The sequence below is a fragment of the Clinocottus analis genome, unplaced genomic scaffold (genome assembly GCF_023055335.1).
Source record: "Clinocottus analis isolate CAN_PGR_092001 unplaced genomic scaffold, fCliAna1.0.p SCAF_9, whole genome shotgun sequence".
In the NCBI taxonomy this organism is placed as follows: Eukaryota; Metazoa; Chordata; class Actinopteri; order Perciformes; family Cottidae; genus Clinocottus; species Clinocottus analis.
This window is the reverse complement of record NW_027176251.1, coordinates 14,504,697-14,645,896: the sequence shown is the minus strand read 5'-3', so window position 1 is coordinate 14,645,896 and position 141,200 is coordinate 14,504,697. Positions and strand designations below refer to the sequence as shown.

The following is a 141,200-nucleotide window of genomic DNA, read 5'->3' as shown; positions in this document are numbered from 1 at the left end:
TATAAAAACCACATCAGTAAGCCACACTGTTGCACTGGATGACATGATCCTTCAATACCAGGAACACACACTAAAGTTTATTTTGAGTCAATCCCACATACACCGTCCTGCTGCTGTATATAATTATTAAAGCACCAAATGTGTCATAATCCGCCACTGAAAATAGTCCCCAACACACAAAAAAAAACAACGATTTCCTTCTGTTTGAGTAACATTTGCCAAGAACTACAGTCCCCAGCTGAAACTATATATTTGTGAGCAGTTTTTAAAGATTTCCGTCTCCAGTAGGAATGATTGGGCTTGGGGCTGAGTGCCACAGAGCGGGTAGGAGTGCGGGGACATGTATACACATTATCACAATGTTACACAGAGTTAGTATTAGGGTGATGAAAGCAAAGTATGGCTTTAAGAACTCACAAAAAGACATGTACCAACCAGGAACGGAAAGGAAAATACCAAAACAACTGCAAAGAGCTACCAGCTTTTAAAAGAAATGGTCTGTTGGTGACATCATGACGCTGGGTTTACTTTTTTACAGACTTGATCTCTTAAGAGCTGTAAAACATATGGTATCAACCGTTCAAGAATATTTTACATGTGACATTGAGATCAAGCGGCACACAGTGAGCTGGCAGGTGCAGGTGAAGCCGCTCCATCCCACCTTCTCACAGACTTACTGCAGAATAGAGTACAGAAGAAGCACAGAAGAGGACTCAGTATAGCTTACTTTAAGGACATGCGCGCGCACACACACGGCCAGCTGGTTGTATTCCAAAACCACTCTCGGCCTCCTTAAATCACCAAGGTAAAGTGTTAGTAGAGGCGGAACAAAATGAAATGAAAATAAACATGGCAGAGCAACGTTTACAGCCCAGAACTCGGTATCACTCCCCTCGGTGGAAAACACACCATAAATTACCGCAGATCATTTTGTGGAATTTCAACAAAAAAAAAATTGTTCTGCGCTCCAACAAAAAAATTGGGCAGTTGATTTATGTCAACATTAATTGTGCGTGCATGTGAGCTAGTGGGGGTGAGTTGTGTGTGTGTGTGTGCCTGCTGGGTGTCCTTGTGTGCATCCATTTGTTTATGTGCAAGATGTGCTGTGTGTGTGTGTGTGTGTGTGTGTGTGTGTGTGTGTGTGTGTGTGTGTGTGTGTGTGTGTGTGTGTGTGTGTGTGTGTGTGTGAGAGAGAGTGAAGGAGGGAGAGAGACGTTGGTTTCAGCCGTGGAGAGTAACAACGCTGTGGTTTTGCACCGTATGATCTGTATATTTCTTGCTCCGTAGGCAGCTGGACCGCGTCCACCGCTCATAACAACAACAAAATGTTCCATATATGAATCCCGCTGCTCGCCACTGTCAACGTCCATCATGTGCAGGTTTGTAAAGTATATATCCTTTGACATGAACTGGTCTGGAGCCAACAGAAAAGGGACAAGGCAAAATCATCAATGACAAGGTAATATCCAGGAGACAATAAAGAGTAGAGCAGCTCAGATGTGAGCTCCTGTTGGTGCAGTCCGTGATATACTGTACACTGAAGATTGAGCTTTACAACCCTTAACCCTTAACCTACCAGTCCTCACACCCCATTATTCTGTTGTATTAGTCCGTTCACTTCCTAACTTTGGATTTGTTTGAAACATGCACACACTAGCGCGCTGCATACTATTTAATCATTCATTATCTACCGTCTCATACTCACAAAGTCTTGCTCATCTACACATCCGGGCTTTTCTCACAGACACAAAGTCCACATAACCTGCAGTTGGAACACACCACATACTCATGTTGTTCTTCTTTTCCCGATACTTAATGTAGTATGTTAGTGTATTTGAGCAGCACTTTTGTGTGTCTGTGATTGAGCAGCTAAAACTTAAAACAACAATCCTGATAACAATAGATTTATGGTCCAAAAAAAGTGTGAAAAACGTTCCGAAGAGCCGAGGGAAACTGAAATTGATTTTGTTTTTGTTGCTTTGATGAGCAATCCCTTTGACATTTACACTTCTGATCCATTGTTAATATGACATACATAGATTAGTGCAGTTTTAAGACTTGCATTTAGTAAAGGTTTGAAGTACAAAGTGTGACAGTTACAGTTGCTCAGCGAGACCAAAAGGTTTTCAAAGTGCGGTTGTGGACAAGTGAAGCAGTAGCAGAAACCCTTCAGCCAGAAATATTGTTCTATCTGAATATGATGAGAAAATTGCTTGGGCCCTTCAGTAGCAGTTACAGCTGTGAGCCTGTGTTGAATAATCGGAGCTTTGCACATCTGGACACAGCAATTTTTGCCCAATCTTTTCTTACTAGACTAAATTGCTCCATCTCACTGAATTGGAAAAATGGGCGAAATGAAATTGTCAAGGCCTTGTCTTGGTTCTCAGTTCAGCTGATGTTTGGGCTCCGCCTCGACCTTGGCTGTGTGTTTGGGGTCACTGCCTCGTTGGATGATTGATTCTCTGCAGCGGGTTTTACTCCAGAATTCCCAGCTACAAATCTGCATTCATTTTGTTACTTAAACCTTCAGTTTTCTGTGTCACTAAAACCAAACTCTTGGTTTCATTGCCTCCCAGCATGAGAAAATGTGCACTATTAAACTATTTTGAAGCCTTGTCATCCTGAATGAATGTATTTTTAAACTATAGGATGTGGACCGAAAAGACGTCTTTTCTTGAACCCTTACTCAGAGGTATATAAATAAGCCAAACTGTGAGCAAAATCTCCTGAAGATCTGCACCATATTGTGGAGCTCAAAGGCAAGAGGCCGGTGTCCCAGTTTCTCCCAGAGTTTATTTGTGCAAAGCTCTTGTGGCCTGGGTAGCAAATCAGAATCTCTAGTTTTTAAGTATAGAACTGAATTGGTATGGGCATCTTGGCTTAATATTCCTTTTTTATATAATGTGAGCAGGATTGTACACTGGCAGTGGCTCAAATGGAAAAAAGGGCATCAGTCACAGGAGTGTGGTTGGAAATTTCACATACAGGACAGTCTGCAAATTCTGGGTGACTTAGTGCTCCTCACTCGGCTGTGCTGGTCACTTTACAGGACCAATAAGACTTGACGCTGAGTCGTGGATCAGTTGTCCCTGTGGAGAGGTTACATTTCCTTGGTATTAGAGTGTTAACCTGGCTGCCAGCCATTCACTCTTTAGCTCATCCAGATTCCTGTGTGCATTTGTACGAGATACATTTGTCATGGACACAAACTAAGAGGGATTTGTTTGGTCACGACGCTGAGCCAACAGGTAAGGAAGGTTCAGGTTAGTACAGTATCTCCTTTCAGAGTTTGTGATTTAATATTAAATTGCTGGGAATGTGCTCAAGCTGTGTGTTGTGGCTCTGAAGGCCTTAAAGCTGTATCACTATATCACCAAATGTTTGAGAAAACCTTCCACAAATGAAACGTAGTATATCACAAGGTTGAAGCCAGGTTGAGATTGTGCAACATTTATTTTCTGGAAGAAATATGAAGTTACTGGCAATACGACAAATGTTAATAAAAAAAAAAAGCAGATACTTGTGCACTAGTTAAGTACTTCAAATGCCCCTCTGTATACATTGACATCGACATTTCCTCTGGAGTCTCACAGTATTTTCAGTCAACATAAAACATGATATCATTGAGAAGCTACTCGGGACTGAGGTTTATTTGAAAAGTTAAATCCCCTGCATCATTAACCGAAAGAGCAAGTTAAGCGATCCAAAGAAGAACGTTAAACACATTTGCTCTTGTGATTACACCAGATAACTCATAGTTCAAAGAGCCAGAAGGTACAGTCGCCCACAGTAGCAGAGAGGCTACAAAATATATTCACGCAAGTCAAGGACACACAGGATTGGGAAATCCAGAATGACCATTAATTTATGATCCTGCACTGAGAAAGTCGGCAGCTGCCGGAGGTTTGACCTGTTGTGTGTTTACTTTGCTAAGGTCAGAGGACACGCTGTATGTGAGGAGAAGAAGCTTCACCCGACCAGCAGCAAGAGAAAGTGCAGGACTCGCCCTGTGGAACGTGGGTCCCTGTGTGGCCACTTCCACGAGTAGTTTACCCGGGCAGGGTGTTGTGGTCAGGGCGGAGGTCACAGCACACTGGGCTTCCCCAGAGAAGAGCAACTCAGGGTGAGAAAAGAGAAGACAACCCCCAAAGGCTCACGTGTGAAGTTGGTAGATTCTCTGCTCTTGCAATGTACTTAATTGTTCCACATAGTTTCAGACCGACGGCCGACATGTTGTAATCCATTTCTACCTGATAATCCGGCTGGACAGCCATCAATAGGCATCACCCTCTCCTCTGTGGTGTCAGGATCCAGTTTGACCTCACGTGGCCCAGTTTGTCTTTCACGAAGCAACCAGGAGTTTTAACTTTTTATTGTTTCCTCAGAGGCTTACAGTAAATGGAGGCGTCTCGTTGTGTCATTGCAACACTTTCTCGTCCCTAAACCACAGAATAGGTCGTTTGAGAGTGAACCTGCGCAAGTAAGTTGATTTTTGGGTTCACCCAGGACACAAACAACGATCTCCTGAGTGAAGTGTGTGTGTTTCACACATCCATTGTGGGTCCTAATAAGTCGCTTGTACAGACAACAGTTTTTTTGTCGAGGGGGGCAGTCTCGTTATGGAGTTGTGATTCTACACCTGACGGCACAATCTGTTGCATTGCTGCTTGTCTTTAGTTTCTACTAGCTTAGTCACTACAGCAAACAGAGGCTAAAATAAAAAATACACTTTGGTTTAAAAAAAAACACTCCACTCTCCTTAGAAAGTAAGACTACTTATTTTGACTTTAAAAAAAATATTCTCTTACAAATTGGACCAACCCATCGTTCATCATATCACTGGAGCTCCACTTGCTGTCTCTGACATTACAGTTCATATATAATAATGTCGCTCCAGTATATTTCAGCACTGCATCAGCATCAACTTCACACAAGACGGATGAGTTGGGGCAGAAGCTAGAGGCACACTGTGTGCATTCACTTGACATGTGATTTAATTTGTTTTACAAGGCGTTATTGCTTTTCTAGGCTACACAACATTGTCATGTAGTCTCTACACAAACACACACACGCACACATACACACACAGAGGCTCATACTAAATAAAATTGTGGTTTAAGTGGAAAGGATTAGAGCCTCACAACTATATTTCCCAGAAGGCCTTTGACAAACTCCAGGCTCCTGCACAGACTCAAATGACAAAAGAGACAAGACAGGAGGAGAAACAGAAGCGAAGCCAGAACCACGCAGACATAATAAATGTTGATGCTCGCTATAAAGACGCAACGAAACATTTGAGAATACAGTGAAATCATGTAGCGAACCGAAAGACCCTCTGTGCAGATTTAAAGAGATTTGACCCCAGAAGTCAAGTAATGCAAACATACCGTCACATGTGGAGTGATGGGATTTCGGGGTCCCAATAAGTTAGGGAATGTGCTTCTGCCACTTGACTCTGAATGGACAATAAACCAAATGTCTCCTCTGTACGGACAATGAGCGTCCTTGTGAGAGAGGAAAGATGTTCAGGGAGAATGAGACGAGCCTGCCAACAGAAATAAAAGATGGAGGATATGGAACACTCTGCAAAAAAAAAAAATGGGGAAGCTTTCAAGTGAAAGAGAGAATAAGATCGCTGGGAGCCATTAATCATTCAGAAGCCTCTTTGCTACAAGAACAAATAATAATATTTCAGCCTAATAAGAAGCTCCAGTTTACAGCACTTTGCAGAATGCTCTATTTATTATATGACAAATATGGTAAATGGTTGTTCTGCAATAAAGACATGTAATATATCTTATATTTCTAGTTAAGTCTGATCAGGAAATCTGACAACAACCAAAAGGGAGTAAAGTAGATTCTTGGCTTTCTATGATTTCTCTTTTGCTTCACATTGTTTCTTACTGGAATTAAAACATAGATCATTTTACTTTTTTAAAGTTCAAAGAGGTTTGACTGTCTCCTATAGAATAATCCGTTTTAAAAGGTTTTTATTGGACCGTAAAAGAATAAACGTTGGAACGTGGAGCGAGTCAACAGAAACGTCACTGGTGTTCTGCTCAGCTGGAGACATACATAGTCTCACCATCTCAAAACACTTTTAAAGATTATACATTCTGTACTCGAGCCATAAAAGGGCAAATTAAATTGCTGCCACTCTTTGTGTCTATATCAAATCATTTATCTCTTCAAGAGAGCGAACAGTGTGTTATAGGAAAAGTCCAACTATTCCTTTACATGAAGCACAGTTAAACAAGGGGACTCGGTATCGGCTTAGCAGTATTTTTCCTGAGTGTTGGGGTCTTGACCCCGAGACCATTTGGCCTTCATGATCGAGTTTGACCCTTTGCTGTAACTCATTGTAAAAAAAGAAGAAAAACTGACAAATGCTTTCACTGTTGTTGTTTTTTATGGATGGACTTATCTGAGGTTTCACCGTAAACGCTGCTAACAGTTTAAGACAACAACCAGCTGAAGATGGAAAAAGGAGTGAAGGAAAGTTTCTAGTGGGATCCTTTTGGGAACAAATTGGCTGTGCTCGGGGAGTTTCTGCTAAGTGTTGGACAGTTAAATATACTGTTTAGTGGCAACTGCAGCTGACTCGTCTTAATGGAAAGAAAGTGAGGGATGCATGACAAGCTTCTTTATCAGCACAAAATATGGTTGGGACAGCATTCATTTCGACAACAAAAGCCAGAACATGTCAATGTGCCCAAACTGTACAGTTAGGTCAACCATCGTTTCAGGGAAACTGAACTTTGTCTTGTGTCTTGTGTCTGGCCAAAGGCGCACAACCTCCTCATGCGACACAAAACCTGTGTGGCATACAGGAAAGCTTTTGATTCAAAGCCAGTCCTGAATCCTAAACTTTCAATCGCCTTTTGGTGGCCAGTAGCAATAATGTGGATGTATAAAGGATGTTGGATTTTTCAAGATTATTGTTCTTATACTATTTCATACAACTATTCATGTTTTATGTCTTTTGTTGTGTAGACTCCTCTGATCTTTAGCGTCACAGAAAGAAAGGTCTGCTGTCTGTGTGTCTCCCATATGAACCACCAGGCTGCTCCTTCTTTGTGCTTTTTCGTTCTAGTTCTTGTCACATCTCAAAGTGTCTCTCCTGATTGTATCACACGTTTGATGATTGGCTGCCGCCTTTCTAGGCGAGTAGACATCCAGGATGGTGTTTTGACTGCACGTATGGACAGGTAAAATGCTTATGCCAAGTTGGATTGAAGTTCAGCTCCCGCCTCAATGTATTACATCTGTTTGAAATAAAGAAATAGTTGCCACACTAAGGAAAATATTTTTGCTTTGACTGATTGAATGTGATGATTGTTTCCACTCATTATTTTTCAATGTGCGTAAATGTAGCACAGAGGTAATGTAACTTTTACTTTCTACTTCTTCCCATGTGAGGTTCTACTGTTTGCCTTTACTTTTTTCAACCTTTTTTTTTTTATTTTTCCTAAATCTAAGGCCACATTTCATTTTGGTTCAGTTATCACCAATTACCGTACCACCCGTCAATCCCCAAATCGCCTCGCTACATTCAACAGCTATGTCTAATAGCTTAAACCAACTGCAACCAACTATCCATTTCTCCCTTTGAGGTTGGTTTCAATCTTGAAATATGAAGTTGGAGCATATTTAGTGATGGAAACCGCCAGAAGTGCTAAAAATACCTCTGCCAGTCTGGTAGCCACGAGGCTCCATCACACACTCATTACCACACGACCTGAGGTTGGGAGGAGAGGAGAGAGGAGGGGATGTGGTCAGGAGAGAGAGGCATATAGCACGTGTGTGTGTGTGTGTGTGTGTGTCTGTGTGCGTGTGAGTGTGTGTGCGCATGCGTGTGCGCGCGCGCGTGTGTTGAAAGGGTTAGCAGCAAAGAGGAAGGGAGAGAGAAAGTGAGGGATGTGGTGAAAAGAGGAAAAGAGAAGTGGAGAGTCAAAGAAGGGAAGAGGGAACGAGGCATATGAGGTGTGTGTGTGTGTCTGTCTGTCTGTGTCTGCACAGAGTCAAGAATGGTTGTGGTCAGATACATTAGTATTATATGATATTTCCTATGGTCTCCTGGCATTTCTGAATGACGGCACATATTGCAGCCTACTGGGCTATTATTGAAATCTTGCATCACATCATTTCTGAAGAATTTGCCGTTTGTTTGTCTGGACAAATTTCTTTTTATATGACCCCCTCCTCCTCCTGATCCCTTCTTTCCTCTCCTATCCTCTGCTGTCTTTCTCGTGCTCTCCGTCCTCCACACTTCCTCGTCTCCTCGCTCGTTTGATTTATTCCCCTGTTTCTCTCCATCCGTCCGTCCGTCTGTCTGGTGTTCTCTGTTCCAGCTGCCGAGTCCCTCCAGGACCATCAATCCTTCTCCTCAACCCATACCTGGCACTCATTCAGCACACACGCACACGCACACGCACACACACACACACACACACACACACACACACACACACACACACACACACACACACACACACACACACACACACTTGTGCAAATGCAAAGCCATGTGCACACATGCAGACACATGTATATATGCAAGAACAAGCACTATATCTACATGAATACACAGACACAGACACACACACGCTCACGCACACACACACACACACACACACACACACACACACACACACATACATCAGGAAGCCAGAGGGGCTATCTGATCCTTCAGTCGACCTTGGAGTGAATCACGCAAATGAAACTTCCAGATTTGGTTCAGAATCTGAAATCAAGACTAACAAGGTGATCTGTGGCTCGTCGTGCCGAGGCCGCGTGCTGGCAGCAACGTGGGTTGGAGCTCGGCTCACGAATACTCACACTGTTGATAATAGACTGTAGATATGCAGATGAAAGCGTCTGGATTCGAAGGAAGAGACATATTCAGAATGTATTAAGTTACAAATGGATGCAGCGGGGATTTGAAGTGTAAAGTCTGCCGGCTTGTTGGTTTTAAAAGCACACCATTCAAACAATATATGCAGGAATATGAATTTATTATTTGAAGAAATAATACAATTATAGAGATTGGATTACATTCATTTTCTACAATACATTTTATTTATATAGGGTCCTAAACGCAGGGGCCCACTAATTACTGCCCCCTCAACCACAAAGTGGCCAATCAGGAACCAAACCATGTTTTTCCGTTCATAGTGAGTTATATAAGCAAATATACATTTTCAGGTTTGTTATTGTTGGTGGTTTAGTGGCAGAACACTGCAGACGGTCAAGGTCTGACTCTGACACAACGGCCTCGTCAACCTCCGTCACACGGCAGCAGATTGATTGGTGTGTTTGATGGAGGAGGGAGGGGAAGGTGTGTGTCTAAACATGATGGAGCGCAGGGCCCCCGTGACGAATATGATTCTCTGCATGTGTTTGCCCGTGGAAATCAGCTGCTTTGTTGAACATAGATCAGCTGCGGCAGCGTCTGCTGCTGCGACGAGGCATCCCTCCTTCTGTGAATTCAAAAGTCCATTCTCAGGTTGGAGCTTACGGTGGATTTGCATTGACTTGTTTGTTGCTTCAAACACGTTATAGCTGTGCAGACACGCCGCTCCGAGAGCCAGACCCCCGGCTGCGTTGCACGCGCTCATTCGTTAATCCTTTGCCTCAGGAATTTAGAAGTGTGAATTATTGTGTTTGGACATTTAAACAGCCAATTAAGGGAGTTGTCTGGGTAAACAGTATCACAGGTTTTGGTCCATATACATGTCAAAGAGTGCAGAGCAGCCCAACGCAAACACATGACATCAGCACACAAACAGAGAGAGAGACACATGGACGTATAGTAACCAGTGTTGAGAGAGACTGAGAGATGAAGTGTGAGACAAGCAGGCGAGGGAAAGAGAGGCTGCAACAATAAATACGCAGAATTAAGTGAAAGAGACAGTAAGAAAAAAGAGAATTTGAAAACAAAGGCAAAGTATATGGATATGTGTCTTGGGTGGCCAACCGCTGGATGATGTGTTTAATACACTTTACAGTCCCTGATTTACTTGCTGGCAGATGTGATAATGATGAGAGAAAAGGAAAGATGAGGAGTGAAGGAAAGGAGGGAGGTCACATGCAGGACCGGGTGTTGATGCGTGAAGGGGAGAGGAGAGGAGGAGAGGAGAGGAGAGAGGAGGAGAAGATGAGCAGAGGCGAGGTGTTAATGTGCGTTCTGGTAGATCTCAATATCGAAAGAAGAGAAGAGACAGAAAGGCAAACATAGGAGGGATATACAGTGCGTATGGAGACAGAGAGGAACCAGGAGAGGAGGGCAGTTGTGCATTTAGTTATTGTGGAGAAGAACTTGAGCAGCGACAGCTGTTTGAATCATAATTCAGCGTGTATTGTGTCTGTATGAGCGACGTTATTGATAGAGATTAGAGAAACCAATCCAATCCTTTTTCAAATGAAAAACAGCCCGAAATCCGTTACGCTGTCAAATATAGTCAAAGCTAAGTTTTTATTCTGTAACATGTAATTTGTTTTTACAATATTTCCATATATCTTTTACTGTTTCAAACTGAAATAATTCAAACAAGAATTCTTCAGAAGGAACTGGGTAGTATAAAGCTTTGGATACAGAACTTTTCTCCCTGCGGTGGTTTCTTTATGGAAAAATACAGTCCTACATTTTCCTTGATTTCATACACAGCGTGTTATTGCATATTTTAAAAATAAAATGCATAAGGAGAAAAGCATACTTTGTGAACTAGTCATTTTGTGGAAACAGCTTATTCTAAAGAAAGACATATTTTCATTAAAACCTTTAACTTCTAAAACTATAAAGGCCCGGAGAAACAAAATAGACAAATAACTTGTTGACCACTTAAATTAAAGGTTGACATGTAGTTTTGAAAGGAAAATTCGTAGTATGCATGCCTTTCATTATGTACAAATCAAAGTATTTACCCTTTTGAGTGCGGTGTACTGTATTATCAATGACTTAGATTATGTATTAAACTGCCTATCAATGAATCGAGTAGTGACATGATAATCTCTGTAATTCTGCGGTGAGGAGCAGATTTTGATGGTCAGAGATCTTTTACAGCTGTTCAAAAAGAGGCTTTAAAGAATTTCGGCTCTGTCTTAGTAGTAATGTGTTTGCTCTGGTCAACTCGATTTTGACAAAAACATGTGTGTGCTGCGTCAGTCACATTTGCTTTTCATTTGTTCGCTACCGGCTACTTCTGGTCCAAAGTTAGCTGTTAAAACGAAACCGTCATCATTTATTCCGGTAAGTGTTTGCTCATCTCTCTCTCTCTCTCTCTCTCTCTCTCTCTCTCTCTCTCTCTCTCTCTCTCTTTCTCTCTCTCTCTCTCTCTCTGTTCCTCAGAGAAAGTTTGCTCATCTCTCCAGAGACCCACCTGATGTTTTTGACAGAAGGTGAGCAAAAGAGAAGAGACACGTTGTACTCTTGTACAAAGAATGTCGCCCTAACCCTGCCATACCACGTCCTACACACACAGACTCATCATATGTCTCTCTCTCTCTCTCTCTCTCACACACACACACACGCACAGAGAGAGAGAGAGAGAGAGAGAGATATTTGTGAGCACATTCCACTTCGCTCTTTAAACCTGAATGCTGACATTCACCCAAACCACTGTATGACTGAACTTCTGCTCTGGTGCTGAATTCAAACCGCAACAAGTAGCTGAACGTACTTACAAACGCACTCACCTGGAAACACAAAACATAAACTTTGCGTGCGCACGTCACCTCCCCAGCTGGAAAACTGGTTAGACGTTGAACATCTTCTCAAAGTGCACAAAACACATCACACACATCTTGCCCATGCGAACACATGCTCGGTACATAACCATCTTTTACGCCAGAGTCAAATATTGTCGTCCGCAAGGAGGTCAAATTATCTGATTATTAAACAACAGAGGAAGAGGAAGGAAGAAAGACTATAAGGTCGACGCTAAACACTAAAGACAATGGAACGAAAAGATGAAAAAGATGAAGAAAAATTGAGAAATAAAGCGCTTCTTGTATCGAACTATGTTCTGTCTTTTAAAGGAACCAATTTTGCATTGCACTCCTTAAACATTGTCAGACTCACTATGGACGGTTGCAACTTGACCACAGACAGTTCAGGCTGAGATTTTGGGTTATGCTATTAGTGGCTTATGTAGCCTCGTGCTGCTAAAGCCTCAAACAGAGATGAGGAGCGGGCCACAGATGTCTGGAAAGCTCACTTCTTTTTAACTCCCTACCCTAGATTTTTATTTTATTTTCAAACTTGACATTGACTTAAGGGCCATTACATTTATCATATTTGCGCCGCTCCCTCAGAAGCCACAAAAGGCTTTAAACAACTTATTTTCACATCGGCTGTAGCTTCTCCTCAAGACCTGTATGCAGGTTTTGATGTGTAAAATTGATGGAGCTCCCCTTTAATTATCAGTCAGCTCAGATCACTTCAATTTCCATGACTATCCTCATCTCTTGGTGCACCGTTCTTCACAAAAAAATGCTTGCAGCTAATGTGAAAATATTTAATTACAGAATGATTCTTTCGATAATAATATATAATCACATATAATGTTTTTTACAAGGGAGACGGGACTTGCTGCTTGTTTCTTAAACCTGTATCCAACCAGTTACTGTCATGCAGATAGACTTCCTCCGCAGAATAAACTACCGTAACATAGTAAACCTCATGCAGGGCTAGCAGCACAGTGCAGCTCCTTCAGTAGCCGGCTGCTTCACCCACGCTGTGTGAAGGAGAGACGCCGCGGGTCTTTCCTTCCTGCTGCTGTCAGACTGCACCACCAACACTGCTCCCAGTAGACATCACATACCAAAAACCCACAAATTCCTCATTAATCCATTCTTTCGTGTGCAATATCGAGCCAATGGAGCCACTTTTATATTCACTGCCTCATATGGGCAATAATGTGAACCCAACTATTCAGTCCGATTATATCATGTTTTAGGACATGATGTATTTTGATGTTTATACCTTTACTGTGTGATTACTTATCTATATGTTCTTTATTTATGATCTTTTTTTTTACACTTTCCCCTCTGCTGCTGTAATCCTGCAAACTTGCCCACTGTGGGACTAATAAAGTATTATCTTATCTTATCTTTACAGACCGTATATGACTGATGAATTGCCCATTCAAGTATATTTGATTCATTGCAGCTACGTAGAATATGTGAGCATTATACTACACAACAGCTTGTTTGCTTCCATAGTAAAAATCCAGCCGAAGTAACGGTTAAAAACTCCCCCGCACCGCTGGGGCTGATTGGACTTATACAGGCCGTCTATCTTTCAGAAAGACGACGTAAGATAAACTTCATAGAGTCGTTTGAGAGCCAACGGTGTTTGTAGGAAGCTGCCAAATCCATGGATTTCAGATCAGCTTAACAGACATCCTCCTGCAGCCTCCAAGGGAAGCAAAAGTCTGATGTGATGAGGTGACACTTCCAGTCCCTCAGTGCCAGGCCAAAGAAAACACGGCAGAATGGGAGAGGAAGTGGAGGAGATATGCACAGTGAAGAGGCAGGTAGGTTGGAAAGAAGGAAGGTGGATGGATGGATGGATGGATGGATTGATTGATCCAGCTCTCAGATCACTGTGGAATCTTTTTTTATATTGACGTACAGCGCTGCAATCAACTCAAACACAGGTAGCCATCACGCTGTTTACCCCTCCCCCCCCCCCCCCCCCCCCCCGCATGTTTGGTCGATATACTCCTCTACTTTTGGGGTGCTCTAGGTTGTTGTTTCTGCTGCCGTGCATCAGGAGGACATTAAGAGCAGCTGAGGGAGAAGGGGAGAAGTTTCTTTCAACACAACCAAACCACCAGAGCCTATAGCATCCAGACAGATGCTGGACTTTTCCATCATGCATGGTTCTGGACCCAGTTGACTCTTTTATGAATTCAACATTATTTTTTGGCTTTGGCTGCATGCAGGTAAAAAGTCTGTGTGGAGAGGAAAAGAGCCAGAATGCATCGGGTCGAAATACAAGAACCGGCTATTGTCTGACGACGATTTAGCTTTTTGATCTGCTTGGCTACTTGGCTACTTCGCAGACGTCGTCTCTCAATTCCAACTCTATTCTCACCTCTTAAGTTGCTAATGTGACTCTAAATAACGAACGGCACACATAAGAGGAAGTCTGAGTGGTACAATGATCATCAGACCAATAGCCATGGGTTTAGATTGATGCTTGATGCACTCAACACCATCTCTTACAGCCTATCCTCCTTCATTAGACCAGCTGTTCACAATGAGCTAGCTGGCTAGCCAACTCTAATATCTTATATATTTTCCAATTGTGTATGCATCTTCCTAAAAAGAAAAGGCCTCATGGAAACTAATCACAATGCTTTGCATTTTGTATTGGCAGACATGTGCTGCCCTCTGCTGGACAACACTGAAATGCAACTCGCCTCCTCACTTTGTTGTCTGTGTTGGGATTTGATATAAATGTTGCGTGGAAACTTTATGACACAATGAAAAACTATTCAGTAAATATTTTCACTCTATTTCTGTGCTGTTGTCTTTTTGTTTTGGACATTTAACATATTTCATACAATGGAGGTAAAACCCTGTTCAGAGGAATCATAATGTTAGCATCTCACTCAGCCAGCCTATAATCTTTAAACCCAGGACTCTTACCTTCAAGCAGTCTGCCTCCCCGTTTGTCCACTGTTGCCTTCACACCAACTATGTCACAAAGTTTAGAAATGTGTGCAGTCTCAGGCGAAGGATGCGTAAAAGTGGTGTCAAAGGTTTAAATCTGACTAAAGATGGCCTCGCTGTAATTCGTCCCCTTCCCTTCCCATCGCTCCTTTTATTTTCCACCACGTACTTTATTAAAAGGCAGATACGCCATAAAAAATAATTGTTTTAATGAATGTTTTAACTTTGGCTAAAACCTAGCCCTCTAGGCTCTCTATCCAGACTTTGCGGTTTACTGACGCTAAGCAGCTCTTGGCATGAGTGTAACTCTGCGATTAGTGCCCCTTTAAACACTTATAATTCACAGCCTATGAAAATATTATCAGAGAGGGCCAGCTCTCTGCCTGAGGGGGTCAGGAGGTGCTTTTAATGGTACCATGGGCTCAGTGTGTTGAACTGTTCAAGCCCACAGCATTAGCGTTGTCCTAAATCACTTTCAGTGGGTTGAGAATGTGAAGAACAACTACAAGATATAATCATATGAAGTAATGTAAACGTGAAAATGAGGCGTAATGCTCTGGCTAACAAACGCATGACATAACGGGAACATATGGAAATTATTTTAAAATTTTGAATTATAATGACAAATGGTTTGTTTTTCCAATGTTGTGTATGAGGTAAAGCCTGAAATCTCATACATGTTCACATCTGCACCACCCCCTCACACACCTCCGCTCAGACCTAAATTTCCTGTTAAGTAGTGGTAGGAGGTGTATATGACAGATTTGGCTAGGGGCTTAATTCAGCAGACGGTTTATATAAGGAAGTTTAAATATCAATAAATACTTTGTTCTGCTCCACAGGTGCTGTCTGTTTTCAAGACATAATATATGGCGTGTGGAGGAAAGAAATAACGAAGAAGAAAAGAAGAATAATGTATTAAATTATATTGCAAAGGTGTTTCCTTGTACTATATTCTCATAACAGATGAGTGCACTATATACTGCTTTTTCTATTCTTATCTCCCGCTAAGAGTTGTACGCATTGGTCCACAATCATTATTAAAAAGTTATCATTATGTTATCTGTTACCAGTTTTTTCGATTCCCAGCAAACATGTTGAAATGACTCAATCTTGTTTAAGTTAGTAATTCACAGATGACCTGAATTTTGCTCTTAATGATCCAAAACATGCACACATGACATTGTTTATACCTTGTGAACTTCTGGTCACATGATTAACATGGTTGATACATAAATTACCCCATCACCTTTTTGTGCATTCATTTGACACAGCTTTATTTTTTATTTTTTATATTATATGTTCCTAGATAGTATAAACATTCCTTCACATTTTAGATTCAGCTGAAGGTGCAGACACAAACGCTGACCATCAATTACTATTCCCTCATATATATCACTGTAAGGACACCGTCGCCCCCTGCTGCTCCACAATGAAAATGCACGTGTTGTGTAATTCAATGGCCCTCAAGTGGAGTCACTCTTCTGTTTCTTCCTATTCTACTGTGACCATTTTGTAAAAAAATTAATTAAAAAACTGTGAATATTTGGAAATATATATGGATTTTATTACGTCTAACAATGGTATTGGTTACTCAGCATATGTGTTTTGGTTTGCAGCGAACAGTTCAAGAACAGGTGATTGATCAAACTTAATAGCACATCTGTACCTGCAGACATTGTATCTGCGCATGTGTGCCCTTTACGCCCTTTCACCTCCATCACCTTATGTACAGAGCGGTTTAGTACTTCATATGGCCTCTTTGTGGTGAGACTCAAGGCGTGTTCAGGCCAAAACATAATGATAGGTTCAAGTGCTTTTGCAGAACTTGCTGTCTTTACCAATCTGAACACATCGAATATTTTCACTGATGAGAGCAAATGTTTCCACTGCTGTGAGCGCCACAAACATAAGAGCTCAACTGTGAAAATAAACACGTGGTCACCCAGAAAACCCCCCGCCTAAAACCTTTTCTGTGCTGCAACAGTACTTTTTGTCCAAACTGTGCTGACGGGCAACATCACAGGCATCCGTGTGGTGAAGATCGCGCATTAAGCTGCAGAACAGTGTCATGTCCAGAAGATGGCGCCATACTTTCACTTCTGGTTCTGAGCGGCCCTGCGATGGTGCTAAAATATTAATACACAAAAAGTGCATATAGCTCACTCAGAAGAACTACATACTGATTTGAATGTATTATATCCTTTCAACTTTAAACAATTTATGAGCATGACCTGGAAATGATCAAGTTTAACAATAATATATTTTTAAACTAAATGTTATGCATAAATGCATTAATAGATAGATAGATAGATAGATAGATAGATAGATAGATAGATAGATAGATAGATGTTAGTCTTGTTAGTCATGCTTTTAAGTACTATGATAGATCAAAATTAAAAGTGTAAACCAGTTATGAGATAATAAGGATATCATTCAATTTTAAACTAATCCTCCAATTACATTTTGGACCACTGCGAATAATATTGCATTACTCTGCAGAAGTCAAACGGCTATTATATGACGAAATGACAGACGGGATTTGAAATGTGTGCGTGCGTGAATCATGTTACGAGTTTTCCTCCCTCCTGCCTGCACTGCGGGGATTTCCCATGTTGCACTTGTACGCAGCCTCCATCACGTAGGCTCGTTCTTGCACGTGCTGTGACGTTACAAGAGGAAAGGAGATGGGTGAAAACGAGAGGGATAGAATCGTTTATATTTATTTACTTTATTTTATATTGTTATAGCTCCTATGCATGCATAAACCCAGCTAAGCAGCATCAACAGCCTGTCTCCAAAAGAGCATGACATTAGTTTCATGACTCCCTATATAACAGTGCTGCATCTATAGGCACTCTCTCTCTCTCTCTCTCTCTCTCTCTCACACACACACACACACACACACACACACACACACACACACACACACACACACACACACACACACACACACACACACTGCATCCATAGGCGACCCTTTACAGATCAATGCCCATGAAAGCTTGTTATTCAACACATGCTGTCAAACAGGACCCTGCACCATGCAGAGTGACCAGCCTACTAAACACTGTGTTTGTTGTTTTTTTATTGTTGTAATCTGCAGATGCTATATTGTTGTGCCTCAGCCGATTACAAATAACGGATGTCCAGTATTCCATCACATGCACGTGACCATCTCTGAAGTGGGAATGGGACAAAATGCTTCATCGTCCCCCACTCTACTAATATGTGAGTCCAATATGTCAAATAAGTGTCCGGTGACTGTGATCTGTGACCACCGACCCGAGCCTCGGGTCTTCATGGACTAGATGTGTCCACGGACCAGGGCTTCATCCCTCGTGTTTCTATGGCAGCCGCTGAGAGCCCGTGACCAGGACCTCGTTCCGAATGGAGCCCAGCAGCGGCAGCAAAAGGGAGGACATGACGTCACGTCGTCAGGGGCGACCAGGCTCCCCGAGGCACGTGCTCTGTATAAAAGCGGAAGGCGGCACAGCGGACTGCGCACACAGACTCGAGAAGCATCAGCTCGAAGGTAAGCCAGCCGCGCCGCCTCCCCGTGAAGCCGAGGCCCTTGTAACGGCTGCAGGACACGGACTGAGCTCTTTAGATGTATTCTCACACGATTTGGCCTTTTACGACACTTTAACATGTTAGCGTATTTGTTGGTGCACTGCACAAAACCTGCCATACATCAACTAGCTTTAGTTAAATAATGTCGTTTTAAATGGCAATATGCATACCTACATTTAAATTCATCGCCTATTTTCCGGAGACTGGCTTGTACTTGAAGCTGTAAACTATTTACGGAGGCAAGTGGACACCCCTGTAGCCTTTTTTTGGAGCGATGGAGAGATAATTTCATATTTTCGAGTTTGTGTTAGCTTAAAGAGGAGCTCGTGCACGACAGACACACGCGAGTGAAATAACGTTAGCTCAGAGTTCGTTTGTAAAACGGGCTTTTTCGCAGGATGAACGCCGTCATAGTACAGGAAGAGAAACGCTGGGTGGAGGAGGGGAGGATGCGGCCACGGCCTTGAGGGAGGACGGTCGTTGTGTAATGCTGAGTCGTGTCGTTGCATCATATATCCGACATAAAATAAAAACCATCAGCATTAAACTGGCAATGAATGACGCCATTTTTGCTCTAACTAAAATCTGCAAATGGCAGTTGTGCTTCATTCATACTGTGCAAGTCATTCATCTGAAAATGAATCGTTTTACTGAGCACGAAACGTGACATAGCTGCTCCTGCTGCATCTTTGCGGAAGTGGATTAGTCTCCATGTTTTTTTTTCTTCATCCCAATACAAACACGTATAATTTCGCGTTTATCACAGCAGCAACATTATACTATGCATGTAGTTCTGCAGTATACATGAAACCGGGTTTGCAGTAAGACTCTGGTTTGACTGCGCTACTTTAAGCTTGAGCAGGGCTGCGGCGGCGTCAGCTCTCGGGGTGAATGAGTTTACGTAAATGGAGGTGGAGACGTGCCTCCTGTGATCGTCGTGATGAAGTCCGTCGCCGTCAGACCGCTGCGATGAATTACAGCCTCCTCTCGCACTGAAGGGAGGCGGAGATCAGTGATGCAAGAGCCGAAGACTTAAAAAAAAACGTTTAACCTTGGCTTTTATTAAATGTCGAAAGATGGGAGAGGCGTGTTGAAAGCTTTCCTGTGAGCGGCTGCGTCGTGTCGCAGTATCCTGTCGCAGTTTGGCCCCATACTCGACGGACCTGTTGATGGGATTTGCGAAGAGTCCTGCGCTTTTCTTTTCCTTTTTTTTTCAAAACAAAAACTACAATGTCACATCTTAAGTTCATTTCTAGATGATTGCGCTACCTTATCATTCATACAGTATTTTAGTTTAAAAACTGGGTCAGTCAACCTTTTTATTAGTGTGCAAAATACCTTCATTTACAATGAATTGTAACATCACTATTTGCTTTGCAGTTGCACTCGGTCATCTCATGTAGGTGTGGTACATGCAGCCATGTCTGGCCTTGTATCACCAATGAAGGTCGTCGCTCCAGCTGAGGAAGGTCACAGCAGGCCCACAGCTGCTGCTAATCTTTATTACCAGCTCCATATCGACTGGGAGTCCCTTCTCTTAGCTCTGGATGAGTGAAGGTCACTAATGGGAACACGGTGCTGCCAGAGAGATGCTACGTATTGTAGTCAAAAGCTGCATGTGCTGCCAAACCTCCATATTATAGTAGACATTTAACATTAAAGTTGTCATGCATCAGCAGATGATTTTGCTGTCTTTTAATTGACATTCTTTATGAGGTATAAACTCCCTTCAGATTAATTTCTCCATCCATTTAAATGCATGTATACATTTACTTAGTCTTTCACTTTGTGTCCAACATCCAGTTTAGGGATTAGGTTAAAATGGCATTGATTGCAACAAGATCTCAAATTGTAATTAGGCTACTAGTTTAATGAATGCATTTGCAATAGTTAAATGCTACGTTGATGCATCATGTTGTCCATTAGTCCGTGGGTCGAGTTGCAGTGGCAACAGGCTGACCAACGCCTCCCTCTCACCAGCAACATTTTTTTAGTTTATCTTTTTAGATTTAGCTTGCTCATAATTACTTTGACATTCCTTCTGTTTTAGTTGATGCTGATCAAGATGGCTTATCAGGCGCTTGGTGCCACAAGTGCATATCATTTTTTTATTATCCTCTATTAGATTAGTGTCTGCGATGTACAACTCGTGCTAGAAAAGATTTACTCTTCCCTCTGGTGCATTGTACAGGGATTTAAACATCCCACCTAAAAGTAGTGTGGTTGTTTTCAGGCTGAGTATGGCATGAGTGTGTCCTCCATTATGCTCTTGAGCTGACCTATCAACCAGCCATCTTGTCCAGGGTGTGTGTGTGTGTGTGTGTAAAGGAGGGAATTCCAGAGTGACTCAGCACTGTGGACAATTTTTTTTTTCAGTTATAAAATTGCTAGCATGTTCTCAGAAGGTGACAAATGCAGCCGAAAACTGCACGGCAGCTTGGGAGAGGAGGCAGATGATGGGGTCTAAGCTTTAGGAGGGCTATCTGCCTGCTGACACAAGCTAGTGCGTGTGTGATCGAGTGTTTACCTCTGGAGAGCGGTCGGGTGTCTCTTTCCTGGTAAATCTTCTGCCGTTTGCGATACCACACCTTTTTACTAATTCATGATGTGCATGAACAAGTTTGTCTTGACATGCAACAGCTTTTATAAAAACTACCTTGCATATCTGTACTCACTCACTATAAAGTCAGTATGTGCTTATCAATTAAGTTCAGTCAGTTAATTTGCTGCTTGTGAATTAACATGTCTGTCCCTGTCATTATGAGACCATGCCTGCTGAGTCTGACATGCAGCCTGTGGTGTTGCGCTAATATGGGTCTGCCTGGTGAGGCAATTACATTGGCTATTTATCTGACTGTCACTTTACTGCCGTAAACTAGTTTCAGTGAACTATAAAAAGGAAGCAGTAAGTGAGCAGAAAAGTTCCTGAATTTCAACACGTTTGTACTAATTATTAGTGTGCACCAAGAGTTTATAACTATATATTGTTCAGTCTCTGACGCATTTGATTTATTTGTTAGACCAAGAAGAGAAACTATTCCCTAATTGGCTAAGCTCTCTGGCATCCAGCCAATCAATCCACTGCAGTGGAAAAATACTGAGAGGGTGTGGCAGAGTGCTTTAAAAAAGTGTAAGGAAGGTTTGAATCGAGAAGCGGGACGGAAAGAAGGCAGGGGGAAGTGACTGGGTAGACAGGAAAAGCGAGTCAGTGAGTTCATTCGCTCGGTGGGTTGCTGTAGTCTCTGTATAAATTGGGCATCCTAAAAACTGAATACTAGCTTTATCCAAGTTTAGATTGGTTCTAGTTTTAAACTTGTACTGTAACAACTTTAAAAAAAACTGTTCTATACTGTTTCTATATAAACGGTTCTATACTGAAAAAGTAGCCCAGGCAAAGTTAAGACTTTTATGAACTTTTTTCTTCTTTTTAGTCTGCGACCTGTCTGTTAAACGGTATACTATTGAAAGATATACGGCTGTCTGTCCGTGCACCCTAAAACTCAAGACCATGTAAGGGCTCTCTCCTAGACTGTTGACATAACACAGAATAGAAGAATCTGTGTTTGCTTGACAACAGAGGAGGTGATGGCAGAAGTGAAATGCCGTGTCCTGCGTCCTCTTTTGCCATTTAATTTGTCCAACAGACATTTATCTCATTTTTCTTATGCTTTTTACCACCTGAGGCTGCCTGCTTTCTGTCCTTTTTTGGTCAACTAGTTATAAGTCATCTTTCCCTCAGTGGTCCCTCCGGTGTAGAGGCGCACACACACACAGGCATGGTGACCCTGTCCTGCACCCCCTCCCAGTGTTTTTGTGAGGGGAAAATGGGTCACAGCTCAGATGGAGGACATGGTTGTGCAAAATGAGGGGGCTCAGACAAAGGGTGCAGAGAAGGAGGTAGGGTGTTGAATTTTAATTAGTTTAGGGGGATTGAATCCAAAAGTGATGAGACTCTTGAGCTAGCGAAGGAATTGAAGGGCAAAGCTAGAAATAGCAGGTCAACAACAAAAGAGGAATGAGCCAAACTCCTTTTGAATCAGATTTCTTGGTCCTCTGAGGAAAATTTGTGATTCTGGGCTAATATAAAATATAAACTTTGAGTGAGACATTTTAAGGATGGAAGGGTTGACGGTTTAAGAGAACGAGGTAGAATAATCTAGCACCACCCCTTTTTTAAGGGGATCCACTTTGCTCTTTCAAGCTGAGATGCATGTACTAAGGAGATGAGACAGAAGTGAGGATAAGAGGGGAAAGTTTAAAGGGATATCACTGACTGCTTACTGTAATAAATTAGTTGACACATCGGACATTAGTTCGTACTTGCGGTTGAATGCACTTATTGTAAGTCGCTTTGGATAAAAGCGTCAGGTAAATGACATGTAATGGACATTAACATTGGAGGCAGTGCTCACTTAGACCAGAAGGGCAGCTTGCTACACTTCAAATGTCTGTCTGTCTGCCCCCTCTTTCTACATTTCAATGAGTGTCTGCAGATTACGAACTGCCTGTGAAGGCTTTGCCATGCACAATGCTCTCTCTATGAGCTGTGTGCATCTCACCCCAGAGTGGTTGCTGATTGGTCTGCAGTCAAAAGAGGCGGGACCATGTGAAGTGGGAAAAGCTGCTGGCTCAGGAGTTGGCATTGAAAGTCTACTGCCCATGAAAGTTTATTACATGAGATTATTTAACTATACTGCATCTTTTGGGGATCTACCCAAACTGCTGTAGCACTACTGGTCAGCTTCTAAATTGCACCCTCATGTAGAGTATACAGGTTCAGCACCAGTGTTTCATTCATTATAGATGCAATGAGCAGTGTTTTTGGCTGCATGGTGTAACCTCCTCTTCCCAGAAGCCAAAGCCCCACACTGTTGCTAGGCAACAGTAACTGACAGCGAGGGGGGTATATATTGTGCATAATGTGAGATGTGCGACATCTTGCATTATCATAGTTTCAACTCAAGCAACTAGTTAAAAACTTTTCTGTGCAAAGTATTGAAAATTCAATTCTTAAATTTTTGACTCTGCATTGTTTTGTTCTTGTGTGGCGCCACTAGTCTTCGTCCAGACCTTGCTCCTCAGTTAAAGGTAGTATCATTTGTTAGAGCAGCCATTTTATGTTGGGGGGGACCCCGGGCGACCGTTGTGTGCAGAGAGAAAATGTAGAAGTTGGCACAGAAAGAGCCAACGAGAAACAGTGACCTGTACACAGGCGACTTCAAGAGGTAATGGTGGGAACCAAGTATAAAGGAGAGGAAAGACATAGAAATATGAGAACAGCACGGTCATACTGTGTGCTCTCTCTTTCTCTCCCCCCCTTGGCGACCTTGTATAATGGATGCTACTAGCAGCAGATCACAAAATGGCTGCTCTCCCCTGAGGAAGGTGCAGAAGGCACCCAAGAAATGGTGCTGAAACCTGTTTCACTCTAACAAATGACACTGTTAGAAATCTGACTGTTCAATAAATTGATTTTGACTGGCATCCCATTGGGTGACGCTTCCAGCGAGACGCAATATCTATTTGTGCTTAATAGCAAGTGAATTAATCCATGTTGGAATTGTTCCCAATTATCGGCTATTGTTCATGTTCAAGACCGTGTGTGAGACAGAGATTTATTCTAATCTGGTTGTCCCCTTTTAGTCTATTTAAAGTGCTCCCACAATGCATTTCACCAGATTGACAGCCTGTCTTACATGCTCCCCATTGGCTCATAGACAACCGATAAGTAGATTACAGTAGACTAAAATGACCACTAACCAGTCTCAAGGACGATCTGCGTTGCCCTGACTTCCTCTAACACTCACTAGCTGCTGGTCAGTCGGTTATCTGTTCACCTGTATGAGTAACTATTTGGACTTAAGAATAAAGCCTAAAGGAGTCCATTAGTTAGTTCTGTGTTTTTTAGATTTTGAAACGTGTTTAAACAGCAGTTGGGTGTAATACAATGTGCAATAATTCAGACATTATCCACATGCTAGCTTGACTGCCGATTTCGGTGGCAAAAGGCAAAGAATTCGAGAAGCTAAATGCATGTGTGCCTATTCTTTCTGACTGACAGATGAAGAGGTGGGGCTAGAAGATGAAGAGGCGGAGATGCAATTTGTATAAAAGATGAGGGCTGGAAAAAGTAGGCGGTACAGAAACGGGCATGAGTGTAGTGCAGAAAGCTGAGGAAAAGGAGGTCACATAGTTGAGTCGAGGCCAGAGGCTTCCTTTTGTTCACCCTGCATACAAGTCTGTGTTTGTTGCCTACATCAGTACCTTACACTTCTCCCCCTTCAGCATTGTTTTCTAAACATGTCCCTGCGTGATGTAGCACGCCTCCATTCCTGCAGCAGATGCACGTACTACACGCTGTTTCACAGCCTGTAGTTTTCCGTCACGGACTGCAAATGCAATCGCACATGTTCAGTTGCAGTCTGGCGTTCTAACTTTACCACCTGAGTGTTTTGAGTTTTTGCACCCTTTTTTAGTGAAAATGCATCACGTCACCTGTCTACTTTTTTTTTATTTTTTTAAAGCTACTACCACAAGATTCATGTTGTAGCGTTGCTGTACAGGCCTCACAGTTGACGCCACAAAAGAAAAATAATGTAGAACTGAATTGGTTCCACATGTTATTTTCATGCATCGGTCCAAACACTAGTGAATACTGAATGGCTTTAAAGAGGGGGCGTGTGCTGTCACATTGTTAAACTACAGTCATCTGATCAGCTAGATGACGCTTGACTGAGTTTGGATGCATTGTCATGTAATCCATCAGTAGTTTTACACTTTTAGCCTTTCTAATATCATTGGTTTTTTTGTTCTCTCCCAGGTATCTCAATCTCCCAAAAGCAGCATCAGCAGCCATGTCAGACCTCTGTGTTGGAATCAATGGGTGAGTAAAAAAAAAAACTTTTTTAAACAGATTTCTGACATGGAAGCCTATTTTGGTTATAATTTATGATGAAGGGTGAAGATGTATTTGCTCTGAGGGTGAATTGGTTTTCTTGAAATCCACCTTTTTTTTTAAATACAATATTTTGATATGAGAAATGCAGAATGACACAAATGGCTTTCTATCACATGATGATGGCACAGTAAAAGCTGTATGTATGGATTATATGTTGTCGTTCGCTGTGGTTGCATGGTCTCAGCATTCTTACCTTGCAATATAGCAAACTGATATAGTAAAAAAAAATGCTCCGTGACTAACTTTTACAATTTTAAAGGCCATTTTGGCTATAGAAAAGCTTTTTAATTTGCACCAACAATATATGGTAATACTAGTTTCACAGCAGAGATGCTGCAGGAATACAAGAGTGTTGTAACTTAATGAGCAAGTCTTCTCACTAGTGGGAAAGGCGCAAAGTTATTTTTCAAGTACATGAGATCAGTTTGATTAGAGGATGCATGCGAGGTCCCACGAGTGGTTTGACGGAAAAGCCTCCCACCACATTCCCAAAACTGCTATTAATCTCCCCCTTCTCTCGCTCTCTCTCTGCAGTTTCGGTCGCATTGGCCGTCTGGTCCTGAGGGCTTGCCTCCAGAAAGGCATCAAGGTTGTGGCCATCAATGACCCCTTCATTGACTTGCAGTACATGGTGAGAAGCTTGCTTTTTTTTTTTTTTTCTTTTTTTTTTTTTTACATCATGATTGCTCACTTTGAATATTGGTTCCCTGCTCTTACGGCCTCCATATGGTTTGTCTCTTCCCTTCTTAGGTCTACATGTTCAAGTATGACTCCACCCACGGCCGCTACAAGGGGGAGGTCTCTATAGAGTCGGACAAGCTTGTCGTCGACGATCACAAAATCTCTGTGTTCCAGTGGTAAGGGAAGACGATTAGTTGACAGATCAGCAGTTTTGATGATCACAGGTGGCAACAAGCTTAAGTGAGGTGAATCTGGCCAACTGATTTGTCATGAGAGAATTATTTCATTAGACGCAGCGTCAGAACAATTTTAATTGTATCGGAGAAGTCTCTGCAAAAGACGCAGCCATCTAAGAGCTCGTTCATTTAATACACTAAGTTGCAATATTTTAATGCCAGTTTCACGTCCTGGTTAGCAGGATAGTGATGTAATGCAAATGGAGGTTTTGTGCTGACTCTGGCTTCACGTGTACACACACACACACACACCCCTTGTACCAGCTGTTGTGTTAGTCCTTTCAGTTATGGAGCCTCCTCTCTGCAAAAGACAACACCAACAGAAAGGAGTGTTATCAACGCAACATTCCTCTTTGAGCACCTACTGTGAATTTGTAAAGTGTCCCTCTTCGTTTTCAAACACACCAGCTACTTCTTTGGCAGACTCTTTACGTCCCACGGTGTTATTTATAAATCTATATTTTGCTTATACACTAGGCTGTTATACAGGATGTTCTTTTTCTAACCGGATTAGCCCTTGCTACTCTCTCGCTGAATGTAACTGGCTCACTATGTGTTTGAGGTATTTTGGTGTTTTGGACAATTTTTAGAACCGCTAAATTGCAGTGATGAACGTTCGTCTTCTGTGATTCTAGTATGAAGCCAACAGAGATCCCCTGGGGCGCCGCTGGAGCCAAGTATGTTGTTGAGTCCACTGGCGTCTTCCTCAGCGTGGAGAAGGCCTCAGTATGTACTCTCAGACACTCATTCATATGTATAAATACAGACTCTCAGCCAGTCCGGTCTCTAACCCGTATCCTGTCCCCCTCCTGTCCAATTGCAGTTCCACATCCAAGGCGGAGCACAGCGTGTGATCGTTTCCGCCCCCTCACCCGACGCGCCAATGTTTGTCATGGGAGTTAACGAGGACAAATATGACCCCTCCTCCATGACCATTGTCAGGTAAAATCCATTTTGGTTTTAGACATGCATTCACACTGAATTTTTTTTTTTTTTCACAAACTTGTTCTGAGATTTGTATTAAGATAATTGAATCAAATGGCGTAAGATGGTTATTGATCATGTCTGTCTTTTCTGTTGCTAGCAATGCCTCCTGCACCACCAACTGCCTGGCCCCCCTGGCCAAAGTCATCAATGATAACTTTGGCATTGAGGAGGCGCTCATGGTAAGTCCCAGTAAAGCTTTGCCCAGGCCTTGCTGGTAAAGTGTACTCTTTCATAGCTTGTACTACAGTTGCCAGTGTGCGCTTGAAGTACTGTATTAGGTAATAAAACACTCCTCCCCATAGACTACAATCCACGCCTACACAGCCACCCAGAAGACGGTGGATGGCCCCAGCGCCAAGGCCTGGCGCGATGGCCGCGGTGCCGGCCAGAACATTATTCCAGCCTCCACTGGTGCCGCCAAGGCAGTGGGCAAAGTCATCCCCGAACTCAACGGGTAAGGGTTATCCTTTTGATAATGAGACACACCTCTGCCAATTGTTGCCAGGTGCGCAAATAAAGATTGCAGAAAGGTTCAATATCTCTTTTTGTCCTTCCACTTTCCAGCAAGCTGACAGGCATGGCGTTCAGGGTGCCTGTGGCTGATGTGTCAGTGGTGGACCTGACATGCCGTCTGTCAAAACCTGCAACTTACGCTCAAATTAAGGAAGCCTGCAAGAAGGCCGCCCACGGGCCCATGAAGGGAGTGCTGGGTTACACCGAGGACCAGGTAACACCCAATCTTTATTTCACTGCAACGCCTTTATTGGACTGTTAAGCAAATGTCTCACTAGTAATGATGCCAAAACTACAAGTGTAAGTTAGTAGTATATCTCACTTGATGGGTTTGTGTTTTTACAGGTGGTGTCTTCTGACTTCATCGGTGACACCCACTCCTCCATCTTTGATGCTTGTGCCGGCATCTCCCTCAACGACAACTTCGTCAAGCTCATTTCCTGGTTAGTTTTCAAATGTCTTGTTTAGTCCCACATTTGGAACAGGAAGTAAGGAAACATTGTTTTTCTCTTCAAAACCAAAACATGAATTTCTCTGTTTTGCCTCCCCTCTCTCCAGGTACGATAATGAGTTTGGCTACAGCCACCGTGTTGCTGACCTGATGCTGTACATGCACGCCAAGGAGTAGACACTTCCTGTCCAAAAAGGAAATCAGGAAAGGGACCAACCCAACCCTCCTCCCCCACACGCTCTTCTCTTTGACACACAGGCGCCACCCATAGCCAAGTCATAGCGTCACAGCCCTTAGCTCTACTACAGTATACGTAGGCAGCAGCCACCGTGTGTTTAAGTGTTCTGAGTTCATCTGTGTTTTCCTTTAATGACGATCGGTCGGTGACAGTGTTTGTGTCTGTGTGCCCCCTCTCCACCTCCTCCTGCCACTTTAGATGTGTCCTTATGGCTCAGTGCTAACGTAACTACTGTATCCATCCCCCTTTTGGTGTGTTTTAAAGGCTTAATCACCTGTGGAAAGAAGAAGCTGAGAGGCAGCGTGTCTTGTAACTCCGCTGAAGAGTATTGAAACAAAGAAATTAAATTTTCAAAAACCTCAATTTTTCCTGTTTTCTTTTTTTAGTCTTATGGAGCCTCGAAACTGAAATGTATAAAAACACTGTTAGACAAATCCAAAATATAACTGAATACATCATTACTATTGTAAATTAAATAATTTACATGAAGCACTAACTTTAAATATTTAGGAATTTAATCTCGAAATCCTTTTAAAAATTAAAAGGATTTAGACATTTTGGGGGTGGGGGGGGATCCATGAACTAAGGTTTAAATTATTTTTTTTATATCTCATTCTATTTATTGTCCAGATCACATGATGGGGGCAAATAAGTTGTCAGACTGTGCATTTGAAATAATGGAAAGGGGGCATTCTAGTTGGCAATATCTTCCGAAGGGACATGCAGTACAACTGCATGGTTCACATATCACTCTTCCTGTCCATTTCCTGTGTACTGTCGCTTTTAAATATATAAAAAACACCAGACAAAAGGAAGAGACCTTCAGGAGGGCAGCAGATTCCCTCTATGGATGGACAGCAGTGCAAGAACTGTGATGCATATAGAATGAACATGTTCAGTCAATGTATATGATATACATGTTTCATATAATATGAATGTACAACCACCAAAAATATCAGCCGTGAATATAGTGGACTGATCGAGGCCATGTAAAATACAAACAGTCGTGTTGGGCAGGACAAGGCTCCAGATAAACCTTTGAGGCAGAAACCACAACGAGGATACTCAAGATATGATGGTGAAAATTTAAAATTTGATCCGGTGCAGAGAAGCGAACAGACAGATATGATCTCTTTTAGTTGGTACACAAGCTGCAGCATTCAGGATCAACTGGAGAGATTAAGGAGACTTATCAGCGCAGCCTGTTAATGAATTGCAGTAATTTCATCTAGAAGTAGCATGTGTGAACAATTATTTTCTGCATTGCTTTGAGACAAGACATCAACTTTATAAATGTTACCTAGGTAAAAAAGGCAGTTGAGCTTATTTTTACTTGGGCGTTTAGGGATGCTGGTGCTGGATGCAGGGCAATTTCATCTAGAGACAATATGACTGGAAAAATGATTTGTTTAACATGCCATCACCTGTCCAAAAAAAGAAGTTCATGAGTATAACATGCTATGGAAGAGGCTGTAAAGGCAAATGTTGAATTTAAGAGCAAGAAAAAAAAAGTCAAATATCCATCTGCTCAGTTCAGTAATAATATTACCTGTGTATCCTTTAAACACCGAGCCCATGAAAACATCAGCTGCAGTCTCTTTCCTGACAGAGGGGGAGTGAACCCTATCCACCATGTCCTATAGTTGGTGAGGAGGGATGAATCAGCTGCTGAAGGGATCTTCAGAGCCACCTGTTGCCTCTTTAGGTTACTGCAGCAGGACTAAGCATGAAGGTCGTACCCCAATGCAGAGGAAACGGTTCCCCTTCTACTTTGTTCTTGCGTCAGGTAACTCTTAAATGACATGACATGAAACGCTTGCAACACTTTAAAACTTTGTTGCAGTACCACAGCCTGTTTTACTGAAAATACTGATATATATATATATATATATATATATATATATATATATATATATATATATATATATATATATATGAACAATAAAATAACAAAGGTAAGAGGCAGGTGGACAGAGGTCATGGATGTGGTCAACATGATCTGCTTGAATAAGAAGATTTAAATTTAAATCCTGTAATTTGCCTGCTGCCTGATTTCCCCATCCATGCATGGACACAATTTTGAATGTAGAAGATTTGAATGAGGATCTAAGAGTCCGAGGCGCAGAGCTTTCCTGCAACTTCATTTGGTTCCACTCTGTTTTGTTTTTTTATTCCTCCCTTTTTCCGAGTCATTTGTGTTTAGTTGTGACAGAAAGCAAATTGAAGCAAAGTCAACTCTGGTTCATTGGTTGTTTTTTTTTTTTACCTCCACCTTTTGAGTGTTTCTGACTTTTTAAACTAAAATACAGGACTTCTGGTTTGCCTCTTATTTATTTTGATGAATAAAAAGTTTCAGAATAAAATTGAATGACAGGCAGTCGGGTACAAAGAGAGGATGATGAGGCAAGGAGGAAGAAAAGAAAAAGATTTAATTGTACATGCACATATTCTCTCATTATCCATAACCACAAAAACATAACTTCTAGTTATCATTTACATTGCTGCATTCTGACCTCACAGACATTCAGAACAAATGGATGCAAACACTCACGACCTCTTTGATCCAATACACCCCACTGAGCCCTGCAGTTGGACTCAAGTCTTCACTGTGCCCCCTTTATACGGACTTATGGACGATGACATGGGTCCTGTTTATGTTCAGGCTTTGTCTTTTCTTTTTTCCATAATGTGTGATCAAATTTACATTTATTCTAATACTCATGCTGCTTTAAGATGATTCGATTGATTGAAGTCAGAGAGCGATTGCGGCATGTCCTGTGTAGTCAGCCCATTACAAACCCATTATAAACCCGCATCCCTTTGTAATCCTGCTGTTCATTTTTCTCCTAACACAAATGTGTGGATGTATATCTTTTTACAACTGAAGTCATAATTGTTTTTTCTTCTTGTTTCTCTAAGCCACTGGTTCTCAAACTGTGGGGCGCGACCCTCTAGTGGGGCGCGGAGGTATTACAGGTGGGGCGCCGGGGGAGATCCATCGGCTTCCTTTGTAATTTTTTTTGCCAAATATGAGGGCTTTTTTTTGCACATATATAACTTTATTTGCATTGTTTTAACAAAGTGATTGCACGTGTTATTAGTTTTTGTCAGATGGAGCAATCTGGTTCACTTGAAAGGGATTTCAATTTCCTTAATTCTATTAATTAAAAAAGCACGGGTGGAGGAGTCTCAAAAAGTTGGACTATTTTGTTCCAATGTTGTCAGGGCGGTGGGGCCCGGACATTTTGCTTCCTCCAAATTGGGGCGTGACAGAAAAGGTTTGGGGACCCCTGCTCTAAGCCATTCACCAATGTTATCCTTGTGTACCCCGAATCCGACAGATCGACACAAACATTACGCATCATCAGTACTGCCTCTTAATTTAAAGTATAATAATACAATTTAAAACAGTCTGGCCAGTATACAGTGGACTGGCGTGGAGAGGTCCTCAGGTGTGTCTGTGTGGGAGTGACCAGGTAGTTGCTATAAGAGCAGAGTGACAGCTCCCCGCCGGCACTAGACCTGGCCTTGGCTCCGAACGGTTCTGCAACCAGACACCTTGCTTTGACTTGACATGAAGACGGGATCGGGCGCGCGGACCATGCTCCCGTTGTCCCTCCTGCTCGTCGCCGCTCGCTGCGCGGACGCGTTCACCATTCACATGACGGCCCGCTCTCCACCCGAGAGCAGGACCTGGACCGAGGCGAGACTGTACTGCCAGAAGAACCACATCGACCTGGTCACCTGGGACATGGTGGACAAATCCGAGGTGGCTCAGGCTTTGAGGAGCGCGGGGGTCGGACATGCCTGGATCGGTCTGCGCAGAGACCCTGAGGTCGAGTCCGCGTGGAGGTGGATCAATCTGACGTGAGTGTCGCAATTCAATATCGGTAAAAAAAAAAAAAAATTAAAAAATGCAAACGAGCAGTTGCTTATCGAGATATATCATTCGTTTGTTTTCTTCCAGGAGTGGAGAGGGCATCTCAGGGAGTGACCTCTCAAAGAGAAGCGACTGGGCCAATGGAGAGCAGAGTGGTCACTGCGCAGTAGTGGCACAAGATTTAAAGTGGCACAGTGTGAAGTGTGTGTCTAAATATAATTACTACTGCAAAAACGACCACCAATTGATACATTACTCAAAATACGAATATACATGGGGCAGGGCCGTTTGGGCCTGTATTGGGTATAATTTGTTTAAATTTAGACTCGCCACAATCACCGCAGCGAACACAGATGACTTAACACACGTCGGCTGGATTGGACTTTACCGAAATGCGGGCGACAGCTGGAAATGGGTTAGTGGTCAGACTTCTGACTACAGGAACTGGGCCCCCGGACAGCCGATCAACGCGGACTGTGGCTCCTTTGACTCCGGCACCGAAAAGTGGCACAGCAATGTGTGCACCGAGGAGCATCGCTTCGTCTGCTATGACGACAACATGGTGGTGGTGACCGAGAGCAAGACCTGGGAAGGCGCCCTGAGTCACTGCAGGAGCATGGAGAGCCAGTGTGAGGACGTCGCGAACCCCTGCAGATACCGATACGAGCTCCTGAGCCTGGAGCGGCCCTCGGACTACAGCTACGTCAGAGGCCGACTGTCCGAAGCGGAGACTGACGAGGTTTGAGCGGGTGGAGGGGCTGAAACACGAGCACGAAGGCTTACACTGAGCACTCTTGATTTGGAAATGTATTAAGTTATTAATTGTTTTTCTTCTTTTTCTTAGCCTGGCGATGCAAAATTTGCAACGTGATTTGGTTCTTTGTATGTCTAGTCATTCTCATTATTATAAAGTCAGAGGAAATGAAAAAAACAAACTCCTTTCTTGTCAATCATCTTAAAAATATATGTTGTGGCCCATTGTGGAAATCATGACAAACATTAATAGAATAAGAAGTTAAGTGTTCAAACTTTGGGGGTTTTCAGTCATTAATAAATCAGGTAAAGACATAATAAGGAATTGGATGTATGAATTTACTTTTTTTCTTCATTTAAATGTAAATGCAGTTAGTATTTAAAATGGCAACAGCACTTTTAAATGCCTCTATACATTTTGCATAAAACACTTTGCATGCTAGCAATTTTAGGGCAATTGTTGAATAGATTGAACTTCACGCTCACAACAATTTTCATAAGGTTATTAAAATACAACACAGTTCAGTGAGATAGAAGACTATTAGACATTAGATGCTGTTTGTTGCAAAGAGCAACACTCACAGCTCGCCTTTTGTTCTGCAGGTGTGGACGGGCCTGCGCTTTTTGGGAGGAGAGTGGTTGTGGGTGGATGGACAGAAGCTGGAGGACCAGGGGATGCTGCCAGACTGTCCCTACCCGGGGAAACACTGTGGGACCCTGTCCAAAAACGACACGAACAACTGGATAGCCAGGGACTGCACGGAGCGAAGAAACTTCATCTGCTACAAAGAAAAGTTCTTTCTCATTGTGTAGAACCAAACAACACCGACAATCACTGCAAGTTTAGTTTCTGTGTGAACCCAAAAGGTTATTTCTGGAAAGAGCAACAATTCATCATTAAACGCTTTGAGTCTTTCAATGCTTCATTATCAAGATACGTTTTGTCAGTTAGATTTCCGGCTCTCTCAATAACAGGATGGTCTATATTTAGGGGTACGTCTTTTGTCGTCATTGTAATGTTTTCTAAAAATAGATTTGATAAGGAAAACGTCTATTTTCCAGTTTATGAGAGACAATAAATTAGAAGTCCTTTGACCTTTATCAAAAACAGATGTTTTATGATAACCTCCACCCCTCCTAACTTGCCCCAGGTGCATTCCTCCAGTGCTAAATACTTAAACAATTTTTTAAGCATTTAATATGTGTTTTCCCTGCATTTATTATGTGTTTACCCTGCTATGACATGCTTTAAAAATGGCTCATTGCTGAACTATTATTTCAATTTTTTTTTCAAATAAAGTGTAGGTTACACAGTTACCAGTTTTTTGTTTGTTTAGATTTTTCACCCACTAAAAGAATGTGCCCTTTTCTGACATTGATTAAAGTTATTTTTCACACATTTTAAAGTCTCATTTAAGTGGTCATGAGCATTTGGGTTGTGACCGGTGTTTTCTTGGCTGTATTTTCTCATCCCACAAATAGTCACGAGTTTCCTTCATTTTCCCTCGGCATGTTGTAAGAAAAATTAAATGTTAGGCCAAACATTTGAAGCTAATACATCTCAATACACATTTCATCCGTTTTATTATTCATTGTGGATCTAGCATGTTTTGCTTCTGACTACACATGAGCATGACATAATTCAGTTATCAGCTATTTTTGAATGCTCAAAAATCTCCATTGTTCATTAATGTCTGGCTGTTCTTGAGGGTAGGATTTCTGACGACATACTTACATCATTTGGGATGTTGGAGAAGGTATAAATGTTAACCAAGATATGTATTATTATTATTCATAATAATAATATTAATAACTATATTATTATAGCACTTATAGCACTATATAGCACTAAACACAGGGTTTACAAAGTACTTTCACAGATATACAAGGCATAAACATGACCCATGATATTTAATGCTAATAACTGACTCCAATTTAACCAAATCCGATCCATACTTACTGTGTGTGTGTGTGTGTGTGTGTGTGTGTGTTTGAAAAAATGTAGAGCCTCTGTGGAACGAATGGGTACATTACTCCGGGTGTAGTCGGACGTATTTGGAGGTTGAGCCGATCCCACTTCCGTTTGTCATTCGACGAGCCGCAGCACGACAGCCTGCCTCCTCCAGCTCAACAAACGTAGTAAGCGCTGTCATTGAACGGCTCTGTGTTACGGTTGCTGCCATGTTGCTGAAATGGTAGCTAAATAAAGACGATAGCTTTGTGGTGAAACACGACAGAGACAAACGTGTCCTTAAGATAAAGAAACGTGTCTTGCGTGCCGACAGGATGGTAACGTTGGTTCAGCTAACGAACAGCTTATGTCCAGATTATTTATTTCCTCAATGCCTTTAACGTTGTTTTATCTTAATAGCTCTGTGGATGAAGCCTTGAAGACACCTGCTAAACATTTTTATTCGACAATGACAGCCTTTCTGTTGCTCTGCAAACACTGCAAATCCGCCTGTTAGCCTGTTTGTACCGATGTGGCTCCAGCGTGACACGGTACAGGATCGTGACTCCCTCAGAAAGTGGGAACTATACATTAACATGTCAAATCAAGAAGTAAAAAAGAATTGAATGTGTCTACAAATGATGGTCACACAAGTGTTGAAACAATGAATCAAATAATCGATGAGCCAATCAACCAGCAGCAATGTAGAAATGTTTGTTTTTGTCATTAATATTTCTTCGATACTTCTATCGTCACATTATCCGGGTTTAGCTTCTCAAGTGCAATGATTTGCTGCTTTGTCATTTTGAGGGGACGCTGAGTTTTAACTTGTTTTGACCGACTAACTTTGTGTTTGGGGCTGTTGAAACAAGGCATTGTTTTCTCTCATTGGTCTATAGAAAGCTGTGTATTTAACAACTTTTAATATTTGACAAAATGGGGATGTATAATTTTTTATTTTTTTGTTGCAAAAAAACAACAAGTTATGTTTCATCACCAGTCTGTTGAATCGAATCTCCTTCATCCCACTTTCTTTCCAGGGAGCTGAGTTTTGTGACCGGACATCATGACTCTGTTTCACTTCGGGAACTGCTTCGCCCTGGCCTATTTCCCTTACTTTATAACGTACAAGTGCAGTGGCCTGTAAGTGTCTGTTTGAGTGAATCAGGGATCTGCAACATGTGTTGTGACTGAATGCATGCTGTTCATACTGTATGACATGTATACTGTATGATATCCATCCGTCTAGTAATGGCCAGTGAAAGCATAGCTTTAGTACAATATGGAAAGTAAAGAAGCACTTTGTTGCAACAAGTTGGAGAAAAAATATTATTTCATAGTTTCTTTGTATTTCTTTGTTGTAGCAACATGTGCTCAGAGACTAAGAAGTCTGTTAATAATCTTCTTAGTAATGTCAGAGGTTTGGGAGGAGTCCCACATAATCTTCTTAACGCTGTCTAGCGATTCTCTTGAATGTGCGGCTGTGATTTACTGAACAAATTATATTCCTTCTCTCACCATAAATACACTGACATCTGAGAAGCAGTGTGTCCCAAATTGTTGCCTGACCGCCTAGTCTCTGTGCCTTCTTATCTTAAATTCCCGCCATTTCATTTTGTGTTTAGTTCAGAGTACAATGCCTTCTGGAGATGTGTGCAGGCTGGAGCGACCTACCTGTTTGTCCAACTCTGTAAGGTGAGTGAGCTTTCTGGTGGTGAAATTATTTTTCAACATACCATTGAGCAGGCATTGAAAAAGCACAAACAATGCTGTCAGTTTTCATTTTGCAGGGTGTAAATCGGGTCGTCTTTGTGTTTCAGATGCTGTTCCTCGCTACATTTTTCCCCACTTGGGAAGGGGGAGCTGGAGTATATGACTTTGTTGGGGTGAGTGTTGTGACTTCATCATAACAATAACGCCAGAAAAGAACATTTTATTCCACTTTGTCGTGAAATATTATCAATAAATATGCAGCGCAAGCCGGTAGAATACCAGTTCGTGTGGGAGGTTGTAATGTGTTGGTTTGTTTTCCAGGAATTTATGAAGTCCACAGTGGACCTGGCAGACCTGTTGGGTCTCCACCTTGTGATGTCCCGTAATGCTGGTAAAGGGGAGTACAAGATCATGGTGGCTGCCATGGGCTGGGCAACGGCCGAACTTGTGATGTCCAGGTGAGCAGTAATGCTGCTCCTGCAGAAGAAACATCAGCATCACTTCAACAACACAAATGGGAAACAATGAATCTCACTGTTTGTGTCATGTTTTGGCCTTCCAGGTGTCTTCCTCTGTGGGTGGGAGCCAGAGGGATTGAGTTTGACTGGAAGTACATCCAGATGAGCTTTGACTCTAACATTAGTTTGGTGAGTAGCTTCTGCTCTTTCACTATTCCACTCCGTCTCCCTTCTGCCTTTTTTAAATCGTCTGTCCTTGACCTTCGCTCTCCATGTTGTCTTTTATGTCAGTCTTTTCGTTTCCTCTCATCTCATCCCACCTGTATCCTGTGATTTCAGAGGTGCTGTCCTATTTAAAAAAATAATTGCGATTTTGTTTTTTCACGCCCACAATGTTGAATGTCTACAAAAACAATTGCAATGGCATAATTAGCTTGTGTGCATGTCCAGAAACATGGATTTATTTCTGTGTATTGCTTGATATATGCTAATGCCATCGTGTGTGATGTACGTCATGAACAAATAATTACAAGTGGTAGTTATTTCTCTGTGTTCAGGTCCATTACATCGCCATGGCAGCAGTGGTGTGGATGTTCACGCGATATGACCTTCCTAAGAGCTTCAGGCTTCCTGTCACTGTGCTGCTGGCTCTCTGTGTCTACAAGGCCTTCTTAATGGAGTAAGTCGGACACATACAGTACACACAAAAGAGTGTCTTGTTGTATTAATCTAACTTTGGACAAATTGGTGGATGAGCACATTTTCAAAAGAGGTATTTCGGTTAAAGGAAAATTCAGTTTTGGTTTGATTGGACCGTTTGTGTGGTGGCTGCATTTATTTTGTGAACCACAAGATGGCACCAGTTAACAGCAATAACGTTAGCAATAATAATGATTGTACAACATTTGATCTCGTGCAAATAAACTACAAAGTGCTTGCACATTTTTCCCTATTTTGCTTGTTTTAAATTTGATTATTAGCATACATTGCTAATTAAATAATGAAAACTCTAAAAGGTTAACGTTTTTGCAAAGAATAGGAGATCAATAGAAGGAGGAGTGGAGCATTTAATGAATCCATGTCGTAAAACGTATATTAAAAACAAATGAACAGGGTTCTTACGGTCATGAAAAACCTCAAAGTCATGGAATTGCAAGGGCGTAGGTTCGCATAAGGTCCATAGTGACTAGTCACGACCAAAGTTTGGGAACACAATTGTCCCCACTAATATGGAAAAATAATTTTGCACACTATATTTCAAAACGTATTTGTAATATTATCTATACTATGCTCGTAGCCCAGAAGAGAGAAAAAAAAAGCCTTTCCACCTTTTCCAAGGCGCCTATGAGCCTGCGAGACAAGATGCAGTCATTTGATTGGCTCAAGTGGCGAGTCAGAAACACTACGAGAGTCTTGACTTTGCAGGAAGATGTAGTGCAGGTTGAGGAAGCGGGGTCGGCTACCGCAGCTCCGGAGCCTCATGCAGCTCCCAAGTGGACAAATCTCTTTATCTCTGTTTATTTTGTTTTTTTTGTTTGACTAAAATGTGCGTCATATTATATTATGTCACTGTCAAGCACCTTTCCCTGCAGCTAGCTACTTGTGATTCACAGGCTCTCAGTAAACTATCAACGGTAAATAATTATTAATAATATATATATTTTTTTAAATGATGGAGAAAAGTAGTGTTTCATTCTGCGTGGACATATTAATTAGATTTCGCTGCCAACGTAGCTGCTGATCTGTCTGCTTGATAAATTAACAAACAAAACATTTAATGTTGAAAGACTCTTGCAGAACAATCACACAGCATCTGATGAAAAGTATCAAGCTGCAGATGAGCGATTCCTCAACTGCAGCAAACTGAGTAAAGTAGATATATTTGAAGGAAGTGGATCACGTCTCCAAACTTAACTACTGCTGCTGGTTATGTGGCAGCTCATGAGACAGTGAAGCGTCCGCTAGTAAAAACAGATCCATCCTCTGTTTGCGGTGATCTAAAAGTCCGGCGTAGTGACGCTCACTGTCAACGAAACAAGAGATATGAGTTTTAAATTGGAAACCTCACATCTGGTTCAAACCTACTATACCTTGCAGTTCGAGGATGAACACCTTGAGGTTAAATATGGATAGGATACATAACAGTATTTCTTTTCTTTTCTTTAAAAGAGTTTGATAGTTATAACAGGTAAAATAGCAATGCAATCTAAATAATTGTCTTTATTCTTGTTCAATGATTTCATAAATACAACAAACTATATTTTTGGTATATATAATACTTTATAAGCTGTCTTACTAATGCTAAGACCAAACCTACGATCTTGTGGAATTGTAAAATGGTTATTTCCAGGCTTGGAAAAGTCATTGAAAAAAATAAAATCCCAAAAGTCATGGAAATACATTATATTCATATGTTCATGATGTTCATTCACGCCGACTTAATATGCTTTTAAAAGAAAGACGCTCAAAATATGAGTAGGCATACATACATGCATCTATATTAATGTTTATTATTTGAATCAAACGATTGTCTTTCATTCATTTGTGTCATCATTTAAAGTAAACCGTATGCTTTGGAATTCTCATTTTTTGGTTTAAATTCTACATTTTATCACTTTTTCATGTTTACACTGAGATTTCACAAAATGTTTGGCCATGGAAATGTGGTTTAAAGTCATAGAAATCCACTGGTCAAAATGTGTATGAACCCCGGTATGAATTCATGCCTGTTTGCTTTCTAAAGATTTCTAAAGCCTCGTTTTCGGTTAGTTTTGTGCCTAACACTGTTCCTCCCTGTCGGCCTCCAGGTTGTTCGTCCATGTCTTCCTGTTGGGCAGTTGGACAGTGTTGTTGGTGAAAGCCGTGCTGACCGGTGCCATCTCTCTCTGCTCACTGTTTCTCTTCGTCACTCTGGTCCACAGCAACTAAGTACATCTCAGCAGCCTGGGTTTAGCCTGCAACGGTCTCTGTGGTCCAGATTGGTCCTGGGTTGTCATGAATCTGAAGCCCTGACACCTTCTTCAGTCTGAGCATTACCCTACAACAGCAAAGACCACTCCAATGGTGCTTTTTCATATTGGGTATTGTGACTGATCTGACGTTTAGACTGGTAGGCTAAGCAGTTTGACCAGTTAGTTTTATCCTTTTATTGAGATCGTTGATGGAAGACATGCCCTGAAGCTTATTTTGCTGTCGGTCCACTAGTTAAACCAGCTGGTTGAGTGGTGACACCAGGAAACGTCTGTTTAAGAGGTGAATTTTGTACCAGAACGGCCACAAATGAAGTGAGACTTGATATATAACTTCTTTTCTATGTGTTGTAATGAGCCAGAGTAAATGCTCGCATTAGATCGTAAAGTGAATGAATGACCGTAATAATCCCCTGATAGTTCCTTGTGTGGCCACCAATTTATCAATTTATTTATATACAACTTAATATTAGAAACAAAATTGTAGCAAGATTTTTCAAATTTTTTTGTATTCAAGATTTAAACATTTAATTAAAAAAAAATTCAGCATTATGATCACCATTATGTTGAATTGTAAACATTTTGTGATTTTGACATTAAAAACATTAAACTGTCTTTTTTTGTATTCTCTTGTAAACATATTTACGAAAGTAATTATTATTTTGTTAAACCGGGAAAACTGTCACCTGTACACCGTTCTGTCTCCAGACATTGTGGGTCACTGAAGCTGCTCAGTATATTTCTACCATTCGCAGATAGATAATCAGAAGTTCTCACTCTGTTCAGGCCCGACTGCATGCATATCCCCTTTCCTGTCGTCGGATAACAATCAAAGGGAGAATGTAACACTACAAAGGGAGATCAGATTCAGGTATACACCCCCCCCATACACATCCCCTCACCATGTGTTCACTCTACAAAACTGAGTGTGACTATAAAGCTCTCACTTCCACAGACTCTTTGCTACTCTGTATAACTGTCTCTTCTTGCAAGGATACATTATTTCATAGATAATTTCTGTTTTACGATTGTTAGAAAAATTCACTCGACCCCTCGGAGTAAAATCATTAAAACAGGAACATTTATTCGTTGCAAGGAAGGAGCGGAGTCAGAAGTACAAGGTGATAGACAAATTGCATATCCAAGAGTGCTCAAAGATCTCTCAAAGAACCAGCTCTTAAAGACTCATCATGACCCACAAACAGAAAAACCTCATGACGTCTTCGGCCTCATCGGGAATCTTTCCCCTCGTCCCATAGAGCGGTTTGTAAGTAATGGTCATATGATAACAAAGGAACTGCACGTTCTTTCAGACAGAAACATACAGATTCCCCAGTCTCCCTGCTATCAGGAGACATGTTGAGTTTGTGTGTAAGATTAAACGGAGACAGTAAGATAAGAAGTCTGAATATAACAGTGAAACAGTAAATGATTAAGCGTGAATAATGTTTTCTTCCTACAACGATATTCATCATTTGAGCTTAAAAAGACTCAACATCTGGTCAGGTGTCTGACTTCCCACACCTCTACTATTACACCCGAGAGAGTGAATGAAAACATGTACAAGGAACGTCGAAGAACAGGTGGACAAAGAGGTTGATCGAGATAATCTACTTTAGTGTCTAATAAAAGTGGCAACCCAGAGAAATGGGGTCTGCGAGTTATCGCAACAATCTAAATTGTTTGTAGTGAATAAAAGCAGTTGAAATCATAAGGGTTGGGCTTGAAATAATAAACCTTTTACCTCCTTCCCAGTGACCCCCTTCTCTCCTCTCAGCTGGGGTCCCTGGAGTCTTGACAAAGCGTTCATTATGGAAGTTCTACAATAGGCGTAATACACAGGAACACTACTGTCTCTGTACTGCTGCTGCTTGTGTGTGCTGTGGTAAAATGAAGTCACATGCCGGTCAACCAGCAGAGTGAGCCGTTCAAGACTACAATCTTACATCTTCAACGTTTCCTCTTGAGCAGACTCCCTAAGTCTGAATTATAGACGCGTCACTTTCCCACCAATCAGATTTTAGCAAGTCGTTCTTGTTCAGGTAAAGTTGACTTCTTGGCCGGTCATTGAATGTTCTTGGAATATCACATCATGTTTGTACAATTGATCTGGTTAATATATATTTATATATACATTCTAGCAAATTGTGTGCATAAATCACATGAGATCACATGTTTATTCCTCAACAGTGGCAGTCTGCAGCACTCCCGCTTGCCTGTTGACAGAGTATGTATTCGCACTACATTGTGGCTATTTATAATTTTTTTTAAAAAGAAAAAAAGGTTATCCATGAAGTGGGAGAGGTTGGGACAGTTGTGGTCATGCCAAACACAAATAGAAATCAAGATTACAAAACTGGGCCTGGCTAACTAACTCTGCAAGAGAAACAAACAACATGGCTTCACATGCTTCTCGAATCAATGTTCTAGCAAAACACCAAACAATAACCTATTGTTTCTAGACACAAAGTACCAACTTCATTGCACAAATGTACAGGGTTTAGGCCGCCTCCTTTCGAACGGGTCTCACTCAGCTGATTGGTCAGCCTGCGTTCAGGGACCCACGTGCAGCAGGATTGGCTAATCACTCAATGGAAACAAGGGGGGAGGGAAGAACATGCAACACTTAACAGGCCCCAACATGGGCGTGTGTAGGTGTGTGTGTAAGCAAACAAACCATCTTTAAATATGCACCTCAGCTCAAGTTTAACCCCTGAATCAAAAAACGGTTGATGATGAAAAAAGGGACAGAAGTAATATGAGGCCCAATCCCAATCTCAACCCTTATGGACTGCTCCCGCCAAGTCCTCGAGTGTTTAGGGGTGTCCCATTGTCACATGGTGGAGTGCCTGAGGGCTCTGTGACAGACATGTTTAGCCCTTTATGAACCCTTTCCATAAGTCAACATTAGATGCTGACTTTGCCTAAGGGAATTACCCACATTGCATTGCAATGTGAAGTTGAACACACAGTGGCTGAGGTTGAATAGTCCTTTTTGGTTTGAAACCTTCCTAACTGAGGGAAATGACCCGGTAGTACCGAAGTGGCCGCCATGATAAGTACCGGTCGAATTCTCTAAACGCAAAGGAAAGGAGCTTCATGCCTCCTAACTTAGCTCCTTTAGCTTAGGAACCACTGGACCTTCCTTAACGAAAGGAAAGGAGATAATGCTGACCCACAATCCCTTGCGACTGCAACATTTAAACGTTTCATTTGGCCGTTCACGAGAACAAACAATCATGTAAATAATAAGTTGCGTAACTTGTAAATACTTTCAATAATCTGTTAAACCGGCTGGAAAACTATGAACGTTACGTTGCTGTTGCTGAACACGGCTGTAAAGTCATAAAACAGCTATATTTGATATTCTTTCTCTGGTGTTGAACTTCAGCTTTAGCCCTCATTCTTTTATTTTACTTTAGTTACAGAAGCTTTAATGAAAGAATTAAACTGGTCGAGCTCTTCAGCCTGACTCATGTTTATAATTATCATCTTTTTAATCAACTGTTTTGTTACATTACAATAAAGCACTATCAAGTTGTGTGGTGTTTCATAAACTGTTGTCTGCATATTTTTATGATCATATTATAATCTGCATATAAACCATAACAACATCAATGGATATGAACCACATATGACACACGTCGTTAGTGGGATAGCGTATTTAATTCAGCAGGTTTGAAACTGAACAGAAACAGTTTAATAAAGTAATATAAGTAATATATGAACCGGGTTGTTTAATTGTCTGCATGACGCAACACAGTCTTTCCTTGTGTCCATCTTTCCTTGACCCCGTGACGTTTCCACAGAGGTCAAGGAAAAGTGCTTAGGGTTAGACGTTAGGAGGTGATTATTTGACTATTCGACCGCAGCCACAGTTTATCATCTCGTGAGGTAGACGTTCAAATCAGTGAATAAAACGAATAAAATAAATACACAATTGACACCATATTTTTTTCACGTGATGTTGCGGCAAAGCGCTGTCCCATTCCTGTCTCCACAAGCTCGAGCCCTCACAGACTACACTCAATCAGTCAGCAGTTGACGTCAATGATTACTTGAGGGAACAGGGTTTGAGGGTTGAGGGTGGAGATTGTGCTTCAGAACCTCTCAGACTCCCTCACAGAGCAAGCCAGTTTGAATTACAGAGAGGAGCAACACGTAGGCTACCAATCCTCTTGAAACCCTTGAGCCAAGCACAAGCATAATGTCCTCAGCTGACTACATTCAGTACCGCGGCATTCTCTTACCTCCTCTGGCGCACAGCGTGGAGAGCTTGCAGTTTGCTGAACATTTCTCTGTGGATGACTCCGATGTGTTTGCTGTGACTTACCCCAAGTCAGGTAGAGTATTCGTTTCTGGATCAACTTTTTCTTTTCAGCTGCTCCACTATTCCCTGGAAGATGCAGCAGGTTTGAACCAGTTTCGTGGACACAAACCTGTTTACACATACAAGGAGCAAGCATGTTGAAAATTCTCCCGAAATGCAATATTAAAGTATGTGTTGGCTTCATATAACTGATGGATGACCGAGCATTGGACATGTTTTTTCTGCCTTCAATCACCACATATTGTCCAGGTTTCATTCCTGTATGTGCTCAAAGCATCTTAACCTTGCAGATGTAATATTAATATCAAAGCTGCCTGAGGGAGAGAATGTTTCTCTGTGTGTTGCACCTTTTGGTGCTCTGAAGTTTCTATATCTGGAGGCCTGGTTCACACCGGAGTTTTACATGGGTTGTTTCCAGCCAATGGAGGAACTTTTAATCTTATTTCAAACACAACTAGAGAGGAGTATGCAAGTTAGCAGCTTTAAATTAGCTTTTTTTAAAAATACAAATACACATAAATCAGATCAACTGTCCTCTTTGCTTAGAATTTGATCAGGAAGAAGTACCGAGCTGCCTTCAGGTCGCGTTTGGAAAGTCCGGTGTAAACTGTTGTTTAAATATAATCTATATTTATCAGAATGGTAAAACACAATAATAAGAAATAAACAATGGGCAGAGGTTGAAGATTGGTTGGTTGGTCATGAAGTTTGCGAATTACGAGTCTTCACGCGTGCGCCCAGATGTCAGTCGCAAAATGTCCCACGTACTTAAACGCACCAGCTTTCTCCATAAGTTAGATCGCTCTAGTGGTCCGTCTGTTTTCACTTTGTTACTTTAGCAACAAAATGTCTTGTAAAGAAATGTATATGCTGTATCACGGGATTATGCTTCCGAAAGAGACTCACTGCGGGGAGAGCTTGAAGTTTGCGGAGGAGTTCACGTTTAAAGACGACGACGTTGCAGTTGCCGTGTACCCGAAGTCAGGTCAGTGTTTCAGTGCATTATTATATAACCGCACCGTCGAGTGCAAAATGAAGCATACAGTCTTTAAAAGTAACCCGTGTGAGTGTATGTATGCGCGCGCTTCGTACATTTGTGTGCGCTCGCGCTTTAGGTCCAGTTTCTCTGACTTTGTGTCCCCAATCGCCAGACTTGGCAGAAGTGGAGTGTTTTCCAACTGTACTTTTCCTGGAAAATGTTAATTGCACAATGTGGAATGTTACAGACTGCACACGTTTATATAGGAACCAATGACGAGCGTGCAAATAACTATGTAGACATGAAGAAACTTCCTGATGGCTTAATTTATATGTTGCGCTCATACAGTGTCGTCGGATTGAAAGTGACATTGTTTCATTATCATTTAAAAACTTCTCGTAACTTTAAAGGCGACGCATGATGTGAAACGCTACTTCATGGCTTTTCAACATGGACTAGTCCCCAGCGGTGTATCGAGAGTCTGAGAGATCATCGGTTCAGCATTAATGACTGTTCTCTACATCTTTTTAGCTACCTGATGGCTCACAATGTCTGGGAGAATAAAATGCTTCCGAAGTGTGGTAGCATTTTGAACAAGTCAAAGATGATCCCAAAACGGTCTGATGCAAGTTGTGTAGGCTAGCTTCTTGTTATTTCTAATGTAGATGTGCATTGATGAAGTGGTTCCATTTCACCATTGTATGTCACGATTGCATGTGACAGTTATTGGTGAGCAACACTGACATGTTCAATTGGCGTGAGGATATATGTTTGAAGAAATATTTTTGAACTGTGCTCGATTGTGTGCTTGCTCAGAGTACAATCCTCCAAGCATTACAATAGCTTCTCACAGAAAGACAAACACTGAACAAGTTGCGGACTGGGTCATTTCCAAGGGGAATTACCTCATTAGGGTAAGACAAGCACATGGTTTAGTGTGCTTTAAAAGGAATGTGCTCTTTTGCACATTCATTGATTTATTTTCCATACCTCCTTATTGCTATTCAGGCGCATAGGGACCAAGGATTTACAGAAATGCCATTATCTTTAATGGCCATCACAAATAAATATCCATAAATCTGCTTAGAAATCACAGTAAGAGTATGGACTCTCCTTTCAAAACATCACATTTTAAGTTTTCTTCAGCGTCAAAGTAGTTGTCTGCACATCCATGGACACAATGCAAACGGGAACTGCTTATTGCTAATTTGACATCTTTTTTAAGTGGTGTCAATTTGCCAAAATAACCAAAAAGTGGGAGTTGTCCGTATGTGGACCATATATTGTTACTTCATCAAGCCTGCATGTGTATTTTACTTACAGTAGAAGTACTTGCAGCATGTTTTATCTGCCGTTTCATTCCTTTTTGCAGGTACCATCTGGATGCAGGAGATCCTCCCACTGGTTCTGAATGGGGGGGATCTGACGCCGATCCAAACCATTCCTAACTGGGACAGGGTCCCGTGGCTGGAGGAGAAAAGATTAGCACTGGTTGTGGATAAGTTGAAGTCTCCGCGGGGCCTGGTCACACATTTTCCTTACCACCTCATGCCCCCCTCTTTCCACGCCTCCAAAGCCAAGGTAAGAGGGCGGAGGCTTTGTGTGATCTCATCTGTGCATACTTGTACATGAGAAAACGCAGACGGAACCCCAGAGGTCAAAACAAGGCCATTTCATACAGTGACGTCAAGGTTCCTAAAGTTTTTCTCTCAGCAAAATGTACCCTTACTTAGAGTGTTTTTTTAGCCCCCTTCCAGAATAGCTGAAGTAGCTGTGTTGTCCCTGTGTCTGGTGCTAACACTACTTTTGTCAGGGCCTCGTTTCCATAAATCCTGTTTAATACAAAAGACACCCGTTATGTATGAGTTTGTGTCTCTGCCGTAGGTGATCTATGTCATGAGGAACCCGAAGGACGTCCTGGTGTCTTCATACCACTTCCACAAGATGGCCGAATTCCTCGAGACTCCAGCAACCTTGGATGAATTCATGGAGAAATTCCTTGAGGGCAAAGGTCAGAGGTCTCGTACCACATAAGTAACTTGAAAAATGTTTGAACTCCAGCAGAGCGGTTCAGCATTCTGGTGCATCACCACGTGGACACATTTTTAGATGCAATTTCCACGAGAGCAGCGGTTGTGTTTATATTCTGTCGTCTATTGTCCGTGTTGTCTGCAGTGATGTTTGGAAAATGGACAGACCACGTGAAGGGCTGGACAAGCACGGATCTGGGGGACAGAATAATGCACATCACATATGAAGAAATGGTTCAGGTAACACTCGCCTGAACTCTCATGGGCTTCTGTTGCGATTCGTAAAGAAACGACAGAAAAGCATAGCTTAGTCGCACATGACTATAAATATAAATAAATAACTACAAATGAAGTCACAGCAATGAGATACTTCTCAAATATGACCAGTCAAACGTTATCCTCTTTATAATCAAGGGCTTCACAGTGAGCCCTCATTGTAAAGATCATGCAGAAAATTCTTCACGAGAGACTGTTTTACATAAATGTGTCGCTCTTTTAGGACCTCCCTGCAGCTCTCCGGCGCATTTCAGATTTCCTGGGCCGTAATTTGAGCGAAGCAACCATTCAGAAGATTGCAGAACATTGCTCCTTCAAGACCATGAAGACCAACAACATGTCCAACTTCAGCCTGGTCCCCAAGATGTATATGAACTCAGACATGTCTCCTTTCCTCAGAAAAGGTGAGGCACAAATTCAGATAAAATTGTTTGTTTTTTTTAGTGCATTTCATGCGACTGTATGTGTTTTTTGTATTTGTTTTATATTAGGTATTGTGGGAGACTGGAAAAACCATTTCAGCCCAGAGCAACTGGCCAGATTCACATCGGTCATTCGCAAAGAGATGGAGGGTGAGATCTTCTCTCTGCCATGGAGCATGGACTGATCACTGACTGGAGCACAGTGGAAAAAGCTAGAAATGTAATCAAGGCAAGTAGGAAAATGATGCCAAATGCACCAACGTTCTTAGTCGTGTTTGGTTTGAATATTGGACTTCCTAATCCTTAGCCATTAGGGTATCATGTTTCTTTTTGGGCATAGCCCTGAAGGCTGCTTTTCTTTATTTATCAAGGTGTTTGTTTTCCTTAGATCTGGGAACATCTGATTAACAGTGGCTGAAGCCTGGTCCCTCTAAAGGTGTGTGTGTGTGTGTGTGTGTGTGTGTGTGTGTGTGTGTGTGTGTGTGTGTGTGTGTGTGTGTGTGTGTGTGTGTGTGTGTGTGTGTGTGTGTGTGTGTGTGTGTGTGTGTGTGTGTGTGTGTGTGTGTGTGTGTGTGTGTGTTCTAAATGTGCTTCACTCCTTTCTGTGTTGTGCCAGTGTAGCATCCACCTGCATAACTCTCGCAATACGCCAATTTAAGATACGTAGGTACGTAAAAACACATTTGATGTAGAGAGTGCAGGCGGAGACCACGTTACATACCTGGTTTATTAATCAACCATGTCTTTTCTTTTTCTCACAATTACCTCATCTTGTGAGAAAAGTCCTGGAAGGCAGTAAGAAAAATAAACTAAATACCTACTCCCCAATAGATTTGAAAAAGACTTACGTAATAATCATAAGCTTGCTGGGAAAAGTAAGTCTCACTAACTGGGGAAGCGCCCAGTATCTCAAAAAAAATTGGTTTGATGTAGTCTACAAACTTTGTGCGTTTGTGTTCTGCCTTCCAGTCGATCATATTCTTTTCCCAAATTACTATTGTGACTCTTTTGTTACAAATGTAAAAAAAGAAAAGAAATTAAGACAATTGTCTCTTTATAACTGAAATAATTACTTCATTTGGGGTTCACTTTTGCAATAAAATCTTTTTCGAATCGATATTTTGTGTCTTTTGTTTAAATTATTTCTCCACGCGACACATTTGAGAAACAGCCACAACAGCAACAATCTTTCTGCTAGAAACAGCCAGAAACTCACGAGCCTTGTGAGTCTTACTGCAACCATTATTCATAACAAAGTATGTGTTGCCACCCTCTGGCACATACAAAGTATGTGTTGCCACCCTATGGAGCATACAAAGTGCTCTGACATTCAGTGAAAGGTAAAGCATCACGTGGGCTTTACTGTCATATCTGGCATGTCCCTTGTGGTCTCATGATATCAGCTTAGTGGAAAATGAGAACTAAATGGACAGTATACCCATTCTGTTTCTGATTTATTGTATTCAGGGAGAAAGTCTAACTAACCGATGAGTACAGGTTTTCTTTCTTTTCTTTTGGAATAAAAGAAAACATACCTGAAGACCGAAGTCAAACATGTTCAGACGCGTTTGCGTGAGAGACATTGTTTAATTCTCCCATAGCGCTGAATGCAAATGACACACACACACACACACACACACACACACACACACACACATGGGTGTAGCACGTAATTATAAAACGTGAAATATAGAAAGCAGAATTCCATTGACGCCAAAGTCAAACAAATCTTGCAGACGATCGCTTGGTCACTTTAAACATATCTGATTCCACCAGTAGATGGCAGCATCACATCATCACTGTTTCTGTTCATTGAGGAGCAAATCCCTCAAAACAAACAAATGCATTGACTCATGAACATATGACAACGGCATGTGTGTGTGTGTGTGTGTGTGTGTGTGTGTTAAAACAAATATTTATTTCCCTTAAACTAAATTACTATCTAGATTTTTGTTTAAGTATTTAGAAAAGCCATGTGCAGTAAAAAAAACCTCTTTTATAAATTAGTCTTGCTGACGGTGGACAGTGAACATGGATATTTCACCTTTGTACCAGATACAGCAGCCAAATGTGTTCTAACTTTGTTAACATAATGTGTGTCGTTATCACAGTAAATTCTTTCTTGTGTATCCCGAACCTCGGTATTATGTCTTCGTCAAGGCTTTTGCCACTGTTTAAAGCATCTGGTTATTTAGTTAAAAATACTTCAGTCTATTTTGAAAACACATCCATAATCGTTTAAACCTTCTTTTGGTTGAGTTCAATAAAAGCATGCAAATATATTGAAAAGAATAGATATTCTGGTTCTGTCAAAAATTTTATTTGAGTGATTAGCAAAGCTGTAAACACCTTCTTTGCCCATAGATACCTCCCTCCTGTTTGAGACATGATTCAACCCATGACTCAAAAGGGCTGCATATCTATATAATAATCACATTTAGGCAAATACCAATCCACCTTCAGGAAACCTTCAGAAATCATATCTTTTCAATTTGAATGATCTTTAGTGTTGAATTTTAAAAGTAAATAAGTCAATATCTTAGTTTCAAATGAGGTTGTAGAAGCAACACTGCCATGCATGGAAGGTGTCTCGCAGGTGACATGTAAGCGATTTTGTTCTGCAGGAGCTGGACTGCTGCTGCATGTATTACTTTAAGTGTTAAAGGTCTGAATAATACTATCGGTGCATACAGTTTGCACAGCCATCGAGGCTGCCATTAACTTATCATGTGCTGTCATAAGTTTGTCATGAATTCATTTCGACAGAGGTTCTCCCAATTCAGCATAATTAGGGACCCAACTTCTGCAGAAATTAGTCATCCCCAAAAATGACATCCTTTGTCTTTTTGTTTTAGGTTTTGATGCTTTCAAAATGGCTTCAGCTTTATCTGAGAGAAGATGGTAGGCTTTCCACAATACCCCCAATTCTAAAACGTGACATTACCCCAGTAAAGATTAGTTATTCTTATTTTGGCTGTAAGGCTTTAAAGAACATACTCACATTTTTTTCTCTGGCCCTGAGTAAAGGACAGCGTGTCCGTACCTTGTTTGTTTTTGTTCTCTAAATTGCGAAAGCCACTTCTATCTTTCTTTTTGGTCGCTGCGTAATAGACTGTGGTGGCTAGGTGTAAATCAGGGGTCAAAAACCTTTTTGGAACCGAGAGATACTTCGAGGTACAAAATAAACCGAAGGGCTACTTGTTTGATACAAACTTCCTGAACAACAAAGTTGCACAGATCACCTTTTAATTATCCTCTATGTGAACTGTCTGATCACATATCAATGTTAATTATTCCTCACAATAATTATTAACAATTTCCACAACAATGATGGTAGGAAAAACATGTTTTTATCACTTTGTTAGAAAAATGTAAATAATATTATATCCGTGCAAAAATAACTAATATTTAGTTACTACTAAATAGCTTATTGTGGAAAACAATACACTATTTTTTTGCAAAACAAAACAGAATAGGTGCAGATGTGTGAGCATTAGGTTGCATCAGTGGCTCAGTGAGCTGCTTTCCTCTACACATCTTTAATAAACGGGGTTGTAGATTTGATACATGCTCTCAAATAATGCTTAATGAGCTGAGGTCTGTTTTCTGATTAAAGACGCAACAGCAGAAAAGACCTCACGGATATCTCATGAAGATCGGCTTTTGGCAAAATGCCAAGAATCGGCGAGTCGCCCGAAAAAAAATCATGGTGTCGCTCCCACTCCGTGGACTCACCACCCGCGGAGAGGACCATCGGGGTCGGGTGCAGTGCAGACCGGGCGGCAGGCCAGGTGGAAGACCTAGGCGAGCCGATTGCCGGCAGCATGGACTAGCTCTAGGAACGTGGAACGTCATCTCGCTAGCGGGGAAAGAGCCGGAGCTGGTGCAGGAGGTGGAGCGGTACCAGCTAGATATAGGTGGGCTCACCTCCACGCACAGCAAGGGCTCTGGAACTAAGCTCCTGGAGAAGGGTTGGACTTTGTCCTTTTCTGGAGTTGCCCAGGGTGAGAGGCGCCGGGCGGGAGTGGGGATACTCACGAGCCCCCGGCTGAGCGCCGCTATGTTGCAGTTTTTTCCGGTGAGCGAGAGGGTCGCCTCCCTGCGCCTCTGGGTTGCGGGGAGTAAGGCTCTGACTGTTGTTTGTGCTTATGCACCGAACAGCAGCTCAGAGTATCCGGCTTTCTTGGAGTTGGTTGGAGGGGTCCTGGAGAGGGCGCCTCCTGCCGACTCTATAGTTCTCCTGGGAGACTTCAACGGTCACGTGGGTAATGACAGTGAAACTTGGCGGGGGGTGATTGGGAGGAACGGCTTGCCCGATCTGAACCCGAACGGTGTTCTGCTGTTGGACTTTTGTGCTAGCCACGGTTTGGCCATCACAAACACCATGTTCGAGCATAAGGTGGTTCATAAGTGTACTTGGTACCAGAACACCTTAGGCCAAAGATCAATGATCCACTTTGTAATCGTATCATCTGACCTGCGGCCGTATGTCTTGGACACTCGGGTGAAGAGAGGAGCAGAGCTGTCAACTGATCACCACCTGGTGGTGAGTTGGATCAGATGGCGGGGGAGATGTCAGGAAAGTCCTGGCAAGACCAAACGTGTTATGAGGGTGAACTGGGAACGTCTGGCTGAGGATCCTGTCCGGAAGGTCTTCAACTCCCACCTCCGGAAGAACTTTTCATGCATCCCGAGGGAAGTTGGGGACATGGAATCCGAGTGGACCTTGTTCAAAGCCTCTATTGTGGAAGCTGCCGCCAGGAGTTGTGGTCGGAAGGTCGTCGGTGCCTGTCGCGGCGGTAACCCAAAACCCGGTGGTAGACACCGGGGCTGAGGGAAGCCGTCAAGCTGAAGAAGGAGGCCTTTCGGGCCTGGTTGGCCCAGAGGTCTCCTGAAGCAGCTGACGGGTACCGGCAGGCTAATAGGGCTGCAGCTGCGGCGGTTGCGGATGCTAAAACTCAGGCATGGGAAGAGTTCGGGGAGGCCATGGAGAAGGCCTTTCGGTTGGCCTCAAAGAGGTTCTGGCAAACCATCCGGCGGATCAGAAAGGGAAAGCAGGGCCTACCCCAGGCTGTTCTCAGCGGGGGAGGGGATCTGCTGACTCGGACTGGGGACATCGTCGGACGATGGAAAGAGCACTTTGAGGAACTCCTAAACCCGGCCAACATGTCCCCGGGGGAGGGGGCAGCGCCTGAAGACCTTGGGGTGGGTGCACCCATATCTCTGGCAGAGGTCACTAAGGTAAAAGAGCTCCTTGGTGGCAAGGCACCGGGGGTGGATGAAATCCGCCCTGAGATGCTGAAAGCGCTGGACATTGCTGGGCTGTCTTGGCTGACACGCCTTTTCAGTGTCGCATGGGGGTCGGGAACAGTGCCCATGGACTGGCAGACCGGGGTGGTGGTTCCCATCTTCAAGAAGGGGGACCGGAGAGTGTGCTCGAACTATCGTGGTATCACACTGCTCAGCCTCCCGGGAAAAGCTTATGCCAGGGTGCTGGAAAGGAGACTCCGACCGCTTGTCTAACCTCGGATTCAAGAGGAGCAGTGCGGATTCCGTCCCGGTCGTGGAACAGTGGACCAACTCTTTACCCTTGCGGGACTACTGGAGGGGTCTTGGGAGTTTGCCCAACTAGTCTACATGTTTTCCCTCTTGTAGCGAACACTTTTATATTTCTCTTTTTATTTAGTGTCCCCAGGCCAATGACTTTGTGTGTTTGTGTTAATACAACCTGGTCAGCCAAAGCCTGGTCAGCCAAAGCCTGGTCAGCCAAAGCCTGGTCAGCCAAAGCCTGGTCAGCCAAAGCCTGGTCGGCCGCGGCGGCAGGAAAGAGAGGGTGGAATGGAGTGTTCGGAGGTGTTGCTGCTGCAACAAGGGGAGCGAGAGGAGGGGCAGCATACTGGGGAGGAAGGGGACGTCTCCCCCACACTACTTCATCTATATTCTCACAAAAATGTACACTTGAAAACAGTTCAGGAGACTTCGTCATGTTTTGTTCACACATCTCTACCTCTATCTTGCGCGATTTTGCCTCTTTTAACCACAATTTAAAACAATTTCAAAGTTGGTGTTATCATAACACCACGTCGTGGCTATTAATAATTAAAAAAAAAGGTTATCCATTAAATGGGAGAGGTTGGGACAGTTGTGGTCATGCCAAACACAATAGAAATCAAGAATACAAAACTGGGCCTGGCTAACTACCTCTGCAAGAGAAACAAACAACATGGCTTCACATGCTTCTATAAACAATGTTCTACCAAAACACCATCCAATAACCTATTGTTTCTAGACAGAAAATACTTACTTGATTACACAAATGTACAGGGTTTAGGCAGCCTTCTTTTAAATGGGTCTCACTCAGCTGATTGGTCAGCTTGCGTTCAGGGACCCACGTGCAGCAGGATTGGCTAATCACTCGATTGGCACCTGAAGGGAAACAAGGGGGGAGGGAAGAACATGCAACACTTAACAGGCCCCAACATGGGCGTGTGTAAGCAAACAAACCATCTTTAAATATGCCTCTCAGCTCAAGTTTAACCCCTGAATCAAAAAACGGCGGATGATGAAAAAAGGGACAGAAGTAATATGAGTCCCAATCCCAATCTTAACCCTTAGGGACTGCTCCCGCCAAGTCCTTGAGTGTTTCGGGGTGTCCCATTATCACATGGTGGAGTGCCTGAGGGCTCTGTGACAGACATGTTTAGCCCTTTATGAACCCTTTCCATAAGTCAACATTAGATGCTGACTTTGCCTAAAGGAATTACCCACATTGCATTGCAATGTGAAGTTAAACACACAGTGGCTGCGGTTGAATAGTCATTTTTGGTTTAAAACCTTCCTAACTGAGGGAAATTGTCAGGATCCCTGTCTAACCCATTGTGTTTACCTCTGTTCTCCCAGGGCTCCTTACCTCATGTGTCTGTCACCCCTTTGTTTGTTTTGTTTGTACCATGTGTTCGTGGTCCTGCCTCCAGGGTTCTTGGCCACACCCCAGAGCCAGGCACCGGCAGCATATCACCCTGGTCCTGCAGACTTTGGTTGTCAGTCTGTTGCGTCTACTACCCCGAGTATCCGTTGGCTGCCTCCCCCACTCCACACCACCGTCTGCCACACCAGCGTCGAGCCACGGAGCCACGCTGAGATTTGCGCGGCTCAACGTCGGACCACGGGATTCACGTTGTACAACCGCTTATTCTGTGTCGGACCTCGGGCTCAACACGTTTTGGTTTGGGACTAAATAAATTGCTTTATCCTGATCTCTGTGTTCGTGTGGTCTGCATCTGGGTCTTAACATTGTGCTCCCGTGACAGAACAGACTGACCAACATGGACCCAGCGACCGCCGGAGCAGTCACCCTAGCTGGACACAGCGCCCTGCTGGCCGAACACCAGCAAATGATCAAGGAAATGGCTGAGACTCAGAGATCCATGGCAGCGGAGGTTTCTCAGATTGGCTGCATCGTCCAAGACCTGGCGCGAAAAGCCAACCATCCGCCTGCTCCAACACCAGCCCCTCTTCCTCCCGACCCCACCCTGCCGGTCCGCGAGTCCCCCGTTCCATCTCCGGATCCATACGACGGTACGCTGGGGAGGTGCCGGGGCTTCCTGTTCCAACGCCGGCAGGTGTTCGACCGTCAGCTTCTGACTTTTGCCTCGAACCGAGCCTCGGTGTCGTACGTTGTGGGACTACTGCGGGGGAGGGCCTTGGACTGGGCCACCAATACACTGAGCATCGACCAACCCAACGTCGTGGACTACATGACCTTCGTGGAGGATCTTCGGAGGGTTTTCGACCACCCAGTAGACTCCGAGGATGCCGCTCAGCGCCTTCTCCGCCTGCGACAGGGTCAAGCAAGTGTAGCAGAGCACTCCGTGGATTTCCGCATTCTCGCCACTGAGTCCGGGTGGGGAGAGATGGCGCTCAGGGGCGTGTTTCTGCACGGGCTGTCTGAAGCCGTCAAGGACGAACTGGCCACCTGTAATAAGCCCAGTTCGTTGGAGGAGTTGATCAAACTCACGATAGGACTGGACAATCGGATGCGGGAGAGACGACATGAACGGAACTACAAGTCCCAGCGAGCGGGGTCCGGAATGTCATCGCCCAGCTGCCGCCCTCGTGCCCCTGCACTAGCCTATCTGGGCGAGCGTAGAGGTCCTCAGTCCTCAAGCCCACCCCCCTCTTCCATCTCAGAGGTGGAGCCTATGCAGCTTGGCCGCACCCGTCTCTCGTCACGAGAGAGACAAAGATGTCTGGGAGCCGGTGAGTGCCTGTACTGTGGCCAACTGAGGCATTCTATTTCCTCCTGCACAGTTCGCCCATACGGAGGTGCTCACCAGTAACGGTTGGGATACTGGTGAGCAAACCTGAACCTTCTTCTCACTCGCTACCAAGACTGTTGTTGCCTGCGTCTCTCTCGTTACATTCCCATTCACACTCGCCAATTGGCTTTGGTTGATTCTGGGGCAGAACAAAACTTCATGGACTCGGAGTTTGTGACCAGAGCCCAGATTCCTGTGGAGACAGATGGCCCGCTGGTGGTCAATGCCCTGGATGGCAGGTTCCTGGCCAAAGTCACCCATCGAACTCAGCCGCTGCAGCTGAGAACCTGTCTTGTAACCACAGGGAGAAACTTCAGTTTTATGTTTTTTCATCGCCCCAAAACCCTCTAGTTTTGGGTCATCCGTGGCTCTCCACTCATAACCCTCAAATTGACTGGGTGGCAGGGAGGATTGCTGCATGGAGTCCCTACTGCCATGCTAACTGTCTAGGGTCTGCGCTACCTCCTGAAAGACGTCCACAGGGCAACCTCGTGCCTAAACCTGATCTCACTGCCATTCCCACGGTCTACCACGACATCGGGGAGGTGTTTAACAAGACCCGGGCTCTCTCCTTGCCGGTTAACCCCGGCAGAGGCAAATTATGATGTTGGAAACCGTGAGTTGCTGGCAATTAAACTGGCGTTGGAGGAATGGCGACACTGGCTGAAGGGAGCAGCCCAACCATTCGTGGTTTGGACGGACCACAGGAACCTAGAGTACATCCGGACGGCCAAGAGACTGAACGCCCGCCAAGCACGGTGGTCGTTGTTCTTTGGGCGTTTCGATTTTACCATCTCTTACCGTCCTGGCCACAAAAATACAAAACCTGACGCTCTATCTCGCCAATTCTCTCCCAAGGAACATTCTCCCTGTCCTGGCACCATTCTCCCGGCGACTTGTGTCGCGGCCTCTCTTACCTGGGAGATCGAGTCTGTTGTACAGGACGCTCTTCGGACCCAGCCAGACCCTGGAGGTGGACCTCCAGGTCGCCTCTTTGTTCCTTTGCCTGCACGCTCCCAAGTGCTCCAATGGGCACATCCAATGTGTCGGACCTCGGGCTCCACACGTTTTGGTTTGGGACTAAATAAACTGCTTTATCCTGATCTCTGTGCTCGTGTGGTCTGCATCTGGGTCTTAACATTGTGCTCCCTTGACAGAAATGACCTGGAAGTACCGAAGTGGCCGCCATGATAAGTGCCGGTCGAATTCTCTAAACGCAAAGGAAAGGAGCTTCATGCCTCCTAACTTAGCTCCTTTAGCTTAGGAACCACTGGACCTTCCTTAACGAAAGGAAAGGAGGTAATGCTGACCCACAATCCCTTGTGGCTGCAATATTTAAACGTTTCATTTGGCCGTTCACGAGAACAAACAATCATGTAAATAATAAGTCGCGTAACTTGTAAATACTTTCAATAATCTGTTAAACCGGCTGGAAAACTATGAACGTTACGTTGCTGTTGCTGAACACGACTGTAAAGTGATGAAACAGCTATATTTGATATTCTTTCTCTGGTGTTGAACTTCAGCTTTAGCCCTCATTCTTTTATTTTACTTTAGTTACAGAAGCTTTAATGAAAGAGTTAAACTGGTCGAGCTCTTCAGCCTGACTCATGTTTATAATTATCATCTTTTTAATCAACTATTTTGTTACATTACAATAAAGCACTATCAAGTTGTGTGGTGTTTCATAGCACTGCATATTGTTTAGATCAGATTATAATCTGCATATAAACATAACAACATAAAGGGATATGAGACACACATATGACACACATCGTTAGTCGGATAGCGTATTTAATTCAGCAGGTTTAAAACTGAACAGAAACAATTTAGTAGCTTTGTACTCTGTGTGAAATCCCTTGGTTTCACTTTTTATATTCCTTCGTTAATTTATATTCCAACCTCGTTAATAAAGTATGATATGAACTGGGTTGTTTAATCATCTGCAACACTGTAAGAACAAAGATGAAGTATTTCAGATGCTTTATTAGCTTAGCGAAAGTGGAGTCGGATTCTCTAAACACCGCGGTTGTCTTTTCCTAACTCCTCATGAATTCTCCTTGCCATCTTTCCTTGACCCTGTGACGTTTCCACAGAGGTCAAGAAAAAGTGCTTAGGGTTAGACGTTAGGAGGTGATTATTTGACTATTCGACCGCAGCCACAGTTTATCATCTCGTGAGGTAGACGTTCAAATCAGTGAATAAAACGAATAAAATAAATACACAATTGACACCATATTTTTTTCACGTGATGTTGCAGCAAAGCGCTGTCCCATTCTTGTCTCCACAAGCTCGAGCCCTCACAGACTACGCTCAGTCAGTCAGCAGTTGACGTCAATGATTACCTGAGGGATCAGGGTTTGAGGGTTGAGGGTGGAGATTGGGCTTCAGAACCTCTCAGACTCCCTCACAGAGCAAGCCAGTTTGAATTAGAGAGAGGAGCAACACGTAGGCTACCAATCCTCTTGAAACCCTTGAGCCAAGAACAAGCATAATGTCCTCAGCTGACTACATTCAGTACCGCGGCATTCGCTTATCTCCTCTGGCGCACAGCGTGGAGAGCTTGCAGTTTGCTGAACATTTCTCTGTGGATGACTCCGATGTGTTTGCTGTGACTTACCCCAAGTCAGGTAGAGTATTCGTTTCTGGATCAACTTTTTCTTTTCAGCTGCTCCACTATTCCGTGGAAGATGTAGCAGGTTTGAACCAGTTTCGTGGACACAAACCTGTTTACACATACAAGGAGCAAGCATGTTGACATTCTTCCGAAATGCAATATTAAAGTATGTGTTGGCTTCATATAACTGACGGATGACATAGCATTGGGCATGTTTTCTGCCTTGAATCACCACATATTGTCCAGGTTTCATTCCTGCATGTGCTCAAAGTAAATTTCCGGAAATTTTCCACGGGAATTTTGGCTCGGGAATTTTGAAAAAATAAAATTTTCCTCAGTTTTTTTTGCAAAAGCATATAACAGGGAACTTAAATGTGGTTGAGAACAAGACTATGTACGCCGAGCTCAGCTAGACCCTTAATGCAGCTGGTTGGGAACATCGTCTGCCAGAAACATACACATAAAACATTCTGTTGTTTTTGAATGTTTTTGTCGTCAGTGTTGCGTCTGAACGTTTCAGCCCGACGCCTGGCAAGAGTGAGAGTGCTGAGTTGCGTGGAGGCCAAGAGCAGTGTTTCAGATCGACAGAGATTTCAATTATAAATAACTGAACTAGTTCATTTTTTTGGAGCTATGAACTTAGTTCAAATTTTTTAATTATGAATTATGAACTGAACTAGTTCATGTAAGTCCAGGAAGAAAGCATTTCGACCTGAAAGGATTTAGGGAAAAACACTAAAGAAAGAAATTTGTGTTGGGTGGTGGTGATCATACGGAATACACCTTTTTTTTATTCAACATTCATGTTTTCGTTGTTCGATGAACGAATAAAGTTCTACTCACAAATGTCAAAAAGGTCAAAAATGGAATTTTTAAAAGTTGTATTATAAATGTTTGCATGCATGTTTGCTTATGACAAGGTAAATACAGTTAAATTACCCCAAAATCTCCACTTAATTCCTGTTAATTCCCCTGGAAAGTTTCCAACTTTGAATATTCCCGGAATTAATTGAAATATACATAAATCAGATAAACCTTCCTTAGAATCTGATCAGGAAGAAGTACCGTGCTAACTTCAGGTCGCATTCTGAAAGTCCGGTGTAAACTGTTGTTTGAATTTAATGTATATTTATCAGAATGGTACAACACAATAATAAGAAATAAACAATGGGAAGTTTGCGGAGGAGTTCACGTTTACAGACGACGACGTTGCAGTTGCCGTGTACCCGAAGTCAGGTCAGTGTTTCAGTGCATTATTATATAACCGCACCGTCGAGTGCAAAATGAAGCATACAGTCTTTAAAAGTAACCCGTGTAAGTGTATGTATGCGCGCGCTTCGTACATTTGTGTGCGCTCGCGCTTTAGGTCCAGTTTCTCTGACTTTGTGTCCCCAATCGCCAGACTTGGCAGAAGTGGAGTGTTTTCCAACTACACTTTTCCTGGAAAATGTTTATTGCACAATGTGGAATGTTACAGACTGCACACGTTTATATAGGAACCAATGACGAGCGTGCAAATAACTATGTAGACATGAAGAAACTTCCTGATGATGGCTTAATTTATATGTTGCGCTCATACAGTGTCGTCGGATTGAAAGTGACATTGTTTCATTATCATTTAAAAACTTCTCGTAACTTTAAAGGCGACGCATGATGTGAAACGCTACTTCATGGCTTTTCAACATGGACTAGTCCCCAGCGGTGTATCGAGAGTGTGAGAGATCATCGGTTCAGCATTAATGACTGTTCTCTACATCTTTTTAGCTACCTGATGGCTCACAATGTCTGGGAGAATAAAATGCTTCCGAAGTGTGGTAGCATTTTGAACAAGTCAAAGATGATCCCAAAACGGTCTGATGCAAGTTGTGTAGGCTAGCTTCTTGTTATTTCTAATGTAGATGTGCATTGATGAAGTGGTTCCATTTCACCATTGTATGTCACGATGTGACAGTTATTGGTGAGCAACACTGACATGTTCAATTAGCGTGAGGATATATGTTTGAAGAAATATTTTTGAACTGTGCTCGATTGTGTGCTTGCTCAGAGTACAATCCTCCAAGCATTACAATAGCTTCTTACAGAAAGACAAACACTGAACAAGTTGCGGACTGGGTCATTTCCAAGGGGAATTACCTCATTAGGGTAAGACAAGCACATGGTTTAGTGTGCTTTAAAAGGAATGTGCTCTTTTGCAAATTCATTGATTTATTTTCCATACCTCCTTATTGCTATTCAGGCGCATAGGGACCAAGGATTTACAGAAATGCCATTATCTTCAATGGCCATCACAAATAAATATCCATAAATCTGCTTAGAAATCACAGTAAGAGTATGGACTCTCCTTTCAAAACATCACATTTTAAGTTTTCTTCAGCATCAAAGTAGTTGTCTGCACATCCATGGACACAATGCAAACGGGAACTGCTTATTGCTAATTTGACATCTTTTTTAAGTGGTGTCAATTTGCCAAAATAACCAAAAAGTGGGAGTTGTCCATATGTGGACCATATATTGTTACTTCACCAAGCCTGCATGTGTATTTTACTTACAGTAGAAGTACTTGCAGCATGTTTTATCTGCCGTTTCATTCCTTTTTGCAGGTACCATCTGGATGCAGGAGATCCTCCCACTGGTTCTGAATGGGGGGGATCTGACGCCGATCCAAACCATTCCTAACTGGGACAGGGTCCCGTGGCTGGAGGAGAAAAGATTAGCACTGGTTGTGGATAAGTTGAAGTCTCCGCGGGGCCTGGTCACACATTTTCCTTACCACCTCATGCCCCCCTCTTTCCACGCCTCCAAAGCCAAGGTAAGAGGGCGGAGGCTTTGTGTGATCTCATCTGTGCATACTTGTACATGAGAAAACGCAGACGGAACCCCAGAGGTCAAAACAAGGCCATTTCATACAGTGACGTCAAGGTTCCTAAAGTTTTTCTCTCAGCAAAATGTACCCTTACTTAGAGTGTTTTTTTTAGCCCCCTTCCAGAATAGCTGAAGTAGCTGTGTTGTCCCTGTGTCTGGTGCTAACACTACTTTTGTCATGGCCTCGTTTCCATAAATCCTGTTTAATACAAAAGACACCCGTTATGTATGAGTTTGTGTCTCTGCCGTAGGTGATCTATGTCATGAGGAACCCGAAGGACGTCGTGGTGTCTTCATACCACTTCCACAAGATGGCCGAATTCCTCGAGACTCCAGCAACCTTGGATGAATTCATGGAGAAATTCCTTGAGGGCAAAGGTCAGAGGTCTCGTACCACATAAGTAACTTGAAAAATGTTTGAACTCCAGCAGAGCGGTTCAGCATTCTGGTGCATCACCACGTGGACACATTTTTAGATGCAATTTCCACGAGAGCAGCGGTTGTGTTTATATTCTGTCGTCTATTGTCCGTGTTGTCTGCAGTGATGTTTGGAAAATGGACAGACCACGTGAAGGGCTGGACAAGCACAGATCTGGGGGACAGAATAATGCACATCACATATGAAGAAATGGTTCAGGTAACACTCGCCTGAACTCTCATGGGCTTCTGTTGCGATTCGTAAAGAAACGACAGAAAAGCATAGCTTAGTCGCACATGACTATAAATATAAATAAATAACTACAAATGAAGTCACAGCAATGAGATACTTCTCAAATATGACCAGTCAAACGTTATCCTCTTTATAATCAAGGGCTTCACAGTGAGCCCTCATTGTAAAGATCATGCAGAAAATTCTTCACGAGAGACTGTTTTACATAAATCTGTCGCTCTTTTAGGACCTCCCTGCAGCTCTCCGGCGCATTTCAGATTTCCTGGGCCGTAATTTGAGCGAAGCAACCATTCAGAAGATAGCAGAACATTGCTCCTTCAAGACCATGAAGACCAACAACATGTCCAACTTCAGCCTGGTCCCCAAGATGTATATGAACTCAGACATGTCTCCTTTCCTCAGAAAAGGTGAGGCACAAATTCAGATAAAATTGTTTTTTTTTTTTAGTGCATTTCATGCGACTGTATGTGTTTTTTGTATTTGTTTTATATTAGGTATTGTGGGAGACTGGAAAAACCATTTCAGCCCAGAGCAACTGGCCAGATTCACATCGGTCATTCGCAAAGAGATGGAGGGTGAGATCTTCTCTCTGCCATGGAGCATGGACTGATCACTGACTGGAGCACAGTGGAAAAAGCTAGAAATGTAATCAAGGCAAGTAGGAAAATGATGCCAAATGCACCAACGTTCTTAGTCGTGTTTGGTTTGAATATTGGGCTTCCTAATCCTCAGCCATTAGGGTATCATGTTTCTTTTTGGGCATAGCCCTGAAGGCTGCTTTTCTTTATTTATCAAGGTGTTTGTTTTCCTTAGATCTGGGAACATCTGATTAACAGTGGCTGAAGCCTGGTCCCTCTAAAGGTGTGTGTGTGTGTGTGTGTGTGTGTGTGTGTGTGTGTGTGTGTGTGTGTGTGTGTGTGTGTGTGTGTGTGTGTGTGCTAAATGTGGCTTCACTCCTTTCTGTGTTGTGCCAGTGTAGCATCCACCTGCATAACTCTCGCAATACGCCAATTTAAGATACGTAGGTACGTAAAAACACATTTGATGTAGAGAGTGCAGGCGGAGACCACGTTACACACCTGGTTTATTAATCAACCATGTCTTTTCTTTTTCTCACAATTACCTCATCTTGTGAGAAAAGTCCTGGAAGGCAGTAAGAAAAATAAACTAAATACCTACTCCCCAATAGATTTGCAAAAGACTTACGTAATAATCATAAGCTTGCTGGGAAAAGTAAGTCTCACTAACTGGGGAAGCGCCCAGTATCTCAAAAAAATTTGGTTTGATGTAGTCTACAAACTTTGTGCGTTTGTGTTCTGCCTTCCAGACGATCATATTCTTTTCCCAAATTACTATTGTGACTCTTTTGTTACAAATGTAAAAAAAGAAAAGAAATTAAGACAATTGTCTCTTTATAACTGAAATAATTACTTCATGTGGGGTTCACTTTTGCAATAAAATCTTTTTCGAATCGATATTTTGTGTCTTTTGTTTAAATTATTTCTCCACGCGACACATTTGAGAAACGGCCACAACAGCAACAATCTTTCTGCTAGAAACAGCCAGAAACTCACGAGCCATGTGAGTCTTACTGCAACCATTACTCATAACAAAGTATGTGTTGCCACCCTCTGGCACATACAAAGTATGTGTTGCCACCCTATGGAGCATACAAAGTGCTCTGACATTCAGTGAAAGGTAAAGCATCACGTGGGCTTTACTGTCATATCTGGCATGTCCCTTGTGGTCTTATGATATCAGCTTAGTGGAAAATGAGAACTAAATGGACAGTATACCCATTCTGTTTCTGATTTATTGTATTCAGGGAGAAAGTCTAACTAACCGATGAGTGCAGGTTTTCTTTCTTTTCTTTTGGAATAAAAGAAAACATACCTGAAGACCGAAGTCAAACATGTTCAGACGCGTTTGCGTGAGAGACATTGTTCAATTCTCCCATAGCGCTGAATGCAAATGACACACACACACACACACACATGGGTGTAGCACGTAATTATAAAACGTGAAATATAGAAAGCAGAATTCCATTGACACCAAAGTCAAACAAATCTTGCAGACGATCGCTTGGTCACTTTAAACATATCTGATTCCACCAGTAGATGGCAGCATCACATCATCACTGTTTCTGTTCATTGAGGAGCAAATCCCTCAAAACAAACAAATGCATTGACTCATGAACATATGACAACGGTGTGTGTGTGTGTGTGTGTGTGTGTGTGTGTGTGTGTGTGTGTGTGTGTGTGTGTGTGTGTGTGTGTGTGTGTGTTAAAACAAATATTTATTTCCCTTAAACTAAATTACTATCTAGATTTTTGTTTAAGTATTTAGAAAAGCCTTGTGCAGTAAAAAAAAACCTCTTTTATAAATTAGTCTTGCTGACGGTGGACAGTGAACATGGATATTTCACCTTTGTACCAGATACAGCAGCCAAATGTGTTCTAACTTTGTTAACATAATGTGTGTCGTTATCACAGTAAATTCTTTCTTGTGTATCCCGAACCTCGGTATTATGTCTTCGTCAAGGCTTTTGCCACTGTTTAAAGCATCTGGTTATTTAGTTAAAAATACTTCAGTCTATTTTGAAAACACATCCATAATCGTTTAGACCTTCTTTTGGTTGAGTTCAATAAAAGCATGCAAATATATTGAAAAGAATAGATATTCTGGTTCTGTCAAAAACTTTATTTGAGTGATTAGCAAAGCTGTAAACACCTTCTTTGCCCATAGATACCTCCCTCCTGTTTGAGACATGATTCAACCCATGACTCAAAAGGGCTGCATATCTATATAATAATCACATTTAGGCAAATACCAATCCACCTTCAGGAAACCTCCAGAAATCATATCTTTTCAATTTGAATGATCTTTAGTGTTGAATTTTAAAAGTAAATAAGTCAATATCTTAGTTTCAAATGAGGTTGTAGAAGCAACACTGCCATGCATGGAAGGTGTCTCGCAGGTGACATGTAAGCGATTTTGTTCTGCAGGAGCTGGACTGCTGCTGCATGTATTACTTTAAGTGTTAAAGGTCTGAATAATACTATCGGTGCAGACAGTTTGCACAGCCATCGAGGCTGCCATTAACTTATCATGTGCTATCATAAGTTTGTCATGAATTCATTTCGACAGAGGTTCTCCCAATTCAGCATAATTAGGGACCCAACTTCTGCAGAAATTAGTCATCCCCAAAAATGACATCCTTTGTCTTTTTGTTTTAGGTTTTGATGCTTTCAAAATGGCTTCAGCTTTATCTGAGAGAAGATGGTAGGCTTTCCACAATACCCCCAATTCTAAAACGTGACATTACCCCAGTAAAGATTAGTTATTCTTATTTTGGCTGTAAGGCTTTAAAGAACATACTCACATTTTTTTCTCTGGCCCTGAGTAAAGGACAGCGTGTCCGTACCTTGTTTGTTTTTGTTCTCTAAATTGCGAAAGCCACTTCTATCTTTCTTTTTGGTCGCTGCGTAATAGACTGTGGTGGCTAGGTGTAAATCAGGGGTCAAAAACCTTTTTGGAACCGAGAGATACTTCGAGGTACAAAATAAACCGAAGGGCTACTTGTTTGATACAAACTTCCTGAACAACAAAGTTGCACAGATCACCTTTTAATTATCCTCTATGTGAACTGTCTGATCACATATCAATGTTAATTATTCCTCACAATAATTATTAACAATTTCCACAACAATGATGGTAGGAAAAACATGTTTTTATCACTTTGTTAGAAAAATGTAAATAATATTATATCCGTGCAAAAATAACTAATATTTAGTTACTACTAAATAGCTTATTGTGGAAAACAATACACTATTTTTTTGCAAAACAAAACAGAATAGGTGCAGATGTGTGAGCATTAGGTTGCATCAGTGGCTCAGTGAGCTGCTTTCCTCTACACATCTTTAATAAACGGGGTTGTAGATTTGATACATACTCTCAAATAATGCTTAATGAGCTGAGGTCTGTTTTCTGATTAAAGACGCAACAGCAGAAAAGACCTCACGGATATCTCATGAAGATCGGCTTTTGGCAAAATGCCAAGAATCGGCGAGTTGCCCGAAAAAAAATCATGGTGCCGCTCCCACTCCGTGGACTCACCACCCGCGGAGAGGACCATCGGGGTCGGGTGCAGTGCAGACCGGGCGGCAGGCCAGGTGGAAGACCTGGGCGAGCCGATTGCCGGCAGCATGGACTAGCTCTAGGAACGTGGAACGTCATCTCGCTAGCGGGGAAAGAGCCGGAGCTGGTGCAGGAGGTGGAGCGGTACCAGCTAGATATAGTTGGGCTCACCTCCACGCACAGCAAGGGCTCTGGAACTAAGCTCCTGGAGAAGGGTTGGACTTTGTCCTTTTCTGGAGTTGCCCAGGGTGAGAGGCGCCGGGCGGGAGTGGGGATACTCACGAGCCCCCGGCTGAGCGCCGCTATGTTGCAGTTTTTTCCGGTGAGCGAGAGGGTCGCCTCCCTGCGCCTCTGGGTTGCGGGGAGTAAGGCTCTGACTGTTGTTTGTGCTTATGCACCGAACAGCAGCTCAGAGTATCCGGCTTTCTTGGAGTTGGTTGGAGGGGTCCTGGAGAGGGCGCCTCCTGCCGACTCTATAGTTCTCCTGGGAGACTTCAACGGTCACGTGGGTAATGACAGTGAAACTTGGCGGGGGGTGATTGGGAGGAACGGCTTGCCCGATCTGAACCCGAACGGTGTTCTGCTGTTGGACTTTTGTGCTAGCCACGGTTTGGCCATCACAAACACCATGTTCGAGCATAAGGTGGTTCATAAGTGTACTTGGTACCAGAACACCTTAGGCCAAAGATCAATGATCCACTTTGTAATCGTATCATCTGATCTGCGGCCGTATGTCTTGGACACTCGGGTGAAGAGAGGAGCAGAGCTGTCAACTGATCACCACCTGGTGGTGAGTTGGATCAGATGGCGGGGGAGATGTCAGGAAAGTCCTGGCAAGACCAAACGTGTTATGAGGGTGAACTGGGAACGTCTGGCTGAGGATCCTGTCCGGAAGGTCTTCAACTCCCACCTCCGGAAGAACTTTTCATGCATCCCGAGGGAAGTTGGGGACATGGAATCCGAGTGGACCTTGTTCAAAGCCTCTATTGTGGAAGCTGCCGCCAGGAGTTGTGGTCGGAAGGTCGTCGGTGCCTGTCGCGGCGGTAACCCAAAACCCGGTGGTAGACACCGGGGCTGAGGGAAGCCGTCAAGCTGAAGAAGGAGGCCTTTCGGGCCTGGTTGGCCCAGAGGTCTCCTGAAGCAGCTGACGGGTACCGGCAGGCTAATAGGGCTGCAGCTGCGGCGGTTGCGGATGCTAAAACTCAGGCATGGGAAGAGTTCGGGGAGGCCATGGAGAAGGCCTTTCGGTTGGCCTCAAAGAGGTTCTGGCAAACCATCCGGCGGATCAGAAAGGGAAAGCAGGGCCTACCCCAGGCTGTTCTCAGCGGGGGAGGGGATCTGCTGACTCGGACTGGGGACATCGTCGGACGATGGAAAGAGCACTTTGAGGAACTCCTAAACCCGGCCAACATGTCCCCGGGGGAGGGGGCAGCGCCTGAAGACCTTGGGGTGGGTGCACCCATATCTCTGGCAGAGGTCACTAAGGTAAAAGAGCTCCTTGGTGGCAAGGCACCGGGGGTGGATGAAATCCGCCCTGAGATGCTGAAAGCGCTGGACATTGCTGGGCTGTCTTGGCTGACACGCCTTTTCAGTGTCGCATGGGGGTCGGGAACAGTGCCCATGGACTGGCAGACCGGGGTGGTGGTTCCCATCTTCAAGAAGGGGGACCGGAGAGTGTGCTCGAACTATCGTGGTATCACACTGCTCAGCCTCCCGGGAAAAGCTTATGCCAGGGTGCTGGAAAGGAGACTCCGACCGCTTGTCTAACCTCGGATTCAAGAGGAGCAGTGCGGATTCCGTCCCGGTCGTGGAACAGTGGACCAACTCTTTACCCTTGCGGGACTACTGGAGGGGTCTTGGGAGTTTGCCCAACTAGTCTACATGTTTTCCCTCTTGTAGCGAACACTTTTATATTTCTCTTTTTATTTAGTGTCCCCAGGCCAATGACTTTGTGTGTTTGTGTTAATACAACCTGGTCAGCCAAAGCCTGGTCAGCCAAAGCCTGGTCAGCCAAAGCCTGGTCAGCCAAAGCCTGGTCAGCCAAAGCCTGGTCGGCCGCGGCGGCAGGAAAGAGAGGGTGGAATGGAGTGTTCGGAGGTGTTGCTGCTGCAACAAGGGGAGCGAGAGAAGGGGCAGTATACTGGGGAGGAAGGGGACGTCTCCCCCACACTACTTCATCTATATTCTCACAAAAATGTACACTTGAAAACAGTTCAGGAGACTTAGTCATGTTTTGTTCACACATCTCTACCTCTATCTTGCGCGATTTTGCCTCTTTTAACCACAATTTAAAACAATTTCAAAGTTGGTGTTATCATAACACCACGTCGTGGCTATTAATAATTAAAAAAAAAGGTTATCCATGAAATGGGAGAGGTTGGGACAGTTGTGGTCATGCCAAACACAATAGAAATCAAGAATACAAAACTGGGCCTGGCTAACTACCTCTGCAAGAGAAACAAACAACATGGCTTCACATGCTTCTATAAACAATGTTCTACCAAAACACCATCCAATAACCTATTGTTTCTAGACAGAAAATACTTACTTGATTACACAAATGTACAGGGTTTAGGCAGCCTTCTTTTAAATGGGTCTCACTCAGCTGATTGGTCAGCTTGCGTTCAGGGACCCACGTGCAGCAGGATTGGCTAATCACTCGATTGGCACCTGAAGGGAAACAAGGGGGGAGGGAAGAACATGCAACACTTAACAGGCCCCAACATGGGCGTGTGTAAGCAAACAAACCATCTTTAAATATGCCTCTCAGCTCAAGTTTAACCCCTGAATCAAAAAACGGCGGATGATGAAAAAAGGGACAGAAGTAATATGAGTCCCAATCCCAATCTCAACCCTTATGGACTGCTCCCGCCAAGTCCTTGAGTGTTTCGGGGTGTCCCATTATCACATGGTGGAGTGCCTGAGGGCTCTGTGACAGACATGTTTAGCCCTTTATGAACCCTTTCCATAAGTCAACATTAGATGCTGACTTTGCCTAAAGGAATTACCCACATTGCATTGCAATGTGAAGTTAAACACACAGTGGCTGCGGTTGAATAGTCATTTTTGGTTTAAAACCTTCCTAACTGAGGGAAATTGTCAGGATCCCTGTCTAACCCATTGTGTTTACCTCTGTTCTCCCAGGGCTCCTTACCTCATGTGTCTGTCACCCCTTTGTTTGTTTTGTTTGTACCATGTGTTCGTGGTCCTGCCTCCAGGGTTCTTGGCCACACCCCAGAGCCAGGCACCGGCAGCATATCACCCTGGTCCTGCAGACTTTGGTTGTCAGTCTGTTGCGTCTACTACCCCGAGTATCCGTTGGCTGCCTCCCCCCACTCCACACCACCGTCTGCCACACCAGCGTCGAGCCACGGAGCCACGCTGAGATTTGCGCGGCTCAACGTCGGACCACGGGATTCACGTTGTACAACCGCTTATTCTGTGTCGGACCTCGGGCTCAACACGTTTTGGTTTGGGACTAAATAAATTGCTTTATCCTGATCTCTGTGTTCGTGTGGTCTGCATCTGGGTCTTAACATTGTGCTCCCGTGACAGAACAGACTGACCAACATGGACCCAGCGACCGCCGGAGCAGTCACCCTAGCTGGACACAGCGCCCTGCTGGCCGAACACCAGCAAATGATCAAGGAAATGGCTGAGACTCAGAGATCCATGGCAGCGGAGGTTTCTCAGATTGGCTGCATCGTCCAAGACCTGGCGCGAAAAGCCAACCATCCGCCTGCTCCAACACCAGCCCCTCTTCCTCCCGACCCCACCCTGCCGGTCCGCGAGTCCCCCGTTCCATCTCCGGATCCATACGACGGTACGCTGGGGAGGTGCCGGGGCTTCCTGTTCCAACGCCGGCAGGTGTTCGACCGTCAGCTTCTGACTTTTGCCTCGAACCGAGCCTCGGTGTCGTACGTTGTGGGACTACTGCGGGGGAGGGCCTTGGACTGGGCCACCAATACACTGAGCATCGACCAACCCAACGTCGTGGACTACATGACCTTCGTGGAGGATCTTCGGAGGGTTTTCGACCACCCAGTAGACTCCGAGGATGCCGCTCAGCGCCTTCTCCGCCTGCGACAGGGTCAAGCAAGTGTAGCAGAGCACTCCGTGGATTTCCGCATTCTCGCCACTGAGTCCGGGTGGGGAGAGATGGCGCTCAGGGGCGTGTTTCTGCACGGGCTGTCTGAAGCCGTCAAGGACGAACTGGCCACCTGTAATAAGCCCAGTTCGTTGGAGGAGTTGATCAAACTCACGATAGGACTGGACAATCGGATGCGGGAGAGACGACATGAACGGAACTACAAGTCCCAGCGAGCGGGGTCCGGAATGTCATCGCCCAGCTGCCGCCCTCGTGCCCCTGCACTAGCCTATCTGGGCGAGCATAGAGGTCCTCAGTCCTCAAGCCCACCCCCCTCTTCCATCTCAGAGGTGGAGCCTATGCAGCTTGGCCGCACCCGTCTCTCGTCACGAGAGAGACAAAGATGTCTGGGAGCCGGTGAGTGCCTGTACTGTGGCCAACTGAGGCATTCTATTTCCTCCTGCACAGTTCGCCCAAACGGAGGTGCTCACCAGTAACGGTTGGGATACTGGTGAGCAAACCTGAACCTTCTTCTCACTCGCTACCAAGACTGTTGTTGCCTGCGTCTCTCTCGTTACATTCCCATTCACACTCCCAATTGGCTTTGGTTGATTCTGGGGCAGAACAAAACTTCATGGACTCGGAGTTTGTGACCAGAGCCCAGATTCCTGTGGAGACAGATGGCCCGCTGGTGGTCAATGCCCTGGATGGCAGGTTCCTGGCCAAAGTCACCCATCGAACTCAGCCGCTGCAGCTGAGAACCTGTCTTGTAACCACAGGGAGAAACTTCAGTTTTATGTTTTTTCATCGCCCCAAAACCCTCTAGTTTTGGGTCATCCGTGGCTCTCCACTCATAACCCTCAAATTGACTGGGTGGCAGGGAGGATTGCTGCATGGAGTCCCTACTGCCATGCTAACTGTCTAGGGTCTGCGCTACCTCCTGAAAGACGTCCACAGGGCAACCTCGTGCCTAAACCTGATCTCACTGCCATTCCCACGGTCTACCACGACATCGGGGAGGTGTTTAACAAGACCCGGGCTCTCTCCTTGCCGGTTAACCCCGGCAGAGGCAAATTATGATGTTGGAAACCGTGAGTTGCTGGCAATTAAACTGGCGTTGGAGGAATGGCGACACTGGCTGAAGGGAGCAGCCCAAACATTCGTGGTTTGGACGGACCACAGGAACCTAGAGTACATCCGGATGGCCAAGAGACTGAACGCCCGCCAAGCACGGTGGTCGTTGTTCTTTGGGCGTTTCGATTTTACCATCTCTTACCGTCCTGGCCACAAAAATACAAAACCTGACGCTCTATCTCGCCAATTCTCTCCCAAGGAACATTCTCCCTGTCCTGGCACCATTCTCCCGGCGACTTGTGTCGCGGCCTCTCTTACCTGGGAGATCGAGTCTGTTGTACAGGACGCTCTTCGGACCCAGCCAGACCCTGGAGGTGGACCTCCAGGTCGCCTCTTTGTTCCTTTGCCTGCACGCTCCCAAGTGCTCCAATGGGCACATCCAATGTGTCGGACCTCGGGCTCCACACGTTTTGGTTTGGGACTAAATAAACTGCTTTATCCTGATCTCTGTGCTCGTGTGGTTTGCATCTGGGTCTTAACATTGTGCTCCCGTGACAGAAATGACCTGGAAGTACCGAAGTGGCCGCCATGATAAGTGCCGGTCGAATTCTCTAAACGCAAAGGAAAGGAGCTTCATGCCTCCTAACTTAGCTCCTTTAGCTTAGGAACCACTGGACCTTCCTTAACAAAAGGAAAGGAGGTAATGCTGACCCACAATCCCTTGTGGCTGCAACATTTAAACGTTTCATTTGGCCGTTCACGAAAACAAACAATCATGTAAATAATAAGTCGCGTAACTTGTAAATACTTTCAATAATCTGTTAAACCGGATGGAAAACTATGAACGTTACGTTGCTGTTGCTGAACACGGCTGTAAAGTGATGAAACAGCTATATTTGATATTCTTTCTCTGGTGTTGAACTTCAGCTTTAGCCCTCATTCTTTTATTTTACTTTAGTTACAGAAGCTTTAATGAAAGAGTTAAACTGGTCGAGCTCTTCAGCCTGACTCATGTTTATAATTATCATCTTTTTAATCAACTATTTTGTTACATTACAATAAAGCACTATCAAGTTGTGTGGTGTTTCATAGCACTGCATATTGTTTAGATCAGATTATAATCTGCATATAAACATAACAACATAAAGGGATATGAGACACACATATGACACACATCGTTAGTCGGATAGCGTATTTAATTCAGCAGGTTTAAAACTGAACAGAAACAATTTAGTAGCTTTGTACTCTGTGTGAAATCCCTTGGTTTCACTTTTTATATTCCTTCGTTAATTTATATTCCAACCTCGTTAATAAAGTATGATATGAACCGGGTTGTTTAATCATCTGCAACACTGTAAGAACAAAGATGAAGTATTTCAGATGCTTTATTAGCTTAGCGAAAGTGGAGTCGGATTCTCTAAACACCGCGGTTGTCTTTTCCTAACTCCTCATGAATTCTCCTTGCCATCTTTCCTTGACCTTGTGACGTTTCCACAGAGGTCAAGAAAAAGTGCTTAGGGTTAGACGTTAGGAGGTGATTATTTGACTATTCGACCGCAGCCACAGTTTATCATCTCGTGAGGTAGACGTTCAAATCAGTGAATAAAACGAATAAAATAAATACACAATTGACACCATATTTTTTTCACGTGATGTTGCAGCAAAGCGCTGTCCCATTCTTGTCTCCACAAGCTCGAGCCCTCACAGACTACACTCAATCAGTCAGCAGTTGACGTCAATGATTACCTGAGGGATCAGTGTTTGAGGGTTGAGGGTGGAGATTGTGCTTCAGAACGTCTCAGACTTCCTCACAGAGCAAGCCAGTTTGAATTAGAGAGAGGAGCAACACGTAGGCTACCAATCCTCTTGAAACCCTTGAGCCAAGCACAAGCATAATGTCCTCAGCTGACTACATTCAGTACTGCGGCATTATCTTACCATCTCTGGCGCACAGCGTGGAGAGCTTGCAGTTTGCTGAACATTTCTCTGTGGATGACTCCGATGTGTTTGCTGTGACTTACCCCAAGTCAGGTAGAGTATTCGTTTCTGGATCAACTTTTTCTTTTCAGCTGCTCCACTATTCCCTTGAAGATGCAGCAGGTTTGAACCAGTTTCGTGGACACAAACCTGTTTACACATACAAGGAGCAAGCATGTTGAAAATTCTCCCGAAATGCAATATTAAAGTATGTGTTGGCTTCATATAACTGACGGATGACCGAGCATTGGACATGTTTTTTCTGCCTTCAATCACCACATATTGTCCAGGTTTCATTCCTGTATGTGCTCAAAGCATCTTAACCTTGCAGATGTAATATTGGTATCAAGGCTGCCTGAGGGAGAGAATGTTTCTCTGTGTGTTGCACCTTTTGGTGCTCTGAAGTTTCTATATCTGGAGGCCTGGTTCACCCCGGAGTTTTACATGGGTTGTTTCCAGCCAATGGAGGAACTTTTAATCTTATTTCAAACACAACTAGAGAGGAGTATACAAGTTAGCAGGTTGAAATTAGCTTTTTTTTAAAATACAAATACACATAAATCAGATAACTGTCCTCTTTGCTTAGAATTTGATCAGGAAGAAGTACCGAGCTGCCTTCAGGTCGCGTTTGGAAAGTCCGGTGTAAACTGTTGTTTAAATATAATCTATATTTATCAGAATGGTACAACACAATAATAAGAAATAAACAATGGGAAGAGGTTGAAGATTGGTTGGTTGGTCATGAAGTTTCCGAATTATGAGTCTTCACGCGTGCGCCCAGATGTCAGTCGCAAAATTTCCCACGTACTTTAACGCACCAGCTTTCTCCGTAAGGTAGATCGCTCTAGTGGTCCGTCTGTTTTCACTTTGTTACTTTAGCAACAAAATGTCTTGTGAAGAAATGTATATGCTGTATCACGGGATTATGCTTCCGAAAGAGAGTCACTGCGGGGAGAGCTTGAAGTTTGCGGAGGAGTTCACGTTTAAAGACGACGACGTTGCAGTTGCCGTGTACCCGAAGTCAGGTCAGTGTTTCAGTGCATTATTATATAACCGCACCGTCGAGTGCAGAATGAAGCATACAGTCTTTAAAAGTAACCCGTGTGAGTGTATGTATGCGCGCGCTTCGTACATTTGTGTGCGCTCGCGCTTTAGGTCCAGTTTCTCTGACTTTGTGTCCCCAATCGCCAGACTTGGCAGAAGTGGAGTGTTTTCCAACTACACTTTTCCTGGAAAATGTTTATTGCACAATGTGGAATGTTACAGACTGCACACGTTTATTTTAAATTGTGTAAATGTTCCCTTGGAATTCTGCAGTATATACTTGAATTTTGCCCAATTGTTTCTATGTGTCAGTCAATGGGGGCAAATCTCCATTCCCATTTCAAGGAGCCCAAACGTGTTTGTTTTGTCCGGGCCAACAAACCAATATTTAATGTTCTGTCATATACAAGACATGTGACTTAAAACTATTGTGTTCTGTTGATTTTGGCTGTCTCTGTGGACGAAAAGCAGTATTATTTTTTTCTAACGCCAAATATTTAATGTTCTGTCATATACAAGGCGCCAAAGTCCATTTAAAAGAACGTCACATTTTACTGGAGCAGTGTCTGATCGTCTGCCCTGCTCAGTCCTGCCTCTGGTCCTCCCATGCCTCCCTTCCCTCCACTCTGGGCCTCCAGCAGCTGGGCGCAAAGCTCTGCTCTGCTTCTGGCCGGAGGAAGAGCTGCTGTCAGGCGCCAAGCTTTCTTCCTCCCAACGGCACTCCGACTGCAGCTCGCCAGCAAAGGCCACCGAGTTGAAGGGGTATCATCAGAGCTTTTTTCTTTTTTTCAGTTTGGGAGGAACCAATGACGAGCGTGCAAATAATTATATAGACATGAAGAAACTTCCTGATGGCTTAATTTATATGTTGCGCTCATACAGTGTCATTGTTTCATTATCATTTCAAAACTTCTCCTAACTTTAAAAATCCCAAAACGGTCTGATGCAAGTTGTGTAGGCTAGCTTCTTGTTATTTCTAATGTAGATGTGCATTGATTAAGTGGTTCCATTTCACCATTGTATGTCACGATGTGACAGTTATTGGTGAGCCACACTGACATGTTCAATTGGCGTGAGGATATATTTTTGAAGAAATATTTTTGAACTGTGCTCGATTGTGTGCTTGCTCAGAGTAGAATCCTCCAAGCATTACAATAGCTTCTCACAGAAAGACAAACACTGAACAAGTTGCGGACTGGGTCATTTCCAAGGGGAATTACCTCATTAGGGTAAGACAAGCACATGGTTTAGTGTGCTTTAAAAGGAATGTGCTCTTTTGCACATTCATTAATTTATTTTCCATACCTCCTTATTGCTATTCAGGCGCATAGGGACCAATGATTCACAGAAATGCCATTATCTTCAATGGCCATCACAAATATATATGGACACAATGCAAACGGGAACTGCTCATTGCTAATTTGACATCTTTTTTAAGTGTTGCCAAAATAGCCAAAAAGTGGGAGTTGTTCTTATGTGGACCATATATTGTTACTTCATCAAGCCTGCATGTGTATTTTACTTACAGTAGAAGTACTTGCAGCATGTTTTATCTGCCGTTTCATTCCTTTTTGCAGGTACCATCTGGATGCAGGAGATCCTCCCACTGGTTCTGAATGGGGGGGATCTGACGCCGATCCAAACCATTCCTAACTGGGACAGGGTCCCGTGGCTGGAGGAGAAAAGATTAGCACTGGTTGTGGATAAGTTGAAGTCTCCGCGGGGCCTGGTCACACATTTTCCTTACCACCTCATGCCCCCCTCTTTCCACGCCTCCAAAGCCAAGGTAAGAGGGCGGAGGCTTTGTGTGATCTCATCTGTGCATACTTGTACATGAGAAAACGCAGATGGAACCCCAGAGGTCAAAACAAGGCCATTTCATACAGTGACGTCAAGGTTCCTAAAGTTTTTCTCTCAGCAAAATGTACCCTTACTTAGAGTGTTTTTTTAGCCCCCTTCCAGAATAGCTGAAGTAGCTGTGTTGTCCCTGTGTCTGGTGCTAACACTACTTTTTCAGGGCCTCGTTTCCATAAATCCTGTTTAATACAAAAGACACCCGTTATGTATGAGTTTGTGTCTCTGCCGTAGGTGATCTATGTCATGAGGAACCCGAAGGACGTCCTGGTGTCTTCATACCACTTCCACAAGATGGCCGAATTCCTCGAGACTCCAGCAACCTTGGATGAATTCATGGAGAAATTCCTTGAGGGCAAAGGTCAGTTGTCTCGTACCACATAAGTAACTTGAAAAATGTTTGAACTCCAGCAGAGCGGTTCAGCATTCTGGTGCATCACCACGTGGACACATTTTTAGATGCAATTTCCACGAGAGCAGCGGTTGTGTTTATATTCTGTCGTCTATTGTCCGTGTTGTCTGCAGTGATGTTTGGAAAATGGACAGACCACGTGAAGGGCTGGACAAGCACGGATCTGGGGGACAGAATAATGCACATCACATATGAAGAAATGGTTCAGGTAACACTCGCCTGAACTCTCATGGGCTTCTGTTGCGATTCGTAAAGAAACTACAGGCCAGAGATGTTTGACTGTGAACGTCAAATGTCTTGTTGACCATTTTGCTAAACGGATCGACTCTTGCATCAGCAGCCGTGTGGTGAACCCCTCGCAGGATCTTTTTTTGTTACGTCCCTTTCCAAACAAAGTTCTTTTCAAACTGCTGTCTGGGCAACAATCCCAAAGTGTTGCATGTCTGGGATTACATGCTTAAAGTATCAAAGTTATTTTTTAACACAACTGCAGCAGCATCAGTTTATATACACGGGAAATCTTCAGGCACATTCAATCTAGGTCTCATGCACTTTATTACTCTAGTAATGCATGAAAAAACATAGGAAAATAAATACATGGAATAAATTAATTCAGGCGTCTGGTTGTGGCTTTACATGTATAGCATGTGTAAACGTTCCACGGCTGGTGCAGATAACATATAGATTTTTAAAATGGAAAAGTATTACATAAATATTTACATAAATGTGTCACTCTTTTAGGACCTCCCTGCAGCTCTCCGGCGCATTTCAGATTTCCTGGGCCGTAATTTGAGCGAAGCAACCATTCAGAAGATAGCAGAACATTGCTCCTTCAAGACCATGAAGACCAACAACATGTCCAACTTCAGCCTGGTCCCCAAGATGTATATGAACTCAGACATGTCTCCTTTCCTCAGAAAAGGTGAGGCACAAATTCAGATAAAATTGTTGTTTTTTTTTGGGCATTTCATGCGACTGTATGTGTTTTTTGTATTTGTTTTATATTAGGTATTGCGGGAGACTGGAAAAACCATTTCAGCCCAGAGCAACTGGCCAGATTCACATCGGTCATTCGCAAAGAGATGGAGGGTGAGATCTTCTCTCTGCCATGGAGCATGGACTGATCACTGACTGGAGCACAGTGGAAAAAGCTAGAAATGTAATCAAGGCAAGTAGGAAAATGATGCCAAATGCACCAACGTTCTTAGTCGTGTTTGGTTTGAATATTGGGCTTCCTAATCCTTAGCCATTAGGGTATCATGTTTCTTTTTGGGCATAGCCCTGAAGGCTGCTTTTCTTTATTTATCAAGGTGTTTGTTTTCCTTAGATCTGGGAACATCTGATTAACAGTGGCTGAAGCCTGGTCCCTCTAAAAGTCCATTTAGTGTTTGTGTGTGTGTGTGTGTGTGTGTGTGTGTGTGTGTGTGTGTGTGTGTGTGTGTGTGTGTGTGTGTGTGTGTGTGTGTGTGTGTGTGTGTGTGCTAAATGTGGCTTCACTCCTTTCTGTGTTGTGCCAGTGTAGCATCCACCTGCATAACTCTCGCAATACGCCAATTTAAGATACGTAGGTACGTAAAAACACATTTTACGTAGAGAGTGCAGGCGGAGACCACGTTACACACCTGGTTTATTAATCAACCATGTCTTTTCTTTTTCTCACAATTACCTCATCTTGTGAGGAAAGTCCTGGAAGGCAGTAAGAAAAATGATCCCCAATAGATTTGCAAAAGACTCACGTAATAATCATAAGCTTGCTGGGAAAAGTAAGTCTCACTAACTGGGGAAGCGCCCAGTATCTAAAAAAAATTTGGTTTGATGTAGTCTACAAACTTTGTGCGTTTGTGTTCTGCCTTCCAGTCGATCATATTCTTTTCCCAAATTACTATTGTGACTCTTTTGTTACAAATGTAAAAAAAAAGAAGGAATTAAGACAATTATCTCTTTATAACTGAAATAATTACTTCATGTGGGGTTCACTTTTGCAATAAAATCTTTTTCGAATCGATATTTTGTGTCTTTTGTTTAAATTGTTTCTCCACGCGACACATTTGAGAAACGGCCACAACAGCAACAATCTTTCTGCTAGAAACAGCCAGAAACTCACGAGCCTTGTGAGTCTTACTGCAACCATTACTCATAACAAAGTATGTGTTGCCACCCTCTGGCACATACAAAGTATGTGTTGCCACCCTATGGAGCATACAAAGTGCTCTGACATTCAGTGAAAGGTAAAGCATCACGCGGGCTTTACTGTCATATCTGGCATGTCCCTTGTGGTCTTATGATATCAGCTTAGTGGAAAATGAGAACTAAATGGACAGTATACCCATTCTGTTTCTGATTTATTGTATTCGGGGAGAAAGTCTAACTAAACGATGAGTGCAGGTTTTCTTTCTTTTCTTTTGGAATAAAAGAAAACATACCTGAAGACCGAAGTCAAACATGTTTAGACGCGTTTGCTTGAGAGACATTGTTTAATTCTCCCATAGCGCTGAATGCAAATGACACACACACACACACACACACACACACACACACATGGGTGTAGCACGTAATTATAAAACGTGAAATATAGAAAGCAGAATTCCATTGACGCCAAAGTCAAACAAATCTTGCAGACGATCGCTTGGTCACTTTAAACATATCTGATTCCACCAGTAGATGGCAGCATCACATCATCACTGTTTCTGTTCATTGAGGAGCAAATCCCTCAAAACAAACAAATGCATTGACTCATGAACATATGACAACGGTGTGTGTGTGTGTGTGTGTGTGTGTGTGTGTGTGTGTGTGTGTGTGTGTGTGTGTGTGTGTGTGTGTGTGTGTGTGTGTGTGTGTGTGTGTGTGTGTGTGTGTGTGTGTGTGTGTGTGTGTATTTATTTACAGGGACATGGGAGTCTGTTTTTTTGTGCAGCTGCGTCTGCTTTTATTGACACATTTAAATGAGAAACTGTCTTGCTGGAGATCTAAAAAAAACAAACAATATTCCCTTTTATTTTGCTGGAAAACATGCTTTTTGGACAAAACACTACAAAAAGACAATTTTACGAGGATCAGCTATACAGCCACACAGGTGATACGCTGTAGAATTATTACAAGGCAAAACCCTCGTATTCTACCAATCAAACTAATATTTGGTTCCTTGTAGCCATTAAGTCAAGTAGATGTCAGATGTTTCATTATACTTGGTTTGGCAATAGCAAAATAAAATAAATATCATTTGATAAGTGATAAACGAATTTACTCTGTTTGACCACACTGATTCACTTCTTAACTTCTAATTACAGCTCACTTAAATCATTTGTGTGCAAGTTGTTCTACTTTTATCTTCAAAAATCTATCTACAAAAAAATACTATTGCTACTACAAGTCCAGTGAAGTTATCCATAATACATAACTTAACAAATTTCTCTTTAAACTTCTCTATAGCACATCTATGTGGCGCTGCGGCTCCTGGCTGCAGTTATGTCTCCCTATTGTTTCAGAAGCCCGTCTCTCTTCCTGTACGCATGACACTACACACGTGCCTATTGGGTGTTTGGGTGGGTGTGTTATTTTTGGGGGGGTGGGTGACGTATGAGTAGCGCTGCAGAGTGTAAGAGGATGTGAGCAGGCAATCCCATAGTGCAGTGTCTCATTGATTCCATGGACACTTAGGCTGGGTTGCACCAACAAGGATTTACTCTAAACCAGGTTTTTCTTTTAATCCAGTTGCAATAAACTTTAAACCTAGTTTAATCGTAGTTTACAATTAATCCTTCGTTAATGTTACCCTTTGGCAATCTCTCTTTAATCTCAAATTAAATCTAGATTAAAATCTGATGCACCAGTCATTTTTAACCTCGTCCAAACCTGGATTAGCAGTTATATTTAAACCACCCCTGGAGGAGGTTTATCTCTGTTTTATTGACAACATAGCTGCATATCTTTGCTGGACGGGGTTAGAGGAAACTGTTCCTCGCAGGAAAATTAGAGATAGGTTAAACCCAATTGAATTTCATGACAATGAGTTTTCACAGCGGTATAGATTCACAAAGGGGTCTGTCATATACCTCAATGGCCAGCATTTCTCCAGCTTCGCCGTTTTCAAATTGACTACTCCTCTCTTTCGCCATATTTTTTCTTGGCTTTAGCCTTGAGGTTTTTCCAACAGTCTTTCACTTGTGCCCTGTTCCTCGTCTCTTTGATACCTATAAAGCCATTGAAGCGCTCAGCTAACCGGACCCAGTTCCTCTCTCATGTGCTGCTGTCAGTGCTCTCATCCTTAATTGTTCCACTAAACTCCTCCATTAACTCGGTCAGCGACATCTTTTCAAATGTTGAAAAGTTTGACCCTCTTTGACGGGCCATAATAGCTCGCTAGCTGGCTAAAGTGACAGAGTTTATTAGCTATAGCCGCTGTAGCGATCGGTTGCATTTTGTTTACATTTTGTTGGAATCCATCATTGCGGGAATTGAACATAAGGTAATCCTGTTTTAACCCTTTTTTAAACTGGTTTAACTAATCCAGGGTTACAATTAAGATGTGCAACACACCTCTGATTAATTATTAACCAGTTTAAACCTAGATTTACTGGATTTACTCTAAACCAGGATTAATTTAATCCATGTTGGTGCAACCCCGCCTTAGTTTACATTTGTCAGTTCAACAGTAGGATAGATTCAACATAACGACACAATGTGAATTTACATGGCACTTCTGGATGATGTTTGAAAATAACAGTTACTGTTCTCTAATTTACTTCAGTGATCCTTAATGAATTAATTTGAGCTTCAAATTGTACACATCCTTGTAAATGTAATATTCATTTTGAGGTTGCATTGGTTGTTAATACTGTAGAATCGCTCCTTAGAGTGTGTTTGTGTTTCCCTCCCATCTATCCATCTCGCCCTCCCCCGAGTTCTGACACTACTTCAATTACATGTTGGCCTTGTGTGTGTGTGTGTGTGTGTGTGTGTGTGTGTGTGTGTGTGTGTGTGTGTGTCTGCTAAGGCAGACGATGTGGTGCCTGCCCGAGAACACCCAGCTCGCCGTCGCCTTGCGCCGACTGGTCCTGCCCTGGGCTGCCCACAGGATGCTAGCCTGCTTTGATGCCCTCTCCTCATCAGTATACTGTAGACATACACACTCACACAAGAAAGCCAATAACTCCTCAGAAGATCCTGTAATCTTTTTTTTTACACTGTAACACAAGTCTTCCTAAATCTGTTGACTTCCTCCACCCGGTAAAATGCTCACATCTATCCCATGAAGCTTCAGTCCGAGACAGACAAATGTTTTTGATCAGTTGCAGTGTTTGGTACAGGCTGCTCGGGTCCAGCGGGTATGACGTTCAATCTTTGGTCTTCTGCCACATGGAGAGAGCATTGTAACTGGTACCTTTATTCATCAATTAGCCTATATCTATAAACCATTGCTATAAACCATTCCTTGATTAGTTTCGCACAAAGGTTTTGTCCAAAAGTAACAAAATCCACTCGTCGTCATCTCTAAATCCGTATAACGTCGCACAAACTGAACAGATAGTGCAACGATATGTGCATTTCTTGCTCAGTGGCAGTAACTAGATTCTCCGCTGGTAGCCTGTCAACAGCTCCCAAGCCGAGTAATGGTTCGAGTCTGACACATTTACTTTTGATAACATGTGTAATTGGCGTTTTAACACCTTTGTGCAGACTAAACAAACAAGATAACGTGTTTATTAGCGCCAGTAACAGAGCAAGGCTAGCAGTTTTTCAGTGTCCCCTTCTTTAAGCTAGGTGAAGCTAACTGACTGGTGGCTCCATCTACATTTAAAGTGGAAAATGAGCCACATCTTTTCATATATAAAGTATATACAGTATTGTTCCCATTAAACCTGCAGTCCTCTAAGCTGACTATTTCATCCATGATGTTTCTGAAACATTTGCATAGCTAAATCCCCTGAGCTCGATGTCCTTGTTACATACATACAGCCCTCAGCCAGCCTCCCCAGGGTCATATAGGCTGATGTAGACATCTGCAGATGTGACCAGTGATAACATACAGTGCCACATCCAAACATCCTCTCCTCCCTTTTTGTATGGTACAAGAAAATCATTAAGGACACTGATGCACCATCGCCCTTGTATGCTTTATTGTTGTATACAGTACATGGCATTATGTCTGTGTTTCTTCAGAATTATTCAACATTTTTACATTGTTGCAGGACTTACTGTTTTGTATCAAGCAGAAGGGATGTACTGTCCTTATTTTTCTTAATTATTCTTGCACGTTTTCGCTATTGATGCTCCAGAATATATTTTTGGAACATGAATTTGGATTTATTAATAATAATAGTACGATTGCTTCGTCCTTAATTAAAAATGTTGTAATTATTTACTTCATACTTCATCTGTGTGACATTTGTCTCGATGAATTCTTTACTGGTGAACAAAGGATTTTCCCTTCTTGAACTCAGGTCATAATGTTTTAGACTTCAACAACATTTTGTTTTTATTTGAATTTTATTCAGCCTCTATTTATCTAAAATCTCTTTTTTGAGGGACTCCTGACCAAGATGGTGGCCTAACAAGTTGCACATAAAAAACAGTGGACTTTAAACAGCAAAAGATTTAAAACAAAATAAGAAATGTCATGTTTAAAATAGGTGCAACAGATTCATCCTGTTTTTACAATTTTCCATTCATATTACTGTTTCCATACCATCCCTTCCATCCCTCCCTCCACTGTCTACATGCCCTTCATCCTCTGTCTATTCACTATGAATGCACCAACAATACTGTCATCCACCATGTTCCCCCCAGACAGAGGACGTGAAAGGTTAAATTCAGCCATGTGAACAGGTAAGTAGCATTTGCGTACATCTGAATAACTTACATTTCTCACACACACGTGCACACACACAGAGACACAGACACACGCACATTCTTCAGTCACGCCCCACCCAGGGTGTCTGCAGTTCCGGGCCGTGGGGCAATTAGCAGTAATGGCAGGAAACTAGTTAGTGTTATCTGCTGCCTTGGCGGCCTCAGCAGGCACTGACAGAGCCTGAGCCGGTCACGTAGAGACACAGACAGACGGGCAGAGAAACTGGGAGGGAGGAGTAGGATGGGCTGGATGGGTCAAAGGGCCAGAACCCACAGACAAATGTCCTGAGAGGACCTCCATATTACTCACCTGCTGGGCTTCATCTTAAATTAGACAAGAGACTTGAGGGAACCAGGATAGATAGTGTTAAGTCACATATTGTCTGTTGTGAGTAAAACCTAAATGCTCTTTTTTGTTGTTTCTTCCTTACTGAGAGACATCATTCGTCAGTCTGTGCTCATTAGGACTCGGCACAACTATAACATACACACTTAAAACACAATCAATCAGCAATATATAAACCAGCAAAATGTCATGTAACTATTTTGAGTAACAAGATGACATAATATCATGTGCCACTGCAGCTCCTGGCTCCGGCTCCTGGCTGTAGTTCTAACGTCTCCCTATTGTTTCAGAAGCCCGTCTCTCTTCCTGTATGCATGACACTACACACGTGCCTATTGGGTGTTTGGGTGGGTGAGTTTTTTTTTTGGGAGGGGGTGGGTGACGTAAGAGTAGTGCTGCAGAGCGTAAGAGGATGTGATCAGGCGAGCCCAAAAAAGACCAAAGAAAATAAACACATTGAAATCCCAGAATGACCCTCAGACATAACAGTCACGTCGGTTTGAGCAGCTGCGGGTCGCATCGTCAGACTGGCAGCTTCACATGGATGCAAGCGTTCATGATCCACTGTGACCGTATCCACGCAGGATTGTTCTTGTACATGTGCATGTTGAGTATTTCAAAGATTTAATAAAAAGTAGTCATACGAGGGGATCGTCCTGGAGCTTAGAATGTAGCTAATGCTAATATATATATATATATATATATATATATATATATATATATATATATATATATACACACACATATATATATATACATATCAAACTGGTTATTAATATACGGAGTGGAGCTTCTAGTCATGTGATGATGCAGTTGAAAATAATACCTACAGCCTTAGTTTTATAAGCTGACACATTTTAGTTTGTTCCTACATTGTCTTTAAAAAATGAATCAACAGGTTGCGTTACTCAAACTAAATGGATACATTTCTTTTTTTATCCTTTTTTTTTACAAACTTTTATCATTTATCTTGTTTCTATCGCACTGCAAGGGAACAGAAAAACAGACCAAGGGATTTTTGTATTGAACAAAAACTGCATGATTGGAAGATTTCTATCTTATATAAGTCAGACTATTGAAGCCACATTTTAAAGGTACTGAATATGAGATTGGGAGTGTTTAGTTTCTCCCTGAGTGGCTCTCAACATGGTGACTACTAAGCCAGTGGCTCATAACTAACAGAGTCATCAGTACTACGGCAAACACCTGAGGGGGAAGCGAAGGGCGCTCGGCTTCAATGATGATGACAATTATATGTTTTGGTGAAATAGAAAAACAGAAAATAGAAAAAGAGGGAGGATTTACTGAGTGTGTTTTTGTATGAAATCTTCACTTTTCAATTCATTAACTCACCAAGGAGTTGATGGAAAGGATAACAAAAGGCTCAACAAAATAACTTCTTACATGTCAATGTAAAAATATCTGTTTAAAAAAAGCTCAAACTTTCCAAACATAGATACTTTACTCGTCAGTTCCTGGGAAAAAAAGTTAATTCATAAAAAATAGGCAAATGACTGACAAGCATAACAGACTGTTTTAATGATGTCTGCTAAATGAGAGGCCGCATGTGTTTGGAAGAAAACATCCTTAACGGAAACTCTAGTAAAATATCAGCTGCTCGCTGTGTTTGACATGCATTCATTCAGTCGTCAGATGGCATGCAAAATAAACTAAGTCAAATAAACAAAGCTCCATTCTGCTAAATATTGTTTGTATTCTTTAGCTGGTATAGGGTCAACAACTTCCCCTGCACTTCAAAATGTCAATAGAAACTTTCCCCATTGTACGTGTAAGACATATGTTATTTATGTCAATGTTTGGTCACTAACAAATCTAATTTAAAACAGACTGGAGCGGATTGAAGGGTCTAAATTCATCTGAGCAGCGTGTAAGAAGGGAAAAGTAGGGCCAATCCAGAAACTCATTTGACATGCTGCTTGATTTTGTCTACAAATAAGACAGTTGATTAGTCTAAGCACACATGTAAAGATGCTTGGTTTCTAGACAAGCTGACTGCACACCAGCCTACCATCTGTCTTCCTACTATTGTTGTTGCTGATTGTATTTTGAATTTCAGTGACTTACAGTCACAATGACTGAGGCTGGCTTCAGATGACAGATTGATGAATGACTGAATGTGTGTGAGTGAGTACTTTAAAATGGCTAATTTTAGCTTTAGATTTAGCTCTAGATTTAGTTTAGTTTCAGTTCTCACACTCGTTTGTTCGTCCTCACTCGATTGTTGTTGCAAGACTATAATTTAATTGGAGCGATGGGACATCTGCAGCTGGATCAGCCAGAGTGGACTCAGATGTTTAGATGAAAGATCTGATGGCGACCTCAGGATTGTTTAGACTGCCCAACTGTTTGATGAGGGACATGGCTTCAGCTGAAAAACCATCTCTGACCTCCTGCTCATCTTTCTGTGGGTATAGTATAGTAGTATGGTATAGTTCATCCTGCCCGTGCACTGCAGACACACAGATGTTAGAAGACTGTGTCTATCACCTGTCTGGGGCCTCCGCTGATCTACTATGAGTTTCCTGTGTGGCTCAAGAGGCCAGGAAGAGAGGAGCACAGAGCAGGAAGTAGTCGGGATCACTCCCATTATTAGCTGAAGACGGTGCGGGGGTCTGGCAAAAGGCTTGACCGGTCCAAAATATACACAACACAGCAAAAACACACTCTGTGCACGCACTCACGGTGCACAGGAGGAGAACCCACCGCAGTGTTTGTTTATTAGTTGTTTATGTGACAACAATGGTTGGCGTAAACAGGTTTAGATGACCTCGGGGCGTCTCTTTCACTGTCTTCTCTGTGGATAAATATACGCAGGATAAATATAGATAGATGCTGGCTTGCTGTCACTTTCACATTGATAACAATGGAGAATATAGAGAAGTGAAGTTTTTCTTTTGTTTAGAGTCGTCCGGTCTGACACTATTTTAGTAACAGTGATTGTGTGAGCACACATTATGGCTCTGCGTGCGAAGAATTGCACTGCACTGTTGCAGGATGGTTTTTTGCAATAACTAAAATATCCTGGTTGTATACATGTTTGTACTCTCAAGTAAATGTAATGTAATTTTATTCATTTTTATTTACAGTAAAGTGAAAGTTGTCATAAATACAGAGGGAGACATAGAAGGCTGCAACAAAGTGGGACTAAAGTAATCATGAAAACTATTCTGACATCCTGAAACATTTATTAACATTTAATACGTGTTTCGTGTCCATTCATTTATCTTCAAACAGAGAGAAACAATTTGTATAGACGCAGGTGTTTTACTGACTGTAAAGTGAAATTTGTGACCTAATATAATTATTTTATCCAAAACAACTGCCCAACAGTGTGAAAAGAAGATTTTACAATTCTGAGTCAGTCTATAATGTTTTCACCTTTTGGAGTTTGACTTTGAATTGATCTAATCAGTGTTTGAGTTGTGTGTACTCTAATCTTTTTCAATATTCACCCTGAGCCAGTTTTTAAAGGCACCACTGCAGCATAAAGCGACTTTAAAAGTGTCTGCACACTTTTAATGAGCCAGATTGAACCTTTCAACTCCACATTCACATCTAGCACTTCTGATGAATAACGATATTAAACTGTTTCGAGTTTATTTCAGGAAAGTAATATTTTGAAGAGAACACACACACACACACAATCCCTCCTCCCCACACACACACACATGAAACATGGTGGCGGCACTGCTCTTTGGCTTTTTGGTTTCCGCTGGGTGGAGAGAGGATGCGTCTGGCAGTGGCATCGCACACAAACCATTCTAGTATCACGTGTGCAAGTTAAGCACCGATTATTATCTTTTTGAGTTTGTCCTGCATCTTGACGTTACAGTAATACTATAGTGATGACATGGTAGCACTGTATTGGGAACAATGTTATGATTGTTCCAATTTTAGATTTATTTTCTTCACTACCAATACTTTAGTTTTTCATTCAGAAGGGAAATATTTAATTTCCTGTCAGCTGTGAGAAATTTGATTCATCATTGACCGTGGACGTAACTGGATTTATCAACGGGGTTATGTTTTACACTGTCTGGTGGTATCCTGTGTGTCCTGTGCTGCTTTAAGCATCCATCCATTAATTTTCATCCCCTTAGTCCGGGGTCGGGTAGCGGTGGCAGCATGCCCAGCAGCTCATTCTGGGGGATCCCGAGGTGTTCCCAGGCCAGCTGGGAGATATAATCCCTCCAGCATGTACTGGGTCTTCCCCTGGGTCTCTTACCAGTTGCACGTGCGTGCCCGTAAAACCTCTAATCCAGAAGGCACCTAAATTCGTAGTTAAAGGTAGTGAAAAAGCTCCTTAGTGACAAGATGCCGGGGGTGGATGAGAGCCTCTCTGATCGCTGAAATGAACAGTTGATTTGTTTGTTGTAGAACACGCATCTGAACAAGTTCTCCCATTAAAGACTCAAATCTCAAATAAATTGGATATGTGTTAGAGCCACTCCAATAAGTCAAAAACTGTCTTCCTTGGGATGCGTTTGGACTGTTGTTTATTGGACAGCTGATTGGCATCGATGAATTAGACAGCTGGTCGACATCGCTGATTGGACATCCTGATAGACATCGTTGAATTGGACAGCTGGTCGTCATCTCTGAACTGGACATCCCGATAGACGTCGTTGAATTGAACCGCTAGATCAACAACAACGCTGATCGACATCACTAATCGACATCACTAATCGACATTGCGTGATTCAAGAGCTGTTCGCATCGTGAAATTCAATAAGTGATTGACGTTGCTGGCTTTGAACAAGGAAGGTCAATCCCTGTTTCCAGGCTTCTATTTTCTTCTGAATCTAGGACTGTTGCAGTCAACCTGCATCCGTCCATAATTTAAGCAGAATATTGCAAACACCACTCATCCGAGCTCGGTCAAACTCAAAGGAACAATATGTCCGTGTTCAGTACACGACTATCCTGATAACCTCGCCGAATTTATCCGAAAGGGACAAACACTTATTGACACGTTTGTTTGTCCTGACTCCAAAAGCATCTTTCAGTTTGAAAATGTTGAATGTTTTGCCTTTGACCGCACAGTTTACTGCAGTTCAAGCTACATAAACCACTGTAGGCGTATCTGCATAGCAAGGATACTTGAAGGCATGCACACATACACACATACACACACACAGGTCTGTTTTATCTGCACAAAAGGAAGAGTGAGGGTTTGTTTTCTCCAGTCACGAGAGTCTGTCTCAGTCTCGCTCGCTCTTCCTGCCTGTCTCGTCCCCGTGTCTTCAGCTGTCACATCATTGTTTCAGTCCTTGTGTTACACGTAGCTGTTTGTGTCTACATTGTTTTTGTGTGTGTGTGTATATATATATATATATATATATATATATATATATATATATATATATATATATATATATATATATATACATATATATATATATATATATATACATATATATATATATATATATATACATATATATATATATATATATATATATACATATATATATATACACACACACACACACACACACACACACACACACACACACACACACACACACACACAAAGACACAACAATGGATTGTGTCTTTCTGTCTTGACTTTGCCAGTCGACCATCGTCTACTTGCATGTCTTTATAGGCTTCATCTGGTTTTTAGGTTTTTAACATCTGCCTTTGGGACTACAGGTGGAAAATAGCCTCTTAGCTAACTCTGGCACATTTAACTGTTTTTTTTGTTGTTGTAAATATGCACTCTCCTCTTATCAAATAAACCATTTTTAAAATAAAAGTATTGTCTGTGTGTATTTGTCTCAGTACACGTGTACCGTCCACTATCAATCACCCTGCTATTGTGTCCTTCACTGTTAAAGATTACTGGTTAAGGCAATAATTGATACTAAACCATTTAAGCTGATGCAGCTCTCGGCAGCAAAACCGCTCGAGCCTCACTCATGTTTTACTGACGTATACTGCAACAGAACATCTTTATTGTCATTAAGTCAAACGTTTTGTGGTAATGTGTTTTAAGTATGTGGCCGTTTTATTCCTGATCTATGTCAAAATGCACAATTAAACATCTAATTTGACTTAAATCCAGTTTAGGTGGCGAAGAAGGACTGTAACTGCAGCCAGCTGCTTTCCCTGCGTAGGTGAAGAAGACAAGGTATTCTGTCTGTCACACATTCAATTTAAAAAGTGTTAGATTTCAGGATGTATAATAGATCAATTGACCAAAACCCTCTGTGTTGAGTTAAAGAATAAGATGGAGCAGGCCAGAATGGTCCTCATAAGGACTGTAGCACGTCCTCAAAACATCTCTGAGTGACGATATAACGTTTGAGTATCGGTGTGTTGTTGTTGGCACGGCGGAAACGATGTAGACAAACCAATTAATACATCGCAAGAGTCAACAAGAAGTTGCTCAAAAGAACGTGATGTAGGGCAGCTGCCGCTGCTGTGTGTGTGTGTGTGTGTGTGTGTGTGTGTGTGTGTGTGTGCGCCCACCCTCGTTAATGGCCCTCGTTAACAGCCCTCATTATGAGCACACTCCAATCTAATGAGCCATAATAGCACCTCCTGATAATCAACTTGATAGGTGGCCCCATTGGACTCTCTACCCGTTTCATTGGCCGGTCGGACGGCGGCGTGGAGACACTGAGAGGCTATCTAGGGGCAAGTGGGAGGGGCAGGCTGGCTGTTGGCCAATAGAAGTGATAGGACCCAGAGGAATGCAACTTGACCGGCAACAAGCAATAACACTACAGGATGAAAGAGCAGTGACGTACGGTAAGACGTGGGATTGGGTGTTTAAGTTAAGGACTAATTTTGCTTACCCCGACTCCCATTCATGTTGAAGCCCTTTGGCAAAAGAGCAAACCATGATGGTCAGAGTGTTGTGATGATCCCAGCAGGGATTTTGACATGTGAAAAAGCACAGATGTGAAGAAGGCTGATGTTTTAGCTGCTTCAGTTTCAGGCTCCTGGTAATGTGACTAGGCTGGTTGGGAACATTGTTTGCCAGAAACATAAACATAAAACATGTTGTTGTTTTTGACGTTTTTGTCATCAGTGTTGCGTCTGAATGTTTCAGCCCCGATGCCTGGCAGGTGTGAGAGCGCCGAGTTGCGTAGAGGCCGAGAGCGGTACTGCAGACAGAGATTTCAATTACAGCTCGCAACATTTTGAAAAAAATAACTGAGCTAGTTCATTTTTTTGGAGCTGTGAACTTAGTTCAAAATTTTGAAATATGGACTATGAACTGAACTAGTTCATGTAGAAAGTGAACTTTCCCAACACTGTTTGTCATTAGCATATTGATTACTTGGTAAACTGAAGCCATGTTCATTTTAATGCCAAGTTCATTTGTATACCGTAGACTTTTTACAGCAGTGAGAGTAGGACGTTTGTATGTCCACACAAAAGTACACCATCACCTTGATTATTCGTGGCTTTTGGAATGTCAAAAAAGTCATTTTAAAAAGTTGTATTATAAATGTTTGCATGCATGTCTGCTTATGACAAGGTAGATACAGTTAAATTACCCCAAAATTTCCAGTTAATGCCTGTTAATTCCCGTATATTCCCGTTTATTCCCGTTAATTCCCGTGGAAAGTTTCCAACTTTGAATATTCCCGGAATTTTGCAACCCTAATGGTGACACTGGCCCACAGTCACATAAGCATGGCTTACTTGAAACTTGAATAGAGCATAGCCATTGTTAACGTGAAGAAGTACAAAGCGCAGAAATTTGATTAAAAGTTATAAAGCTTTTTTTTCTTTTCTGCTTGCTCAGTCGCATGCTTTACTATGACTGATTGTCATTAGTAACATGTGCTTTCTATGCAATGACAGGTTGAAATGTCTGCTGTGTGAATGAAAAATGATATTTACCCTTTCATGCTAATTTAAAATCCTTGGGCTCTGTGCATTTCAACACAACACGGACTTTAATCAACATTTTACTTTTAAGTCGACTTTGATGTGACTTTGACTTGACTACATTAATCAAATGATTAAATGTTCTCGGCCTCGTTGACGATCAACACCAACAAAGACAGTTTCTTTTGCAATCACCGGGTACGAGCTGTTAAGTTAAGTTAAGACAATGTTTTCTTTGCAGTAGAATGGGTGTCATTGAGGTTGTTGATTTCAGCATCCTAAGGACGTACGTTTTCAGGAAATGTGAATGGCGGCAGCGTTTGGCTCACTGGGTGAGCAGTTTGTTGCTTATGCTTGAGAAGTATGTGACCTCTTTTTGGGTGATGGAATGATACAAATATCTATTCCCATCTCTTCTTCCTCTGAGGGGGCTTTCATCCGGTGGCCTGGAGGAAGAGAGAGGGAACGGGATGGAGTGAGAGAAGCAGAGAGACGGAGAGAGAGAAAAAGGGACAGACAAAGAACAGGTATAGGGACTATTGTGAGTCAAGGAAAAGAGAGAAATAGATTGGAATCAGATTCACTCATTGAAAATGCCTCCCATTTCCGTTCATGATTGTCCAACAGTAACTCGGTTGCGGTTAAAGGAGGATGAGAGGGCAATGCTCTCTCTCTCTCTCTCTCTCTCTCTCTCTCTCTCTCTCTCTCTCTCTCTCTCTCTCTCTCTCTCTCTCTCTCATCCCCCACCCCTTTCTCGTTTCCTCTCACCTCCTCTGTGCTCCTATATAACACAGACCCCTCTCCTTATCGCATGTGATTGATGCAGTGAGGAAATAACAGGTGTCTGCTTTTCAGCGTGATACAGAGTCACATAAAGGTTTAACTTGGATTTTTTGAAAAAACTTTATCACGAAAGTATTTGGGCATTCTGTCCAGCTGTGCTGACTAGAGAGCCGTCAGACTAAACAGACAAACTTTTGATTTCAAGTCCCACAGGATTGGCAGTCAGCAGCCGGGTGAACATGGCGAGGCATTGCGCTGTCATCTTATTACAGACGGCCTCGATGCTGCTGCTGCGGGGCACAGGTAAGATCTGTTGACTTTATTACGATTTCATCAAGAAAGACAGTGGCGTAATAATATGTTTTGATGCACATTGCATGGCTGAAATATGGAGCTTACTTTGAGCGAAAGTAAGTTTATGTTGGTGATTTAAAGTGTAAGCAGGATATAACTGAGGAAATAACCAATATATGATTGCTTTGTCCCAAATATAAAGTTTGTGGTCCTTGTAAAGAAGAAAAAGACAAGTGTCAGTTGGATTCTGCCGGTTTAAACAGTCAACATCTATCTGCTGCGTAAAAGGATAATGGAATAGATTAAATTAGATTTTAAGTTTTAATAATAAATACTAAGCAAGATATTTAATTAAAGCTCACATTTTGGGATCTGTTTTTGTTGAGGTCTTCGATTCAGGTGATTTAATGTCAGGTGCTTCAAACCACATTTGTCTTTCTTGCACAATGATCTACACATCACACACTATGTGTCATATTAGGTTTTTTATGTTTAAAATGTATGTTTCAAATGTTTACTGGTAGTAAACTAGTATTTTTGTTGTAAATATATCGTTGTAATCATAAGACTTTACAATGGGGATTTATTTTTACTACTTGTTTACTACTTTTTTGGAAAAAGCTGAATCAGGTGCAAAATAAAAACAAAACTCTTTCCCTCCCCTTTCAGAAGCAAAGATGGCCATAATTACCAGTAAGCAAGATATTCAATTGGGAGAAGATATCTTAATGTTGTGTAAAGGTGAGTCATTTACATTTGTATTTGATGACTGATGAGAAGTTTTCCTGTAAAAGAAAACATTTTACAGTTTGATCCTCTTCTAGATGTTTCAAAGTAAGCGTGTTCAAGCATTTATGTTCACTCTGTCTCTTCCTCCTCTACTGTTTCTCTCATCTGTGCTAGCCGGGGGAGAAGGGGACATAACATGGCTGAAGAATGGGCAAGACATCGGCGAGGAAATGGAGGTGTCGATTATTGATGAGTCTTCTTCTAAGTTGTTCATTAAGAAGGCTACGCTGCAGGATGCGGGCAAATATACCTGTGTGTGTGAATTCGACAACGGACACAGAGATGACGTTATGACGCAGCTGTATGTTTATGGTGTGTAACCGATGGCAGTTGTTGCTGAACCTGTCTACTGTACCTGAGCCGTTATATAGCTAGGAAATGGGAATTGTTAATATTCAGCATATGAGGACAGGTTTAACAAACCAACCCACATTTTGATGATGGTATCCTTCATGCGCTTGCTTTTTTTTTTGCAGAAACAGTAAGCATCCTAACCTTCTCATCTTTTGTCAGAGGCTCCATCATTTGGGAGCACCAACACCTACCATGAGTTTCTGGAGGGCACAGACGAGGTGGTACCATGCCTGGTGACCGGCCAGCCGGCCTTAGACGTTCACTGGCTCAGACACAAAGAAGAAATCTCCTCTAATGGTACGACTGAATATTAGACTCTGGTGCAGCAGCATGACTTTCTTTTTGTCTTTTTTCCCGTTGTTCTAAACTTTCCATCACTCTGTCTCTGCATTTCTGTCCTGTCATCTCTGACTTCAGAAGGAAACCGTGTGCGGTCGCTGCCTGATAAAACACTCCAAATTAAAAAAGTGAGGCGAGAGGATGCTGGGACGTACGTGTGTCAGGCTCAGATCCGAGGAAGGCCCATCCAACAGGAACTCTCCATCTCCGTGGTCGTCAATGGTTGGTGTCTTTTCCACATGGATATTAAATAATGGTCAGATCATTTATGACTTGCCCTTCTGGCTCTTTTAAAATCTGATGTGGCAGCACAATTGTGACAATGAGGGTTACAGTTAGGGATGGCTTTATTTGGTTTTGAATCACAATGATTCCAGAAGAATAATAAGTGTTAACAAAGCATCGTCCTGCAGCTCCTCCTACTGCACATCTGAGAGAAGAGGTGAAAAAAGTGATTGCCGGACCGGACACTAATGTTTCCCTGGTCTGTTTGGTGGACGGTCTGCCAAAACCCAACATCACCTGGATAATGTAAGTAACTTTTGAGTAGTATTTTGTTCAGAAACACAAATTGTGCATCACTTTGTAGATAATGTGTATATATAAGTATAATGTGGAATGTATTCAAACCAGTTTTCTTCCTAATTATTCTCCACTGTGTGTGTGTGTGTGTGTGTGTGTGTGTGTGCTCTCTGACCTTTTTTTTTTCTCAAATCATTTATAGCCGTGTCTCAAACAATCTGCATGACATGCCGCAGTCTTCCATATGAATATGAATAACAAATCCTTATAGAATTACTCATGCTGTGTTTTGCTCTGCTTGTCCTCCTCCCAGGCCGGTGGTGTTTGACCCTTCACGTCATCAGTTTAACTCAGACCGCAGCCAATTGACTATGAGCTCTGTTACCAGGGCCGACTTTGGAGAGTACATCTGCACCGCCACTAACAAGATATCTGAGAGCAGCGCCATCTTTATGCTTCATGTTTATGGTAAGTTTAATTTTATATGACTTCAAAACAAACAAACAACGAAGTCAAACATCCATCCATCCATCCATTTTCCGCCGCTTATCCGGGGTCGGGTCGCAGTGGCAGCACACCCAGCAGACCGACCCAGGCTTCCCTCTCACCCGCAACATTTTCCGGCTCGTTCTGGGGGACCCCGTGACGTTCCCAGGCCAGCCGGGAGATATAATCCCTCCAGCGTGTCCTGGGTCTTCCCCGGGGCCTCTTCCCAGTTGGACGTGCCTGGAAAACCTCTCATGGGAGGCGTCCAGGAGGCATCCGGATTAGATGCCCGAACCACCTCAGCTGACAAAGTCAAACAATGACACTTAATTTATAACTCACTATACATATTGGGGGACATATTTACTGTATCCTGTTGTGCTGTGATGACACGTGAGATGTTTCATTCCAGAGGCCCCAGAGGTGTTTGTGTCTGCCGAGCAGCAGAGTGTGTCAGTGGGCCAGAGAGTGTCTGTGTCCTGTAACGTCACTGGCCATCCTCAGCCGGAGCTGCACTGGCTCAACAAGCACAATGGACGCACACTGGTAAGAGTTTATGACACACACACACGCACACGCACACACACACGCACACACTCGCAACATCGACTGCATGTCTCAATCAAGCTATTCGTAGCTATTTTTTTTTAAACTTTCAACACTGTTCAGCTCCTCCAACAACATTACATTTGTGCATTTACAGACTTAAGATTGGTCCAATATATGACTGGATACGTCCTTTTGTGCCTCCCTCTGTCAGGACTCCAGCTCTGGCCTTGTCCGTGTTGTTGATGGTGTGTTGGTGATTGATGAGGTAGTGCCCTCTGATGGTGGAACGTATTCCTGCATGGCTGTCAGCACCTCTGGAAATGCGTCAAGAGACGTCGCAATACACAGTAAGAGTTCATGCCTGTCTTTGTCTAGAAGACAAAAGTTAAGTGGAGCGAAAGCAGAATTTATATTTACTCATAACCATGACACTTACACGTGTATGTTTCTCTGGCTTTGCCTCCTTCTACACAGCTCAGCCTGGTCCACCTCACGGCCTGTCAGTCTCACCTGAACTAAACACAGTCCTCTTCTCCCTCAAATCCCTCCCCATCAGTGGAGGAACACCAATCACAAGCTTTGTCCTGCAGTGGAGGCAAAGTGCAGCAGAAGAGTGGGAGGAGATCACAGTCCCAGTTTCAGGTATACCATCTGTTTTTCAAAGGGGCTTTTACAGTTATGTACCATAATTTTCAGGAGAAATCAGTGATTTAATCACCTTTACTTTCAACTGCTTGTTATACTATCAACGTTTAATTATGCCCATTGGCTGATGTGATGGTGTGTCTGTCTGCTTTTGTAGGTCCCCGAGCCATCTCCTCCCTCAAGCCCTACACGCTGTACACAGTGCGTCTGGCTGCCTTGAATGCAGTGGGAGTGGGACAGTTCTCAGACAAACACACCGTCCAGACCCAGGGAATACGTAAGTGGTACAAACACTACATTTCCAACAACAATCGCTGTCAACACACGTCACATCCATGTATTATATGTGTTGAGCATAGAGCAGACATGTTTACATATTGTGTATGCGCAAGTACTCCTGCATGCTCGTGTAGGTATGTCTTGCGAGCAAGGCTTTCCCTCCATGCCGTCACTCATTTTTATTCTTCTTCTTTCATGCAACTGTCATTGCAACACTTCCATGACATCGTCATCTGCTGCCTGATGGACTGTCATGCTGCTGATGACGCCACGTAATCCACTGTGATCCATCCTCAGGAGGTAACGTACCCACAGTGATCTAATAAACATTGAAAGCATACGCTGACATGCCCAGTCAACCGGTATATGTCATAGAAGCTCACCATTTGGTCAATTCTTTCTTTACTCTTTTCCTTCTGTTGGTAGGTGAACCAGACAGTCCAGTCGTGTTGTCCAATGAGATGAAAGTAGAGGGCAACTCCTTCTCTGTCCCTCTTAAAAAGACTGATGATGGTGGAACTCCTCTGTTGCACTTTGACGTACGATACAAACCGGTAAGAGACACTGTGAGCCGGTCTCTGCTTTTTCCACGAATAGCTCTCCTTTTTTTTGTGTTGTTCACTTTTATCCTTTTATTCCTCTCTCAGGATGAAGCGGGAACTGAGTGGAAAGAGATGCAGCTGCCGTCCGATGCTGACACTGTCTCCCTTAAAGATCTGTCCTACGGCTCAGACTATCAACTGAAAGTTTCATCCATCAACCCTAATGGTTCCTCCATCCCTGCCATGTTCAACTTCACTATTGCAGATAAGCCTAGTGTGTGGCCTTTCACTCCCTATATCATACACTTAAACTGGCTTCAGCTATGAACTGGGAGCGGGGACACAAATAAGAGATGAGCTGCTCCCTGACAGCGTGGCGTGACACAAATGTGTGGATGCCACAGATGTTTTGCCACAGCTGATTGCCATACTTTCAGTTTGGTCACCTTTGCTCTTTCCTCTCTCCGTCCTCCAGTCAAGAGCAGCATGACCAAAGGCAGCGTGGTCGGCATCGTCATGGTGATCTTCTTGGTGGTGTTCCTGGTGGTAGACGCCACCTGCTGCTACAGAAACCGCTGCGGCCTGCTCATGTCCATTGCTGTGAAAGTCTTTGGACAGAAAGTCCCAGGCCTCCAAAAGCTTGAAGAAGAAGAAGGACCCAACGGGTGAGTGGATGTTGGAAAAGTCTGTCAGTGTACATTCAAGTACATTTTCACTATTTCTGTCCGTCTTTAAGTTGTCCTCGTCATACTTCAAACCTTTGTTTGACGGCAGAGAAGTTAAGCTGAAGGGCATATCCACCTCGAGAGGCAGTGTGCAACATTCGGAAACGGGTGTGCAGACACTGACTAAGGACGGGGGGACGCTCACGGAGATCACCTGCGACAAAGCTTCCCTTACTAAACACGAGTAGGTTCATTCATTCCTTTATTCATGATACAACAAACAAGTTTAGATACCTGCTGTTAGCTATTTTCTTTCACTCTGATAACAAAGTGTCGTCTATCCACAGACAATTGCTGGAAAGATATTCTTATTCCAACTCATGCAGAGATTTGGGCGAACATTTTTAAAAGTAAAACATGTTTACTGGAACAGGAAAGGTTATCGAATAATTTGATGTTTAGCTTGATGTTAAAATCAAAAATTATATTTAGTTAGTAAGAAAATATACTTATGCACATCTTCTTGATTTTTCTGTAAGACAGTTATTGACTCAAGGAAAATATAAAGCTCTATTTCTGCTCTTTTAAACTGGCGCATAAAGATCAAACGCATCCCACAGAGAAAATGATTGATCTCTATCATGTATTTGTACATTTATATCTCTTTATACCAGTGTCTTATTGTCTTTCTTGCAGGAAAAAACAGGCGGGCAGAGACCTGCACACCGACAATGCATGAGGCGAAAAAGAAGCGCAACGAGTGTGAGAAAGCAAGGATGATGTATAGACAACAAGAGAATATATCAAACAACCACTCAGAATTAATGACTGAAACCGTCGGCGATCTCTATTCAATACAACTGCTATGGGAAAGACGTCTGAGCTGTTGGAGTGAGGGGATGGCGGGTTTGAAATCTCACAACTTCCAGTTCACACAAAGACCGACACAGGCTGCGGGCATCAGATGATGTCATTTTGTGGGTTTTGTGTTGCACTGTGTGCTCTGTTTCGGATTGGCTAAAACGACAAAGTCTCATTTTACAGGGTAAGCGTGTTGTCTGTGTTTTACAGGGTAAACTTGTCGGTGTCATACATTTATTTTTGTATTGCTATACTTACTAAAAGTCACAAAAACATGTTTACCTTCTGCATTTTGAATGTATTTGACACTGTATTCAGCATTAACCTTTATATTATCATCGTGCACTAATATGTATCGTTGAACCATGTATGAAAGATATCTGTGTTATTATACATCATGAGAGGCTTTGGACTTGAAGTCATATTTGACTTTGTAACCAACTTAACTGTTGAGCATTTTTTTTGTGGACAAACCTTTATAAATAGTCGGCAAATAACATTGGCCACTTGGGGACCCTAATTAAAAGCAGCTTATATTATCCGAACCTTCTTTAAAGTACCTGTAATAATATGTGACATTTCAGACATTTATGAACCTAACAAAATGTATTAAAGCTGTAAGTTATTTAGTTTGTATAATCACTATATTTACAGTTTTTAAATATGTTCAAGTGAAAATGTTTCAAGCCAAATATCTAACTTGGGGCTTTCTTGATTTGAGATACATTGACATAATTATGTCATGTTTGCAAATTGCCTGACCATGTTAACGACGTATTTTGATATTGATGTGATATTGCTTAGAACTCTAAACACTGTACACTGTATACACACGTTATTACATCTTTGTGTTGGATAAAAAAAACAATGTAAAAAAGCTTCATGTCTTTTGTGCTCACAAAACCTCCATCACATGAAGACCGGTGGGCGGGCTTTGCATGGTGCTCACCAAATGAGTGTTTTAATCTCTTCCTCTCATACATTAAGATAATAATAAGAGTAAGATAATAATGTACAATTAGCTACTTCAAGGACATTCAAAAAAATTGAATAGAAAGGTTTGGAATATTTGGAAAAGCTGTCCAAAACCTTAGGTTATTAGAATATTGTTTTGGGTTATGTAATTTCCATGATTGACTTACATTTTAACAGTAAGTAAAACTAAAAAATGATTAAAGCAAGCTGGGCCTGTTTTATATGAATGCAATTGTATAAATCACACCAGATTTGCAGATTGAACTTGAATTCCTGCAACTTTTGTCACACAAAAACATTTGCATATTTGGGGTTAAGTACCCTGTTGTGAAATGCTTTTACACTTCGGCAGCTGTGGGCCACTCATCTGGAGTATGATGAAACTGTTCTGCTCTGATGTTGGTCTTGCACCGACATGAGTGCAGGGAGGAAGTGGCAGAGATGTCTGAGTCAAAGCTGAGTCAGACCGTCATTAAAGACTGAGTGATAAAAGATGTGGCAATCAAGACTCTGAAGGTGCTGACATTTTCTATTAGATTTGTTCAAATGAGACTGAACTGCACATTGACAAGCATGGAGTGCAATTTTGAGGCACTTGTACTTCACTGGACTATTTCTATTTCAAGCTTTCTTTTTTTTCTATTCATCTGTCAGCTGTAGTTTATATTACTGTGCTTATTCTTTATACAATCAGATTATACAATATAGATTGTTACAATTCAAACAACTCAGCACAATATTAAGTATCTAATATGAGTTGCACCTACCTACCTACACACACACACACACACACACACACACACACACACACACACACACACACACACACACACACACAGTGGAGAATAATTAGGGAGAAAACTGGTTTGAATACATTCCACATTAAACTTATATATACACATTATCAACAAAGTGATGCACAATTTGTCTTTTTGAACAAAATACTACTCAAAAGTTACTTACATCATCCAGGTGATATTGGGTTTTGGCAGACACACACACACACACACACACACACACACACACACACACACACACACACACACACACACACACACACACACACACACACACACACACACAAAATATTTGCAGGATCAAATGATCTATATCTATATCTGTATTTATAGATATAGATATATAATGTGATCCTGTAAATATTTTTTACTCAGTCTCAGAACGTATTACTCCAGTGCTTCATAATGCAGAGTTAAACCTGGATCAAATAGCAACGGTCGATGCACAAAGACATACAAATATGAGACACATTTAACAAAAAAAGTTTGAACATATAGTTAAGTCCCGCATAACAGCAGTATTCATAATATAAAGTAGTCTAATGCAAAGCTACAGCAGACAGTATAGTCGCTGAGTTGCAGCTCTAGTTGCCTCAGTGCTGTGGTTCTGCCCCTTCGGCCACGCCTCTTCCGCTTTGGCCACGCCCCCGACGAAAGCACATGACCAGGCGTGTTTACACCTGCGGAGACAGAGAGACACGCAGCGCCAACAACGACTGTGTTACTGACAGGGCAGCCTTTCGTTTGAACCGAGACAATAAGCACTTTTGTCGCAAGGGGTAATTGTTTAGCGGACGCTAGCGGGGACTCGGTGAGTTTTTTAGCACGACTGTTGTTTTCCTCCAGCGTGTCACGCGAGGAAGCTGTCAGCTCTTCCGTAGCAACAGCTGCTAGCTTAGCCTGCTAACGCGTCTCGCACGGGTAGCTCGCTGCTGCAGCATCAACACCCAGATGCCATGTAATAACATCAACTGAATGAGTTCACTCAGCTTACACTGAGAGTTGGGTTTTGGATGAGTGTCCTCTTTAAAGAGCTTCGTACTCGTAAAGGTTACTGCAGCAGTTAGCTAACAGTGAAGCGAAGCTGTAGTCTCTCAGCTGTAACTCCCCTTTATCTGGTTTGTCTGACAGGCAGCCTGTGCCCAGCTGTACCCCGGGAGGGAAACTCCATCCTCGGACACAGGCTCCAGGAAGCCAGCCCTCCTGGCCACCATGGAACAGACGGATGTGGAGCGTGAGCTTTGTTCTCTTTTCTGCTCTTGTCTTTCCTTTTTTCTCTGTCAATGTGTTGTATGCCTTACTCTGTTCAGCCACAATAATTGATTTGCTCTGTTAGACATTGTTCTGAGCAGATAACCATGTGTCCTCATTTTGGTCTCTTTGTCACTTTGTCTAGCCATTTGTGTTTCTTCCATTTCTCTCTCTTATTTCCCACTCATGTTTGTCTCCGTTCTGTCTTTTTATTTTTCCTCTAGAGGTGAGCCTTGCTCTGCTAGATGCGGCCACTGATAAAGACCCAGAGGTCCAGGAACAGGTCAGAAAGTCTATGTTGACTCTGGGAAAACAGCAGCCAGACAGAGTGTTAACCATGTGTCGGGACTACCTTCTGAAACACCCAAAGGTAAACCCCCCCACCCAGAAAACACCTTTACTACACTGCATGTCAACCCACTCTGACTGTCAGCCTGAGACCTACTCTAATTAATGATACCAGGGTGACCTGAAACTAATTATCAGTCACGCTGTTGTAGGCCGGGTCAAAAAGCCAGATAAGCATGCACAAGAGCATGCCAACACTACCATTTCACTCCTCAAGCCTCGAGTGCTTATGTTACTATTGGTGTCATGTGGTGTCCTTGTGTACACATTAAGAGTGGAAGCTGCAGGGGAAGTTCCACATGTCGAGCATAAAGCAGATTGGTACTAGATGATGGAAATGATTGTGTGGATTTGTCTTCACTCAGTAAGTAACCCATGCTAACAATAGTTTGCTGCTAATCTGTTAAATCTGGTCCCACTTTAAAGCCCTGTCAGATCCTATAGTACGTGAGTGGTTTTACACATGTACAAGATGTAAAAAAAAAAATGCCAGAATGGTTGTATGTTCACTACAATTACTGAGCAAATCTTACTTTTGTTTTTTAAGTTGGAAATGTTTTGTCAATCTAGTTTTCTGAATATGTACAATAGTACACTGACAACATTTTACCTGCAACGACCGATAGAACACATAGCGTCGTTGCTATTATAGCTTGATGTTGAAGTTAAAACATCCCTCAAATGAGGTTCTTAGTCTGTTCTTTTATTTGCAACACATTTGCTCCTCGGACATTTCCCCATAGAGCTCTGAATCAGCTTGAGTCTGTATGATGATGCTGCAACATCTTATCACGCTGTCTCTCTCAGCCTCTGACTTTGTGATTATCAGACTTATTATTACACTGAAGAAACGCCTCAGCAACATACTGTTGTACAAATTATGTCCTTTTGTATGGAATTTGGTGCGTCATATTTTATCCAACCTTAATGAAAGCCAAGTAGTTTTGTTACTTTGCTGTTCCATAATTGGTATTTAATTTTGTATGTGCTCTTAACTGTTAATCCTTGTCTCTTTTTTTTCTTCTTCTTTCCTCATCCTCCCGCTCCTCTAGTTGGTTGTAAGCCACAGAGTTGTGATTCTTCAAACTATTGAGCTGATTGTTGGCTGCAGAATAGAGGAGATCAGTTACCCCAGGATAAAAAGTATCATCTCCCTGGCTTCAGACGAGATGACACGATCAAAAGTAACAATTTACATTTTTTTGTTTATTTCGGAAGGCTGACGATAAATGATGTTCCTCACTTTTTTCTCCACGTGTTTTCCTGGTTCACTCAGGAGGTCGTCCCTGATTGGCAGCAGGCAGCCAGTAATATTTTGGTTGCTGTGGGTAACAAGTACATCAATGACATCATGGAGGAAATACTAAGCAAGTTTCAGCCAGGGCTCCTACCTCACTTCTTTGTGGTCCAGACACTTGCCAACCTGTCTGATTCCAATGGTGAGATAATATTTACACACACAAAGGCAAAAAAGGCACACATTTTCCTTGTTTAGGCCATAAGAAAGGACACACGCACACGCACACACACACACACACACACACACACACACACACACACACACACACACTGGTACTCAGCGGTTATTGAGAAATACATAAACCTGTTAAACCTGTCCAAAAACAACTCCGCCACTCACACTTGCTGCAGTTAAGGATGACCAGAGCCACTGAACTGAAACAATTTTATTAGATTAGTATTATTAGTGATATTTACTGCCTGATTTATTTCAAATCCGTATGTCCTGCTGCCAAAGTTGCCCTGTTGCACTCACTTAAGTCTCTACTACCAAAGGATGTAGGACATAATGAACTGCATGGCATGAACAAATACATAGTTGTATTAATTGATAACCACACTGACTCGGATGAACAAAATTGCTCAGTTGCAACTACATTTTGTAGGTGTAATCTTTATCCCCAAAGTGCTGCTGATTAATCCTCAATTCAAACTTAAGTCTTTGTTTCATGCTGTGGATGAAGAGGGGTAAATAAACCTTCCTGCCACAACAGTTCCAGACTGCAACCACAGCTAATACGTTGTTAAACATATCTACACTGGGCTTGCTTAACACATTTTGATGCAGGTTAAATATATATACAAATATAGACATTGAATCAGGACTCAAGATGAGCAAATAGTAAATGAGTAAATCATATTAAATGAATCTGATTTGGATCAGAGGCTAAAAGATTCTGCTGCATCCTGGTTGTGTCTGATTAGAGTAGCTGTCGTTTGTGTCCACAGAATTAAATAATTGTTTCATTGCACAGATGTCAGTTTAATAGCTGTGAATCATTGACCAGCCCATAGATGCATTGACATTATATGTACACTATTTTGATACATACTGTGATTTTAACAAATGATAGTGACAATCATTTCCCTCAATGCTTTCCTTTAACGCTTCTACATGATCTCTTACTGTGCACATAATTACAGTGCATGTCTCCCTGCTTTACAGAGTAAGTAGTAAAACAATGATTTTCCATTAATGCAGTATTCTTCTTTGTCCTCCAGTTTATGGCATGGTACCCTTCCTGAATGCTATTCTGGGCACTATGTTGCCAATGTTGAACATGGCCAAACAGGACAACATGAAGTGGGTCTTCTCCTTTGGTAAGAACCATTTTATCATTACATTAGCCTTCTTTCCATACACATATGTATGTGTTTATTTCATTAGAAAAACTGAATATAAATGAAATAATTCGATACAACTTCCTGAATTGATAAAAAAAGAAGGTTTTTAAATTCACTTGAGGTGGTTTTTGTATTTGTCCAAAAAAGATAATGCGTGAAATGGATTATGGAAACTCTTTCCCAGATTCATTCTGACGTAGAGAACATTTAACAAACTCAACTGATCAGCTGTTCCCACTTCGTGTAAATGCTCGTCTTTGTCACCAGACGGTATGAAACATGGCCAATACAAGCTGACATGAAAGAACGATTAAAACTTGCTCAATTAAATCCTGGAGACCTCTCTCCATTTTTCTCTCATACGCCAAGCCAACTTGTTTAGTTTCCAGTTGGCAACCTCTACTTCCCCTCCTCTTTTTATTGACAGATTACAGCCTTTGTAGCCTACAGAGCAAACCTCGTACAAAAACTACAGTCTCGTTGAGTATATTCACTCAAAACCAGTTGATGAAAAAGCTTCTCAATGTCCTTTTCCTTCGGTTTTGTTTCTCTTTCTCCAGCTCTGTGTCATTTCAGTGACGGTATCTTGGAGTACCTCGCCAACCTGGACAAGGCTCCAGATCCCACTGTGAGAAAGGACACATTTTCCAGTGAAATTTTTGCTGCTTTTGACATCCTCTTCAATAATTGGTTACAAAGCAGGGAATCCAAGGTAAGGTCACTGTAGATCAATGTTGGGGTTCAGCCAGTTGGTTTGATATACAGTGAACTATCCGTCTAACTAAGTCATGTTCAGGCAGAATTGAAGGAAGTAGTTAGGCTGACTTTTTCGTATAATTGGGTTCCTAAGAGTCAATCAATGATATGTTCTCATCTGGTCCAGGATTATGAAGCTTTATTACGTCCCAGTCTAACAATGAAACAACTGTACCCTCGTGCTGCATTACAGAAGGCAGGGAACCCATTTGAGCTAATTGGTCCACTTAGACAACATTCACAACTGAATAAGATTTCAGTTCAAGCAAACACAAAAACACTGGGGAAACCAAACTATCTCAGAAGGATATTTATACAGTGACAGAACATTTGCTTTAAAAGAAATCGGTCTATTTTTCAACCTAAAAAGTACATTTAGAATGGAGTACAGTATAGAAATGTGATGAGATAGACTCAAACATTTTTTTAAATGTATTTACACATCTATTCATTACAAGTGGGGGAATCTCTGTCATGTCCGTCACTTGACTTCCTGATTTTCTGTCTCTGTGTGTTCAGTTGAGGCTAACGGTAGCTGAGGCAGTGGGCTCTATGTGCCATCTGATGGCGAGTGATAAACTGGAGGAACAGATTCCTAAACTCATTCCTACCATCTTGTCCCTGTACAAGAAAAACAACGAGCACTATGTCATCAGCAAGGTGGGTGTGGGCTGCCGCATGAGTGTGATGGACTCTTTGTTTTGGATTTCATAACACGGATAATTTGTTACCAGTAAACATCACTCTCCCTCTAAACTTAACAGACTACTTTTTTGTTTCTGTTAATTATTGTGACAGAATTTTCACAATTTTCTTTCATTCTCCTGCCTTCACTCAGAGTCTGTGCCTAGTGCTTGATGCTTCGGTCACTATGGGCAGCAGGGTGCTGGAGACACAACTGGACGGTCTACTCTTGGCACTGCATCAACAGGTACTTGCGAACACACTCAATTCAACACTGCAGCTTTAACCTTGAGTGGCTGATGCATGACACAGATGCTCACACAAAGGTGTGTATGTCCTGCTCATAGAGACTGTGCTCACAGGTTTTGCTCAACAGTTAACTTTTGAAAGATTAATAAACTGGCAAAAAAGAGAAAAACATTTTCTATTTTTTAGTTATTTCCTTAATAACCACTTTGTTGCCAATTTTGAAGCCCACAATTAATGTGAATTATAAACCTTAGGTTGATGTCCTGAGGGGCAAACGGCAGGACACCTTATCATTGGTCTGGAAAACTTCACAACCTTTTGGAATATGTCTCGAAGTTTCTCAAACATTATGTTAAGTTTGTCGACCTCCACTCTACCAACACAGAGCCATCGAGTGCTTTCTGGGTTGTTTTCATGTCGGAATGGTGTGAAAAAATGAGCAGTAGGGGGTGACTACTCATAGCCCTGAAGACAAATGCATGCATAAATGACTTGCCTAGACTACTACATTATATTAGCTTTAGCTGGATCGGTCTGATCTAACTGCAGTCAGTTGCTGGTTCCCAACAGCACTTTCTGTCACAAGACAAGGTTTCTGTCATACCAACTGTAAGGCATGTTCATCCTGTGTAGTGACAGACCAGTACACCCCCCCTCTTTGAAACCACACATTTGTGGACAGACTGGATTACTGCTTTAACATATCATTTTAAGACGTGTCAGAGTTGCTGTAGTTTGATGTTTTCATAACCTTGTGACACTTGGCCTTATGCCTTGACTGTTGCAACATTTTACCACAATGACTCTGCCAGCACTTGTGTGTGCAAACTGGATTGTCCGGTGGGGTATGTGACAGTTATTATTCCCATTTCGATCATCTTACAGAAGTTGACAAAAGTTCTGCAGGTCCAAATTACAATAGCTGCTTGAAACGGTGGTCACTAACACATGTCTCATGTCTTGTATCCAGTTGGTCATAAACTTAGCCCAAGTAAGAGATTGCGGTTGAATGAGGTTGACTTTAATTTCTCACTTGCTTGCTCGAGTATAAAAATAACATATTCAGTCACTCTCTTAGACAAACAAATGATAGTCTCTGCAAACTTGCTATATAATTTATACTATTTTCTTTATTATCAAAATAATGATTACGCCTGCTGTATAAGAAGATTTTGGTATTGCTGTAAGACTTTTTCCATTTTAAATAAATAAATAATATTATTGTAGTTTTTTTTAAATGCCAGGACTCTCATCATCATGGTGTTTGAAGGAGCACAAGTTAAAACATGGCTGTCACAGAGTAACGTTTCATTTCTCTCCCCCAGGTGTCTGCCCCTGTTGATTACAGCAACCCGCCCACTGTCAAGAACCACAACGAGGTCCTGCGCTGCTTCAGCTTACTAGGTACAGAAGCTCTTTAGTGGGCGTTTGTGTTTATGTGTGCATCTGTCTATAAAACGTGCCCTTTGTCGCCACTGCATTAAATACTGAAGGCTGATTAAGAAAGTCTGTGGTGGGATAGTAGCTGAAAGTTGTCCAGAAGCGTTTCTCTGTGTTTTAGTTCTATGGAGTCACAAGAACAGTAATGAGATCATCCATTAGTGTGCAAGACTCTGCGTCTTCCACACCATAATCCTATTAACTGCGACATATGGTCCACTTCTCTGCTTTTCTCTCTTGGCTTTCCTGCATTTCACTCTTGTTCTTGTGCTTTTGTGACAATTTATGCATTTTACATTTTTTAAATTTCTTTCTTTACTCCACTCCTTCCCCTCTAGCTAACTCCTTCCCAGACCGACTCGTCATGTTCGTCCTTCAGAAGTTAGAGAACAGTAATGAGCGAAACAGGATGGGCTCCCTGGCTGTCCTGCGTCACCTCATCAACTCTACCAGTGAGACAATACACGAACAGATGCATCCCCAACTCATCCAAAACACACATCTGTTACTCCACAAGCTCCAGTGATTGATTTGGCATAAGTTCATATGTTATTTAATGTGCCCTGAATCATACCAAAGTCATACAAACGACATAAACCTCCTATATTTATTCGCTAATATTTTCTGTGCGTGTCTTAATGTGTTCTTTAAAGCGTCCACAATGGAGAGTAAGAAGCTGCTGATTCTGGCCAGCATCAGACAACCAATGGCTGACCACAGCAACAAGGTAACACACTTGTAGACACCCATGTGACTGTTTCGCTTAATCACAAACAATATATATTTGAAGATATATATTTCATCAGTTATGTTTCCCTGATAATCATGCCGCTATGTCTCACACTCTGTGTCCCAGGTCAAGAAGCGTGTGGTCCAGGTGATCAGTGCGATGGCTCATCACGGCTACCTGGAGCTAGAGGGAGGGGAGCTGCTGGTTCGATTCCTCGTTCAACACTGTGCCTTACCTGACACATATCGGGTACAACTCCCGTTGAATTTAATCTTTACAATGTGTATTTGTGTGGAAGTTATTTCACAAAACTATTTAATTTACACGCACGCACGCACAACAATTAAGCCATCAAACACAGATGCACATGAGGTCAATTGACAATATGTAAGATATGTGCTGCATGATGCAACAGAGGATGTTGTGCACATGTTTCATATCTGCTCAAGCTGAAGTCAGTGCTTACAAATCATGTTGTTCAAGCTTGAAACCTTTACTTTCATTGATGTGTCTGTTTGTGTCCAGCGAGGTCAGAGGCCCACTGATCCAGAGGAGGTGACTAACGAGGCACTGAGGACGATGTGCGACAACACTCTTCACCTCCTGACCACCACTGTTGGACAACTAGCAGATGTATGAACAGTATTTAGTGTGTGTGTGGGTGTGGGTCTGTGTGAGAGACATATGTTAATTTAACATGTGTATGTTTTGTGGTTTGCAGATACTTTGGCCCAAGCTGCTGTACTTTCTGACCCCTTCACAGTACAGCAATGCCACCACTCCTCTGTGTAAGAGTCTGATAGTGTTGGGTAACAAGAAGAAAATTAACCAGGAGCCCAGCTTCAACATAGACTTTACAAAGGAAGGTAGGAGGAATATTTACTGACCAGGTGCATCTATTTGAAAGTTATATGCTGTGTGTGTCACAAAATATCACAAAATTAATTATTAATTGTAGAAATTTGCTATTTTCAGTGTGTTTCTATTCCAAGCTAAATGTGTCTTTTATCTCCTCCAGTCAATCTGCCCTCCCCTCAATTACTAATGGTCCGACTGCTGGTAAGTTAATCCAAGTCTATAACTACAATCTTAAACTCTCATTCCTTTTGTGTTGAGAGTTTAAAACAAACGCTCACTGAACAGCCAGTCGAGTAACTATTTGGAGAAACAGATTGTCATTGATGATTTTTTTTGGACATGCCAACAAATCCTGTCAAGTTTTTTCCCTGATTTTCCCTTTTCATGCTTCAGCGACAATCTCTTACTTTCTAATTATTATATTTACATTTAGAGCTACTCTTATTGTTTCTTCAACATATATGATGCATAAAAGAAGTTGCCCAGTAATCCCACTAGAGTGGTGCAGTTTACTTGCTAAGTGAAAAGCATTTATAATTCATAACATCCTTAACTTGTTTGTCTACATTTGTTCATGCCCTGGTTTGCCTTGGTATGTCCCAGATGAACGCAGCCTTCCCGTTCAGTAGCAGAGGTCATGGAGCTCCGTCCCTCTCACTCCTTCAAATCCTCAGCATCAACATCCACCCCAAAATAGAGATACTATGGGAGAAAGAGATGCCTCCTCTGCTTTCCATGCTAGAGGGTATGGAAATATTGTGAAAAGATAAAGTAATAGCTTTGGAGGAAGCAATGATTTGCTGTCTGCACTACTTCATTTTTATTCCATATTTACAGTAGTTTTCCTCCTTTTTATAGTATAGATGTCTGACTGTGTGTTGTTGTTTCCAGACTCAACAACAGAGAGTCTGGACAAGAAGCACTGGGAAGAAAAGATGCTGAAGGTGTGTTTTTCTACTGTTTATGGGAATATTATCTTGTATCCGGGTTTTGCATTTTAATGAAACCAAAATGTGGGGATAGTGGACAAAAAGATGACTTATTTTTAGCTCATATTGGATAATTCCCATGTATTGTGCATTAATGGTTTAATTGTATGTGTTGATGTTGGAAATATTCAGTTGTCATTCTAAGCAAGATCAAATTGTCTCCAGCTTTTGTCTAAAACCCTGGCTACTGTTGATGATGACAAGTGGGTGTGTCAGCTGGCAGCTGAGGCAACAAGGGACCTCTCCACATATAACAACGCTTTAGAAGAGAAAGTAAGTGCTTTCAACAGCTTGTCCACCCACAAATCAAGAGCGAACTAATTGCTTTGTTAGGGTTACCAACACAAGTCCAGGGACATTAAATGAATGGACACGGGTTGTCCACCGCAGGAAGTCTAATTTAGAGCTCCCGGTTGGTCATCAGGTATCTCAAAGAGTTGACTGTGTTTAAAAGTGGTCATCATCCTTTGGGGCACATGACCTCCTTAAGGAGTGTCATGTCTCCTCATATTTGTACACTGATAGGTGAACAGTTCAACTCATCACAAGGTGGAGTGTAGATATTTTATGCTTTGTATGTAAAAAAAAAACAAAAACAAGTGGTTGTAAATTTGTTTTTTGTTTTTTTATTTTAGATAACTTTTTACGATACCCTAACATGATCTCATGACCCAATGTGAGGAGCCAACTAGTAGGATGAACCATTTACAAGGAAGACTTGTTGAGTACATGAATAATATAATAAGCATTTTACATTCTCTCTCTCTAGAGTTTCCTGTATCGATGTTTAGGAGTGACTCTCCAACAGTGTTACAACAAGGAGTTTGTCAAAAAACAGCTGCAGGAAATCCTCCTCGCAGCGCGACACAACGATGCCGTCGAAAGAGAGGTATCTGTAGATGTGATCATTTCTCTGGCGTTGTGGTTTTCAAAGCAAAATGGAAAACATCTCTCAATCATTGTTTCACACCTGGACAAGTTAACGCTCTAACTTGTCCTGTCTGTCACCTTCACCGTTAGGGAGTTGCAATGGGTGTAGGTCTGTGTGCCAACAGCCACCTCGAGGGCACTCTGGCCAAGCTGGAGGAGTTCGGCAAGTCGGACGCCTTCAAGAAGTCACCAAGCATCTTCAACCTTCTCAAGGTTGGCTTCTTTCAACTTTTATCATGTTTCGCAAATTAAGAGGATTTTGTGTTACTACTATTTTTTTTAAAGTCTTCCTTCACCTCGCCTTTCTTTCCTCTCCTCAGGAACGTAATGATGTTGAGATAGAGAAGGTGAAAAGCACACTAATCTTGTGTTATGGTCAAGTGGCTTTTAACGCACCTCCAGAAAAGATACTGACCTGCATCGAACAAGACATCCTTCGCTGCATCAGTAAACACTTCAATACCAAGGTAATGGAAATCATTTCCTTTATTTGTATTTTAGATAAATAATTCAGAGAAAACACTTTACACTGATGCTGACAAAGGTGTAGCAGATTGTACTAAAAGTGATGTTTAGAAAGATGAACAGAGCTGATTATCATGAAAACGTATTCCAGTTAGTTACAATATATTTTTTTTTATCCAACTAAATCCACCTGCATCCGTTGTATTGTACCATATATTGTCTTCAGCCCACTCAGTGCTCCTCTGTGGTTGATAGTAGGCAAAGCGAAGCCTTTTTCATGAATGTCATTTCAGATTTTTGCTACATGTTTCCCATTGTTGCAGTGACATGGACCCTCTGATGTTCGTGTACAACGTGGCTACATTAAAGCCGGCACTGACCCTTGTCCTTTGTGTGCGTCTGTGACATGGATTGAGAGTAAATGGTGGAAAAGTTGTGGTAAACATGTTGCGTCAGACCTGTTGGGATTCATCCTTCTCGGCTGAGTCAGCATCAAATTAGTCTTAAAGGGTCCTGCTTTTGTGGCAGTGCAATGTCCAGCACATCTGGGAAGAGAGGCACAAACGGGTGTGAGGTTCTTTGCACTGGGGATAGACGTCTCTGTGTCCGGTATGGTGATGTGATCAACAACAGTGAACGGATTACACACAGCCGCCTACCTTATGCTTACCTTAATTAATTCACATGTAAATAACTCCAAGCTGCCACAAAATATTCACACACGCACACCTCAGACTGCTCAGTTATAACTCAATGTTGACGTAAATCGTATTACAGCGGCTCATATCTCGTGTCTCGCAACCTCCTTTCTGATTTTAAAAGAAACAACACAAAGGCTGCTCATGTTTAACACTTTAAATTGTATAATGGGAACATTTAACCGCCTTTTCAAAATGGCACTTGTGCTTTGAGACGAGCCCACACAACGCCTATTGTTTGTATTTGTCGTTGCGCTTGTGTGAGAAAAACTAGTGCCGGGAAACTTGCAGCAAAGGCTGCTGTATTTGTATGTGTACTCATGACTATATCACATCTATTTCATGCAGGTTCTGGGGATTAAAGTAGAGACAAAGGTATAGTCACAGGAATTCGGGGGCTGTCTCTGTTTTACCTGCTAGTAAACTTTTCCTCCCTTTCGTCTTGCTCTTCTTTCTTACTCTTCTGCACACTTGTAGTGATATTGTCACTAAATTCTTTACTGAAACTCGTCAAGCCAAGAGAGCACAGCTTCATACAATAAAGCAACTAATTGTTTTAAGGTTTTGCTTAAGCATATCTATGTTCTATTTCACAATGATAGAGCGTTAGAGTAAAAGCCAATTGGGGTCATAGTTTAAGCTGCTTAAATGCTGTTGTGCAGAAAATAATCAGTAAGGAGCAACAATGACAAGTAAAGACCAACACAAATGCTGCAAGTTGACTGTAACTATCCTCACTTTACGAAGTGACAATGCTCTACCTCTGTGAAATATAGCTTTACGCCAAACACCCCTAGAAGTCTTTAGTTAGATATTCCATTATTATTCCCGCAGTTGGCTTGAAAGGTGGCTGTTTACCAGTTTTTCATTTCCACATTAATTGCCAACAGTTTCTACGACGTGAGTAGAAGCCACAACAAATGTGTGTTTTCTTCTGGATGTAGCCAAATCCAAATTTAATGCAAACAACTTTAAAAATGTCTTTTAAATGACATGCATTACTAGCAACATGCCAACTACATTACTTTAGTTTTTTTTAAACGTTTTTTTTAAAATATTTTCCTCTGTCAATAAGACTGGTTTACAACAACACTGCATTATTGATGCACATTCAGTTGAAAAGTATCATCCCTTTTTAAGATCCTTCTTCCTCCGATCTTCATACAAAGTTACCTCCTTCCTTCTTTCTCTTCGTCGTTGCTTAATGCCGGATTGTTCTTTTTAAATGCTCTCAAATGACTCTCGCTGAGTGTATAAGGGCTTTTGTGATTTGTTGCTAACTCTTAACCGCTCTTCTGTCACTACTTTGACCAGAGCCTTCAGGTGGTGTGCCGTTCAACCAATCTCTAATCTCACGACTCTGATTTCAAACTTCTCTCCATCCATAGGCATGGAGGATCAATCTGCAATATCGCTATTAGATTGATTTGATTGCTTGATTTTTATATTGCTGGAGTGATTTTGGATTGTGTTTGCTTCCACTCAGTCGCTTGTCGAGTTGCATCTGCTGAACTCCGCTGCAGTTGGCCTTGTTTGCATTCCTGACAATTTGAAAAATGCAATTATCTACTTTCTTCCATATTTAGCCTCCTTTTCCTCCTGACCTGAATCTTATGGTCTGTTATTGCCCTTTAATTTATTCTGTTTGTTTGTCTTGTGCATCTTTTTGTTGTGTGTCTTTTTTTCGACATACCTCTGTGTTTTCCCCCCTCATTTCAGGACCTGACTATGAAACTCAGTTTGATCCAGAGTGTTGGGCTCATAGCCAAAGCCATCCGTGAGTGTGTGAAGAAACAAGGCTACATCTTCTCGCGCAAACAGGAGCTCATTACTGTTATGCTGGTCAGTAGTTGTTGTCATTTAAAAAATAAAATAAAATCATCAATATTGAATTGCCATTACAGCAACAATGTTTTTTTTCTGGTCTGTCTTCCTGCTGTTTTGTTCACACTGGTCAGGATTTTATCAAGGCAGAGTCAGCTGATTCAATGAGGACTCCAGTACGCCATCTTGTGATGACCACCTGTGCCAACCTAATGTATCCTTCAGCTTCAGTGACTATGTTAATCCCAAAAAGATGTGGTATCCCTGCATTCTGGCACCGGAGGTCTTGTCATTTCCACGTTTGTTCTTTGACTGTTAGTGCGTCAGACCTCTGGACCCTGTGCTGAGTGAGAACGAGAGCTTTGACTTGCTGAAGGTTTGTGTGAACAGTGTGTTCTCTCTGCCACCTGAGACGCACACGCCAGAGAAAATGAAAGAAGAGGAGACACTGGACCCCAGGCAGAGACAGGTGAAGTGAATCAGACAGAGATGTGTGCACACACATGCAGTATACTGCACAAATCTGCTGTATATGTTGTCTTGTGTCTTCATGCTCACACCTATTAACATTCCTACAGTAGCATTATGTGCACACTTATCAAATGCTGTCATGCTGCAGGACTAACGTGTCCCGATGCATATCTACAGGCATTGTACAAAGACACGTTGGCTGCACTGCAGGAGTTGCTGAAAAGTGTTCTGGCCAAGGATCCCACACCTGATGGTCTGCAGAGTGTCTTCAAGGTGAAGCTTAGTGTTTCAAATTAATCAGCTCTTTAGCTAAACGTATTGTTAAGTCCCAGTAATATTTGTATCACCACATTATTCTCTTTTCTAATTGTGCATTTAAAAAAAAGCATATTGCTGAACAATAGCAGATCCTCATTACTAATTTTCAGCATCTTTAACTCTGTAGCTTTAAAGAAATTTAAGTGTTTGGTTACTTCTGGTGATTCATTAGTAGTCCTGCTAGCTGCTATGCATCGAGAAGTATCTGTTACAATACAACACTGTGTAGTCTGATGCAATGTATGTCATTATGTGCAGCACATTGAACCATGGTTGAGCTCCGGACAGGACCACGAGAGAGAGAGAGCTGCCACAGTTACTGCGCACATGCTGGCTTACTACCTGGATAACCTGACTGTCAAGGTACACACAGACATTTTAACTATCTTGGACACACCACATATCTTAGTTTTGATAATGGGTGAATTGTAACTCATTTAAATGTATATGATCCAAAGTATTCAGCCATTGAAGGTCACTATATTCTCACGTCAGTGCGAATGTATTTTGTCTTCACTTGATGTTAAAACTGACATTGTGTGCCTTTTCTTTTATTCCTGTGCATCTGTGTAGAACATGGTGTCTTTCCACAACCTTGGCGCTCTGCTGGGCCGACTGTCTCCACGATGTTCTGACCCTCGGCCTGCTGTACGCACTGCTGCTATGGACTGTGTATACTCTCTGCTTTACATACAGCTACGCTATGAAGGTACAGAGACCCAGCGCCCTGAACTTTTACCTGCATCGTCATTTTATTTGCAATCACTGAGTGACAAAATAGTTGTTAATATATTTCTCACTCAACCTACATAGTTCAGCTTTGACCTAAACATGTTTATGTTTAAATAACCGTAACATTGTTTTGTAAAGCTTGCTGTTTTGACTCCTTATCCGTAGGTTTCTCCCTAGATTATAAGGATGAAGGTGTGGACAGTCTGTTGCCCCTAAAAGACCGGCTAGATAACCCTGACCATTCAGTTCTATATAAGACCTGCTCCGACCTCACCAAGGTACACCTTTAAACCATTAAGCAGGGCTCTCTTTAAAAAAATCCTTTTCGTTATCTCGCCCAGATAGATTATCGTGCCCTGTAGTATGCCACTCAATGACAAAACCTTCTGTTGTTTTGCTTTTATTCTGCAAAACTCATTCCAACATACTATAGTCATACAATCAATGTTACATCTTTTGTCTGTTAATTTAGTATGAGCAGTCGTAACTCTTCCAGTAAAAATGTTTAATTGCACTTATTCCTGTGTGTGTCAGGTGATGAGTAAGCGTCTGCCTCAGGAGCAGCTGACAACGTTGGTCTTCATGTTGTTTGAAGGGCTGGCTGACAGTCAGGCAAACTGCTGCAGAGCCTCATCTGTCATCCTAAACACTCTGCTGAAAAACCGAGGAGGAGGACTGCAAGAGCTGGTAACACACACACACACACACACACACACACACTCACACTCACACTCACAGCCCTCTGTTACATCTGCTGATTAATATTCTGGATTACCAAACCCAGTGTTTGTTTGTATGTTAGGTCCCAGAGATGCTGGAGGTGCTACATGTGCGTCTGCAGAGCATCACTGAAGAGCAGGTATGAACACACTCCAGTGTGATGATATTCAGCATAGATATGAATTTTTCAATAGTTATTTTGTTATTAGGGCCCACGCACTGATTTTAGTCAGAATGGAGGACCTATTGTTCTTCTGTTATTTATTCTCATTCTTATTCACGGGCTTTGCGTGAGAAAAAGAGGTGCGTGGGAGAAACCTACTTAAAAATGTTCCGACTCGGCAAAAAACATTAATCTGATTGGGGTGTCGGTCAAAAGTCGGAAAAAAAATGTATCTTTAGTTGTGAAAGCCCACGCTTTTTGCCAACTGTGACCAATTCACTTGAAATTTGCCACACATGTCCGGTTGGGTCTACTCTACAAAAGAGTCAACCAAAAAATAAAAAGTCACTTACTGCTAACTAAATGCATGCATGTGTGTGTCAGTGTGGCTGTGGTGCAACAAGACTGTAGAGACTATAAACCTGCAGCTTCAAGCATAGTGATCTTATTTTTCTTCTTCCGTACACAAAGTTTACCGCGTAATTCGTCCCACAGCATCGCACGCACAATTTCCACAAACACACATATTGGTTGAGAGCGCTAAAAAAACACTTAACTTTGGGCCCCACAGTAACCCAACGTACTTTGTCGTATAAAAATATTTTAAGTTTATAACCTTAACAAAAATCTTTATTAGTCCCGAAATGGGCATTTTGATAACTTGTACAGTTTCAGAAAAAGGGGTGTGTATAGCATGGAATGGTTCAATAAGCCCCACCCACAGAATAATGAAAGCCCCGCCCACAGAAGCCCCGCCTACATTTAGGCTTTTTGTGACTTCCTGGAACTGCTTTTGATAAGTATATGACACATTCTGTGGGCGGGGCTTATGGAACTGCTTTTGATAAGTATATGACACATTCTGTGGGCGGGGCTTATGGAACTGCTTTTGATAAGTATATGACACATTCTGTGGGTGGGGCTTATGGAACTGCTTTTGATAAGTATATGACACATTCTGTGGGTGGGGCTTATGGAACTGCTTTTGATAAGTATATGACACATTCTGTGGGTGGGGCTTATGGAACTGCTTTTGATAAGTATATGACACATTCTGTGGGTGGGGCTTATGGAATTGCCTTTTATCTAGATAAGTTCATATAATGAACCAGTCAGTCAAGGAAAGCTTACAACCAACAAACTTTCTATCGAGACGACTATTCCTTTAAAGCTAGAGATCTCAAAGAAAGTCATGGAGCTTTTAGACATGATTTCAATTACTTTGCAGCCCGTTGTAAATATGATTGAGGCCCCGGCTAAAGGAGCAACTGCAAGAATTTCCTGTTCGATTAATGGACTATCAGTGAAAGCCATTTTTGATAGTGGCGCTGTCATCTCAGCAGTGAGTGCAACGTGGATGAAGAAGAATTTCCCCTCTATTAAATATGCCTATGATGAGAACAGCACGGACAAACAAGGAGTGAATGGAGTTAATGGAAGGGTTGAGGCTCTCGGGTGTGTGAAATTAACACTTGAGTTTGTTAACCCTGAAGTAACAATATTGGCCCCTATATTTGTCTTGGAACATGACATCCCTCCCATCATTGGCACCAATATAATCGGTATCCTCAAGGCGGTGAAATTGAAGAATGCAAGAAAGTCTTCCAGGTCTCAAACAGTAGCCGCCAATTTGCCGGCCCTGGCACAGTCACCGGAGGTCGTTGTGGAGAGCAGCCATGGGGAGATTTTAGATGTCGTTGACAGTCACATCCCACATGGTGTGGAGTCTGTTATTGCAGCACCAGTCAGGAGGGCCTCTTCCGAGACTCCTCAAGCACCGGGCCGCCACAAACCCAACACTGTCGGCAGCCAGAGGGACGCTGTGGTGACCTGTGCCGAAGCAGAGCTGTATCAGAGTGACGAGACAGAACACGACATAGTGGACACCGATTCACTAGTGGTCATAGAGGAGAGTCTTTCCGGTCCGACATGTAGGGTGGAGCAGGAAGAGAAGAACAAAACGTCAGTTGAGATATTCGTGAAAGATCTAGTTTCACTAATGATCAAAAAGGTGAAAGTGCGCAGGCCGGTTGACATTTCAGAGGCCGACCTTAAGCGTGTGTTTGAAAGGACGTGGGCCGAAGTTGAGGGTGTGGATTTCGTTGCCACAGAAAAGACCTTTAAACACCTCGACGAGACCATTCACCGGGACCTGTGTAAGACGTGGGGCGGTGCAAAAATGGTGCTGCTCCACATGAAATTACAGAAACCAGAGTTTGAAGACAATATCGCCTCCTCTGTCAAAGACCACCTGATGACGCCACCGAGGAGACTCAGCACGAACGGCAGGTTCTTCTCGGCTGTGGGCAAAGCTATCTCCAAGCCCTTCAGACGCGTCAGATAGGTGGAACGGGGGGGCTGAGCTTGTCAGTGATTGAGTGACTTAACACTGCAGCGTCTCAGAGACACCTCCACCTTTCTCTCTGTGCCCCCCCCCCCCTACCCCTTTTCCCCAAAGACACAGTGGCTGCAATGATTAAGTGACTTAACACTGCAGCCTTAGAGACACCTCCACCTTTCTCTCTGTGCCCCCCCCCCCCCCTCTTTCCCCAAAGACACTGTGGCTGCAGTGATTAAGTGACTTAACACTGCAGCCTTAGAGACACCTCCACCTTTCTCTCTGTGTCGTTCCCCCCTCCCACCCCCTCTTTCCCCAAAGACACAGTGGCTGCAGTGATTAAGTGACTTAACACTGCAGCCTCAGAGACACCTCCACCTTCTCTCTGTGTCCCCCTTTCCCTAAAGACAGGGAGCATCTTCTGTCTTTTTTTCCCCCCCAACCTGGATGTTGGGGCAGGACCACTGAGGTAGTCAACAGCTGGAAAGGTGATATCAGGGTCCTAGTGTTGGTCCTGCTTCTTTTCCAGTTCTGAGTAGTGTCACTATCGTGGTACATATAGGTTTTTACCGGGTGATCCGGTTTTTCCTAAAATAAAATACAATATATTATGTATTGTTACAACATCTGCACATCTCTCTCATTGTTTGCTGTAAGATCGTAAATATTCAACTCGACTCAGTGAATTAAGTACAAAAAAATAAACAATGTTTCTTTCATTTGAAAATCTAAATTAAAGTGGCCGTAGTCATAATAAGTCATAATACTATAATAACTAACCTTCTGGGGCTTCCATTTGCTCCAATATTATGGCTTCATTGTTAGAAAGACACTGACAATAACATTCAATTTAAGCTCTTGATGAGTTTTATACACCAGTTTTAACGTGTATATATAATATCTATATATAAAATCTCCACTAAGTCTCCTGTTTACTGTGAGTACATTATCTTGTGTATCTTTGTATTCATGCTTGTTTTTGTCGATTGCTATCTCTTCCCTTTCCGAACAAAATACTCAAAAGATGTGCCCACCTCTCCCAAATTCAGCACTTACATCTTCCAGGTGATGTTGGGTTTTGGGAGACTGTCACCAAACAGGGAAATGGTGGTTTCTGGTCCGGCCATCACTTTGTTTCACCTCTTCTCTCAGACGTGCAGTAGTAGGAGCTGCGGGAGGGAATGTGTATATATTATTATAAATGCTTTGTTAACACTTCATAGTTATTCTGGCATCATTGTAATTCAAAGCTTAATGAAGCCATCCCGAATTATAACACTCATTAGCACAATTGCGTTACCCACATTACCGGTTTATTACCGACCATTGACTACAACGGAGACAAAGAGTACCTGTTTGATGGGCTTTCCTACACAATAAAAAATAAATACATTTTTAAAATAATCAATCTTAAGTCATTTATTAAGAACAGAAACATTTAATAAAAATACATTCCAACATAAATTCATAAATCAAAAAATTAATGTTTGGTGGTTGTTTTTATTGTAAAATGTTAAGTTGCCCTCCATGTGTCATATAAAGGCTTTGTTTGATATATACATCAGGGGACAAGCCCCGAAGCCTTCGCACTTTTATTTTTACTTTACAGCCTTGTTGCGCCTCAGTGGCTATTATCCTGCGGGCGTAATCATAATCTTGCTTTTTGAATAAGGACCAGTCTTATTCTATGGGGAAATGACTCTACTTCTCTTTATTTCCTCAGTAAACATCAATCTCTAGTTCTAATTCTGTTTTGAATAACCAACACACCCTTTGGGGCGTATTTCCCATTAATGATCTATTTATTGTGCAATATCTTGTTCTCCATCTATGAGCTATATCAATTTAACCTGTGATTTACTCTACCTGTGTTCAGGTGAGAGTGGCGGTGGGACAGACGGTGCTAATCCTGGCTTCTCAGCATTTGCAGGCTGTTATCAATACACTAGTTAACCAACCACTTCCTTTTGACAGGTAGATTTACAAAACTTATAATTACTTCCTTACTTACTACCCCAGCATGGCCACAAAATGTATCTCGCAGTAAATTCAGTAATGTTTTTATTTAGCTTGTGAGTTGCAAATGTTTAATCTTTCACAGAACAAAGAATTTAAACTGTTTGTGTTTTCAATGAAAGACGCTTCAACGTTGAGTTTTTCTATCTCTCTGGCCAGCTGGACCGGTGAGATGTGGATGGCCCTGGGAGCAGACCCCATTGTAGCCAATCAGATTATTGAGATGGTGATTGAGAAGCTTCTCATCATGGCGCCCTACGTAGACCAACGGGAGTCAATGATCAGAGGAGGGACGAAAAAGGTGGCCACCAGCCAGCCGCTGGCCGTAAGTTCACAGACACTCACAGACATGTCACTAGTTCTTGTTAAAGATTATGATATTAATGCATAATCCCTTTTATGTCAACTCGCACAATTCACACTTATAGAAATAAGAAAGCAATGGCACTCAAGGCCAAACATGGTCACAATTTCACAAATATAGCAGGCGTGTAACGTGGCCAGTTTAGACTGTTCAGATGCAACTTTGGTCCTGCTCAGCACTCTTCAGCTGTTTTCTTCAGCTCCAAACCAAACAAACTGTAGAAGAGGATGACTCTTACATGTGTGCCTGTCTGTTTTTTGTTGTTTCCAGATGACATGCGGTCTTAAAGAGCTGTTATTAAATGGTAACAGTCAGGAGCCGGCAGTCAGCATGTTTCCTCAGCTCTTCTCCTGTCTCACTGTCAGACTGGGAGCAAGTGTCGGGGTCTCGGCACCGAAGGATGCCAACACAAAACAAACTGCCTCCCTCCATGTTGCAGGGTAGGCATCTTGTTCCTCCTCAGAACTTGTCAAATGTACTTTTAAAGTTAGTTCAAGGCCCTTTCTTTCATACCTGGTTCAACATTGTCGATCAAATGTCTTATTATCCAGCTTAACCTACCGAGATGATTGACATCAGCATACGTCCGTTCCTCAAAGATGGAACCGCCCTCAAACAGTTTCTTTCATTCTAACAAGAAGTCAGTCCCGAGGATAATTGCGCGTGCCCATTCCTCTTCAGAAGGGGGAATGAAACCATGATGTTCTAACGCTACAACATGACCCATAAACTCAAAGGAAGAGCCTTTTTTTTCATTTGAAGAAGTCAAGTCCATAATCATGGCAAAGTCTAATTCTGCGTTCATAGTAAACTGTTGTGAATATTCACAACCCGTTTGTTGTGAATGCAGCATAACACCGACCTCGCTGCGAGACATAAGCATCAGACAAGTTAAATGTGTCAGTGTTGGGAAGATGTATTGTAAAGTAAGTCTCGTAAATAAATTAATCAATCAATAGCGCTCGTACAGGAAATCATGATGATGTGAGAACGAATCTGGGTGATCTGGAAGAACTCTCTCTCCCCATAAAACTAATATCACTCCTTCATCAATGAGGAAGGGAGCTGCTTTTTGTCCAGTGGGAGTGGCCAACCTATCTAGTGAACTTTCACTAAACCTGCTCTGGACCAGGTTAAGAGATTTCCATGTGTTGCTCGGGTGATTTTTCTAAGCTTGCTTTGAGGAACCGAAAAGCCCAATCTACATCATCTTATCCTCAAAATTACTCAGCTGAATCAGTAAGCCACGGTCGAGGAATAGGGCCCAGGTGTAGCTAACATGTTGGTGTCATCGTTCGGGATTTCAGGGTGGCAGCTGATGCTCTGCGGATCTTGTTGGCACGGGCCCAGTTAGATGAGGTGATGAAAAGACTGGACGAAGATAAAGCCTGGGACGCGATGAGAGAACTAAAATCACACACGACTGGAGTTACACTCCTGGCAAGGTACGTGGTTCAGTTTGAGATCTCAATTCGAAGTTCACTACAGATGTATGCTGGATCAAATCTATTATCTTTCCTATTGAGGATTAAATTATCATCCGCTCTTGTTTCTCTCTCTCGTAAATTAAATGTGGTCTAAATCATGATTCTCCTCTTTATATAAAGCCTGTGTACATTTTAGTATGTTTGTCTTGTGTTTAGGGCAATGGCTAAGCATGCTGGTCCCAGGTTGCCCGCCATTGTGGAGTCGCTGTGTCCCTCCTTGAATAACATTTACGAATGCCAGAGAATCACCGTCACTGCTTTCTTCTCCGAGGTGAGACACCATGAAGTACTACATGATGTTTAGTTTGTATGTGTTAGAGGGGCCAAAGTGTTTCATTGAGCTTCATGCACTGTGCAATAAATGTCCCCACCTGTTGCCACCCTATCTGAATTACGACTATATATTTTTTTAACCCATACAGTATTGTATGAAAACACCCCCAAAGGCCATCAAATCATCTGTTATAGTCTAACAGATGAAGAACATGAATAACCTGTCATCTCTCTCTTTACTGAGTCCAGCTCTTAAACCATCATGTGGTGACGGAGTTGATGCTGATAGATGTGTTGATGAACAACATGATGGAGAGGATATCGGATCCCTGTTGCACTGTCCGCATGCTGGCTGTTCGAGGGCTGGGCAATATAGCGGTGGGATCCCCTGAGAAGGTACATGCAACGCTCGCACACAGGAGCACATCCTCTCTGCTGCTACATCACTGCTAGATTACTTTCTCACTCTCACGTCTTTCTCTCACCAGGTGAACAAATATGCCAAAGAGCTGCTGGCAGCCATGAGTTCAGGCATGGAGGAGAAAGACGATCCAGGTCAGTAGATCAGTAAAAGTGAAAGTTACAGTAATCTGCAGTCTGGCTCTCCTAATTGGCTCCAGTGATGCCTACATTTTACAGTTTAGTGATTTGGCTTTCACTTTCCTCATGACATCAGCATGATCTTCATACTACATGTTCAGCATCTCGTCCTGGATTCTTTTTTGTCTTTTTAGAAATGCTCTTTTTTATTTCCTGCAGGTAAGCTGATTACCCTTGAAGCCATGTCGGGCCTCTCCAAAGTGCTCATCTACCTGGACAAGAAGAACGTCCACTTATTAGTGGTTTATATCTTCATGAAGATCAAACCGTTCCTGGAAAGTGTAAGTTCCCTTTAAATCTTTTTTCCGTGACTAGTAATCAAAAGTATCCAAATGTAAGTGTATTTATAATACCAGTTCTGGAGTTGTTTTGTATCTTTTTAATAATTCAAGAGCTAAGGTTTGTCTCTTGAGCTTAGTGAGAAGGTGAAGTAGTTTCCCTACACATAGACACATGTAACGCTAACAGTACTTCTCTGTCTCATCCAGGAGAACGATGCGATCCGCTGTGCTTCCATCCATCTTATGGGAAACTTGTCCAAGTTTGGCTCTGGAGAGCCAGTGTTCAAAGACCAGATCCACAATGTCCTGGTCAGCCTGCTCTTGCACCTGGTTGACCCAAACCCGGAGGTGGTCAAGGTAAATGGAAACTGTGCATTCACGTCAGGTTTTTTATCGTAACGAAAATTGGAACACAAGTAAATTGGAAAAATAGTACCTTAACTTGAAACTTGACACACACAAAAATATTGTACTGTTTCATACAAATATCAATCTTTCTTTTTTTGGCATATGTCCAGGCGTGTAAATATTCGATGAGAGTGTGTGCTCCTGTCGTGGGATCAGAGAAGATCACAGCCATGTTTCAGAACCACCTTCATGACGAGAAGAGTCTGCACTATGGAGAGTTTATCAATGACCTCACCAAGTACCTGGTGAGACACACACACACACACACACACACACACACACACACACACACACACACACACACACATATGGCTGAATAAGATGAACTGAACTTAAAGAATATTCAGATATAAAGTAGATTCTTTGTGAAAATTACTTTTATTAATTTTTCTGTTGCTATTTTCATAACAGTTGACAAACAATGTTGTGGCAATACATTTACTGGCCTTAATACAAAGAGGATTAAAGGATCAAACGCACAGATTGTTTGCAAAATCTAAATAGATGATATTGTTAAATTACATAAGAAGTGCCTATTCATGTTTGGTGATAAGTGCATGTTTTGCTGTTCACAGATTGAGGACTTTCCAGGCATGCTGAACTTTTATCACATATCAGTCATCCAGTTCTTCAAGAGCAGCTGGGCTGAGGTCCGAGCAGGAGCTGCCATGTTTATAGGTATGACTGCAAAACTCCAGGTCTTGAACATTTAGATCTGAAACCAGTGAACCTGAGTGGATGCCTGGGTCAGAAACTGTGTGTTTCTATTGTATCAGATGTGACCTGGTGTGTATATGTATGTATGTGTGTGTGTTTGTGTGTTCCAGGGTTTCTGCTGGGGAATCTTTCAGAGGAGCATTTCTCCCACCTCAACATGGCCACCATCTCGAAAGGTGATTCACAGGACAGCCTTTGTTCTTCAAAAGTGTAAACGGATTCTGTTGTATTGACTGTGTGTTTGTGTGTGTGTTCTTCCTCAGGTTTAGTGATGTTGCTCCAAGATCCAGATCCTGTGGTGAGAGTGAAGGCTGCTGAGGCCATGGGACGTTTCCACTGACACACAAAGACCCACAATCAAATCCTAGTGTTTCCTCTATGCGCTAACACAGCTGAACAAGAATACTAATAATATTGAGGATTAGGCCCACAGTTTATAAAAAACATTAATAACCCACCAATTCAAATGTACAGTAACTACAGCAAAACAGTAACTACCAAAAACAGGGACCAAAGCAGGAACAAATAAGGAGCCAGAAGCCAAACTGTCCGATTTGCCAATGTTACGAAATCATAGAAAATGAACACTGGTACTTATTCATATGCACCCGTGCACATATATTTAGCAGTTAGCAGCTTTGTTAAGCTTCTTTTGACATTTAACTAAGGTACTTGAAAGGAAGTGTTGCTCTTAGCAAAACTTCAGTGACCAAAGACTGTGTTGCTCCCAGCAGATCGACGTTGTCTGTCGTGATCAGCGTTTTGTCAGTGACGATACCAGATATGTGCTGTGCTCGGTCAACAAAACGTACCATGCGCCATTTAGAAGGTTCTTTTGCAACAGAGTTTTTAGAATAAATCTAGTTTCTTCAAATATTATGTGAAAAAGGAGATAGTGATGAGCATTTAACATAAATGACGACAAATCCACATGACTCTGGTGTGTATGTGTCCGTGTGTATGTGTGTGTCGTCACACCAGCATTTCATGAGAAGGATGTAATTGAAAGAAAACAGACTACAATCTCATCGCCGTGTCCAGTAGTTTAGATCATCGAGCTGACTTTGTCAAATCAGCCGGCAATAAACAGACATGTTTCCTTTTGACTTTAATAACCAATCTCAGACACGACCCTTTGCAGCGGACCAGTGCGTTAATGTCAATCTACACAACTCTTTTGAACCCCAATAATATGTTGGTGACACGCTCGCCTCTATTTCTAAGCCATGATGGAGCTGTTTATGAATTGCTGCCAGAACGAGAACTAAATGGCGCCACTGGACACTTTCCTGGTGTCACAATCATTTCTTACTCCCACCTCAGGCGGCTGCTTCGACCACTAAATGTCTGATCTGCAGTTTAGGATTCAATTTGAACTTGACGTCCAGTGTTGTTAGGCAGAGCAGACGAGTGAAGCCATGCTGAAAACAATTAGTGCCAAATGTTCATTGATAATAAATATTATAATGGCACCATGAAGACGCTGTAAATTATGTCCTCTCTCACTTTCAATGCACTTGATGTTGTTTCCATATCATTATTGCATTCCATGTTTGAGGTTGTACAGCTTTAGGCGACAGCTGCATGTTTGCAGACCTCTTCCAGTTATGTAAATATGTGTGAATGTGTATTATGTCTGTGCACGCAACTTCAATTTTTGTGTTTCTGAATTAATTCACCCGAGGAGCGATTTAAAATACTTTATTGTGCATCTTCAGATAAATGAATTTAGTGACAGAAAATGTCCAAGATCAGGTGAAAGCAATATATTGTTTGTTCTTGATCAAATTAATGATTATATGTATGTTCACCTTAAATGTTTCTGTTGCACTTTTGAATTACATCATGTAGTCCCTGATTTAAGAACCAAAAGGCAAAGAAAAAAAACATTATTTTGTTATTTTAAGTGGAACATAAAACTAAATGTGTCCCATATGCGACAACTTCTTTGTGGGTAGGAAAAACGACTTAAAAGATGTATCAATCAAATGTAAAAGGCTGCTATCAATTGTATTAAAGGTTCTTTAAAGAAGGAGTCATGACTTCTAACACTATGGTTTAGTTTAGGGTGAAGAGTAATTATTAATGTTCTGAGTTTTTAAAACGGTTATTAACTTTATACTACTGATCTTTTTTTCATCTTTTTGTTTCTTTTTATTATGTTTAAAGACTGTTAATTATGTCCCAGTATGTATGACACATGGCTACAAGTTTGTATGTGTGCGCATGTCACTTCTCATGTGTCACTGCACCAGAAGTCATCGTGGATGATTGCAACCAATGTATTTAAAATGAAGAAATAAACAGATCCATTAAAAGTATAATGGGTGATTTCTCTGGTTTGCAAAAATAGTATTGCCCGATGTGAGTGTACTTTTTTCAGTACCCATACGGGCGCAGTAAAGAGCCAGGTATTGTGATCACACTATTTCATTGCATGTCACAATAGATTAGACTTAACTAAGTTTGAACACCGGTGGAATAATGAGGCCTATAAACGCAGCATAGTTCCATCAGTGCCCTTCATTGTGTCACTCCAGTTGTCTGAATGCTCTTTGATCACATTCATCCTCAATGTAAATGTTAAAAAGTGTGCTAAAGCTTTAGTCGTGTTTTGTGAATTCATTTAGCGACCAGCTGTGTATCATGTTGATCATATGTTCTCATATTGGAGTTTTTTTTGTCTGAAACTACAACAGGGAGTGGATGAGCAGCAGCAGAGTAAATATGAGCTCTCGAGCTCTTGTATGGGAGCTGACAGACGGTCAGTAAACACAACTATTGTGCGTTTCAGACGGGAGGACGACGACACATTAACGAGACACGCCATTCGCGGAGCTGTATGTTGTGTTTAGTCTGTTGTGTCTTATCTCTGGGCGTAGTGGGACGAATGTTTTTCATACATTGGTTCACCTTGCCACTAAATTGTTCTGATGCAGAAATACAATTTTTAAAAAGTGATTTTGTCAGTGGTGCAATGTAACTAGTCTACAATTACTCAAGTACTGCACTTAAGTACAAATTAAGGTACTTTTACTTTGATTTAATGTTATTTTAATAAAACTGTAGGCTTCTACTCCCACTATACATCTCAGAGACACACTTTGAAATGAGTTACTTGTTACTTTTTAGTTTGAAAGTTATGCCATGTCTGTCCAGTGAAAACCACGCGTCTCCAGTTTTGGGGAATTTAAATGTTTCGAGGACTGATTAGGGTTTTGTTTCGGAGTTGAGAAAACTCTCCTCTCCCTTAAACTGGACAAACGATTTTAAAAGCCTCTTGGTTCGTCAAAGAGCTGAAACGGCGCAACAAACATGATTATCTTATAGATTATGATTATTGATGCTTTGCTATAGATTAAGTACCTCAAAGTATATAAATAAGTTCAATTAGCTTAACCTTAAACATACACATGATGAGGTAATTATACTCCAAAACATACCATTAGTAAAACATTGACAAGGAACACTTTCCTGATTAATGTTTTACATTAATAATAATACTTAACAATAACTTCAAGATTTGAATTATAATGGAATATGTTTTACTCTGTGGGATTAGTACTTTTAGTGAAATAAATGATCTGAACACTTCCATTTCTGTATGTATGTCCTCTTTTGTTTTGTGTGTGTGTGTGTGTGTGTGTGTGTGTGTGTGTGTGTGTGTGTGTGTGTGTGTGTGTGTGTGTGTGTGTGTGTGTGTGTGTGTGTGTGTGTGTGTGTGTGTGTGTGTGTGTGTGTGTGTGTGTGTGTGTCTCTCTCTCTCTCTTAATCTCAGTTCATCTGCCTGTAAACCTGTCTGATGATTCACTCGGTGGGTAAAAGGACTAACTATGTTTAAGAGGTGAAAGTGTGTTTTCCGTGTGGACGTTATGCAGCAGGACGTGTGTGAAGGCAGTTGAGTTTTATTCATACGTCAATATAATATTTAATTCATTCCAAGCCAGAGTAATTGATAAATCAAGACCCATAATCAGACACACATAACCTTCCAATTCTCATCAAAAGATTATATACACATACACTTACATATTGCTTCATATCTGTTTTACAAACAAATTTACATGACATATATAACCATCTATTTGCAAACTAAAAGCTTCATTTTATTAATGTTCAGACAGGGTGCAATCAGGTTTCCTGTGTTTAATGATGCAGAATCTCTCACTTCAGGTTCCCCTAATGCTGCTGTGCTGTTCTTTGATTTAAATCACCATACAATGTTCAAATCTGGTGTCAGAGTTGAAGTTATAACTCCACTGTATGATGTGAGGATTGTGTTCCCTCACTTTGGGCAGTGTATTAAAGCTCAATTTAATTTCCCAGGTGTGACAATTGACAAACAAAGATGGCTGACATTAAGCTTTGAAACTCATATAACAAATTTAAACTGAAGATGTGTTTCAGAGCCACTCCTGAAACAGGATTATACCAATTTAAATGTATACCCTGTTCAGGAAACTGGCTCATCATTCCTCGGTAAGCCTGATCTTTGTAAACAGTAGACTCTATTGATAAAGTCCTGGCTTTCATGTAGGGGAGGACGCCTTGGTGAATTACGCCAAATGCTCGTGTGAAAGGACACCAACCGGCAGACATGGCAGCCGCAGGAAGAGGATACACTGCTTGGGATCAACCCACCAACTGTGCCCTCCAAACACAATAACATCATAATCCCAAACGAAGGCATTTTAATTTCTTGCTTAAATCAGAGAGAAATGGAGCTTTATTTGGATTTTTGTTAAATCGGGAAGGATATAATGTATTACAGGGACTTCAACCTGTAAGAGTGCATACATCTAGAGTCTTTAGAAGAAAAAAAGGATCAAAATCCCTCTTCTATTCATATCTGCAGAGGTAATGCACTGACAGGGCGACTTCCAGGCATCTCACACAGCAGACAACACCTGGTGCTGTAGGACGTATCTTGTGCTGTTCACGCTGCGCATGTAGAGCCCACGGTGAGCGTCAGCAGGCAGGGTGGGGGTGGGGGGGTGAAGAGTGGGTGCCGTTTAAAGGGACTTCTAATTCAGAGACCCTGGTGCTGTGATGTTGTGATGTATCTCATCTTTCGTTAGAGATGGTATGATATGAATAGACTCTGGGCAGCAGCTAGCTGAATGCATTGAGGTGCCAATACAAGATACAGGCTTGAATTGCTCTTTTGATCCAATTGCCAAAAGACGCCTAAGTGGCTCATTACGGTCCAATATAAAGGCCTTTTTTTACATTCCTACTCGTCAGCAGAATGAGGTTTAATAACTTTAAGTGGCAAACATTTCAGTTAAGATTTGAGTAAGACAGCGAGGATGGGGCTGGAATTCATATTCAAAGGCGAATATTCTGCTTTATCGTCCGTTTTCTTCTCTTCCAAGTAAATTGAGACTATATCCTTTTAAAAACATATAACAGAAAGGATATTGCTCAATGCTGCCCAAGACCTAAGAGCCGATATCTGCTTAGCTGTTAACGCCACTGAGTGTCTGTTCCTGTCGGTCTTAAAGCAGGCTGAGGCAAATGCCCATGAAAATAATAATTCCAGCACTAAATTGAAACAAATGTGCAGTCAAAGCCCCAATTACCATATCAAATTGTGTCAAATTGTGTCATATAGACCTCCATCGTAGCCCAAAATGTCAGCGTGACTTGCTCTTGGCAGCTCATCGTCTCCTGTTGAAGGGATGTCTTCGAACTGAGACTTTGAAAGAATGAAACCATTTATGTGTGAGCTGTATTTCATGATTTATGTTTTCGATTGGAACAAAAGGGTAGAGAAGTCAAAAAATATTGGGAGATGAATATATAATATTCATATTGTTTTTTATTATAATTTTTTTTTAGGATTTCCTGACTATAACAACAACATATATTGTCAGCATTAACTGTAACATTTGTGCTGGAATACAATTCTGACGTAGTGTGGGGAGCTGTTTGGCAAGTGCTCTTTACTTCAGCATGGCGGTTCAGGGTCCACAGATTGCAGGATATGCCCCCCCCCCTCCCTCCTCCTCCGTTTATATATTATGATGCTAAACTCACTCGGGGGTGCAGTCAAGTCAGCCCTTGGTTATAGTAAGTGCAGTGTGAAAAGGGCTCATTATTGTATTGGGCTTTTATTGGCGGTGATAGGGGTTGTAACTCAGGTTTCAGCGCGAGCAAGCCAGGCCTTTAGGAGGGGTATTCATACTCCTCTGCGCTGCGTCTTCCAAAGTCCATCCAGCCTTGGTAGTCCCTGTCCTTTATCCTGTGGCCGGGGGCCAGACCACTGGCTCTGCTGGTGAGGGAGGATCTGGTCTCGTAGCCTTGAGGAGACAGAGACACGCACCGTCACTCGCCATCAAACTGAGGATGTAGGCACAGTTTTACCACCCGAACCGACTGAGCGGTACGATGAAAATCTACAACTCTGAACGAGGTCGTTGAAGTAACTCGTGCTGGCTTGTTTTGTATTTGAGTGCTTCATGGAGACCAGTGAGACCAGCGTGTCTCCGAGTCACACACTGTGTTGACTTGATGGAGATGCAGAGATACCCAGTGACAGAGAGAAAGAGAGAGAGAGAACAGAGAGGGAGGACAGGAGGCAGGGAGACGGGTGGAGGAGGAGGTATGGAAAGATGGAGGGAGGAGAGAGAGAGAGAGAGCTAGAGGGAGGCGGTAAAATGCCAGATGGTGGGACTAGGACTCAGCGTGCGTGATGGATGTTGGGACGATAGAAATAACAAGACCGGGAGCGAAATAAGACGAGGGGGAATGTTCTGTGTGTAATGTGGAGCGATGACCAGAGGGAACAACTCGCTCTAATTACACGTTCCCTTCATCCCATGCGCTCCACCCGACCTCTCACCTTTCCTTGAGATGAGTCTGGCCAGTAGTTGGCTCAGGCCGTTTCGGGCCTTCGCTTCCTCCTGGAGTTGGTTGTAGTCGGCCAGGCGTCCTGAGGGGGGCGCCGCGGCCGAGCGGGCCTGGCGTGTGTGCAGGGACGAGGGGGGAGGCATGTCGTCCGACACCAGAGCCCCACCCTCAGCTCTCTGTGACTTTAGAGGACGACAATATACAGAGAGAAGAGAGATGAGGAAAAGAGCATCTACCTCGACCCATTAAGAACAAGAAGACTCCACCCACGTGGTAATAAATACTCATTGCACTGGTGTGTGGGATTAGAAGATATAACACTTTCTGTTGTACCTATATGGAGATGCCATAATGCAAGTCTGAGGAAGAATTTAGGCTTCACGTTATTTTCAAGACTTTTCCGGGCAGCTCTAGGTGCGTGTGTGTGTGTGTGTGTGTGTGTGTGTGTGTGTCTTACCATGGACTGTGAGGGCAGGCTCAACGAACTGCTGGTCAAAGCAGCCAGGAGAACACACACGCAGATTCCTACATTCATGACTGAGAGAGAGAGAGAAAGATAGAGAGAGAGAGAGAGAGAGAGAGAGAAAGGGAGAGGAAGACAAAATACAGTTAAAAGAAATCCTCTCCGTCTATGTGGTCACTTTCTTATGAGGCCACTCGTTGCTCTTTACTGTCTCTCCACAGCCCGCCGCTCGCTTTTATCGTCTCCCTTCAGCGTGTTGAGAGGGAGAAAACCACAGGCAATGTCGCAGAGAGTAGCAATAAAACTTGTTTTTGCAGTTGTTAAAACAGTGGTGGAGGGAGAGATTCACCTTTGATGGTTTCTCTGGAACCGCAAACATGTTTTGTTCTTTCAGAACAAATCAGTATCTAGCAGCCACCCACAGAGTTGGTGTGTGGCGTCGTTGGGATGAATGAACACTGTCAGCATTGACAGAATCACAAAGGAAACCAATTATCTCTAAATCTTCATTTGGCTCTACTTTTTTTGTGCGGTGTTCACATAACAGCACTGACAGATTATTATTATTATTATTATTTTTACCTTTTTATGTATTCTGTCGCTCATATAAAAGGGTCAAAACATAAATCAAAATCTGTTTTGCAACCCCTGAAAATCTGCGATTGGATACATCTGCGTCTATATTTTCTGGTTGAAAAAGGGAAAAACGGCATAAAAGATGCCATGTTATTACATTTGTCAGACTGATTTAGCTAGTTTTCTACCATAGTATTTATTTTGGAGCCTGGCAAAGCAGCATATTACTTGTGATGAATGATGCTTTGCACCAGAGCATTCTTCCAGAGCAAATCCTCCAATTCGATCAAACAGCACCAGTCCTCCTTCAATCTCAATAGTTCAAACCCGCTCGCTCTCACTGTCTGTGCTTCTACTACAGCACATTACGTGTTATTATTTACTCTCTTGCTGCTTTTTTAGGTCTTTTCTAACTGTTTTTCTTTACAATTCAAAGACTCATCCTTTTGCTGCACTGTTACAGAGTAAAAACACACACACACACACACACACACACACACACACACACACACACACATAGGTGGGTAAAACAGTGAGCTCAGCCAGGAGGAGTCCCACATTCCCATTTTCACAGTGAATATTTCAGCAGGATGATATCAGGACTTCATCTCCTCCGGCTAACTTACAGTTTTGAAATTAAACCTTCTAGAAATTATATAAATGTAATTGTGTCATTGTCGCTTGATGCAAAAGTCCATCTGGATAATTGTGTTTAGATTGACACAGCGCTGGTGTAAACAGTCATTCTCTTAATGCTAATATAATTCTTGTTAGCAGCTGGTCATTGTCTCTAATTCATTATTCAGTGAGCTGGTAATGATGCGCAACTGTAACGCGTGTGAAAGCACACGTCTCTCCCCGCCTCAGAAAAATCTGATTTTTTTTTAAATTTAAAGGGAAAATGTTTTTGTTCTTTAAAAAAAGAATCACCTCGATATTCACTTATTGCAGATTTTTTAAAAATGGACACTGATTTGCATTTTTTTCCCCCTAATTTCATTAATGAGCACAATCTTGCCTGCGATATTTGCTGCAAAAATAACATAAAATGCACAGAAAATATGATGCAAATATTACGCGCACACAAGATTTTGTCGTCAGGTGAAACTTGAAGAGAAGACACAAAATTCCAATGTCATGATTGGATTATTTGAACACTCAGATTGTCAGATGAACTTAAACAGCCTGATTATTCTAACAGTTTCGACACTTGTCATTGTGTCCTGAACAAACTTCAACATGTGTCACTGGTGTCCCATTTATTTATATTACATGTTTAAGGTTATATTTTCCCTTTAAACTACAACTCCGGTAACTAATTAAACTGGGAGAATAATAATTATACATTCATTGTGAAAAGGTAAAAATGGAAAATGAATAAAACTAAACATGATAACCAAATTTAAAAACCTCTTTTTTCTGAATTTTACTAATTAAATACACACTTTTATGTGCTTTTTAAAGCAAAGGAGAAATTATTAAAAAATAGAAAACTCCTTCAGGGAACCATTTGTCCTCATTCGACAGAAACATGTCCGAATCGGTTGAATTCTTACCTGCAGCTGCTGCCATGGACCAAGAGATGCTGAGTCTGAAGATGCTGATCTTTGCTCGTCCAGTGTTCAGACTGCGAGTGAGTGAGCAAGAGAGGAGATCATGTTTTATACGGACACACAGGAAGGGGGAGGAGCCTGGACACATGGGAGGAGCCTGCTGCTTGCGCAGAAACTGAAGGCATTGACGCATTGTATAGGACTCGAATGTGCACACATGCAGGAAACACACACACACACACACACACACACACACTACTGTGAAAAATGTGTCATGACAAAGGTGCCAGCTTTAATTGCGTACCTACTTCACACACACACCTGTGTGAGAAACAAAAAGAGGAACACATTGACAGTTTTGGTGGTTTGAATCAGCGAAGAAAAACCTTTAAAAGTAGAATGTGTTTCAGTGTCGAAGTAACACACTCACACACACACACACACACACACACACACACACACACACGCGCACACACTTATAGATACAGATAGATGGACAGATATGAGTAGACATGACACAGGAAGGTGGCGACACAGAGTAGAAGAAATACCAGAGAAATAATATTTTCGGGGAATTTGCATCGGGTTATGCACAAACACAAATGTGGATATGAAAAGTAAAATGTTTTCACTCTGTCTCTGTGTTTGAGTTCTTTCTGATTGAGCAGAAACAACTCGCAGGTCAGTGCCCATCCCAGCGAGGGCTTTGACATGGCCTTGCTCAGGTACGACAGGCCATTGCAATTTCATAAAGGAAATTGATTTCTCATGGGGCTTTCCTTGCTTCATATCGCACCGCCATGATCCCTGGTGGACTTCTGACAAATTGAGCCTGACATGAGATAGAATGTGAGTCTGAGATGTTTATTAAGCATGTGTTGTGTCTGATGCCTGTGCAGCAAATGGCATGTGATCATTAAAACATTGTTGACAGAGTTTGCTATATAAAGTACACATCTACTGAATTTATTCAACATAGGTGGGGTTTCTTGTTTCATGTCTGAATGAGCTTGATGGAAACTGCCTTCAAGCAGAAATCCCGTTGTTATTTACCAGATTTATTGTCTGTTTAAAAATCCTGAGTAAACTGTCGGACTCTACTTAAAGCTTTAATGCCAAACTCATCAGTGTGTTCTGTCTGATGAAAAGGTCAAACGTCATTCATACATGAAATGGGGTGAGCCGCTCACTGAGGGAATAACATGAAGTGCTCATGCAATTATTATCTTTAAGACCATTAAACTCTCTCTCTTAACCTTGAAGATGAAACCTTCAACTTGTATCGACAGCATTAAGCATTATTTTGGATGTCTCCTTAACATACAAATCATACAAACTATTTGAGATTTAATTATATACATATACATTTAGATATGTAGCCATTAATGGAGAGAGGAGACACACAACTGTGCTTCCTTCACTTGCCAGCTATTATTCCTGGTATGTCTATTTAAAGATACTAATTTGGTCGCAGGGATTGTCCAAATCACTTTAAATTCTGCAGTTGTTCAGCTGCCAGCGAGGTCACAGGAAAGCTCTGGAGCATTTATAAAAAATAGTTTCACCTTTTTCTTTGTGTAATTCAGGACCTGAAACTTCTGAAAGGACCTTAAACATCCCCCCCGGGGGTCTTTGCTGGCGTAAATGAAAGTCACATTTCAAGTTTTCAGGGTATGAATCAGAAACCAGCAATACAGGATATCAGTGTCAGTAAAGTAATAACGCATCTCACGACGTGTGATGTTGGAAGTTCAAAGTTGCACTGACCGACCCAAGAAGGACATGTATTAACTGTGCGTCTGACCTCAAGAGGATGTCCATGTAGGTGTAACGGGTAACGCTGAAGAGAGGCAGCCCGTGACCCGCCAATGTGAGAGAGAATGAGAGGAGTGTGTCGGTGGACTATCTGGTGTGTTTTCAGCTCCACTCCAGTATGTTGATGAGGCTAACATTAGCCTGTTTCCTAACGGTGTCATTGGCAGGTGTTTGACCTTTGATGGGGCATTCACTTGCACTCTGTCATTGGCACCTGTCTTACCTTCTAGCAGACACATGAACAAACACCGTTTTTTTTAGTTTTTTTTAAAAATTGCTCTCCCTGTTTACCAAAGTCCACCTTTGCCTCATGAATAATGAAACTGTACGCAGCATTTACTGTCCCGAATCGCTCCGCCATGTTTTGAAATGCCATCTGTTTCGTCGAAGACATTGAGAGTGCTTTTGGTCAAACAGACCACTGAACAAATGACGCTCTCCTCCCAAAGGGCGTCATTACAGAAGTACAGCTGCAGGCCTCATCAGACAGCTTCCGTCTGCTGTTTGAGGGGAAATAAAGATGACAAGTATGAATAAATAAAAGCTGCAAAGAAGCTACATTCTCAGTTTTACATATTTGAGTCTGTATTCTATTACCTGCCTTCTCAAATCCCCCTCATGTCCACTGGAGGGCTAAATACCACAGTGCCCTCTCCACCCCTCTCCAGCCTCCACATGCGGTCAACACCATCGACTATACATTGCACAGATATTTGCACACCATCCCTTTACATTTACTTGGCGCTTGCTTCTGTCCAGAGCGACTAACATTAAACAATCCAACAATAACTAATTCACGAACAATACAACTGCTGTTGTTTCTCCAAATGTGTCTACATGAAACGCTAAAGCCTGTATTCGCTACTGCACTTACACATGGTACTCTGTGCTGATGGCAAAAACAAACGCACCCTCTAAAAATGGAGCACTCAGTGTAGGTATCGGGGGCCGGTTTGCTCTGTTTGTTGCCTTCATTGGTGTACGAGCTGCAAACCTTTGCTGCTGCTTTTGGACGGGCAGTTCATGGGCAGGTTGTCGTCTTCAGTTGGATCGTGTTGGTACACGATGGCTTTTGTCACCTGCTGGCTTCTGCTGCGACCTGCCGAGTTGTGTGCAGTTGTGGTAACAGCTATTGGCGTGAGTCGGGAATGATGTTCTTGTTGTTGTGAGTTTGCATTGTGGTCTGCGTTGCCTGGACATGTCATCGGCTGAACTGGTTTCCTCCGACCTCCCCTGAGGTTGGTGCTGTCCTTAGGGGGAGGTGAATGATTGCTTTAGTGACGTAAACATGACGTTCATCTCGCTCACAGCTTTTTCTCCTGGTATTTGATCTCGACAATTTGTTTCGTGGGAAGCTCTTTGCGTCTTTTGTCAAATTCACAGTTTCTCCACATATACGGTTATTAAAGAGTAGAATTGACTGGTTTTCTACTGCTACACTCTTTCATTCATGCAAAACTCATTGTGTTGACTATCTGATCTTCACCCTATAAATCATTTAATAAGAGGATATTGTTTATATCTAAAAAATCTGTTGCACACCTTATTTGTGTTTTAATGCTTATGCATATCCAATGAAATGCTGTGTTCATACATCTCATGTTCACGAGATTGAATATTAAGCTCATGATCTGAAAGCTCTCGGCCAAGTTCGTCTCGGTACAGTTTGTAAAGTGGTTCTGTGTCTCTCTGTTGTTGTGGGAAATTACGACGAGACAATATTCAATTTTGGACATATTCCGCATTTGCATACTATAATACAAATAGTACGGTGACTTTCGCAGATCAAGAAGCCTCAAAATAAAGAGAAGCCATTCTAGTTTTCACAACTACAATCAGTTAACAAGCAAATACCATCATAATAACCCAAATACATTAAACAATTAAACAATTCCTTGAAAAAGGGAAACAAGTGAAGAAAATAACAGTAAATAACCAGATGTATCTTCATACCAAGCTGACTTTGTAGCACATTGTTAAAAATTCAAAACTTGTAAATATCCCTCTTGTGGAATGAGCAATCAATTTGTAAATCTAAAACCAGACGCCATGGCATCACACCCCACACGAGCACATCGCTGTTGTCGTCATCAAGGAAAAACATGCAGGTAGGGAGCTTGTTTTTTTTTTGTTTTTTTTACAAGGAATGCGTTCTTGTTTATTCTCTCTGCCTCTCCCTCCCAGCTGTGACTCACGGCCCTTGAGTTAATTGCGGCGTTGTGTTGTGTGGGACAGAAGCTCTTCAGGAGATGGACCCTCTTTTCTGCTCTAATCAACCGGTTCGTTCTGTTTTGTCAGACATGAAGGGAAGAGATAGAGATGGAGGGGCGAAGGTGGGCAGATAGAAATTATGCTGATGATGAAACATTAATCAAATCATTGTTAACAAATGTATGACTACTTACTGTAATACTTCAGAAAACAGTTCCCAAGCGCTTGAGAGCAATGAATAATCTGGTGCAGACTGTCTGAGGCACTGGTGGAAGGCCGAGGATTTCACATAAAGAAAAGAAAAAGTGCTGATCATGGGACACTGTCCAAAAATAACATCATCGTTTTGAGCATGACATCAAGAACTTTTACTTGTTTGTCATGTGATATTGCTGTTTATCTTGGTTTTATAGTGTCTTTCATTATCTGGATTCTTTTGAGTGCAGATATTCTGATCTAATCTGACCATAGATGGACAAACGCCTCTCGGTTGACCTCTTGTCTGGTCGTGGCCTCGCACGAAAGGTTGTCAGGTTTTATGTATCTTCTAAAGAGGCATATCAAATACATTGTCACAGAAATAGTATAGTGAAAAAAAGATATTTCTCAATAATAGAAAGTCATTTATTGAAATTGTTGACAATGTTTTGTGCCATCAATGAGGACTTTTCTACTCCAGAGGACCATTCACCAAATGATTGTTTGTCTTCCTTCTGTCAGGCGTCTCTCTCAGTAGAAGTAAAGTGTTCCAGTGGAAAGATATGAAAGTAAATGACTGGAAGAAGCTGCAAAGACAGTCGACCGCCGATGACATTTGCCACATCGGTTTCCCCTGCCGCGATGTCTTCTTAAACAATCATGTTTACATTAAAAAGACTTTGAGCTAAATGTCCGCAGGTGGGATGTTGCTTGAAGAACTCTCCTTCCTCAGAGCGTTTCCCATTATTCATCTTGAAGCCGCTCAGCAAAGTATTTTTTCACCCTCCAAAGTTTCACAGTGACGGGGTATTTTAACAATGTACTGTAGGCCATGTTAATAATGTGTTTATGATTAAATGATTCACTAAAGTACAGTGTAAAAGTCATGCATTAAAAATGTTACTTCAGTAAAAGTATTGTATTTTACACGAATAATTGGACTCTGCAAAGCAGCCTAATTTGTTCCTACTATTGTCAATAGCTGTAGTGAAGGTTAAAGTAAAGTGGTACTACGAGATTGATGCGTTTAGATTATATGATCATTTTTAGAGTTGGAAAGAATGAGCTAATAATGTTTCTGAACTTTTCTGCTCTCTCTGACTTTGTACAAATTGCAATAAAACTTTCTTACTAATCACTAAATTGAATTTGTCATAAGCAGGATTATCTGGGGGAAAAAAGTTTGAATTTGTATCTATTTTTTATTTTGAGAATGTAATGAAATAGCTGTAAGCAATTTGAATTGTAATAAACAGTGTGTGCGCTCAGGCCTGATGAGCAGTGCAAAGTGTTGTTGATGCATCTTAAGAGTGACTTTCTCATGGGAAATAACGGCAGACTACATTCAACTGCTTTTTTTCAATACAGAAGATCCTTTCATCAACCCTAATGCTTCTCTGCGGGCCATAAAAAGTGTGTGTTTTTGTGTGTATGGCCTTCACAATATTAGTTACTGTACATGTGTGTATTTATCCGCACAGTAATAATAGGGAGGTTCTGTATATACATATACAGAACCTCTACATATATAACACTGTTAAGCTGTTCTTAGTCAAATTAATGATGTAATCTATTAAATGTTACTCTACAAAAAAGCTTCTTTTTTTAACAATTTGATGGATTACTTACCTCAGATGTCCTATTTCAGTCATTGTGGATATGATGGACATGATAATGTAGATTCATAAAACAAATATGACGGCGTT

General features: G+C 42.2%; 9 protein-coding genes across 14 annotated transcripts; 8 read left to right on the top strand and 1 right to left on the bottom strand.

The window, feature by feature from the left end:
- Positions 1 to 17,978: 17,978 nt before the first annotated feature.
- gapdhs (glyceraldehyde-3-phosphate dehydrogenase, spermatogenic) lies at positions 17,979 to 28,679 on the top strand. Its single transcript, XM_068570699.1, has 11 exons — positions 17,979 to 18,214; positions 25,073 to 25,135; positions 25,745 to 25,841; positions 25,961 to 26,067; positions 26,763 to 26,853; positions 26,951 to 27,069; positions 27,212 to 27,293; positions 27,417 to 27,568; positions 27,679 to 27,841; positions 27,973 to 28,070; positions 28,186 to 28,679. The coding sequence occupies exons 1-11, from the start codon at positions 17,991 to 17,993 to the stop codon at positions 28,253 to 28,255; spliced, it is 1,266 nt and encodes a 421-aa protein (XP_068426800.1). The 5' UTR covers positions 17,979 to 17,990; the 3' UTR covers positions 28,256 to 28,679.
- A 3,198-nt stretch (positions 28,680 to 31,877) lies between these two features.
- On the top strand, positions 31,878 to 33,831 carry LOC137781777 (macrophage mannose receptor 1-like). Its single transcript, XM_068570759.1, has 3 exons — positions 31,878 to 32,183; positions 32,284 to 32,935; positions 33,553 to 33,831. The coding sequence occupies exons 1-3, from the start codon at positions 31,891 to 31,893 to the stop codon at positions 33,760 to 33,762; spliced, it is 1,155 nt and encodes a 384-aa protein (XP_068426860.1). The 5' UTR covers positions 31,878 to 31,890; the 3' UTR covers positions 33,763 to 33,831.
- Positions 33,832 to 35,025: 1,194 nt separating this feature from the next.
- tmem147 (transmembrane protein 147) lies at positions 35,026 to 40,655 on the top strand. Of its 2 annotated transcripts, none has more exons than XM_068570140.1 (8): positions 35,026 to 35,088; positions 35,941 to 36,043; positions 36,526 to 36,595; positions 36,721 to 36,786; positions 36,935 to 37,071; positions 37,176 to 37,260; positions 37,629 to 37,750; positions 39,879 to 40,655. In XM_068570140.1, exons 2-8 carry the CDS (start codon positions 35,967 to 35,969, stop codon positions 39,997 to 39,999), a joined length of 678 nt encoding a protein of 225 aa, XP_068426241.1. In that variant the 5' UTR covers positions 35,026 to 35,088; positions 35,941 to 35,966; the 3' UTR covers positions 40,000 to 40,655. The 2 variants fall into 2 exon arrangements, with proteins under 2 accessions (XP_068426241.1, XP_068426242.1); XM_068570141.1 differs by lacking the exon at positions 35,026 to 35,088 and adding an exon at positions 35,103 to 35,238.
- Positions 40,656 to 44,167: 3,512 nt separating this feature from the next.
- LOC137781387 (sulfotransferase 2B1-like) lies at positions 44,168 to 49,155 on the top strand. 2 transcript variants are annotated; one of them, XM_068570117.1, is made up of 6 exons: positions 44,168 to 44,383; positions 46,722 to 46,930; positions 47,234 to 47,360; positions 47,525 to 47,619; positions 47,879 to 48,059; positions 48,147 to 49,155. In XM_068570117.1, exons 1-6 carry the CDS (start codon positions 44,248 to 44,250, stop codon positions 48,260 to 48,262), a joined length of 864 nt encoding a protein of 287 aa, XP_068426218.1. In that variant the 5' UTR covers positions 44,168 to 44,247; the 3' UTR covers positions 48,263 to 49,155. The 2 variants fall into 2 exon arrangements, with proteins under 2 accessions (XP_068426218.1, XP_068426217.1); XM_068570116.1 differs by lacking the exon at positions 44,168 to 44,383 and adding an exon at positions 45,157 to 45,355.
- A 9,734-nt stretch (positions 49,156 to 58,889) lies between these two features.
- On the top strand, positions 58,890 to 64,019 carry LOC137781388 (sulfotransferase 2B1-like). 2 transcript variants are annotated; one of them, XM_068570118.1, is made up of 6 exons: positions 58,890 to 59,025; positions 61,613 to 61,821; positions 62,126 to 62,252; positions 62,417 to 62,511; positions 62,771 to 62,951; positions 63,039 to 64,019. In XM_068570118.1, the coding sequence occupies exons 1-6, from the start codon at positions 58,890 to 58,892 to the stop codon at positions 63,152 to 63,154; spliced, it is 864 nt and encodes a 287-aa protein (XP_068426219.1). In that variant the 3' UTR covers positions 63,155 to 64,019. The 2 variants fall into 2 exon arrangements, with proteins under 2 accessions (XP_068426219.1, XP_068426221.1); XM_068570120.1 differs by lacking the exon at positions 58,890 to 59,025 and adding an exon at positions 60,215 to 60,248.
- Positions 64,020 to 74,645: 10,626 nt separating this feature from the next.
- Positions 74,646 to 79,095, top strand: LOC137781310 (sulfotransferase 2B1-like). Of its 2 annotated transcripts, XM_068570005.1 has the most exons (7): positions 74,646 to 74,844; positions 76,441 to 76,649; positions 76,952 to 77,078; positions 77,243 to 77,337; positions 77,871 to 78,051; positions 78,138 to 78,297; positions 78,457 to 79,095. In XM_068570005.1, the coding sequence occupies exons 1-6, from the start codon at positions 74,706 to 74,708 to the stop codon at positions 78,251 to 78,253; spliced, it is 867 nt and encodes a 288-aa protein (XP_068426106.1). In that variant the 5' UTR covers positions 74,646 to 74,705; the 3' UTR covers positions 78,254 to 78,297; positions 78,457 to 79,095. The 2 variants fall into 2 exon arrangements, with proteins under 2 accessions (XP_068426106.1, XP_068426105.1); XM_068570004.1 differs by having other exon boundaries at positions 78,138 to 79,095.
- Positions 79,096 to 93,030: 13,935 nt separating this feature from the next.
- ncam3 (neural cell adhesion molecule 3) lies at positions 93,031 to 100,127 on the top strand. The gene is made up of 17 exons (XM_068570258.1): positions 93,031 to 93,279; positions 93,940 to 94,011; positions 94,174 to 94,371; positions 94,573 to 94,710; positions 94,831 to 94,974; positions 95,166 to 95,283; positions 95,588 to 95,742; positions 96,173 to 96,306; positions 96,521 to 96,656; positions 96,784 to 96,951; positions 97,112 to 97,231; positions 97,531 to 97,533; positions 97,660 to 97,787; positions 97,881 to 98,049; positions 98,251 to 98,440; positions 98,550 to 98,684; positions 99,137 to 100,127. The coding sequence occupies exons 1-17, from the start codon at positions 93,216 to 93,218 to the stop codon at positions 99,177 to 99,179; spliced, it is 2,115 nt and encodes a 704-aa protein (XP_068426359.1). The 5' UTR covers positions 93,031 to 93,215; the 3' UTR covers positions 99,180 to 100,127.
- Positions 100,128 to 101,748: 1,621 nt separating this feature from the next.
- mroh1 (maestro heat-like repeat family member 1) lies at positions 101,749 to 127,305 on the top strand. Of its 2 annotated transcripts, XM_068569425.1 has the most exons (45): positions 101,749 to 101,884; positions 102,205 to 102,307; positions 102,549 to 102,694; positions 103,725 to 103,856; positions 103,949 to 104,111; positions 105,193 to 105,291; positions 105,876 to 106,027; positions 106,591 to 106,731; positions 106,910 to 107,002; positions 108,330 to 108,408; positions 108,783 to 108,896; positions 109,098 to 109,171; positions 109,301 to 109,423; positions 109,700 to 109,807; positions 109,896 to 110,040; positions 110,193 to 110,233; positions 110,636 to 110,777; positions 110,924 to 110,976; positions 111,187 to 111,294; positions 111,791 to 111,910; positions 112,042 to 112,164; positions 112,272 to 112,418; positions 113,463 to 113,489; positions 114,834 to 114,956; positions 115,073 to 115,152; positions 115,266 to 115,407; positions 115,587 to 115,682; positions 115,986 to 116,090; positions 116,301 to 116,436; positions 116,625 to 116,737; positions 116,994 to 117,146; positions 117,262 to 117,318; positions 121,557 to 121,654; positions 121,856 to 122,021; positions 122,331 to 122,500; positions 123,368 to 123,505; positions 123,704 to 123,818; positions 124,070 to 124,216; positions 124,309 to 124,375; positions 124,580 to 124,701; positions 124,909 to 125,058; positions 125,220 to 125,354; positions 125,685 to 125,787; positions 125,937 to 126,002; positions 126,090 to 127,305. In XM_068569425.1, exons 2-45 carry the CDS (start codon positions 102,286 to 102,288, stop codon positions 126,164 to 126,166), a joined length of 4,911 nt encoding a protein of 1,636 aa, XP_068425526.1. In that variant the 5' UTR covers positions 101,749 to 101,884; positions 102,205 to 102,285; the 3' UTR covers positions 126,167 to 127,305. The 2 variants fall into 2 exon arrangements, with proteins under 2 accessions (XP_068425526.1, XP_068425527.1); XM_068569426.1 differs by lacking the exon at positions 113,463 to 113,489.
- A 2,399-nt stretch (positions 127,306 to 129,704) lies between these two features.
- LOC137781247 (cholecystokinin-like) lies at positions 129,705 to 135,338 on the bottom strand. Its single transcript, XM_068569881.1, has 4 exons — positions 135,274 to 135,338; positions 133,136 to 133,215; positions 132,671 to 132,860; positions 129,705 to 132,128 (listed from the first exon to the last, which is right to left on the bottom strand). The coding sequence occupies exons 1-4, from the start codon at positions 135,287 to 135,289 to the stop codon at positions 131,995 to 131,997; spliced, it is 420 nt and encodes a 139-aa protein (XP_068425982.1). The 5' UTR covers positions 135,290 to 135,338; the 3' UTR covers positions 129,705 to 131,994.
- Positions 135,339 to 141,200: the final 5,862 nt, after the last annotated feature.

Excerpts from the sequence above, each read along its gene's own strand:
- gapdhs (XM_068570699.1), top strand. The coding sequence starts at position 17,991 with ATGTGTCCACGGACCAGGGCTTCATCCCTCGTGTTTCTATGGCAGCCG. Across the intron at positions 25,842-25,960 it reads TCATTGACTTGCAGTACATG|GTCTACATGTTCAAGTATGA; the intron begins GTGAGAAGCTTG and ends TTCCCTTCTTAG. Across the intron at positions 26,068-26,762 it reads AAAATCTCTGTGTTCCAGTG|TATGAAGCCAACAGAGATCC; the intron begins GTAAGGGAAGAC and ends CTGTGATTCTAG.
- LOC137781310 (XM_068570005.1), top strand. The coding sequence starts at position 74,706 with ATGTCTTGTGAAGAAATGTATATGCTGTATCACGGGATTATGCTTCCG. Across the intron at positions 77,338-77,870 it reads CATATGAAGAAATGGTTCAG|GACCTCCCTGCAGCTCTCCG; the intron begins GTAACACTCGCC and ends TCACTCTTTTAG. Across the intron at positions 78,052-78,137 it reads GTCTCCTTTCCTCAGAAAAG|GTATTGCGGGAGACTGGAAA; the intron begins GTGAGGCACAAA and ends GTTTTATATTAG.
- LOC137781777 (XM_068570759.1), top strand. The coding sequence starts at position 31,891 with ATGAAGACGGGATCGGGCGCGCGGACCATGCTCCCGTTGTCCCTCCTG. Across the intron at positions 32,184-32,283 it reads TGGAGGTGGATCAATCTGAC|GAGTGGAGAGGGCATCTCAG; the intron begins GTGAGTGTCGCA and ends GTTTTCTTCCAG. Across the intron at positions 32,936-33,552 it reads CCGAAGCGGAGACTGACGAG|GTGTGGACGGGCCTGCGCTT; the intron begins GTTTGAGCGGGT and ends TTTGTTCTGCAG.
- LOC137781247 (XM_068569881.1), bottom strand. Across the intron at positions 132,861-133,135 it reads GCCTGCCCTCACAGTCCATG|TCACAGAGAGCTGAGGGTGG; the intron begins GTAAGACACACA and ends CGTCCTCTAAAG. Across the intron at positions 132,129-132,670 it reads CAGACTCATCTCAAGGAAAG|GCTACGAGACCAGATCCTCC; the intron begins GTGAGAGGTCGG and ends TGTCTCCTCAAG.
- tmem147 (XM_068570140.1), top strand. The coding sequence starts at position 35,967 with ATGACTCTGTTTCACTTCGGGAACTGCTTCGCCCTGGCCTATTTCCCT. Across the intron at positions 36,044-36,525 it reads ACGTACAAGTGCAGTGGCCT|TTCAGAGTACAATGCCTTCT; the intron begins GTAAGTGTCTGT and ends TTTTGTGTTTAG. Across the intron at positions 37,072-37,175 it reads GCCGAACTTGTGATGTCCAG|GTGTCTTCCTCTGTGGGTGG; the intron begins GTGAGCAGTAAT and ends TTGGCCTTCCAG.
- ncam3 (XM_068570258.1), top strand. The coding sequence starts at position 93,216 with ATGGCGAGGCATTGCGCTGTCATCTTATTACAGACGGCCTCGATGCTG. Across the intron at positions 94,012-94,173 it reads TATCTTAATGTTGTGTAAAG|CCGGGGGAGAAGGGGACATA; the intron begins GTGAGTCATTTA and ends CATCTGTGCTAG. Across the intron at positions 94,975-95,165 it reads CATCTCCGTGGTCGTCAATG|CTCCTCCTACTGCACATCTG; the intron begins GTTGGTGTCTTT and ends ATCGTCCTGCAG.
- LOC137781388 (XM_068570118.1), top strand. The coding sequence starts at position 58,890 with ATGTCCTCAGCTGACTACATTCAGTACCGCGGCATTCGCTTATCTCCT. Across the intron at positions 59,026-61,612 it reads TGTGACTTACCCCAAGTCAG|GTACCATCTGGATGCAGGAG; the intron begins GTAGAGTATTCG and ends TCCTTTTTGCAG. Across the intron at positions 62,253-62,416 it reads GAAATTCCTTGAGGGCAAAG|TGATGTTTGGAAAATGGACA; the intron begins GTCAGAGGTCTC and ends TGTTGTCTGCAG.
- LOC137781387 (XM_068570116.1), top strand. The coding sequence starts at position 45,217 with ATGTCTTGTAAAGAAATGTATATGCTGTATCACGGGATTATGCTTCCG. Across the intron at positions 45,356-46,721 it reads TGCCGTGTACCCGAAGTCAG|GTACCATCTGGATGCAGGAG; the intron begins GTCAGTGTTTCA and ends TCCTTTTTGCAG. Across the intron at positions 47,620-47,878 it reads CATATGAAGAAATGGTTCAG|GACCTCCCTGCAGCTCTCCG; the intron begins GTAACACTCGCC and ends TCGCTCTTTTAG.
- mroh1 (XM_068569425.1), top strand. The coding sequence starts at position 102,286 with ATGGAACAGACGGATGTGGAGC. Across the intron at positions 109,172-109,300 it reads TGGCTGACCACAGCAACAAG|GTCAAGAAGCGTGTGGTCCA; the intron begins GTAACACACTTG and ends TCTGTGTCCCAG. Across the intron at positions 110,778-110,923 it reads TCTGCTTTCCATGCTAGAGG|ACTCAACAACAGAGAGTCTG; the intron begins GTATGGAAATAT and ends TGTTGTTTCCAG.